A 130,720-nucleotide genomic window follows, 5' to 3' on the forward strand; every position below is an offset into this window, starting at 1 on the left:
GGTCAAAAAAGTTCACGACCACCATTGTATAGCATAGAAACACCATGGCAATTAAAAAAAACATTTTATTTCTTGCAAAAAATATATACTTCTGTTTTTTTACTCAGTAAGACAAAGTTCACTAACAACTTTTGTTTCCTATACCATTGTTTTTCAACCAATGTGCCAGGGCACACTATTGTGCTGTGAGACCTTGTAGAGTGTGCTGCAGAAATGTTATCTTTGCTAAAAAGCATGAAATTGTTTAGTATATTTTTGTTCTTCCAGTGATAAGCAGAATAACTGTAACATTCATCTATAAAAGTAAGTGGCAACATATTAATAATTACCTCCACATCAGGCAGTACAAGGAAATATATTTGACAATGTATGTTGCGCTGTAAAGCTTTTTAAGATTGCACTTCAAAAAATAATTAAAGAAAATAAATCAAAGCAAAAATGTTGCAGATAACTTGATTTGGTACACATGATTGTCCGCCATCTTGCTTTTACGGGTACCCCCAAAACCAAAAACCTTATGAAATGCTGGGCAAAAAAATGAGAGGAAAAAAGGTGCAGTTTGTAGTTTGTAATCTTTCCCCTGCTTTTATCATTTGTTTTTGGTTGCAAGACACAAAACAGCAACAACTTCTGGTCAAATATTACACACTGTCCCTTTAAGTGTAAACATCCTGATACCAAAAGCACATTTTCACAATATTTGGTTGTTTTTTTATCCACAAAAGACAACTGTTCAGATATTTGAGGAATCACGAAAGCAAAAATATTTAGCTCATTGTTTTTTCAGTATGTTATGAATCGAAATAGCTGATTTCCTTGGCACCAACCAATGATCTACTGGTTATTGGTTCAAAAATGGAAAATAGGCAAACACACCTTTTTTTAAAAAAAGTGTTGTTTTTCACTGTGCTGCTTCTGTATTAACAATCATATTAAAATATATAAGTACAAATATTCTGTGAATCTTAAAAAAAAGGTCTAAATGAGACTTTTTTGCATTCTCTATGTGATATATTTGCCAAAGCTTTTTCGCAAATGGTGACACTCAGCGTTGAGTGCAGTAGAAGCCCATTTCATCTGCCGTTGATAACATTTGACATTTGTGAGCCGACCGCAGTGGAAGTGGATTCTATCAGCGTGTTTAATAACAGCGGCAGAAATGAAAAGATCCTGAAGGTAGCCCGGCCTCCTCGACGGCTATCAGAAGGAAGAAACAAGATTGCTCTGTCATTTATAGAGGGCCCGCGGGCTGGCGGGGGAAGCTAAACTCTCGCCAGCTAACAAGTAAGAAATAAAGGAATCTCTCCTCTTAATCGTCCTCAGCTCCAGGGTGCAAGAATTGCAAAGTCCGAGTCGGCCGGCGTGGTCATTCATCGGGAAACTTCATCAATCGCGGCCGACGCAATCAGATGTTGCCCCCTGGGGACGGCGCTTTCGCCGAAAAACCTTCATTTTGGCAAAGAGCGTCTCCCTTTTGTAATTAAGAGTACCCGAATAAATGCTAGCCCCGGAGTGGAACGTCTGGAAACAAATAAAAGCCTAATGAAGAAATGATTGCTCTCGATGACGGAGACTAAAAGTCGAAAGGGAGCAACGTTAACAAGCTCCTCTAAGTAAAAATGCCGTATTTTCCCTTAGTTGGGAACTCTTTCAGGCCAGGACGCCCCGAAAATACATGGGTACGAATCCATTCCTCCCATACCAAGGGCGTCCAATACCCAACTGCAGTGGTACCTCTCTATACGAGCATTTCTAAACATAAGAAATTCGGTATGTGAATTTTATTTGCAACAAAAATCAAGAAATGGTTGCTCTTGTCAACAAAGACTAAAAAAATGAAGGGAGTGATGTTAAAGAGTTCCTCTTAGTAAAAATGCTGCATTTTCTCTTAATTGGGAACACTTTCAGGCCAGTGTCATGATTTCTGATGCGGGGCACCTGAGGCTGCCCTGTTGGCGCCAACAGCCACGGACCCTGATTGGCTGTTGTACTCTTTTTAAACTCCCGTCTTTCGAAAAGAACCCGTCAGATTGTCTGCGAATCTATGCTCCCAGCTATGCAAACTTTTGTACTCTCCGACTCTATCCTGCCCTGTTTCCTGTCTGATACCTATTGCCGACCTCTTTTCTGGACTCGTTTATGTTTTTGCCACTTCCGCGTTCCTGCTACCCGGATGGTGGGTGCAAGTCCAGTTCTCCTTCTTAATCAAAACTGAGTAAAACGAACGCTATTGGGTCCCGTCTCTGTTCCTGGTCTGTGACAGCCAGGGCACTCAAAAATACACGGTAACAATCCATTCCTTCGATACCAAGGTTGTCCAATACCCAACTACAACTACAGTTCATCAAAAATCGTGCTCGCTGTACGAAAGAAAATCCAGCTCACGAGTAGTCCCAAACACTTTCACTGGAGACTGCTTGAGACTGCTCACCACTAGTAAATGCTCACTGCCAGAATCAGCTTGTCAAGTTTATTTTTTTCTTCTTTTTTTGGTTTTGAAACGAACTCTGGTTTTGTAGGATGGAAACTAATTATACATGCTAACTCTTACTATTTCACTAAATAAGATTTGCCCCTATTTGCTTACTACTAAACGTAGTGTGAACACTTATCACAAATCATTTAAACTGATTATTCATATTATAAACCCCAATTTTGATCCCAACCAGAATATTCTTTGCATATAAACATAGCCTGTGTAAACATTTACGGAGTAACCCAATTTATTTTCTGCTTTGATAGAGTAATGCATGCAGAGCACATAAACACCTCCGGCGCTCTCGCCGCCAACTTGCAATATCGATGGGCGTCCATGGAAAATCATGCCTTGTGCAGCTAAAAGGCCCTACATCTCATCCGCAATTGATTACGGGCATCAGACTGGCTGTACATTAATCCAGTTTGGGCCCATTAAAAGAAGAATGTCGGGCCTTGCAAATGGCAAACCATGACTGTCAACAGCGTGATGAATGGCAGCTTATTATATTCCCCCTCATTATGATTAATAACATAGGAAGGGATGCTCCATTCTTGTCGGGGCGGGAAATGTAATTAGCCGCCTTGGCCGGCACTGCTGCCAGGCCTCCTCTCGGACAGTGTACAAAACCATGCAGGGTTCCGATCTCTTGCCATTCTCGTGCCGACTTCCTGTTGTGATGTTTGGTTGCCTATGTGAGCTTTGCTGCTCTGACTTAAAGCTATGCATGTTGATTTCCTATGGAAATACTCAAATTTAACAAACATTGACACAGTGTATGGGGTTTTGTTTATATGTATCATATCTGTGTTTTCTTCCATCCATCCATTATCTGCACCGCTTATCCTCAGTAGGGTCATGGGGGTGCTGGAGCCCATCCCAGCTATCTTTGGGCAGTGAGCAGGGGACACCCTCCACTGGTTGCCAGACAGTCGCAGGGCTCACAGAGAAGGACAACTCACTCACTTATTCACACTTCAGGACAATTTGGACCAGCCAATCAACCTACCATGCATGTTTTTTTAATGTGGGAGGAAATTACGCAAACACGGGAGAACATGCAAACTCCGCACAGGAATACTGGTAGCTGGATTTGATCCCATGACCTCAAAACTGTGCCGAGGACCTCTTATCCGCCGTGCGTCCTATGTGTTTTCTTGTTTACTATAAATTTCTTAAATGTACCTTAAAATCTGGACAATAAACCTCGAAATTTGTGCTAGTTCTCTAACACTTCTAAAAATGTTCAGACAATATATGGATCAAGTAGGGTGTTAACCTCCACAATATTTACGTAAGTACTATTTTTTATTTGTAATTTGAAATCTTTAAAGTCTGCACATATATTCCCTTAAATTACACAAACAAACAAAGAAATATAATTTGGTCAGGAAATTGGACCCGCCCCTCTGCTAGTTGTCTCACACAGATCTTGAAAACATATATAAGTGGCCAAAAAGATGCCCGTTAGAAATGCAACATCACAAACCAGTCAACGACTGGAGAGTGCTCTAACTATACAAACTAACGTCAACCTGGCTTTTAACAATGCAGATTTTATTTCCCTATTAGTGCTGTATTATTAGTATTATTGTTTGTAGTATTGAAAATAAAAGGTATGTTAATAATACACTTTTTGTGTAATTTTTTTTCTGGAAAACATGTTAGTCTACAATGTGGGTACCTTTGCCTATAGGCCCATCAGACATATTTTTAGAATTTTCTTAAAGTTGTATTTACTGTCATTGATTACAACATAGTTAACCTTTTTTACAACAACATTAGACATAGCACTCAGGATAAACACGTAATAAAGACTTAAAAGATTTAGAAAAAGATCAAAAGAATGTTAACATAAACAGGCAAAAATATTTAGATGGTAATGCTTGGAGACTGGGCTAAGTTGTAAGTGCATTGGAACAATAGCGCAATTAAAAATGGGGCAATAAAATTAAGCAGCAACAGAATTGCCAAATAAGTCAATAAATAAGATTACCGTATTTCCCGCACTATAAGGCGCACCGGGTTATAGGGCGCACCCCCAAAAAATAGTTTTTGGTCCTATATTTTCCATACATAAGGCGCACCGGATTATAAGACGCTACAATGGGAACGTCGACAAAACAGTCAGATAGTTCAGTCAAACGTATTACCCCCTTAACATTCTGAAAGCTCTGAATAACTTTAGCCAATAGTGACTGTTTCAAATGATGATTGACACATTGGTTAGGAAATGAATTGCCGGTATATAAATCCCAGCATACACCGCGGACTACTCCACCTTCGGGGAAAAATGGTCTTCTTACAACCGTGAGTGTAGTAAATCCAGGAAAGTAAAATATTTACAAATACAGAATAGTAAAAATTGTCTTCTCTATGCCGTAGTGCAACCGAACGTGTGATTCACATTCATCTTTTTCGGCCAATTGCAGGCTTTGTTTCGCCCCTTTAGCCTATGCGAGGCTGTAAATGATAAAAAGGATCCGCCCCCTTTACTTCCGAATAACTTTAGCCAATAGTGACTGATTCAAATGATGATTGACACATTGGTTAGGAAATGAAACGCCGGTATATAAATCCCAGCATACACCGCGGGGTACCTCGCCTTCGGGGGGAAATCTAGTCGGCGGCTGCTTGCTTTAGTTGCAAAACTTTGTGACTTAATATTGATCCATATATGAGGCGCACTGTATTATAAGGCGCATGGTCAGCTTTTGAAAAAAATAAAGGCTTTTAGGTGCGCCTTATAGTGCAGAAAATACGGTACCTTTTTCTATACATATCCAAATATTTATTTTTCACAGTCATGTGCTTTTGTTTACAACGGTGATAGACCTGGGGAGAAATCTCTGAGCTGGTTAGTGCTTGTTTTAAGGGACCTGTAGCACCCACCAGAGGGCAGTATGTCAAAGAGGTGATGGCCTGGATGAGAGAAGCCTTTTAGTTCTTAATTTATATGTACAAAATGTTTTCTTTTACAATTGTAATTAGTGTGGCTTGTAATCAGGTGGGCCATATTGCCTGGTGTTTGTGGTATACTATTTATTGATGTGTGATTTGCCTCAGAGATCTAGTCAATCGCCTGGACAAAGCATCGACCAAGTATGGGATGGAAATCAGCCTTGAAAAAAACTAAAGTAATGACCAACAACCCCGGAGGTGTCACCACAAACATCAGCATTAACCACCAAGAGTTTGAGCCTGTCACCAAATTAAAATTTTGGAGCTGTCATATCAGAAGATAGGTCACAACAAGATCTCATGACCAGGGTAGTCCAAACCACAGCCGTAGTTGCCAGACTCAAACCTATCTGGACGGACGAGAACATAGCAAATAGCAATGAAAGGAAAGATCAGACCCATGCATGCTTGCAAGACATGGACACTCACAGCAAAGCTGTAAAAGAAAATCAAGGCCAAGGAGATGCGATGCTACAGGAAACTTCTAGGCATCTGCTACATAACCCATGTGCCACACAAAACAGTGCGCAACACCATCAGAGAGCTGTTGGGCCCTACAAAGAACTGTTGTCAACTATGCACAGACAAAAATTGCAGTGGTAAGGTCATATCACAACATAACTAGTAAATGAAATGAAATGAAATGATCTGCATTTATATAGCGCTTTTCAAGTCAATGACTTCCCAAAGCGCTTTACAATGTGCTCCACATTTCCCAGTAGCGGCCTTGCAGCCATGTAAGGCGCTAACCTGCTTATTGGGGGTATTAGGGGTTCAGTGTCTTACCCAAGGACACTTCGACATGTAACACGGACGAGCCGGGATTCGAACTGGGATCCCTAGATCCCAAGACGAGCACTCTACCTCCTGAGCTACTAGTAATAGCCAAGATCATTCTCCAGGGCACAGTCCAAGGGGGAGGGAGGGCAGCAAGACAGAAAAGGAACTGGGCCGTCGACATCAAGGAATGGACTGGTGTCAACTTTTCCATGACTGAAAACCAGCCAGGAACTCACAACAGTGGAGAAAACTGTCTAGAGTTGCATCCTCAGTGGAGCCCGGCGATTCGGGCAGTTAAAGGATCCACAAAATGATTTACATCACCCTTTAATGGGTGATGTGCACAACTGTTTGGAAGAAAAGTGGCGGCGGGGTAACGACGTAGCAGAGTATGCTTGTTGGGGTCAATGGTGGGGCATTCTTATGATTGCACCTGCAATCAGCACCTGAGAGACCGCTCTCGCGCTAAACATCAATTAATGCGCAAATATCCTAGCACGTTCCTGGCGGACTCACTACAGCCGCCGTACGATTATTAAATTATTAAATTACGAGCAAGACGTGCCGACGGAACATGGAACAATTTACATAGTCGTCATCGTTTTTCTAGGCAGGGCGGATTGCAAAACAGCGCTATGTTTCAAGTGATCATCGTTGATGATTATGTGCTTTAAACCCTGAGTGGCATTGGGCCTAATTGTTTGGGATTGCTCCTGTTACTGTGTTTTAATAAACTTGGTGTCAAATTTATTCTGCTGTTCTGTCGATTTGATGCAAGGATAACATTTTTTATGAGTTTTTTTGAATAGCATAAATACTAACCGCTACTTTTTTGGCTATATTTTATAACACTATGGGTTTAACGACAGTGAAGCTTATTCGTTTTTTCTCATGGTAGGAAAAATATTTGCCCAGCAACAGCAAACCATTCAAATGAATAAGTTGTTCACTGAGGTCCAAATAATTGTTACAATTAATCACAACTTCCGTTAATTGTAAATAAGTCACTTTTACTAACACTCATTTACTTGGAAAGTAGGAGAAGAAAAAAAACAGTATAATGCGGCGTCTGAGTAAAAAACAATCACTCTAGCGGTCAAAATATGAAATTGAGCTGCCACCTAAAAACCTGGCATAAAGGAATCAATGGTGTAAAACATGTTAGATAATTTTTCATATAATGTCCGGAAGATGGCCTTGAGTTTTAGCAGTACTTGCTCGGACGAGTTTAGACTAATGGCTGGTGTGAAAGAGAGGTTTTTCCAATACATTTTAAGGTTTCTTCTCATAGCCCCTATGAAAAGTGATCGCCAGCCACTTTGTCAATTAATTTGTGAAACCATACAGCTTTGATTGTACTCATATTACACATCATATCCCATTTAATAGTGTAGAGTACTACTCTGCAACCAAGGCATTTCTCCAACCATTTCCAATCACCAACCTGACTCTTCAGTCTTATAATAAAGATTTGCAACCCCAAAGTGTTCATTTGTCATCAAAATATTAATGATTTGCATATGTTTCATGTTTCATGCTAGAGGTTTTATGTAATTGTGTTTCAGAAAGAAACTTCACCTTTTATCAATATTTTAATTGGCGAACTTTATTTTGAAAAATATCAACTGGAACTCCCACCAGTCACGGGGCACGCCTCTGGTGATGGATGACGTCAGCGGCATTTAAAAGAAAGCCGCGAATGCCCCTCACTTTTTTCTTCTGGTCTTCTTCCTGAAAAGGAAGCCCCGTTTGGCCATTGCCCCCTGGGACCATGGGGACAAAAAAGGCCGGGATCCAGAGCAGGTCCCTTGGCGAGGAAGCCTTACGCATGCCAAAGACGAAGAGTTTGACCATATCACTCCTATACTAGCCATATTGAACTTGCTCCCAGTCTGCTTAAGATGTGACTTTAAGGTTTTCTTACTAACATATAAATGTTTATCTCTTTGATTTGATTCCTCCCTATGTTACTGCATGGAGCCTCGGCTAGAAAAATTCCAGAATACTTGTGACTCCAAGAACCAAGAAGAAATCTGCATGCTAGAGAGCGTTCTCCATCCGGGCCCCGGTGCTGTGAAATTATTTTCTACAGGCAACAGGTAGCCCCCCAAGACATCTGAGTAGCCCGCGGATTGATTCTGAAAATATATTATGGGTCATTTCGATTTTCAAAGGAATTTTATTTCTAACTGGCATGATGTTGAGTTGACTGAACATATTTAATTGTCTAATAATTACAACACTAATAACGTAGTAATAAAATGGAAACAACATAGTTATAACATTTTATTTTAGAAATGCAAATCAAAATGGTAGCACTTCTAATTAGTTACAAAAAAGTAGCTCTCAGCTTCAAAATGCGACAACCCCTGATTTAAAGCATAATGAATGTAAGTCACCAAATGTTAACACATTGGTATTTAAATATTTAATTGTCCTAATGATTGTGAAGTTAGTTAGTTAGTTTATTTGATACTGTGTTTTCAATAAACCCGACTCTGAATTCTAATGCTTCCTTCTCAGTGTTAGGAGTAATGTGGTACAGAGGAACGCGTTGCTGGACCGCAATAACTTTTCTTTGTAACTAGAACTGTGACGTGTTATCACATTTTGTTATGCATTTGTTGTTACAACATGGTGCGTTACTCTGCTACTTTTCAAAAGCATAGCATGTATTAAAATGCACAATATTCATTGGCGGTTCCTTCTGCGCTACTGTAATAATACACGACCATCACCAGCAACGAAAAGGAAACATTCAAGTTGTTTGAAGGCAAAAGACAAATTGGATATGGAGTATCTCAACTGTTAGTTTCAAGGCTTGATCACTTCCACAGGTTAGTGTAAACGTTTTCTTCTATTTATTTTATTATGTGGCTATTTTTAAGCAGTTTTAGGGGGTCACCTTCAATGTCAGTGTATACGGTAATAGGTAACTAGATTAGTTAATTTCAGAGTAACATGCTACTTATGACTGATCCGTTATCTGGGGGATACCACAATTACTTTTTAAACGAAGTAACTTTTAACTATAACTAATTACATTTTTAGTTACAACCTCACCACGGTTCCTTCTTTGGTTATGAAGACATTGCGACGTCCTTGTTTTGTGGACTCACAATTGAAATTCGTGTTACTTTTTTGGGGTACCCATGTCGACAGCTAGCACAAACGGAGACGGACGACCAAAACAAACTAGCAACCAATTGCACGACTTGGGGCCTCCTAATGGAGAGCATTTATCTAACGCCGTCAGCAACGGCAATACTTTCATTTGCTAGACATTACATTGAATTAGCGCCTAGCGGGTTGCTACTGCTCCACCTGGGGGGCGGAGGGGGAAGTGCAATGAAAGAGTGCGATTAAAAAAAAAAAACATGTTTTGTTGTGCAAGATGCCGGCCGCCATACAAATGATCCCACCCGCTGCAGCTTTAATGCGCCGCCCGATAGATTTATGTGGGAAAGGCGGCGAGGAATATTGCATTGTATCATGGCGTAATTAGGGGGGAGCTTCCTCGTTTGTCCTTCCACTATTGGCTCTGATTGGATGAAGCGGTTGTGGGTGGGGCTAAGTGTGGAGGATTGGGTTGAGTAGTGTCTCTCTAATAATGATTCACCCTCAGGCCTAATGTGCTCACTTTCCTCTCGTTTCACCCTCGCTGCTTTTTATTCCTAGCTTGACTACAATAATAAAGATTTCTTGGGGGAAGGGGATGTTGGTCTCATTTTGGGAGATTAACCTCACACTCTCCATACTATTATTTTGTGTACTGTTTGTTTTGTTTTGGACTTAAAGCGTGGAAATTTTATCAGAGGCTTTCGTGTGGAAAACCTAATACGGCCCAATACCTTCTGGACCCAATTTCCGGCAACCCCCAAGTACATAGAGTTTCAGCATAAGACTTGAGACACATTAGCAATATTGAGCAAGTACTTGGATTAGATAATATTATCCTGGGATCAATCCTCAAGTTCTTTTACCTAACATTGTTTTGTTTACACGATTTGCACCTTCTGACTTCAGTTTCAAAATACTGTGCGATGGAATGGAGCATAGTTGCCTGTCAGGACCAGAACTGAAACAGGACCCACTTGCGTAATGTTTACCACAAGTTTTATTGAAGGAAGGAGGAAGGGCTGCGCCCACGATCCGGTGTTCGCTCTCGTACTCGGCTTGTGATCCGAACACGGAAGTGGATCTTGCCTATCGAGCGATGGCGGTGTCAGGGACGGGAAAACTAGTCGGTAGCTAGGACTAGAGAGCGAAAACGTGGTCGGAGTCGGAAACGAGTCGTAAGCCAGAACCGGAGAGTAGACGTGGTCGTGATCAAAACGGGTCGTAGCCGGAGACAAACAGGAGCAAAAACGGGACAGGCGGGAGTCTGGGTCGAAAAAGGGCTTGCCTTGAAAAACAGAGGTTCGCAGATGGACTGACCAAAGGGGACTGGCAGGACTGGGTTCAAATACTGACAGAGAGCCAATCAGAACCCGTGCCAGTTGGAGTCAAAAGAGCGGGCAGAGCTGAGTCACATCAGTAATCATGAGAGTTGCCATGTTGTACAGTATTTGTACGAATTGATTTATTTTGACTTGACTCTCTTAACTTTTATTTTGTAACTGTTGTAATAAAATATTTACATTTATATTTTTAAACTGGGAAAGGTATTTTTTTAATAGAAAAAAAATATTTTTTGTGATCTTTGGATCTATCGACAATTTAAACTAACTCAAGGGGGGTTAGTTTAATTATTCTATGATCTTCACATTCTTATTCAAAATATATCTGTGTTGGATCATTATCGATCGATACTCCCCTGTATTTACATGGATCAGATCGATACCAAAAATTTGAAACCCATAGTTTACGAAACACAAAGCAGAAATACTCACACTACCATTATTCTACCTTTTCTGTCATTATTATCATTATTGTACTTTCTCAGAATGTCATCTATTGTGCCAGTGGCTATCCAAAATGTTCCATTCGCCATGCTCGTAAGAAGACGAAACTTCCACTTCATGCAGACAGATGTCCATCTTCCCTTCCTCCCTCCTCCATGCCTCGCCTCAGGCGAGCCTGCTGCTCGCTGCCTCAGGCTTGCACTACCCGAACATTCAGGCGGCTGCATGGTGGCCCTTTCAAGGCCGGCCGGGGAAATTCAATTAGCTCTTTTGTAAACAAGACAAAAGCCAATGATATGGCCAATTAGACTACAGTACTTGCCTTTGCGCATGCTCGCTTGGCTGACATAGCCAGTATTGACAAACTGCATGAAAAGGACCCGTAATGTACGGTGTTAAAAATGCATTTTCAAAAAAAAATACTTTTTTACGAAATTACTGTACTTTTTGTAGTGTAAGGTGCACCGGATTATAAGGAGCGCCCCCCAAAAATGTATTTTTTAATGTATTTGTCATAAATAAAGTGCACTGGATTGTAAGGAGCATTGCTCCCAAGTCAATTCTTCTAAAGTTTAAAGGAGCTGTACGGAATTTGGAACTTTGGGCCTCTCTGCAGCTTCGGGTAGCTCATTCATGATGCGTGTGCAAGTACGTGCATCGCTTAAACGCGCTCAAATGAACTTTATCTATCTTTCATTTTTAAGCAGACATGTATTATCTTTCTTTGACTATGGAGTCAGATTGCAGAAGAAAACATGGCAACAATTTCAAGCATTTACAAGCACTTCACCAAAAATAAAAAAATTCAAGCCTTCTCAAGAATTTCAAGCACGCATACGAAACCCGCTTATAGTCCGGATAATACGGTACTAACGGCATCAGTAGGGATAAACGAATTTGGTTCCTGCAAGGCCGATAAAGGCGAAAGTGGACAAACGAGTAAATGAAAGGGAAGCTCTTTTATCCGACTAAATGACAAACCCGTAAACGCCTCACAGCGGTGGCTGTAATTCACTTGAAGCTGCAGCAACTTACTCAATAAAAACAAACCGGATCGATGCGTTCCCAGCTCAACTGAAATGCCTGAAGAGCAGAAGAAGAAATCAAGAAGCAAGCAATGAGAGAAGGGAAAATCAAGTAAATACCTGAGTGGGTCAGTTTATTATTTGAAAGCCGGGAGAAAAAACATCAAAAAGCACTTGTTATTTTAGCTTTGGTTGCAGATCAAATCATTCGAATATTTTTTTAGATGACAGTAAATCTTAAAGGAACAGTGTGCATTATTTAGCCTCTCCTAATGGTAAAAATACTTCAAGAAAACAATTTAGATTTAAAAATAAGCAAAATACAAGGTTTGTCATTCAAATTTGCATTTTCGTATTTGGTAGTTTGTATTCTCCCTTGTGCTTTTTTACATGCATTTCAGTTGCACAGCACAATGCAGTGTTTTGAGTGGTTGAATAGTACGCAGTGTTCCTTTCAAAATAAAAACACCATCTATTTGTTTTCAGGTTGTAAATGGGAAACATTAAAATTTAATGAGTGAATCTTCTTTGCAAAAACAATAATATATGACCCTGATTGCCCGGAGTTTTTCAGTGTTATCATTTACTTCTTTTTAAACTCTTACATTAATCATAACCTGTTTGCTAATAATAATATTGGCAGTCGGCCAGAATGGATCCTTGTATTGTGAGTAAGAAAATGTCACCCTAATAATGATGATAATAATGGTTTAAAAAACAAGCTACTGAACCAGATGACCTCGTTTCCTTCAGTTTGTCGCTGCGGGTAGCAATATGACGTCCATCAATCGTCCCTAGACTGCATTTACCATGAAATGTTTTTCTTCTTTTTCACTCCCCCTCCTCCTTCCCCATTTCTCTTCCACTCTGGCCAGCTTTGCGTCGTCTGCTCCAAGCAGGAGGCGCCAGGTTTCCCCCTGGGGTGCCTTGAGGACCCCGCAAATGCACCCTAATGTAATACAACTCTACACATATACAAGAACCTTCACCGCCGTGCGGGCCTTCATCCGCAAACTCTTTGTGATGGACAGCTACAGTGGCTGATGAACAAGGCTGTAAAGCTAGGACCTTATCTTTACCGTTTGGTTGAGAATCTTTACCGTTTGGTGCCTTTTGCCTTGTGACGTCACAAAGCTATGATCTTTGATTTTTGCAACTCGGAGATGGCATAGGAGCTTGCTCTGTCCACTCCACGCAACGGCCCGGTATTGCAGTACCTCCGGGAACGGTGCATTCGCAATGATCGCAGCAAGGCTTTAGGACTAGGACCTTAGCTTTGCCTTTTGGCTGAGAGTAAGTGTTCCGGCTCCTAGGCTTTGCAGCGTATTATGAACTGACCGATAACGGATAATGGATAATGATTTATGAACAAGCTAAATAACCCTTAAAACCCCCCCCCCCCCCCCCTGATGAACACAAACGAACACCCGACTGCATTCGCGAGCTTTAAAGGGACAGTGTGTAATATTTGACCACTAGATGTCCCTATATTGTGTAGTGCAAGTCAAACGAGTAAAAAGATAATAATTATGGAGACTCATAATTACTAACCCACCCCATTTTTCTTATTTCTATTGCCCAGCATTTTGCAAAGAAAGAAAAAAATTAAAGTAAGGAAAAGGGAAAAAGAAAAAAATGGGAAAGAGTAACGAAAAAAAAACAAAGAAAAAATAAAGGAAAATAAAAAAAGAAAAGAGAGAGTGAATTAATCCCCCCCAAAAAATAGTAACCGAAAGAAAAGAAGAAGAACTGGGACAAAATTAAATAAGATTTAAAATAAAAAGAAGTAGAAGAAAAAGGAAAAGTAAGAAAAAAGAAGGAATAGCCAACAAAAAAAGAGGAAAAAAGACCGTTTTTGTTTTTTGGGGTTCCCGTAGCAGTAGATAAACATGTCCGTTCCTTGGCGGTGATTCTTAACTTATGTCAAATAAATACAAATTTCTCCACCTAAAACACTCCACATTCATATGATAGTTCGTGTATTTTTACTTATTATCCAATTTAATGATGATTCAAATGAAGTTTATTAACCAGTATGTCTCTTTAAATTTTAATAATTTGAAAACAAACAAAGAACACAGGCTTATAAGGCCAATCTCCAATCACGACCAAGTACATTTTGTCAATTTATCATAACTTTATCTCGATCTTATTATTCTTTTTTTAAGTCTTTACTACGTGTTTTCCTGGCGCCTGTGATGTCTACGCTCGTTGTAAACAATGTTTACGACGCTGTGATCAATGGAAATCAAGAGTATTTTAATTTTATTTCTAAATGTACAATTATTTGCGTAATTAGAAAGCAGCAAATGATACCATTTTTAAATGAGAAATTAATTTATTTCAACTCCCAAGTAATGCAAAAAATGATTCTATCCACACTTTAAAAACAGTTGAATCAAACAAAGTCCTGTATGGACTGTTCTGTCACTCCAGTTAATTTGATTCAACCTCCTTGCGTTATTATGAAGGAAATAGAAAAACCAACACCACAAATTTTTACTTTTATTTACTTACGTTGTTTTGCAAAAATAACAGCTTAGGTCGTAGCCTGAAATTTGTTATAGTCTTTTTATCTGTTTTTTTTTAATATTTGCTACATAATAATCATCTTGTTGCAAACAACGTTTATTACGTTTTGATCAATGATAATAAAGACAATTCTAATTTCAATATTAGAAATAACTCCCTAATCTGGTTACTTTTATTATAAGTTTGGTTGCTCATTTTCAAATTCCCACCAATAGTTTTGTGTTGAATTGAGCAAAAAAATACGTTTTTTTTTTAAATAAAACGACATCAATTTGTTTAAGGTATGAGAAAAATATGTCTTGCTGAAAAAAGATGGGTATTTTTTTTCTGGAAACCCCATAAAACTGCATCCAGACAGATGAATTCCACTTAACGTTTTCCATTAAAGTTATGGATTGGTCCATTTTTCTTGACCACATTTTGAGTATAGTTTTAGACTATTATTAACATGAATTCAGAAATTATAATAATAATATCTTGCCATGTAATTGTATGATTTAATAGTTTATTTGGGCGAAAGCTTTTTTCTTTTATTGTCTTTCTTTGACAGCTTTTAATCCACTTTTAATTAATTATATACTTGTAATTTAACATAATAAATTGAAACACTCATTGACAAATTTCAATGTTATGCTATATTCTGAGAAGTCTGAGTGAAATACATTTTAAATATTTGCACGAATAAAACTGTTTTTAGTGACGTCATTATTCTTGTCATGCTTTGTTCAACTGCCACTGTGAATGGGAAAAGTGTGGTTGTTACCTAATTACTATTTACTAATTTCATTCCAAATAATTCACAATATTGCAAAAAGAAGGATCAATAAATATTGATGTTAAATTTACATTTAGCTCCGCTGAAACTGTAACACGTGAATTTTGGCTCTTCTCTGAGGTGAAAAATTTCTGGCCTGAAATCTGTCACTTTATTGCTGATAAGATTGACAATGGATTCTTATTATTTTGGAAATCTATTGTACTTGCTATATATGGAGTTAAAGCCAAAAGGAACCTTTGTTGTCAATCTTATCGTCATCAGAGCGAAATTTTAAGTGAAACATGTCATGATATTCATTAAGCTTTCCCAGAACCAGAAGGCCATTAAAACAAATATTTGCAAACATTTTGGCATTTTCATGTAACTATCTGTTTCCTCGTGGCATGTTTTATTTTACAGTTTTTTTTTAAAAAAAATCTGTATTTTGATTTGTAATTGCTGTACAGTCTGGATGTATTGTAAACGCAACACTGTGATACGATGTTTCTATGGAAATGTGTCTGCGTTTGTTCAATAAAGCATTTATAGAAGTAAAACAAAAAAAATGCTATTGTGAAAAAGCACATCTATTCATCGTTGTTTTTGACGTGTCTACCCTTTTGTACATGTTCATCTTTTAAATGTGTTTTACTTGCACTGAAAGGAGAAGCCTTTCATTCTTGTTACAATTGCACAATGACTATAAAGATCATTCGTTTATTCATTCATCCACAGTTTGAGCCACAGTCGTCTGCAATTTCCCACCTGTACTTTTGTGTTATTGTCACTTGCAATCGGCTGCACTCACTCACATCAACTAATACCGTTTTATTTTCTTTCTTTTTTTTCTCCCCTGCACGGCTTGTCCTTTGTTACTGGACTTTATTGGTTCACAGCAGCACGAATTGCATCGCCTGCAGGCAACATTCATCACAAACACCTCCGTGGGCGTGTGTTTGAGAATAATCAACGTGCTTCTTCAATTTCACATCCATGATATCATGCATACTGTTGCAAAAAAAGTTCTGAACGAATATTTTTACTGAACATGTTTGGACGTTTTGTACCCCTTATAATTTTCCCCAGCAGCAAAAATGTTTTTTTTTAAAGTTATGGAATCTCCCAAATCTGTGATTACAAAGGTTTTTTGTTGTTGTTGTTTTAATTGAAATAAATGCTGAAATGAATTTAAAAGCTCTTTCTCCTTATCTTTAGGAAAATATCGTGAATGTTTGGATGCATTTCGAAGTGATAAAAGCCTGAATAGTTTTCTTTAATAAATGAAATATTTTAACGTATCTAATTAATGAATAAGTTTAAATTACATAGTATTTATAAAGGTGAAAAACGAAAGAAATTAATGTAAATAATTTATTATTATTATTATTGCTCTTTCTCCTTATTTTAAGTAAAATACTGAACGCTTTGGTGCATTTTGAGAGGGTAAAAGGCTAAATGGCGTTATTTTATGAATACAATACATTTGTCAATTTGATTAATGAATGATATTAAATTAAATAGTATTTATAGTTGATGAAAATAAAAATAATTTATTCTTATTTTTAGTTGTCTTTGCCCCTGCATTTTGAGTTAATTTTGCTTGCATAAATGTATTCCTGGGGTGTTTTTGTTACAGGAAAACGTTCCTGTTTGTTGCAAAATATTAAAATACTCACTTTTTTGGGGAACATTAAACATTTTGAAATTTTATTTAGGCTTTGTTTGCAAACAAAATCCTCACCCCCAAACGCCCACACTCAAAAATATTTTGTATGTAAGGTATTCAGGAAAAACACACCAAATATTTAGGTTGATTTACTGTTTGGTTAAAATGTATTTTATCGAGAATAGAATAGAATAGAATAGAATGAGATGAGATGAGATGAGATGAGATGAGATGAGATGAGATGAGATGAGATGAGATGAGATGAGATGAGATGAGATGAGATGAGATGAGATGAGATGAGATGAGATGAGATGAGATGAGATGAGATGAGATGAGATGAGAATAGAATAGAATAGAATAGAATAGAATAGAATAGAATAGAATAGAATAGAATGGAATAGAATAGAATAGAATAGAATAGAATTTGTTGTCAAATGAAATAAATACGTAACAAAATTAAAAAGTGTTATCCCGATGTTCTAAGAACATTTGACAGGGTTGGGTAGGGTTACTTTATCTTGATTACTTTCAATTACTTTTGGATTACTCCAATACCAAATATGCTAAAGAAACTAAATATGAATAAAATTACTAAATTTTGTGCAGGCTTGGGGAGTAACGGAATACATGGAACGGCAAAAATGATGTTGGCAAGCTGTTTGGATTTATTTTCATTTTGTTTCCGTCGCATTTTATGTTAGTTTTGCCGGAGATCAAAGAGATCAAAGCCAGGAGAGAAAGCTTACCACGTGTTGTAAGTCATAATTTAATTCATATTTAGTTTATTTTGTCTTTTATTACCACATTTGGTATTGGAGTAATCCAAAAGTAATTGAAAGTAATCAAGTTAAAGTAACCCTACCCAACCCTGCATTTATAAGACAAAATATTACAGTTTGAGATAATACATAAAGGGTAATAGTATTAAATTAAGTAGTATTAAAATACCAGGCGTGGCAAGAAGAATGATGTAAAGTAATCAAAGTAATGTAAATTACTTCAAATGTATTTTAAAAAATATTGACAGACTATTGACAGAATTTATTAAGAATTCGTTCTCTTCATGAATTATGATGTTATTGTAGGTAAATATATGAGACTAACTAACTAAAAACTAACTAACTAATTAACTAACTAACTAACAACTATATTCGTTGAGGGTAGAAAATCGTGGTCATAATATTTGACCACGAGATGTTGCTCTATCGAGTGGACGAACCAAAAAGGAGTGCTAAAAAGAAGACTACGGACACTCAAAGTGACCAATGCGTAAAATTGTTTTATTGTGTGTATTTTTGTCTAGCCTTTTTCAAAAATAAAAGGGAGGGGAAGAGGTAAAAATAAGGGAACATGAAAAGAAATTTGGAGGGGGAAAAAAGAAAAGCAAAGGTGGAAAAGGAAAAAAAGAAAGGAGAAGGAAAACAGAGGGGAAAAGCAGGGAAAGTTAGAAACAAAACAAGAAAAGGGGAAAAAAGAAAAACGTAAGAAAGATCAAATAAAGGAAATCAAACAAAAGGAAAAAGAGAAAAAGCAAGAAAAGAAGCTCAGGAGGTAGAGCGCTCGTCTCGGGATCAAGAGATCGCAGGTTCGAATCCCGGCTCCTCCGTGTTATATGTCGAAGTGTCCATGGGCAAGACACTGATTCCCTAATGCCCCCAATAAGCAGGTCGGCGCCTTGTATGGCTGCATAGCCACTATTGGTGTGTGAGTGTGTGCGTGAATGGGTACGTGTAAAGCGCTTTGGGAGATCTTCATTGACTTGAAAAGCGCTATATAAAATGCAGACCATAAAATAAAAATGTAAAAATGGAAAGAAGATAACAAGAAAAGGTAAAGAGAAAAAGCAAGAAAAATGAAATACGTTTTTTGGCGTTTGTGGCAACCCATGTCAGCAAGATGTCAGACAATCATGTCAGCTCATGTCATATATATTAAAAATTCTCCACCTCTGTTTATATGATATTTAATGTATTTTTGATTATTTAAAACGATGTCATTTTTTTCTCCAATAAATAAAGTGTTTTTTTTTTACCACTTGGAGGCACTAAATAATACACACTGCCCCTTTAAATTTAATGATGTGTTATTTTAATTAGGAGAGCTAGACGGGAGTGTGTACGTGTGTTGGGGGCTTTTACAATTTGCGTGTGAAAAGTCCCTGAAGTGCACACATTAGCACAAGTCTTCATTATCAAGATCCACAACACGAGCAACACTCGGCGTCAATTCAAAACACCTCTTTAAAGTCTCCACAGCCAAGACAGAAAAATCCCATATATCCCTAAAAAACATTCACGCGAGCTTCAATACATTGTCTTGTTTGTCATGCAGGTGAAATTGAATTTATGTTGAATTCATTTGCAGCTTTAAACATCATCATCATCCTCATCGTCTTCTTCCCCGTCCCAACAATAAGCGTCACCGGCGTTATGGATATGTTTCGGCGCAGCATGCACGCAATTGATTTTTATGCTTCCCCTGCAGCCACCTCTTGCAGCAGAGACATATCTCCATTCGCGCCCAAAGTGAAATAAGTGCGTAATAAAACGCTGATATATTAAATTTGTTTTTTTTCTTCTTCTCGTTTTCCCCCGCCCTCCCTCCTTCTACTGCTGCTCCTTCTCGCTCACAGCGCGTGTCGTGCTTTTATTATCACTCGTTTCTCATGTTTATTTAATTGAGGCCTGTCCATTGAGCTGAAATGCTATCTATCTATCTATCTATCTATCTATCTATCTATCTATCTATCTATCTATCTATCTATCTATCTATCTATCTATCTATCTATCTATCTATCTATCTATCTATCTATCGATCTACCTACTTACCTACCTACCTACCTACCTACCTACCTACCTACCTACCTACCTACCTACCTACCTACCTACCTACCTACCTACCTACCTATCTATCTATCTATCTATCTATCTATCTATCTATCTATCATCCATCCATCCATCCATCCATCCATCCAGCCAGCCAGCCAGCCATCCATCCATCCATCCATCCATCCATCCATCCATCCATCCATCCATCCATCCATCTATCTATCTATCTATCTATCTATCTATCTATCTATCTATCTATCTATCTATCTATCTATCTATCTATCTATCTATCTATCTATCTATCTATCTATCTATCTATCTATCTATCTATCTATCTATCTATCTATCTATCTATCTATCTATCTATCTATCTATCTATCTATCTATCCATCCATCCATCCATCCATCCATCCATCCATCTATCTATCTATCTATCTATCTATCTATCTATCTATCTATCTATCTATCTATCTATCTATCTATCTATCTATCTATGCACCCACTCACCCACCTACCTACCCACTAACCCATTAACCCACTACCTACATCACAAAACACAAACATTGTCTGCGGAGCTCTTTTTCATTAAAGGGACAGTGGGAAATACTTGCCCATTACATCTTACTGTATTCATGTATCGTGTAACGGAAAACGAGTGCCAAAAAGCAAAAGGTCTAATAAAAACTGCGGAGACTCAAAGTGACCAAAAAATAAAGAAATTAATTTTATGTTTTTTCCCAAGCCTTTCGTGTTTTTAGTAGGGGTTTTTTGGTGTCTTTTTTTTGTTTTGTTTTTTGGGGGATTTTTGAGGTCCCGTAGCAGCAGGATTTCGCACGATTATATCACCTTAAGTTTTGTTTATGTATACAAATATATACGTCTCGACCAAGGAGTGTTTTTTTGGATTGCAAATTTTAACAATAATTCATATATTTTTGCTTATTATTTTAATAGATTAAGTTTTTTTATTATTGGGAGGAGCTAAATTATACACACTGTCCCTTAAAATCATTGAAATAAATCCAATGTGAATGAATCGTATATTCATGTTTGGAAAAAAAACTTTTTGTAAGAGAAATACAAACTACAGATTCCTTATTTCCCCAAACAAAAATGCTAACAAGCTAGCATGTCAATCAATATCAATGTTTCTGACAATATAATTTAATTTTCAACAACAATCTGTTCGTTTCGTGTACTAAATTGTTAAATTATCTAGTAGCACTTTTATCTGATGTTAGTTTCTAAAATATTTATAATCTAATTTTATGTATAAGTGATATTTAATTGCTATATTATAATAAATGGCAAACAACCAAGCACCAGACGTCTTTTAGACGTTGGATTTTCGTTTCAATCTCCTCTGTTTGGACATGATTTTGTCTAAAAATAGATGGACTAAATTGGATCATATTCAGCCCCTCCAAAGTTAACGAAATGTATTCCCAAAATAGCCGTTTATCATATATATCTTGCATCGTGTTCTCCAAATTTTGTCCCATTATAATCTAAAAAAACGCAGGTTGTTTCAACTTTCACTTATGAACCAATTAGCCAATTAAGGGCGTCTTTTAACGTCTTTTCAACCGTTTTTTGTGGGTGGGAATGTCGTGTTCTGAGATATCGGATGTCAACATTAAAATGGTGCTCTGACAGAAAACAATCTGCTGGAGGTGATAAAATGGGACAAAGTCTAAAACGACGAATTGCGTTATTTTGTGGCCTCGGGCGTAATTTAATGATATGGATGCCCCAGTTGGCTTTCCAACTCATTGAAATTGCTGTCTCTTTAAGAACAGCGAACACGTCGGCAAAGGATGAAGAAGATGAGGAAAAAGAGGAGGAGGAAGAGGAGGAGGGAGAGGGGGCTGCGCAGAATGGCAGCTTTTACGCATAAGCTCATCTCACCTGCACGTGAATGCAACACAGATCGCCCTTCTCGATTGGGCAGGCCGTCAGAGTCCGAACCGTCCCCGATCCGAAAAGGCTTTGGCTCGGTGTCGACACGCATGGATCCATACCTGCAGCATCCACCCTTGCAGGCTCTCCGGGGGGCAAATGCACGGATTTGTGTCCGTAAGTGATTTGTCAAATGCATTGAGCGTAAAATGGAATACTCGTAGCACCCCCAATTTGGACGCAAACCATGGCACCGTTTGGGTCGTTTTACGCACTGGATCTATTGCGATTGCAGGCCGTTACGGATGCGTAAGAGCGAACAGACTTGGATGAGTATAGAAGGGGCAACATACTGTTGTGCTTGTTTTGAGAGTAATAATATATTTTTTTTAAATGGAGCACACCGGCATCGAGGAGGTGAACCAAACTCACCAGCAGCAGCAACAACAACAACATGAACCCATCAGCTTCGGCATAGACCAGATCCTCAACAGCCCGGAGCAGTCCCAAGGCGGTTGCATGCTGCCAAACCGGACCGGAGGGGAACCCGAGTACGCTGCGCTACAGGCCGCCGCTGCTGCCGCTTATGGCAACGGATATGGCGGGGTGTACAACCCGTCCGCCTGCTCCATGGGCCTGGCCGGTTCCTACAATGTCAACATGAACATGAACGTCAGCATGAACATGAATGTGAACGTTAATTCTGCAACGGGGGCAGGCGCCGGCGCGCCGGGTGCCGGCGGGGTGATCCGGGTGCCCGCGCACAGGCCCATGCCGCCGCCCCCGCCGCCCGATTCGGGGGCCGGCGGGGCCCACCAGCCACCGCCCGGCCTCGGCATTCACGGGTCCATGGCCAACGCCAATTTCACCTTCCCCTGGATGGAGAGCAGCAGGAGATTTGCCAAGGACAGACTGACAGGTAAATGCAACAATGGAACACAAGGAGGGGGGAAACTAGTCCCAAGACAAAAAGTACATACATATGTTTATCTTTGCTCTTTTTTTGCATTAGCGCGCTCTAAATTTACAAAAAAATAAAAGTCATTAATTTTAAGACAAAACCTAATCAATGTCCATTGCTTTCATTCAATTTATTTTTAAATATGTTATATCATGGACAGATATAAACACAAATGTTAATTCCAGATACCCATTTATTTGTTTACGTTTACGTATTGTTATTTTTTTCTAAATACATTACGATATGTTTAAAAATATCAATTGATTTTATAACAAATAAAAAAAGTGTAAAATATTTCTATAACTACCTATTTTAATTTTACCAGTGTTTCTACCCATTTTATTGATTTATTTTTATGTATCTGTGTTATTAATACATTGACGTAATCATTTATTCAAATAATAATACATTATGTTTCGATAACGAAAGGCTGTCATTAACACGTTTAATTTCGCTCATTTGTTTTGCATCATATCACACTCTAAATTTACAAAAATATTGTTGGACTATTATTGCCAATATTGTTTGCATGGTTTTTAAAAAGCAATTCGTTTTTTGACAAATCACTGTTTACGTGCAGGCCAATAAGATAGGCTAAAAATATGCACATATTGCGACTGGTCCCACAAAAACCATGCAAAAAAACACGCACATACTCATATATTGAAAAGTTCCTCTAAATTATGAACAAAACAACATAAAAACAAAAGCATGCAAACAATATTTTAAGCAAAATAAAACAGGCCTACAACAAACAAAAATAATATTGAATTTAATTGAATTGTTTTTATTGTCATTGATAAAACATGCTGAAAACTTGCAACGAGATTAGACATGGCACTCCAGGGTTAACCTGTAATAACGACTTTGAAGGGAAAAATAAGATAAAAGACCGTCAGGATAGATAGTCAAAACGAATTTAAACGTAGTGTTTGGAGACTGGCACTATCTTAATAGGGCAATGAAAAAAAATAGTGCATCGTGAAAATAGTGCACAAAAAATATGAGTTTGTATTTAAATAGGAACGACAAAAGCTCATGAAATTCTAAAGCACCTCAATGCGCAACTGTCACACACTGAGTAGACTACAGGAAAGCATTATGAAAACTAAATAAAAAAACAAATAAAATTGCACGTAAATGTTATTTTGTGAAAGCATTTAAAATAAGGAAAACAATGATCGTTGATACAAGACATTATTATTAAATCACATTAATTTAGTGTGAAATAACTGTCACTAATGTCACTCAGTCCCCGATTAAAGTATTCATAAAATGTGTTGATCATATTTTCGTAAATAATTACTTTTAAAAATGATGTATTTTCAAAAGTTTTCAAAGCATTTCGTTTATATCTTTATTACGTATACTGGTAATTAATTTGAAATATTTACTTTCAAATATAATATATTGTCATACTGCAACCCATGCATACAGAATGAAAGTTTTATTTTATTTTTTTAGCCGATAACAGCTGAAGAAGCCATCCTGTTGATCCTGCAAGCTTTGGAGCCCCGGTATAAGTAATAGTAGTTTTCACACAATACATAAAATTACAAAATATACTGATGTGCAACGGTAGGGACATATTTTTGCTTTATAAATAGTTTACAGTAGGGAAAAGGAGCATCTCGGATATATGTGCAAAATGCACGAATGCAATCAAACATTTAAAAAAAGGCAGGGTCTAACACGTTTTGAATAAAATAAATATCTATGTATAATATATTAACGTTATCCCTAGACTTTAATTTCGTGTGCAGCACTGCAGTTAAAATTTCAGAAAAGCGATACAATAAAACGCTTTAAATACGGTATAATTTTATTCTATAGCCATTTTGCTTGAAAAATGCATCCAAAACACTAGCACGCTTCTTTTTCCGCGTAAACAATCCAATTATAGCGCATTTATGACTTCCATTATTGTAAATGAATCACATCAATGGCCTTGCAACGTCCATAGCGATGTATATTTTGCTTACACTTCGTATACATTATTTATCCATATTCTAATCGGGCTCCTTTTTTTACAATATAAACTATTTTATATACGGCACGTATGAGTTAGAAATGAAAAACCTTTCATTCATTTCTAACGTTTCAAAATGATGCTATTAATTAGTCCGGTACCTGCGCGCATGCGCGTGCATGCGTGTGTCACGTGATCTCATTTATGAAGATGAAAAAGTCCCCCGCCCCATCATATTAAATATTGACCATTCGGTTCATTCGATGCAATGAATTATTAACGTAAGGCGGGGGTGCGAGAGGGGGGAAGGGGAGGGAGTAATAGGCACTATGTGTAAAGACTCAGTCAATGATGGCGCCTCCTTTTAATTCCTCCATTTTGTCGCTGCCATCACGACGTATGACGCTTATTGGTCAGAAAATGGCGTCCAATTAAAAGGAGGCTATGGTGATTTTCCTTGGACTTTAAAAAAAAAATAATATAAACAAGTCGAATACAATCAAACCAATCATGTAATGAATCAAACATAACATGTTATGTTTTTATTTTCAGTTTTGTAAATTTCGCTCGACATTATTTTATTTCTTATGCAAATAAGTCGTATTCAACGGAGCCCTTACGTCATTGTTAAAATAATAAAAAGGCATGCTACTTTTAACAACAAATGTTTAACCCCCACTAAGCATTATTTTATTTAAATTAACAATGCAATATTTTGTTGTAGTGTTGTTTTTATTATCGTCATCAATTATTTGTAGTACATTTATTTTGTTCAAACAAACGTCATTAGCCGTCACTGTTATGTAAAGGGAGTATCTCAAGTAGCTAACTAATGTTAATTTTAGGTGTCTATCATTTTTATGTAGCCAATTACTGTATTGCTATTATTATTATTATTATTATATTATTATTATTATTATTATTATCATTATTATTATTATTATTATTATTATTATTTTGGTAGTAGTAGTAGTAGTAGTAGTAGTAGTAGTAGTAGTAGTAGTCGTGGTAGTAGTAGTATTGTATTTATATTACCATTATTATGCTACAACATATGCTACATGATATTTCATAATGGTAGCCTAAAGGTTTTTAAAAATATGAAATTATTTGATAAAACAATGAAAAACGTGTGTTTTATTGGTACAAATTTTGTTTTATTTTCATTGTTTAACTCATTTGACTTATTTTTATTTTCATTTCATTTCAAGGATGAATATTAAATAATATAGTAATTGTAATTTCAGGTGCCTATCATTTTTAGGTAAAGTCAGTATTCTTATTCTTATTTTTATTTTTATTCAACATAACGTAGCATAATAATATTTTGCTATATTATGTTTTTTTATAATGAAAGCCAAACATTGTGTAGAAATATCGATTGATCTTGTCATTTTTTTATAAATACATAACTTGTTTTTTTACCCTACGCTGTCTTTCTTTCTTTCTTTCTTTCTTTCTTTCTTTCTTTCTTTCTTTCTTTCTTTCTTTCTTTCTTTCGTTTTTGTTTATTTCTTTCTTCCTTTTTTTCTTTCCTTCTTTCTTTCTTCCTTCCTTTGTTTCTTTCTTTCTTCTTTTTTTATTGTTTGTTTGTTTGTTTGTTTGTTTGTTTGTTTGTTTCTTTCTTTCTTTCTTTCTTTCTTTCTTTCTTTCTTTCTTTCTTTCTTTCTTTCTTTCTTTCTTTCTTTCTTTCTTTCTTTCTTTCTTTCTTTCTTTCTTTCTCTCTTTGTTTTATTGCAAGCCCTATTCCTCTCACTTTATTTTTACTGTTACAGGCTCATTATCGTTTTTCAAGATTATCGTGATTTAAAATAAACCTCTTCTTTTCTAATGCATGAAAGTTCATTGAATTGAAAATTTTGAAATTTGTCTGTATTCTCATTGATGAGAACAACGTTGTGAACATTATATATTAAATAACCAATATATATTTGATGTGGCACTCTAGAATAAACATGTAATTGAAATTTTAAAAAGAAAGATAAGATAAAGGGAATGTCGGGTTAAAAGGCAAAAATGACTGAAAGGGGGGGTTAAGAATAGCAATAGTTATGCTAACACTGCAAGTACAGTGGAAGAATATAAGTCAATGGATGTGCTCTAAGCAAGAAAAACATTTTATGTCCAATGCGACGAAAATATGCGATTCAACCAAAATAAAAATGTTACTTTAAAACGCGTACATACGGCGGGCTGGCCATGTGTTTGCGAGATTGGCCCCAATTGATTAATTTATTTATCCTCTTATTTGGGGAAAACAAAGCGCATTTGTTTATCGATTTCAAATCCAAAAATACGAGATGCAATCGAAGTGTGTCTCATGCACGCTGGGGCGGACCCAAGACTCGTCATCATAATAAGACAAGCGACAATAAACAGCAGCCATAAAGTCCACTTTGCTAGTCATAAATACAAAAACAAAAGAGAAAAAAAGACACAGTAGCATTGACAATCCCTCTTTCTGCCTTGCGTCTCTCCCCTGAACGCTGCACGGTAATAAATAGCACTGTACAATATGTTCATGTTCTATTTCAATATCCCCGTTACAATCCTTCACGGATTTATTTATTAGATTGCCGGAGAAAAGGTAATATCCGCAGTGGGGGGGACGAGTCGCTTTGTCACCGAGAAGTGTTATTAAGTACACGCACTTGCACACGCACACAAGACCCTCTTGCAGAATAGACGCATTTTAAAGCAGCCTTTTTATTTTTAGTCCAGTCACTTTTTCGTTGCATTAGAAATATAATATTTTTTCTTGCTCAAATATGTTAAAGTGCATTAAAGCTTTGCTTCTTGCAGTCCTATCATCATCGTATTAGTTGTATTTCCCTTTTTATGCACACGTAGCAAATCCCTCCTTTCGAAGTACAAAACAATGAACTGAACTGCATTAGAAATAAGGAATATTTTTTAACGCGCAAAAATCTTCAAAAACGGGGATGAAGTGCTGCACAAATAAATCGTCTCGCATAAATAAATAAGTGAATAAATAAATAGATACATAAATGAATAACATGCTTAGAGACTGGTACAAGTTATAACAATAGTGTAAAGAAAACACAGTAAGTCGAGCAATAACATTAAGAAGCAACCAAAAATCCCCAGCAAATCATAAGATTTATATTTTCATAGTTTTGCGTGCTTGTTTAGGATGGTTATGGCCCTGGGGAAAAACTGTCCCTAAGCTTGTAAAAAGAGCATAAACATGTTTATTTTTGCTCTTTTAGCACAAATTGCTTGTATGTTTTTTAAAAGCATTTAAATAAACTCGACATTTATGCACATATTTGAAGGGACCTATAAGTTGACAATTTACCCCCAAGTATCCTAAAAAAATCGTATTCGTCTATATTTAAAAAAAGGGGGACAAAAAGTACCTTAAATCATTAACATTAAATTAAAAAATAAAAGTATGTCGCCTGTTTTTTGCATGTTTTGGAAAACAATACGGTTTTTTGACAGGTATATGCATTTGCGGGCCGTGAGAGGGAAGAAAAGTAGAGTCCAGAACAAAAAACATATCAAAAAACTGTTTTTTGTGCGTATTTGTTTTGCATTAGCACGCTCATTATTTACACAAATGAAGTCGGCCTGTTTTTTGGGCATGTTTTCTCAAGCAATACGTTTTCTAAGGCTTTGTTGCAAAATATTTCGCAAAAAACATGATTAATCTTGATGATGTAGCGGCCATATTGGGTTCAACGTTTCTAAAGAGGCCGGACCAGGAGCAAAAAATAATAATAATAAAAATAAAAAAGTATCTTTATGCCTCTAAAGCCACCCTAAAAATCGACTTTAAATTAAAATCCCAAAGTGCGCCTATATCGTTGTATAGTCTGGTGCCCTTTACAAACCGGAAACACGGTAAATAAAAGCAGAAATGCATCATTTTAGTAAAAATGTTCTGCATAAAGTAAACATTTAAAAATGAATTAATTCATTTGAGTTGTGAAACTGAATTTTCAAATATTTATCTTTTCTGAAATGTTTGATGAGAACTCTTGGTAGAGTTTTAAATGTAGGAGCCTAATAAATAGTCCAGTGCACCTTACATTTGGGAAACATAGGTTCATATGAATATTTTTTGATGGTGCGCTTTATAATCAAGTGCACCTTATAATCAGGTGCCACATATAGTCCGGGAAATACAGTAATTAACTGATTGATTGATTTACAGCAGAGTTTCAAATCCAATACTTTGGCAATACTCATCCGTTTTTTCCCATATTACTTACATGCAGACATTTACTTGCACATGTTATATTTAATCTAATATATGTATGTAAATAGACCATTTCCTCAAATTCATTTTGAAACCCTTTTTTTTAACATGAAACTTATTAAATATATTTATAAATGAAAACATTATAAAATAGCAATTACAGAAAAATACTTCACAAAAAACTACATTTTTATAAGGAAACCAAACCCAAGAGTGGCATCGAACAACATTTTTGTAGTAGAAATCAAAATTTGTAGCGTATATTATCAAAACAGTTTTACCATTTTAAAAAGAATCGTATGTGGCCCGCGGGTAATAGTTTGCGCAACCCTCGAGTAGTGTGTAAAAAGAACAAAAAAAAAAAAGGTAGAAGTGGAACAGTATAAAGATTTTCCACCCAGATTAATAATCATGTTGAAAATAATTTTCTTAAATCTAAAAAAACTGCTCAAAAGATTGCCTTCGGCAATCAACGGCTCTGCAGCTGTATGTGGCTCTTTGGCGCTCCCTAGTGGTTCCCTGGCGCTTTTTCAAAAGCTTTGATAATGGAAAATATGGTTTCTGTAGGAGGATAATTATGACATGAACGTTTTTAACGTTTTCCAATTACTAGATATATACTCTATATATCACGGCGGCGCAGTGGTTAGCGCTTGTGCGGTACAGTTCATGTCATGGGAACCTCCTGCGTGGGTTCAAATCCAGCTCCAGACTTCCTGTGCGGAGTTTGTATGTTCTCCCCGTGCTTGCGTGGGTTTCCTCCGGGTACTCCGGTTTCCTCCCACGTTCCAAAAATATGCATTTCAGGTAAATTGGCCGGTCCAAATTGTCCCTAGGTGTGAATGAGCGAATGAGTTGTCTGTCCCTGTGTGCCCTGCGATTGGCTGCCAACCAGTTGAGGGTGTCCCCTGCCCATTGCCCGGAGATGGCTGGGATGGGCTCCAGCCCCCCCGTGACCCTAATGTGGATAAGCGGTACGGCTAATGAGATGAGATGAGATATATATGTAGTATGTGGGTGGGTTCATCCCTTAACAACTAAGGTCGTAGGGGCACCATTCCCTTTGGTGTGTTTTGGGCATAGTGCAGTGGTCGTTCCCTCTCTCTCTCTCTGTCTCTCTCTCTCTCTCTCTCATTTTTTCTTTTTTGTTCTTTGTCGCTTGTCTTTCTCTTACTAAAGCTGACTCTTTCTCTTTTGCGCCTTCTTGCTTTCAATCTCTCTCGTGTTCTGTCTCTCTCTCGCTCTCCTCCCGCCCTTACTCTCATTCTTTCTCTTTCTTTACATATATCTTTCTTTCTTCCTCTCTCCTTTCTCTCTTTCCCTTTTTTGTTTTAGTTTTGGTTCTGTGGTTTAGCTGAAGCTGTTCGAAACTAGGTGGAAACTGAAAACATGTGTTGGCCGGGAGAGGGATAGGCGCCACCAGGCTGTACTTGCCCGAGACACACCACAGAAATGGTGCACCTATGACTCTAGTGGTTTGGAGAAACAATCACCCACCCACCCACAAATGCAGTATGTGTGGCCTCTGTTATGAGATTCATTTAAAGCTTTCAATTTCTTCACGGCTCCAAAAATAGGTTATATGTGTATTTGTTTGGTCTATTATGGCTCTTTCAACATTTTGGTTACCCCAACACCTCCCTTAAACAAAACTGACATAAACGCTCTCAGAAAGAAAGTCATTTCAATGTCAGCAGATGAGTAAAGTATTCCATTTTGAATTCCAGTCTTCCATTCAATATTTTCTAGCAGCGATTCAGACGTTTCGTTTTCTCCACGCCTGGTTCTTTATTTAGCAGGCAGATGGCCTGTAATGGCAACTGATGGAGAACATTATGTGGCCAGACGTGCATACTGTGAGCTTCAACAGGCCTGCAAAGTCACATACTGACCAGCAAGGGCTCCAAAATGATAGAATGGACACCACTTGAAGTAGAAAAAAAACAATAGAACCTCAATTATCGCTTCAGCAAATAATTTTAAAGACTAACTGCATTGGGTTTTTGATTAACACAGCTTTTGCACGGATGAAAATAATTGGGCGATCGATTGCAGCGTTTTATGTAAAAAATAAAATTATAACGTATCGCATATGTGCCAAACTCTTGCCCTGCAAGCCAAATGTGCCTGCCACACCATTTTATGTGGCTTGTAAGGCAATTTTGAGAGAAGCACAAGAGAAAAATGAGGTGCAACACGTCACAAAGCACCCACTGTAGCTGCATTTAAAGACTCCCATTAATCAACCAAAGAATATTGAAGAAACCCACCTCAACGTTATTTTACCAAATTAAAAGTCATGGAAACGTTTCAGGCAACATATAAAAGCAACCAGGTGTTTTTGCATTGTTTACAGAAGCTTTAGCTTCTTTTTACATTAGATACAATCGAACAGTGAAGTTCACATATTCAAATAAACATTTTCATTTAAAAACAAAACGTGGAAAGTCTTTTGAATCAGTAAATCCACACTTGTTTAAATGAGTATTCATGGGCTATGTTTGTCACTTTCCAGTCTGCATGGGTTAAATAAACTACTGAAAATAAATTAAATTATTATTATTATATTTTTTTTCAAAAGGACAGTTAATTAACACAACAAGAAATAGAATCTTAGTGAATGAAAAAAATATTTGGGGGATAAAAACCTCAATAATCATTTTATAACCAAATTTTACATGCCTGAATCAAAATTTATTGTGAGCCTCTGAAAAGACCCCCAGCCCTCCAGCTAAGGCACACTTTTTATGCCATTAATTTACTAGTCCCTTTGAGTACATTCTTTTCAATCATGTGGCCCCCTGAGCTAAAATTACCGTATTTTCTGCACTATAGGGCGCACCGGGTTATAGGGCGCACCCCCAAAAAATAGTTTTTGGTCCTATATCTTCCATAGATAAGGCTCACCGGATTATAAGGCGCTACAATGGGAATGTCGACAAAACAGTCAGATGATTCAGTCAAACTGATTACCCCCTTAACATTCCCAAAGCTTGCAAAGAAGCAAATACGTGTCGTAGACACGTGCGGTTGCGGTGTCCGTACGATGTCACTCAAATGCATCATTTTAAATATCATTCGGAAGGTTAAAGTCTTGGGATTCAAGAAATGCCAACCATTCCTTAGTTTCTATTTTCTTTTTCGCTCGCAACTTTACTGTGCATATGACAATAAACACTTGGAATTGAGTTTAATTCACTCAACTCATCACAACAACATCAAGATCGTTCTAAAACAAGATACCGGGAAAATATAAAGCCGCATAGCTCACCTAAGTTCTCATGTTCAATAATGATATGCAATTATGGTCTTCTTACAACCGTGAGTGTAGTAAATCCAGGAGAGTAAAATGTTTACAAATATGGCGTAGTTTAGCAAGCTTGCTATTCAGTCATCTTTTTTGGCCAATTGCAGGGTTTGTTTTGGCCCTCTAGCCTATCCGAGGCTCCGAATAACTTCAGCCAATAGCGATCGATTTAACGGGTGATTGACACATCTTTTTCGGCCAATTGCAGGGTTTGTTTTGGCCCTCTAGCCTATCCGAGGCTCTGAATAACTTCAGCCAATAGCGATCGATTTAACGGATGATTGACACATCTTTTTCGGCCAATTGCAGGGTTTGTTTTGCCCCTCTAGCCATTCCGAGGCTCCAAAAAACTTTAGCCAATAGCGATCGATTCAAATGATGATTGACACATTGGTTAGCCAATGAAACGCCGGTATATAAATCTCAGCATAAACCGCGGACTACTCCACGTTCGGGGGAAAATCGAGTCGGCGGCTGTTGCGTAAGTTGCGAGACCTTGCGATTTAATATTGAGCCATATATAAGGCGCACTGTATTATAAGGCGCATGGTCAGCTTTAGAAAAAATTTAAGACTTTTAGGTGCGCCTTATAGTGCGGAAAATACGGTAGTTTGACACCCCTGATGCATGGTAAGATTCGTTTATCATACTTTTTGGTGAGCAGAGGAATGGAGGAGCTTCAGAAACCTCGAGCGGCATATACAAGTGTCGGTGCATTTTGGCTTCCCAATTGAATATGGAAAAAAGTTTGTGAAAAAACGTAATTCTGTGTTGCCACTGCCAAACAAGAAAGCTGTATGTCAATGGCGCTAAGGCCACACATTGGAAGCAAAATCACCTGGGTGTTTTGCTGATAGAAGAATAAATCCTTCAGAATATTTTTAGCAGGAAAACATGAGAGTTGTCGTAGAGTTTTCACAAGCCGTTTTTGTTGTGCTCATACTGTAATAAACGGGAAGATGTCCAGGCGAACTACCAGAGCTATGTAACAATAACAGGTCTTTTCATCACGGCAGACTAGGGGATTTCTAAGGCCAGTGCGCTTTAAAGGTGCTGTCTGGAAGAGTTTTCTACTCCTTTTTGGCACTCCTTTGACCTATTTATTTTTAGAATCTCAGATGTTTTAAGTTCCTACGAGCCAGATAAAATGATGCGGCGGGCCACATTTGGCCCGCAGGCTATGAGTTGGACACAGCTAAGAGATTGAAAGTAATCATAAAGCTTCCATCTGCATTCCTCAGACTCTATAAAATGTTCTACTGAGTGATACAATTACCGTTCTAACAATTAAGGAGCGCGAAACCTGATATTAAAAACAAATAGGTGCAAGAAATTAGGAAACACAGTCACGGAGCAACTTGATGTTCTCACAACCATCTTCAAATTGCGTTGATGGATCTGGAAACCTCAACACTCTGGAGTGCCCCAAACGCACCGCACCATTGCCAAATAGCATCGGCGACACCAGAACAGATACTTTTATGCCTGTTTGGGTTCCAGGGGGGGGATTTATTTTCATTTGTTTTGGGTTTTGGAGGCAAAATGAAGTAGAAATTGAGCAAAATGATGCAAAAGGTTTCAGGGTCTATCGCTCTCCGTCAGCGGAGGTGGGCGGTTCTTGCGGGACGAGTGGATCCATGGCCAAAAAGGATCATCTTACATGCGTATCGACCGTGTGTTTATCCCACGGCTGACAAAATAGACAGTATTCATTGATATTTTAGGATGCGAATGATGAATACTCAAATGGTGAAAGTGAGCAGGCAGGAAAATCAAATAAGGAAATCCTTCATGATAGATGAACAGCTTTCTGCTCATCAGAAAAAGATTTTTCGGCTGTAAAATTTTAGATGAATCCGATAAATATCATCGTAATTAGTCAACAAACAATCTCCATCACAATAAACTATCCGTGCTGATTCCGATTGCTTTTGTAGAATTTGAATCTCAGTCCCCGGGGGCAGCCATTTTGCCATTCCCTGTCGAGTGGAGATGACATCATACTTAACCATTCCTCAGGTAAAGACCAATCAGAGCCCAGTATGAGAAAGCGGGTGGCCAATGAATGGTTGTTACCTAAGTATGTTATTCTCATTCAACCAGAGAGTATGGCAAAATGGCCGCCCTCTAAGCTAGATAAAAATGGATGCTTCAATTCAATTCACCTTCTATTCAAAGTGTTTATTGTCATGTGCACAGTTAAGAACGATGATTCCCTGCACCATGAAATTATTACTTTTCTGTCCAAAAAGTTGCCAACGTAAAAAATAAAAACTAAGAAGCTCTATTCATGTAAACATAAAAGAATATTACGAATATTAAAAGATAAAAATATAAGATTAACTCAAGATGAGTGAACTCAAGATGAGTTAATCAGATTTGTAAAAGAACATTTAATGTAACAAGGACTTTTGACTTACAAAAGAAATGTTGACTAAATATGAGAGAAAAAGTTTACAATGTTTTTTCATTCTTGTCCCCCCAAAGCTAAACTGTGTTTGAAACCCCTGCTTTAATCAATCACCGATGTAATTTCCCTTTCTAAAGTACAATGTTATGTTTCACATTGAAAGCATAAATGTCACTGGAGTTTCCTACTTTGATGATTGAGGTTACCCCCTCCTCACAAGGAGCCATGCTCCAGATGTGGGACCTCACTGTATCTCCCTTTCCTTTAGGGGAGCAGGCAGAGGAGAGCCGAGCACGAGAGGCCGCGGGGGGGCCGGCGAACGCCGCCGCCGGGCCCCTCTGCCCTCTCCCCAAAGGGGACATCGGGAGGGTCCCTGTCTGGAGCACGGTGGAGACCCTAGCTAAATGCTATTACCCCGAGCTCGCGCACCTGCGAGACAGCAATGGGCTCCTTGCAGACTATTCTTTCCCAAAAGGGGCTTGCCCAGGTGAGTTATCGCCTTGCACAACAAAGGGCTCATCCCTACTTGGCCATACACGCCTTAAAATAGAAAACATTATATCTGTGGTGTAGAGTAATTCGTTACTGTATTGCAATGTACTTTGCGGATTTTCATCGTGCATTGCGTTCAGCATTCTGATTAGCTAAACACTCGCCCCCGCCCAAATTCTGCTAGTTCCTGCCTGTGCGCCAATGACAGTGCGGTCTGAGTTGTCCGCATACGTAAAACTGCTGGGGGAAACAACATTAAGTATGGAAAAATCTTTTTTAACATTTCTAAAATCCGTCATGTCAACATACGCTTTGGACTAACAAAGCACCCGCGGCAGAGGCAAAAAGACAAGAGTAAGATGCTTTCTATCGCAAACAAAGTCAAACTCGCTTTGGAGCTACATTTGGTTCTTTGACACTCCCTAGTGGCACCTTGATAACATTGATGGTTTGTTTAAGAAGCAAACAGGACACATTCCTTAAAATGTTTTAATGAATATACAGTAGATCGATCCAGTATGTCTTTCCTTCCTTATAAGGTTTATACAAGGGTATTAATTTTTTGCAACTCCAGACATTTTCGGGGTATTTTTTGGTCAACATTTTGCCAACTAGAAACTAAATACATTTTTCCATTACGTTCAGCTGATGGTGTCAAAGTATCATGTGAAGTTAAGTGTATTGTGTCTTCAATCAATACAGTTGTGCAATAATGCAGCGAAATGTTTTTTATTGTAATTTGACAGAAGTTGTTTGTGAAAACAGTTTATAAAGTACAGTACTTTTATTTGTTAAACAAATACTTGGGCCTGTAAATTAGGTTTGTTATTTCTCGTGAGCCACATTCGGCCCTGGGCCTTTATTTTGCCATATGTGGTCTACACAATAAAGCGACATCGAGAGGTCAAATATTCAAATATACTCAGTGTCTTTTAAAAGCGCGTTTCATTATGCCAACACGACCAAAATGTGGCAAAAATGGCGAAACCATTAAGTTACCACAAAACCTTTCAGGAAAATGCACAAAATTTGTGTTTTTTTTCCATCACTAATTTCAAAGTATCATCTTGCCTGCTATAGTAAAGCTAGACAAAATACTTTCTTTAACTCATTGAGAAAGAAGACGCTTTGTCTTTCCGTAAGGCAAAAGTATAGTCCCATTTTTCCTTTTTTGATATTTCTCTATCGATTTACCGGCAATCCCAATTATAACCGTGCTCCTCCATTGCTAGCTTCTGGGCCTCTGCTCAGCGGCCTGAAACGTACCGCAAAATTGGAAATCGCTACATGCAGCTAAAGACTGAAAAACAAACCAAATGTCCTGGGAAATATTTTCTTCCTGGGGTCGGACGGTAATACAATAATTGATCTGAGACATCAATCACCGTAGGCATCAAAAGGGCGAGCCTTTCTCAGGTTTTAGTCAAGTTGCACATTCGTCTAAACCAGGGGTGTCCAAACCTTTCAGAAAGCGGGCCAGATTTGGTAACCTGAGAATATGTGAGGGCCAACTATTCAGCCTAGGATTCTTTAAACTGTAATAAATTTACCCTGCATCAAAGATTTGCAGTGCTTGCCTCGTAGCTCGCCTATGTAGTGTTTTCATTTGACTTGCACGGTCTCGTGAAAAGCGCTGCTGTGCCGTTTAAACAGCTTCCAGTTGCTTCACTTTTTCACAGCGTTTGTTTCAGGATAGCTTTTTGTGATCAGCTTGTTTCGTCTGGCAGTGCACCTTGATATTATATATTTTTTAAAAGCCACAGTCTCTTGGCAAATTAGTCAGACGCAGTTGTTTCGGATTACAGTGAAAAAATACTTCAGATTCTACTTGTCATGAGTGTTAACTTTCCTTTTTTTATGTACAGTCGCCATGTCGGATTTGGGGTGGTCTAAAAATCTCACAGAGCGCCAAGGACAAGCTGAAATGTTGATTTATTTTTATTTTTACCTTAGTAAAATTGTATTTTATACTTCAGTCAACATTTCTGGAGGGCCACATATTATTAATTTTATGACGGAGGGCGTCTGCTAGCAAATTTTTTATCTTGGGCTGTAACTGGCCCTCGGGCCGGACTTGGGACATGCCTGGTCTAAACTGAGGAAATGCCCCTACTCTTGTCAATCAATCACAACAATTTGTACAGTAATCCTTGGCTCTATCGCGTTTCCATGGATACCAATAGCAGGAGAAGCCTCCTGACTCAGATACAGCACCTTTATCATTTGGTTGCTGTTTTTTGTGTGTTTGTCTAAAGCGTCTTCCTGCTCAACAAAGCTGGTTGGTCTGATGATTGGTTAAATGGTTGGTTGGTTGGATCCCTTAACCACTAGTGTCGTAGGAGCACCATTTCCTGTGGTGTGTCTTGGGTATGTACAGCCTGGTGGCGCCCATAACTCTCCAGTTACCAGATCCTAAATCACTGGGGGAAAACTCTTGTGGCTTTCATATTTTTTTTGAAAAACAAACTATGGGCGAAGTTTCATCCTTTGTTTTGTGACACGTTAAAGGCTCTCTGTCCAGTAAAGGATTTGCATTTCGTATATTTTTGTAATCTCAAATTATTCATGTCAAGTCAATTCAAGTTTATTTGTATAGCCCTTAATCACAAGGAGTATCAACGGGCTGCACAGACCACAGAATATAGCAAACTACAGACAAGTATTACACCATCCCCTGATCTAAAACTTACATAAAGGCAAGAAAAAAATACAGTGACATCTACTGGTCAAATATTACACAATTTACCTTAAAGTGAAATGGTAAAAACAAAATAAGAGACAGGCTGATGAGATGAGATGAGATGAGATAATCTGGGTGCTCAGCACTCCCAAAGCTATAAACCTGATTAAACAAAGTAACCGTGGAAATGGGGGAAAACCGTTATTAGATAAAACAAAAGACTGGTTCTATTTCTGTTAATTGATATAGAAAAAAAAAATCACCGATGTACTTTAGTTTACTTTCCGTTTTAGTTGTCTCACACCTTCTTCATTTACCCACCTGCCCCCTTCATGAACTGTATTTTGATTGTTTGAATGATGGTAAACTGCATTTATATAACATTTTTCAGGTCACTGAAGCCCTTCCAAAGCACTTTACAATGTATTTCACACTTACCCATTCACACACACTTACAAACCGATTGCAGTTTCAGCCATGCAATTCGTCTACCTGCTTATCAGGAGAATTAGGGGTTCAGTGTCCTTGAACCTTCTCTTTAATTGTTTATTTTATTTACGTGTAGCTTGTTTTTTAACATACGCAATATTTAATTAAATAATTACTGTACTTTAAATAAAATTACAATTTTACACATTAGAAATGCTTAACCCTAATAAGTAAGCTCTGTAGTGTTTGTAAAGTACATTTATCTGTTATTTAAAATGTTATTTCACGCCACATTTAGTTTTCCAATAAGGTCCACATGATAGCGACAAAATCTCACCTGAAGTCAAGTAGATCGTTTCCTGAATCAAGACAGTAGTGACATATGGCAGCAAGATTATCATTACAATTTTATTTTGAAAGTACAATTAAATGATGTGGAAGGAAAAAAAAACAAGTTTATGAGCTTTGAGTAGTTGGCTGGGGTTTTACTGTATTTACAGTTTGATCAAAGAGTTTAATAAGCTTCATTTTAAAGGGTTTCTTAGCGACCTTTTTGTCTGTAAACTGTAGTCTAAAATGTGCCCTTTAAAGGACCAAAACAGTTGATTTTGATTCTTCTGACTTTACATGTACCGAAGTCAGAGCTCATCTTACTAATCTTGGAAAGCCACAGAAAATTAAACAGTAGTTATATTATATCGCCCGGCCATTTATACTAATGAATCACGAGCCATAGGTTCAAGAACCCTGCTGTAACCTGCCCGTTACTGAAAGTCTCTTTTCATGTTTTTTGGTTTGCAGCCGCCCTGTCACCCTTCTCCGTGACCCGTCGAATCGGGCACCCATACCAAAACCGAACGCCGCCCAAGAGGAAAAAGCCTCGCACATCCTTCAGCCGGGTCCAAATTTGTGAGCTGGAAAAACGCTTCCACAGACAGAAGTACCTGGCGTCGGCCGAGCGGGCCACCCTGGCCAAGGCTCTCAAGATGACAGACGCCCAAGTCAAGACTTGGTTTCAGAACAGGCGCACAAAATGGCGGTAAGACCAGGACAGGCTGTGTGAAATTCACTGCATAGTACTGTAATGATTAAAAGTAGTTTCCACTTTTCTAATATTGTTCAAAATAAAGTAAAAGTACATCTGGCACTTAAAAAAGGGGAATCCTCCGCCTTATCCCACTTTATATCGTGGAACGACAGCTCATTTTTAAGTAGTGAACACAAATGAGACATAAATTCAGAATAAAGATTGTCATTCTTTAAAAAACATACGCATAAAAGCCACTTGCAATCCTTTTTTTTTAGCCAATGTACTCCTAATGTTGTACTTGCCCAAGACACACTACACTAAATGGTGCTCCAATGACCCTAGTGGTCAAGGGATACAAGCACAAGCAAGTACAAGAACTCCTAAGTAAGGAATGATGGAGAATTCCAGTGAAAACTACATTTGAAACCAAAGCAAAGTGGTAAAAGGTTCTATAAAAATAGAGAAAATATGAATTAAAATGTTTTATAACGCAGTGACGTGCAGTTAGGTTCGTGTGTGGTGAGGTGCGGTCAGATTTACAAATAATTTTATTTATCATTTGTTTGGCAAAGCTCTTGCAGTATATAAACTGTAGCATAGAAAAAAAACTTTTATTATCTTACTTAAAAATAAAGTCCATGCAGTGCTTTGTTGAAATGTGGCAATAATAAAAAAAATCATGCATTGAATCAATCTAAAATTCTTCATAAATCATGATTTCCAAATTTAATCCAAACATTAAACTCAAATTACAGCAAAGTACATACATTCTGCTCAGCCAATAAAAATCAAAGAATTCTGTTTTGCCAAAGCACTTAAGCCACACAAGAAAATTGAACTAAACTGCATTAATGGGATACTATATTATATTTGACCTCTAGATGTAGCGGTATTGTGTAGTGCAGCTGAGAAACCAGTCCTGCAAAGCACACGGAAGAAGACAAACTACAGGGACTCAAAGTGACAAAATCGTGACCAATTTTAACATCGTAGTGACAACCTAAGGAAATACAAATTGCAGTTTTGAAATGTTGATTCCAATTATTAAAGCACAAAAAAATCTATCTAGCCCTATATTAAAAGTAATTGCGTCCTTAACCTAATAGCAAGTTGGGCCACCTTATTTACAGCGTTGTGGAGGTATTTTGGCGAACTTTTCTTTGAAAATTTGTTTCAAATCTGCCATATTAGAGGGTTTCCTAGCACAAACTGCCCGTTTAAGGTCACACCACAGCATCTCAATATAATTTAAATCTGGACTTTGAATTTTCCACTCCAGAACCTTAACTTTTTTTTGAGCCATTCAGAGGTGGACATGCTGACGTGTTTCGCATCGTTGTCCTTGTGCATGATCCAATAGAGCTTAAGTTTGAGGGCATGAACTAATGACTGGACTTTTACTTCAGGATCTTCTGGTAATGTCCAAACTGCAGGCTTTCCTGGCCTCAGTTAAGGTCAGTGTTCATGACTCCACTATAAGACACTAGCCAAAAATGGCTCCATGTGAGAGTTCCCATGCAAAAACCATTACTGTCACAAAATAACACAAAGAGTAGTCTCACATTTGCCCGATAGCATCTTGATTATTCTCACGCTTTTTGTACTTGTGGACTAATGAGTCAAAAATTGACCTTTTTGGAAGGTGTGCAGCCTGTTACACCTGGCATTAATAGCACACCATTTGACAAAAAGAACATGATGCCAACAGTAAAGCATGGTGTTGGTAGTATGACAGTCTGAAGCTGCTTTGTTGCCTCAGGACAAGGATAACTTCCTGTGGTTGACAGAATAATGACTTTTGTTGTCAGATTCAGATTCAGATTCAGATCTACTTTATTGTCATTCTAGTACACGTGTATACAGAACGAAATGTCGATGCATCTGACCCCCACAGTTTCCTTGAATGTACAGATATAATAATGTTGTATTGTATTTTGGCTACGTATAGTATTTTACCATAGTGCCGATAGTGCAAGAAGAGTAGCTAACCAGATGTGCAAAATGGGCAGTCAGGTTAACAAGTCAGGTACACAGTAACATTAACACTGTAACAATAACAATAGTGCAGAGAGCAATGTGCAAGGAGTGGCAAGCTATAAAAAAAAAAAAAAAAAAAAAAAAAAAAAAACTGCCAGTAGTGCAAAAAGTCAGATTAGCAGCCGTTTAGATTTAAGTTAACTATATGTTAGATTGACCATTTAACAGTCTAATGGCCAGGGGGACTAGACTATTGCGGAGCCTGGTGGTCCTGCACCGCACACTGCAGTACCTCTTCCCAGAGGCTAGCAGAGTGAACAGTCCATGATGGGGGTGAGAGGGGTCCCCGGTAATGTTTTTAGCATGGGATAGGCAGTGCTTCTGGCCAATGTCCTGAATGGAGGGAAGTGTAGTCCCGATTATTTTCTCTGCTGTCCTCGTTACCCTCCTCACACTACCCCAGTCGGTAGCGCTGCAGCCTCCACACCACACAGAGATACAGCTGGTCAGGATACTCTCTATGGTGCCCCTGTAGAATGTAATGAGGGAGGGTGGGGGCAGGTGGGCTCTCCTCATCCTCCGCAGGAAGTACAGGCGCTGCTGTGCCCTCTTAACCAGTGATGCAGTGTTCACGGACCAGGTGAGTTTGTTTGTAATGTGCACCCCTAGGAACTTGATACTGCTGACAACCTCCACAGCCTTGTTGTTGATGCAAAGTGGGGCATGGTTGGGCTGGTTTTTCCTAAAGTCGACAATGATCTCTTTAGTTTTGTCGACATTCAGGACCAGGCTGTTGTCCCTGCACCAGCCCACCAACTGCTCCACCTCCTCTCTGTAGGCCAGGTCGTTGTCATCCCTGATGAGGCCCACCACTGTTGTGTCGTCAGCATACTTCACGATGTGGTTTGTGGCGGACCTAGGGACGCAGTCGTGTGTCATCAAGGTGAACAGCAAGGGGCTTAGGACGCAGCCTTGGGGGGAGCCCGTGCTGAGGTAGATGACATCTGAACTGTTCTGACCTATCCGCACTGATTGGGGTCTGTCACAGAGGAAGTCCAGCAGCCAGTTCCGCAGGGGGGTGTTGAAACCCAGGAGTCTCATTTTGTCTACCAGATGTTGTGGGATGATGGTGTTGAATGCTGAACTGAAGTCCAGGAACAGCATCTGCACATGGGTGTTCTTCTCCTCTAGATGTGTCAGGCTCAGGTGAAGCGCAGAGGAGATGGCATCCCTGGTGGAGCGGTTTGTCCTGTAGGCAAACTGAAAGGGGTCGAATGAGGAGGGGAGACTGGAGGTGATGTGCTCTTTAACCAGTCTCTCAAAGCACTTCATTATGATAGGAGTCAGTGCAACGGGCCGGTAATCGTTGAGTGATAAGATCTGGGGTTTCTTTGGCACTGGGATGATGTTGGCAAATTTGAAGGATGATGGTACTTTGGCTTGGTCTAGCGAGGTGTTGAAAATGTCTGTTAGTACACAAGCCAGCTGATCGGCGCACTCCCTAAGTACCCGCCCCGGAATGTTGTCCGGGCCTGGAGCCTTCCTTGTGTTGACCCTTCTCAGGGTCTTCCTCACGTCAGATGAGTCCAGGTGGAGTGCTCTTTCGTCCTGATTTGGAACCGCTTTCGCTGCAGGGGTGCCGTTTTGTGCCTCGAACCTTCCAAAGAATTTGTTGAGGTCATTCAGAAAGTCCATGCTAGTGTTCTGCACTGGGGCGGTGGTTGGCTTGTAACTGGTGATGGCCTGAATGCCTTTCCACATATCCCTGGTATTGGTTGTGCTGAGGAAACGTTCCTGGATTTTTTGACTGTGCGTTCGCTTTGCTAGTCTGATAGCCCGGTTCAGGTTAGCCCTCGCTGATAACAGCGCCTCCTTGTCACCAGATCTAAAGGCAAGGTTCCGTATTTTTAGTTGTTTTCGTATTTCAGCAGTCATCCAGGGCTTCTGATTGGCACGGGTGCATATAGTTTTGTTATTGCTGACGTCTTCTGCGCATTTACTGATGTAGGCTGACACAGAAATGTCTACCAGAACATCCTGAAGGAGAACTTCCGGCCATCAGTTTGTGCCCTCAAACTCAAGCGCTTTTGAGTCATGCAGCAGGGCAATGATCCAAAACATTTGAGCAAGTTTAAAAACAAAAACAAAATGAAGGTTCTGGAATGGCGAAGTCCGGATTTAAATCCAATTGAGATGCTTTGGTGTGACCTTAAACGGGCAGTCCTTGCTAGAAAACGCTCCTATAAGGAAGATCTGAAACAATTTTGTATAGTAGAGAGGGCCAAAATTCCTACACAGTGTTGTGAATGCCTCATTACCAATTTTCATAAAGGTTTGATTTCTGCTGCCAAAGGTGGGCCAACTTGCTGTTAGGTTCAGGGGCAATAACTTTTTCATATAGGGCCAGATAGGTTTAGAGTTTTTTTGTGCCCTAATAAGTGAAATGAACGTTTCAAAAATCAATTTTGTATTTCCTTGACTTGTCTCCGTGTGAGATCAAAATTTGTTAGGTGATGTGAAACTTTTGTGAGTGATAAATATGCGGTGAGGGGCCCTCTCCTTGTGAGAAGTAAGAGAATTCTCCCACCATGGTCCGCTGTGTATCGTAAGAGGCGACTAAAGTGGAGGGAGCGAGGGGAATGGGGACCCTTTCCTCTCTATCTCTACTCCCTAAGAGACAGCAAGGCAAAGAAAGGGGGGCGGGAGACCAAAAGGTCTCGCAAACCCTAGTTATAGGGTCACTAAATGTGAGAGGATGTGGAAGTAAATATGCAATAAACACATTTATCAGGGAGGGGGCAAATACTATTTCACTGCACTGTATGTCATGGTCATATGAGGAAGATAGATTTTGAGATTCGAAGAAAAAGTCATCCAAAAAGGTTAACCCCTTCAGAAAATGAAAAAACAAAACACATAAAAGCATTTACAAAAAAATAAATGTTGTGAAACGGAACCCCAAACTGAACCAACGACACAGCCTTCGATCCACCTCTGTTTTGACCTGGCCAGCTTTCCCCAAGTCAGGTTCTGATGTTGCACAAAATGGGCGTCACTCATTAAGAGTCAAAGGCGCCTAGCAACAGAAAACGCATCTTTCATTTCTGCTTAGCTGGCCGGTCGGCAGAGGCCAGTTCGCTTGACCAAGCACAATTACCGGAGCCTCCTAAAAGGCCTTTTAGAAAGCTGCTGTCCGCAGCAATACACTACTCAAAGCCTCTCAGCGGAGGGCGGAGGGGACACTCACGCATTCCCTGCAATCCACCCATGCCGATGTTTGCAATTGTTTTGCGATAAATCCATTTTTTAAGTGTCTGTGCCTCTTAAAAGTAGATTTGAAGCCACCAACCGACACAAAAACGAACGTTTTTCTTATTTTATGTTCGTCAGCAAGGAGCTAGTTTGTGAGGTTTTTATAAAAGCAAACTGTCAACTTTGCATTGTGTTTTATTGTTTTTATATTATCGTGATAAAAGATCTACTACTCTGTAAATTCAGTATACTCGGTGTTCGGTTCATGATCTCCACACTGGACCGTTATATATACCGTATGTTTCATATGTTTTAAATGTTTCAAATGTATATTCAAATAAATAATAAAAAATCTGACAGACAGACATGTAGATAGATAGATAGATAGATAGATAGATAGCATCCATGAACTAGAGTGTCAAAAGTGCAACAAAAGCCAGTGTTCAGTGCGTATAATGGAAATTAAATTAGTACGGGAAAAATCATGCATCACAACAAATATGCTCGGTGTTTAACCCACTTCCTGGTTTGACCTAGATTGATGCCGTCGTGTTAGCGGCGCGCACCTGCTAGCTTCAACATGAGAGATGCGTTAGCGTGATGAGCACGCTAGCTAACAAGACGATGATCGAATCAGCAGGCAGCCAACCGCATTAGTGTAATGCTGTTAGCAATAACGTGCAGCTAATGCCAGCAGCTTGCTGCGCGCGCCTGCGTGAGGGCCGTACCTGCCCTAATGATTTTCTTTTTCTTGCTATTAGTACTGTAGTTCACCAGCACCAGGTTATGTATCTTTGATGCGAAACTTACTTAAGACTTAGATGGAGTTCACTTTTTGGCTTCTATAAAAAGAGCCATTGCATTTAATATTTTGCAGACTAAAGAAAAGGAGCAGCAAGCTACAGGAAGTTGAGCTAGGATAGCCAATGCTAGGTGTAAAAAAATTGTTTTGCTAATGTTTTTTTCGGGGTCACACTAAAAATATAATAAATTTGTGTTTCTGTTTCGTGCATTTTAAAAATCGATATTTTTATTTTTCTATAGATTAACACTTTGATTGAGATAAATAGCTAATGTATTACTCTCATTTCAACTATAATTTTCTTATTTTTTTAGGAAGATTTCATAAACATTTTAAATTGTTAAATATGAAAGATAATATTTCTGAATTGAAAATTTGATACAGTTGATCAAGCATCAGTTAACAGAAAATTTAGCCTAGCTTCGGAAAAAAGTGTGGCTGATTGGATTTATAATTTTGATAATGTAATCCCTCATTTATCACGGTTAATGGCAACCAGAACACCCGCGATATTCAAAAACCCTTGCAGAAGCGCTCCCATTTCTAAACATGAGTTATGCAGGCCCTCGCTTGCAACAGTAGTTGACCGGGGGTAATGGATTTTAGCCAAACTGGTGCTGTCCATTTTAAGCCGAAAGAACAGACAAAACAAGCCTCCATGCATTACACAAATGTGCATTCTTGGACCGGACTCTATGTAATAGTAAACTGGGGATAATGGATCGTGGCCAAAACAGTTCAGTTCACTTTATATGGGCCACAATGGCATGCTTCATTGGCCTAAACAGAATATTTTTTTTTCTACAGGCATCTTCTGTCAGCAATAGTCATCCCGGGATAATAGATTGCGGTTACAACTGTGCATTTCATTTATGCAAGCGAGACCTGCACACTTCCCGATAAAAGTGCTGTGTCCCTTTGTGCAATATGGGATTGGGAATAATGTATCTTGGTCCGAGTTTTTTTAGGCATAAATATAGTAATGCCAAAAAAGACGCGTGCTCTGCTAGTCCCTGCTTGCAGCAATATGCGATCAAGAAAATTGCAGCGCAGCCGCACAAATGCAGTTCACTTTTTGGTAGACGAAACAGCAGAAAAGAGCCGCCTGGCCCAACAAAAATGCAGAATATTTGTCATCCACGATGCAGAGTCTGCAAGATACGAAGTGGCGAAAGATGTCTACTGGCTTCCCTACTCGCTGTTGGTAATTTAGTTGGCATACTGAAAAAAAACATTGTATCAAACATCACTAGTTTTAGAGCTGTTTCATGTGCTGCTGTTTTGCCTAGCAAACAAATAGTTCTGTCGACTTTCATTGCAAGCTTTTCCCCGGCAACACGGAAGACTGGGAGCTAATTCCAGACCCTCACGACACGTCAAGCAGAATGCTCGTCTCTGTGTTAACATGTGTAACTCTGTGCCTCCCACCTGCCTGCCCGCCGGTCACGTTCCCTCCTCGCTCACTCCTGCCACTCACAATGATCAGCTGTCATCACGCAGCCCACCGATCCCCCGACGCAGGTGGCGAGCAAATATAAATGCTAATGTGAAGTTATAGCTTTGTCTTTGGCATGCCAACCTTCAAACAACAATTCCGGTTATTTTACTTCAGTCTACAGACTGAAAGGTTGTATCGTTGAATTGGACCGATGACATTGACTTGGCAGTTTTCCATCTTCATAGTAGTACTTAAGTGATATCACAAGTGTGACAAAGTACTGTAGATACCATGTGCTTGAGGTTTATTGATCTAATGTTGTCATGGATTGTTAAATGATTGTCCCTGTCCGAGCTAAAATGTTGGGACTGGGCAAGTTTGTGTGATAGACGTGTAACTTTTTTAAATCCAAAAATGTTTTTATTGTGATTGCAACAAGACAGATTTGGGTTTTGCAAAAGTAAACTCAGTCTTACTTAAAAAATGCAGGTGAAAACTTTGAACCTATGACAGACACTCTAGATTTTGAAAGAAACATAACAAATAACCTTCATTTCTGTAGGAAACTCAAAGATATTTTTACAGGAATATTTGTACCCCAGAATTAGAAAATTCTTATATTGAAATTGATATTATTGTTAACAAAAAAAATAGACTTGGCACTCCAGGATACGCATGTATTAAAGACTTGAAATCAATAAATAAGATAAAAGGAATGTCAGAATAAATAGGGAAAAATATTTGCTAGGTATTTCTTCGGGATTAACCTAATGTAAATTGTAAGAGTAAAATATATAAATACATTTATTAAAAAGAATATAGATTGCCCCTTTGGCAGATTATATTCTCACACTTTAAGGATTTTTAGGTGTATTTTAAACTTATTTTTGTCATCAAATCAAAAAAAGTTAACATATTTTCTCTTTCTTTCTGTATTTGTTACTTATTTATCATTTTGATTTTTTTTTTTCGGGGAAAATGTCTACTCATTAACCAGAAAAACAATGAGAAAATATAATACAATGACAAAAATGCTAAAATGTAACAGATTTATCACTTCATTGATGATGATTTTAATCAGTCAATCAATCAATCAATCAATCAATCAATCAAAGCAATTTGTATAGCCCTTTTCAGCCAACAAATTGCAACTCAAAGTTCTGTATAAAAACATTAAACAATAAGAAAAGAAAAATCCCTTCCTTTCCCCCGACCCAACAACCCAAAACACCAAATGCACATAAAAATACAATGTTTAAAATAAAATAAAAACGAATAACAGTAAAACATAGATTAACACATATATCGCACGAAATTAGCAACTAGCATTTCTTTAGCAGCAGACATATTCAGAGGCTCTCAGTAGCTTTAGGGGCTGTAACTGGGACTAGCACAATATTAGAATATGGCAGCTTTTTTCATCCAATGTTCATGTTATGGAGAACTTAATATTAAGGAAATTTGTCATTTTGTGCCTGTTGAAAATAAATATAATATTTCTTTTTTTATTTGATCGTATTTCAAAATATGTATCACATTTTCAGTAGTGTCAATTACCTTTGCTACACTAAATGTGGCATTTGAAAATTTGTCAACTTCCAATCAGTTCGGCCCTAGGCTTGTGGTCGAGTTTTTTTTTCGATCCTCCGAATAAATTACATTTATCATCCTGCGTTCAAACAAAGTTTTTTATCGTGCCACCCCTCAACAATGCTAAAACCCTCTCTGTTCTCTTTTCCCCCGAGCAGGAGACAAACGGCAGAGGAACGGGAGGCAGAGAGGCAGCAAGCAAATCGGCTAATGCTTCAGCTCCAGCAGGAAGCCTTCCAGAAAACCTTGAGCCAGCCCCTGCAGCCTGACCCGCTCTGCCTGCACAACTCCTCCCTCTACGCCCTGCAGAACCTGCAACCCTGGGCAGATGACAATAAGGTGACGTCCGTCACCTCTGTGGCATCCGTTGTGTGAATGGATGTGTGTGTGGCTGTACAATTCTGCCTACAATGACTTGGACACTATATGGACAAAAATACTCAGCACACTACTCATAAAGACGGGTGACATCAGGCTTTTGAGTGCGAGCTTATGTTATTAACTTTTTTTGTGAACAAACTGTGTGTTGAGCCATTTTTCTGCCTTACACCACATTTCCGCTTTCCCTTCAGCTGACGGTCTAAAAAGGCAGGAGGGACCCCTCTAACTAACGGACAGCTGTGTACATGCCCACCTATCAAGACTGATACTTCCCCTCTCTCAATCGTCCCTTTTTACTGCTGGAGCCTTCAAGAGGATGCAGAGACTTGTCTGCCCAAGACACCATAATAGATCGATAAAAAAAATAAACTGACACACACAAAAAATATTTTCCCTTTGACTTTGTACATTGTAGTAATAAGAAAGTGCATGTTTAAAGTCCTTTTTCTGTATGCGCTGGCCAGGAGCTTTGCTCTTAGCGCTCCCCACGGACACAGACTTCATCGCAACAGAATATTGCAAAGGGTTTTTTATATTAAAGATATTGTGACTTTTTTGGGAAATGAAGACAAAGTTTCATGTTTTTATTGTCTCTTTTTTAATGGTCAGGTTTTTACGCGGGATAAAGAAGGTTCATTTGCAAGAGGCTAAACAAAAACTGTGTGTCTCCTTTGCATACATGCCAACCTGTTGACATTGAACAGCGGTAGATGTTATCACAAAAAACACAATCCGTCTACAGAATATTAAAAAAAAACATGTGCGTGTTTAAAACTGCAAATGAGAAAATATTACCATAATGGAAATCAAATGTGACTGTTGGAGCGGTTTATTCACGCAATAAGATGTAGTCTTGTTTCAAAATAAAGCAGTCAAAGTCTAAAATACTAGTCTCAAGTCATGAAAGTAGATTTCTTTTTTTTTTAAATTTGTAGGCGTTTGAGGGGTGATAAGCGGTATTCTAAGACATTAAACAGTAGGGTTGGTGAATATGCCTTTGAGCTATATGTGGTTAGCTTTTGGATAACCGCTTTTAGGCTTACGATGTCATGGACACACAAAAATAGAACCCTAAACATTCTTTAATCAGCGGATCCATCCTATCGTCCAAAAGTGTTCCCGCCAAGTCATAACACAAGATTAACGATCTCGTCATTTCAGTAAACACTTCATTCAGGTTCCTTGCTCGTAAATGAGACGGCGTCCTCGATCCTGTCATCACGGGCAACATGCCACGCCTTCACCTCTTTTTTACAAAAACTCAGGTGGGTCCTCTGTTTATCTTAGCGGACGTGTTTTCCTGAATACAAATATGCCGCAATTGTTGTTGGACCCTCGAAAGGGTCTTTAAAAGTCCCTGGAACAACAACAACACCCCTGACTCAAATAATCAGGATTGTTGTCAAGCTTCTGCAGTACTCCGCTGATGACATTTGAATCAGGTGTCTTTGAGGAGGGAAAGATTTAACACGGACTGGAGTTTCTCACATCCTCACTCAAGGGAGTAATTTTGGCATGAACAGAGGGGACGTGTCCCCACCAATATCGAGCAATCATTGTTTTGTCCCCACCAAACGTATGTGATCAAGACCAAACCAATGCCCTTCCCTTCACTAAACAGTTGAACATGAGCTATCAAAAGGTAGTCAAATCTGGGGTAAGTGATATTACAATATCAAACCCTAAAGGAATTGTCTGCAGGGCACATTTTATTGAGTTTCTGTGATACTGGATTCAGACTCTAGCTGTATTATCAATAAGCACCGCTTGTCAAGAACCGGAACAGGAGGAGGACCCAGAAGCGTAACGTTTCTCACACAAGCTTTATTTTACGGGAATGGGGCAGTCATGCACATTGGTTGGTTTAATATCAGGTAATGGTGTAATTGTAATCCTGTGCAGTCCTTTGAGACATTTTTGTGATTAAGGGCTATATAAATAAATGTGACTTGACTTGACCTGACATTAAAACAAACGCCAGTGATTCGGCGATCGCTGGGCGGAAGAAGAAAGACAGCAGTCTGGCGTGGAACAACAGGAAGCCAGAGGCCAACGAGATCGATACCAGTTACACGAGCCGATACCGGACAGATGGTGTCAATTCCGGACAGAACGGGATTGACAGGATTGATAACAGATAAAGGAGACTGGAGACAGATAACAGACGACAAGATAGACGGGAACGATACCAGACACTGGAGACCGGAGACCGATATCAAAACAGGACGAATTAGACGGGATCGATACCGAACAGAGTCAAAACACACATCTTGCGCGTGCAGAGGTTCGTTGACGGACTCACAAAGGGTGAGTGAGTGCAGTGAGCTTAAATAGCAGGGAAGCCAATCAAATCAGTCAATGAGCCGCAGCTGGCGCCAAACGGGCGGGGCCAATTGGGCGCCATGGGCAACCGTGACACCGCTTTGTCAAGTAGTGTCCTATGGAGGACTGATCCTGCCTTATGTAGACGGAAATGAATAAATAAATTACTTCAAATATGCCACTTAAATAAATTACATAATACCTATAGACATGACATAAATGCAATGTGTTCATATATTTGCGTATTTTTTGTAATTTATTCATTTCGGTAATTATTTTTTATTTATTTTTTCATGTATTTTGTTGTGTATTGTACAAAATGCCATTCAAATTAGGGGACAGGGCAAACTGGCTGAGCTTTTCCCCTAATGGTTGATTGGTGTAATTGCGAATTCATCCATTAATGATCAAAAAAGCTTAGACAACTAGACTGCCTCATTATTTGAATAACATTTTTTGACAAAATACACAACAAAATACACAACAAAATAAATAACAAAACGAATGACAACATAAGGGCAGCACAGAGGCGGAGTGGTTAGCGCGTGTGCAGCACAGTTCTGAGGTCATGAGATCGAACCTACTGTGTGGAGTTTGCATGTTCTCCCAGTGCTTGCATGGGTTTCCTCTGGGCACTCCGGTTTCCTCCCACATTCCAAAAACATGCATGTTAATTTAATTGGCCGGTCCGAATTGTCCCTAGATGTGAATGAGCGAACGAATTGTCTGTCCCTGTGTGCCCTGCGATTGGCTGGCAACCAGTTCAGGGTGTCCCCTGCCCAATGCCTGAAGATAGCTAGGATGGGCTCCATCACCCCCACGACCCTACTGAGGACAAGTGTAGCAGATAATGGATGAATGACAAAATAAATGACAAAAAAATACCAAAATAAAGAAATGACAAAATAAAAAACAACATGCTTAAATAAATGAATTATTTACATTTGTGTTATATACTTGGGTATTACTTATAGTTATTACAGGTATCATATTTATTATTTACAGATGACTCAATTTACTTTTATGGCACATATTTGTAGGTCTGTATTATCACCCACCAGCAAAGTGATATCTGTTTGTTTATTTGTTTGTTTGTTTGTTTATCTGTGCTTCTGTCCACCCAAGAAAACGGGCAAGTACTTTAGATATGTCCACCAATTTTCACAGGCAGTATGGTAAGTTACCCTAGATGTGAAAAAATGCCTTAAAAAAGCTGACACAGCAATTTTGGTTTTGTCGACTCAGAAATTTTTCAGCAAAACAAGAGCAAGAGGGTGTCTGATCAGTTCTTTTTCAACTTAAAGTCTCCAGTTTTATTTTGTTTTCTCCTTGGATTCTTTGTATCTTAAGGTTAATCTTTTCCAAACAATATTTATGTAGACAATGACATATTTGAACTTTTTGTAACCCCATTTCAAGGTCTCCATCTGGTTTCAGTCTTACTCTTTGGGTTTTCCATTCTCATGTGCCTATGACCTTGCCAAAAAGGGGAATGCCACCCAAAAATGGTTATGCTTCTCAACGCCAATGTTGCTACCATTCTAGTTTAATTTAACATATATCTATGTATGGCAATAACAGTCCTTCAGAGTGTCCACACAAATGTTGGGCCCAGAGATGTTAATGCTAGCCCAAATTTCATATCCAAACTTAGTATCCTAAACCTTTCATGAGGGGGATTGATGCTTCCTATGAATGAAAGAAAGGTTTGTGAAAACAAAAATGACACACCAAAGCTTTCTCAACAGGCGTCGAGTATCGTTTGAAGAGACGTTGTTGCTAATCTATCAGCCGGTGTCCCGCATGGGCTGAAAAGCTGAAGATTGTCCTGCTGACAGCTGTCTGTGAAGGCAGCCGACCCTACAAAGCTTGTCCCGGCTTTCTGTCGACATTTCGGGTGTCTCACGCAGTCAAAACTCTCTCAACGATGAGGCTGGACCCTGGGAGACACCTCCCCCTGGTCCACCTTCATCCGCCTTGCAGACGTGACTTGGCTTATTTTGAAAAATTCCTGCCTCGGCTGTTTTCATAAGCGCTCATTGTGTTCTACTGCAGGTGCTTCTATTTTTTTTTTAAGACCTCACCCCCACCTCCCTTCTGTACCTCTGTCTTCTTCACTAACACAAACAGTCGAGCCCCGGCCTGGTATCGGACTTCCTATCTGGGTTTTGTGGGGCAGGCAGACGACTGTTTGGGCACACATGGTGTGTCACGGTTGGTCTGCGGCCGTCACTTGTCTCCATTCTAAGGAGCCATTTTGCTCGTAATCAGGCCGACCATTGAAGCGGCTACGGTTCACTTACAAAATTCTGGGATGGTGTGAGGGGGACGCAGACTGCCTGTAAACATTAATGCGGGCTGCTGGTGTTGACTATATTTTGGGTACGGTCAGACTTCCCAAGGAAAGGATTTTCCATAAACTCGTCATGGAAGATCCACTTTCGCATTCGGAGCGACCTGCTTCTCGCGTCCAGCAATCCCCGGATCGTGGGTGCAACCCTTTCCCTTTCTTTTAATAAATCTTGTGAGAAACGTAAGGCAAGTGGGTCCTGTCTCCATTCTGGTCCTGACAAATATACACTAAAAGCAAAAAACAAACCCTATAACATGTTCGAGTATTTGTTTAACAGATAAAAACAAAGTTAATTTATTTATTTGTGTAAAAAGGGCTTGTTTAAAAGGGACACAGTATGATATTTGACCAGTAGATGTCGCTTTATTGTGTAGTGGAACAAAAAACAAGTGCTATATAGCACAAGGAAGAATACAAACTACAGAGATTCAAAGTGACCAAACTGCACCTTTTTCTTTCTTATTTTATTTTCACAGTCTGTCACACGGTATTGGGGGTAACCGTAGCAGTAAGATGGAAAACAATCATGTCATTTCCCTCTCGGTGTGCCTCATGTTATGCAAAATAAATGCAAATACCTAACCTAGGAGTATTTTTTATGCATGTTTAGATGATAGTTCATATACTGTATTTGTATTTCTTATTCAAATCAATATTGTTTTTTTTAAGTTTGTTTAACACTGGAAGGGACTAAATTATACTCAATGTAATTTCCATTCTCATATAATATTTCATGCAAACATTGTAACTTCCTTCTGTCAATAACTCTTATTCTTCTATTTTCCTACAACACTTTCTTTAACAATACAGTGAAGGATAAAAGTGCAAGAGATAAAAGAAAGAAAAAAGTGCACGAAAAAAGTTTAACTTTTCAATACCCAAGAATACTTTGTTCCTAATGGACAGTTGTTGATCAAAAACTTAGAAAGAAAATAAAAAAAAAAATACAACTTGTTTACCAAAATAGAATCCATGCAAACATGTGAGCCAATAATTATTTAATTCAATTGACGACATATGTAACGACCCTCAATCATGCGCGACACAAGGGTTCACAGTCACTCGGTTTATTGCCTGCATTCAATAAACAATACAAACAAGTCAGGGCCTCTGTGCACGACTGCACACATCTAAAACATTAACCAAAATACAAAAACGGGACATCACTCAACATGACGCACACCATGGCGTGGTTGCATTGAAACATGTTGCATCCCAGTAATCATTGTTTCAAGCTGCATGACTTTACTTTTAACTAGTGATTTTTTATGCATCATTTAGCACAACTTATAAACATTCATATACAAAAATAGTTCGTGAAACCAGCTCCTATATTTACCGAAATATGAACTTTTACCCAAACTGATATTGGGCACAGCTTACCTTCAGCACAAGGTGATATTGCTGAAGGTACAGCAAGCGCAGAAGCCCATAAAGTGCCAAATGAAAAAGACAGTCGCACTCGCCCATGGTTTAACAAATGAATGCGGTACCAGAGTTTTAACAGTAATGCAACAAAAACACAGATTTTGTGAGAATTCAAAAAAACTCAAAACAATCAATTTCAACTCTGTTACACATAGTTGGTTTATATTTGCTTCTGCTAAACTAAAATGTATTCAGACAACAAAGCCAAATAAACACAATTCATAGGCCAAACAGTTTATACTTCCCTAATCCACAGGTAAAACTGTAGCGCGTGTGTTTCTCCCAGTGCTATATTTGCACCTTTATAGACAATGCCGATCATCATCGGGCTGTCTAAATAAAGATGAGGCTTATCTAACATATCTATTTAACTATGTCTCGATTAAGCAAGCCACTTAACTTTGATGCACCATTCTCAGCTGTTGCGTGCGGCAGCTGCCATTTGGTCACGTTATATAACAAATCGACATGTGTTTATGCAATATGTTCGAGTTGTTGCACACCGGCATCTTTGCGGGTTTTATGATAATAATAATAATAATAATAATAATAATAATAATAATAATAATAATAATAATAATACAATCTATTTCAAAGCGACTTTCAGGACACCGAAGGTCGTTGTACACAGAGTACCACACAAAAATAAAGCAAGAATAAAACAAGAATCAAACAAGCAAGCAATGAATAAAAACGCAGTAGAGTTAGAAGGGGGCATATGTGAGGCAGATTAACATGAAAAGACAAGTTCAAAGATGTAGGTTTTGAGTCCTAATTTTAGGGTGGACAGGGTGGCGAATTTCCGGAGGTCAGGCAGCAATGAGTTCCAGAGCCGGAGGGCAGAGCAGCTGCAAGCTCTGCTCCCCAAGGAGCTGACACGGGCAGCAGGTATAGTGAGATGTAGGGAGGAGGATTATCTGAGGGTGCAGGTGTGGCGGAGAGGTAGAGAGGCGCAAGGTTATGAATAGCCAAGTAGGTGTAGAGAAGGATTTTGTAGTTGATTCTATGGTTGATTGGGAGCCAGTGGAGTTGTTGAAAGACAGGGGTGATGTGATGGCGAGAGGGGATTGTGGTGATGATGCGTGCAACAGAGTTATAGACCAGCTAAGGATTGTGGAGGAACTTGAGGTAAACCGTAGAGAAGGGTATTGCAGTAATCGAGGCGTGAGGTGACAAGGCAATGGACGAGGAAGGCAGTGTTGTGGGGGGTAAGGGAAGGGGCGAAAACAGTTGATGGAGCGCAGGTGAAAGTAAGCTAACCGGGTGATGTTATTTATTTGAGATTAAAAGAGAGTGTACTGTCGAGGATGACTCTTGACCAGAGGGGAGGAGTTGTATGACAATTTAAGCAACTCGTTTTAATCCCTAATAAATGTAGAGAGTGGAGCACACAGGTTAGGATTCCTAGCTGCCATACATCAAATGTAGTGCAGCACAAACAGGATAAATAAAGCACAGATACACATTAAGGATAGTAAACAGCTGATGAAGAATACATTAGAAGAAAAAAGTCACAAAATATGGCAACCATATTTCTTCATTTTCATCGTCAGCTGTAGTATAACAAACAAGCTTCTCCACCCAAAAATCTTTTCCTAATGTAATCCCATTTGAAATAACTCAAAGAAGAGTTTTCTTTAAATCAGAACATCCTCCTAGCACAAACACACACAAAGACAAAATCTTGGAAATACTCTTGTTTTTAAAATAATGGTAAAATTAGCTAAGCTAACTATACCATGTTGGTCAACATAATTAATTTGAGGCTACATGCAGCTGTTGTATTTTGTATTTATGAAATGGCAAAGAAAAGAGAAAGGCCTAGTGCATTTTGCTGTCATTTAATTGGAAATAGGTGGATTTAGCGTCCTGCCTTTTGTTAGCTTGACTTGACTTGACAAGATCTGCTGTCAATTGTGTTGATACAAAATCAAGTCAAGTCAAGTCAACTCATGTTTATTTGTACAGCCCTTAATAACAAGGAGTCTCTAAGGGCTGCACAGACCACAGATTATTACAAACCACAAACTATTATTACACCATCACCTGATCTAAAACCTACATGAGGGCAAGGAAAAACTCAAAAACTTCAACATGAGGAAAATGAAGAAACCTTAGAGTTAGATTAGTGTTTTCCAACCCAATTTTAACCATGGCAAACTTTTTTCATCAAAAATCTTGAGGCGAAGTATTTAAAAAATATTTCCCAGTACCAGTTTCATGTTTTTTTTAAAGTTTAAATTATCATGTTTCCTAAATCGACAAAGTAAAGTTTTTGTAGTCACTGTGGCTAAGGAAGTAACAAAGGTTATTCATTTTGCTGTAATTTGGGATTTTTTTATATTTTCAACCTGTTTTTCAAGTATATTTTGATTTAGTTTTTTTTCCCTAGAATACTAGTGTCTCTCAGCACACTGGTTGAAAAACAGTGAGTTAGATGAAATTTCAAAAGGTTTTAGTTCAACTGTACCCTTAAAGTATACAATTAATATTTAGGTAAAATGTATCATGTAAGTGACACAAATAAATGTGTTTAGAGTAACCAGGGGAAGGTTTCAGTCTTTTGGCATCCAAGAAAATAACAGTAAAAGCACAAAAATAAAGAAGATAATGAACTTATGTTCAGGTCTACAAACAAATGCAAAAGGGTCAATAGTGAAAAGTACCCGGGTAAGATTTCACAGAACATAAAATAAATATCCATTTCAGCCGTTAAAAAAGGCGTTGAGTGAGCGGCCGACGTGCAGACGGGCCTGGGCTTCAAAGCGCTCGGCCATGCGTGAAGACGACTCATTCCTGTTGGATCAAAATGTGACTCAACACCTGCAGTGCGAGACGAGAGGCTGCAAAAGCTACTGACGAGATGTTCAAAAAGCTGGCGTGTCACTGTTGCACTCCCAGCTGGCACGGTTCGGCAGAAATTCAAACACCAGCGTGGTCAAGGTCATCTCTGAACGCTCCGTTTAACATGAGAAGTCGAATGGCGTACAGTAAGAAGCTATGAGTAACACAGCTCTATTAGAAAAGAGGAATTTAGACTTTTACGTACTATCCATGCTATCAACTTTCTGCTGAAGATTTTTTTCTTCAAATGTTTGGAAACAAATCTCATTGTCATGATTACTGAGCAGCATCACTTGTGCCTTCTCATCTGGCACCAGCCGCTACGGGCTACCTGATTGGTTCCCTGTCCCTTTTTAAGCCCAGTCCTGTCAATTTCCAGTTGTCGGTCCGTCAGCAAACCTCTGTTGTTACAAGGCAAGCATTTTGACGCTAACTCCCGCCTGTCCCGTTTTTCCACCCGTCCGTTCCTGATCTCCCCGTTTGTCTTCGGCTCTGACCTGTCTTTGATCCCGACCACGTTTGCTCTGCCGTCCTGGCTTACGACCCGTTTTTTGATCCCGACCACGTTTTGCTCTCCTGTCCCGGCTATTGACCTGTTTTTCCAACCTTGACACCGCCATCTCACACTACGGAAGATCCACTTCCGTAATTGGATCAAGTTCCGATTGTGTGAGTGGCTTGCTTCCCACGTCCAGCGAGCACGGGATCGCGGGCGCTGCCCTTCCTCTTTCTATCAAAAGTTTATGGTTTACGTTACGCAATAGGGTCCTGATTTCGTTCTGGTCATGACACTCATCTTAGTTTGGGGATTTTCTTTCAACAGCTACATAAATGTATATTTTACAGTGTCCAAACAACACACATGGACCTATTAGCAAAAGGCAGTTTCTGACAATATGCACTGAAGGAGGACCGATCTTTTCTTCCTCCGACTGTTTGAATCTACATCCAGGTCGCAAGATGAGATGGGTAAAAACATCCACTGGAGTGACCAAATTGAAGTTTTTATTACAATAAAACTAAAAACTAACTAAGAATATTCTGGGCCTATGAATACAGAACAATGTTGTAAGGGTTTCACAAGTGAGTTTTCAAAATGGCCGACAATCATTCATACACCAAAGAACACAGTGGAAAATTCCTTAGGCACCAGCTTTACACCGGTCCTTCACCTAGACTGCATTCTGCAGGTGATTTGACAGGACTTAAGTACTCCTCCCAACAGTAAATCAGAACACCACTTAGAACATTGTAGAGACTGCCTCACAACTAGATAAATGGATATGTAGTGGCACAGGAAGATAAAAAAATAAGTAAATAAGTGCATTTTTGTCAAGACCAGAACAGAAGGAGGACCCAGATGTGTAACGTTACTCACAAGTTTATTGAGATATAGAGGAAAATCAGCGCCAGCAACCCGGTGCCCGTTGGACGTGGGAAGCAAGCCGCTCACGGGATCGGAGCGTGTTCTGAATGCGGAAGTGGACCGGAGCTGGAGATCGTAGCGTGGTTAGACGGGTAAAATGGGTCAGAGTCAAAAAGTGGGTCGTTAGCCGGGATTGAAGATCAGAACGTGGTCGGGGCCAAAAAACGGGTTGTAGCCGGAGACAAACGGGGAAATCAGGAACAGATGAGTGGAAAACGGGTGACAAAACGGAGCCGACAGGGATCAGAGTCAAAAATGCTTGCCTTGTGTAAACAGAGGTTCACTGACAAAGGGTGAGTGAAAGCACTGAGCTTAAATAGTAGGGGAAACCAATCCGGTAACCAGCAGCAGCTGGCGCCAAACGAGCCGGCACAGGAGAGTGCAATGAGTAATCATGACACATTTTAACATATGGATAACCATGAGGGGCATGCATTATCATTAGATGATTAACTTATGTAAAATATTTTGTGATGGTTTAAAAGAGTGAAAATGATGTACCTGGGAAAATCACACAATTGTGACTACTGTATATGCAGTGACAAATTTCAACATTCTAGCCGTGCAAATTGGAAACCATACCATGGGGTGACAGAAAACAGTTTGCATTTCTTTAAAATGTCATTTTGGATGATGAAAGTGGAGTTACGCAAGGTGAAAAAATGAAGTGCAACATATAGGATGCTTGACGAGTGAGTTTTATGATCAAACAGATTTGGAGAAATGAAACTTCAAAAGGTTTTATTAAAATCAGCTATTAAAAAAGAGACAATGTCTGTGCAAGAGCTTTTTCTGTTTGTATTCATGTGTTTATTTATTTATTCATTTATAAACCTTTTCTGTAACCATTAGCCCGTTAATGTTTTTCTTTTGTATAGTCCCATCAGACCACAGTATTAAAATTCGAATAGTCTTTAGCATCACTGATTAAAAACTTAGTGAACACAGTTTACAACAAGATTGGACATGGTACTCCAGGATAAGCACCCATTTAAGACGTTTAAATAAAAAATAAAACCAACTTAAAAAGAGGGCGGCAGCGCAGTGGTCAGCGCATGCGCGGCAAAGTTTTGAGGTCATGGGATTAAATCCAGCTACCAACCTTCCTGTGCGAGGTTTGCATGTTCTCCCCACGCTTGCGTGGGTTTCCTCCCGGCACTCCGGTTTCTTACCACATTCCAAAAACATGCATGTCAGGTCAATTATCCCTAGGTGTGAATGAGCGAGTGAGTTGTCTGTCCCCGTGTGCCCTGCGACTGGCTGGAAACCAGTTCAGGGTGTCCCCTGCCCACTGCCAGAATATAGCTGGGATGGGCTCCAGCACCCCGCTACCCTACTGAGGATAATGGATGGATGGAAGTTAAAAAGAATGCAAGGATAAATACATGGTACTGCTTGGAGACTGGCCTAAGTGGTAAGTACATCATAACAACAGTAATCTGAAAAATATTGCAAAAAATATCCAAAGCAAGTCGATAGATATCATATGAACGGCCATTTTTTATATTCAGGCCAATATATATATATATTTATATATATATATATATATATATATATATATATATATATATATATATATATATATATATATATATATATATATATATATATATATATATATATATATATATATATATATATATATATATGGTGTGTGAGTGTGTGTGTGAATGGGTAAGTGTGAAGCACATTGTAAAGCGCTTTGGGAGGTCTTCGTTGACTTGAAAAGCGCTATATAAATGCAGACCATTTACCATACAATGTGTGTGCGTGTGCACGTGTGTGCCCTTACTCTTCCTGTACCGTATTGTTCATTTCAATTGAGTCGATTATTCGACTATAATCAACTTTACGACAGCTCTCTCTAGCGTCCATTCACTGTAAACAAATATTTTCTGTCCCGCCTTCACTTTGATTCTATTGGCTGAAGTAATGGCGCCGGCGAGAGCCCTCTCCTCACTTACCCATTGGCTTGGTAACACGTCAGTCAAAGCGACCTAGGAAGTAGTAAATCCCACACAGACACAACAAAAATGGAGGGCGATATTTCAGACTCGAATAGACCTCAAATGTACTTATTTGGTGAGCTTTATTGTTCTGCAAACCAAAACAAAAGTTTTGCATTTTCCCTGATGCATATAATATGGTTAGCTTAAGTAATATGTTAGTTTATCAGTTCTTCCCCCCACACTGAGAGTGCTCTTTTGTTAGCTAGCTGGGGGTGAAGGAATGGCACACAGACTAATGTCTTTCCTGCCTTTTTATCGACTCGCTGTGTAATTTATATTGCAGGCTGCACCCTTAAATCGGACAAGCGGGAATACAAATTGGACATCGATGACGATGAAACGGAGCAACAGCTGTCCCTCAAAGCGGTGAGGCATTCTGCCAAAACGAGGCCATATTCACTGGTGTCGAAAATTGAAATATAAAGATCGTATTTACACTTGCCAATGGATGGTTTGAATGACTTGACTGGATAGGAGTTTACATGTTTTTAGTCCCGTGATCATGGTTATTTGAAATGAAAAAATAATGGCTTGTGTGAGTGTTTGTTTGTGGCTTACTATTTGCGCAAAACAATTGTGCAATACATTGATATAATACATAAACATGTGCGCAAGGGAGTAGTAGAGTGATGCCAATGCCGATCCCTTTTCCATTTTGCAAGGATAACGTCATCAAAACAACCAAACCTTACCCCACAAAGGGGAATAAGAAAACAAATTAATGACATTTTAAATTCATAATTGTATTGCTTGTGACTCCTATAGCATGTAATACCCAAATAAACACTTGATATATTAATCTTAGATAAAATATGTATAGTACATGTTTTTTTTTTTAATTCATATAAATGAGCTACATTTCTAAGGTGATCATCTAAATTGTTCCATAAATGAATACCTTTCTTGGTGGCACAATGTCTTTTCAATGTTGTGAGAGAATATTGGACCTTAAAGTTATGGATTCCCCTGAGATGATGATTGTCTGCTCTGTGGAGAAACAACTCTTGCCTATTTGTTGGGAGTTGGTGCTTACTTGCCCTGTATACTAAAACAGGGATTTACATTTAACTATATCTTTATTTTTAAAACGTTGGATTTTGTAAATAGTTTCTTTGTATTTCTTTTTAACCCGGGGTTATGCACAATCCTAATAGCTTTCTTCTGTTCTCCAAAAAGCATTTCTATATTATTTTTATATGTATTTCCCCAAATCTCTGTACACTAACTTTTGCTTCGATTATAACCATGGGTGACTAACATTCTTATATTTTTTATTTAAGATCATATAATTCAACTTGCCTGTTTACAATGTTTATGGACATTGATTTCAGTATTCTTTTAACTTCATTACGCTAAAGAAAGGGGTCACCAACGTGGTGCCCACGGGCCCAAGGTTGCCTTCCTGACAACAACTGAGTAGCCCGCGGACCAGTTCTGGAAAAAGCTCAGCAATGATGGGCTTTCGTAAGTTTTATGGAAATTTAATTCCTAATTGGCATGAGCAATCATTAGCATGCCCAGTGTCTTTAATTACTTCCAACATTATTCTAAAAATGTGTCTAAAATTAATATATGTAAATAACTCAATGCCCTTATACAAGGCAGCTTTTTTAAGTGGTTGACTGAGCTATTTTAAGCCTACTTATAACATAGTCATGACATTTTTGTTATTTTAGTAACTCATATCAAGCTGGTAGTTCCCAGCTTCAAAAATGTTGCTAACTCCTGCACTAAAGCATTTTTCAGGAGTCAACTATTTTTCAGCTTTCAGCATACCTTTACAATTTCTACAAAAACTGCATTCGTGGAGTAAGGGGGATACTTATTGTCCTTTTATTCATCAAATGTGTGCTCTGTCTATTATCGTTGAATTCTGCAGATGTCAATTTTATCTTTGAGTTGGAAGGGATATTCACTCGAGTAAAGCTAAGACCCAGTTTGAAAAGTCAACGTTGGACTAAAACTAGCATATATTCATATTGCATTTCACAAGTATTGTGCTCCATTCTGTTCCCTGATGCTATTTCAGGCTTGCCTGGGAACAGAGGCAGAAGACAAGTTCCACATGGTGGAAGTGGAGGCCCTCACTTATGATGGGAAGGCCACCAAAGTCCCCTTAGTGGTGTTGAAGCCATCCGTCTTGCCCGCTGTGGGTTTAAAAACATTTCTGCTCGATTTTGCTTGTGTGTTCCTGCACTACATCATACAAATTATCTCTATGCTTTCTCAAATTCCCAGATGGGTTTAGGTGGATTTGAGATCACGCCACCCGTAACACTACGTCTCCTGTCTGGTTCCGGACCGGTTCACATTAGCGGACAGCATTTTATCAGTGAGTAATTTCTTATTCTTTGCTTTGTGAGGCATTCCAAAATAAAGACAAAGAGATGAAAGTCAATAACTATTTGTTTTGTAGTTTTGCTCGTAATAAAGTTCGTGGCATTTTTAGGACAATGCAGCACTCTATGTCTATGTCTTTTCTTGTTAGAAAAAACAAAAACGTTTAGATTTTCCGAGTGTTGCGTTCTTAGGCGTACACTCTTTTTCATAAGAGTGACCCCTCCAAACTTACTTGGGGTAGTAATATAAATTCAAAGTATGTGGATGTTATTCTGAGTGAAAGCTTACTTGCGGTTTTATTTTTAAGGTGTAAAGGAATCCGATAATGAAGAGGAAGAACACAACACCTCACCGGTTAAGCGTCCTGCTGGTCTAATGGCAGGAAGAGTTTTCCAGGTAGTTCTTTTAATTCTTAATTTAAAATATGTGTGATATCATCTTGTTATAGTTCATGTTACCATACAAATTAAGATATACAAATTATTTTACTTTAAAGAGTGTCGTTTTCTGGGCAAATTAGGAATGGAAAAATCACTCTTCGACATGTGTAATAACACATGGACTGGAGGAGGAAATTAGGCTGAAAATGGGTTTAATAATCACTAAGCCTACATTGCATAAATAGTTTATGGAAACACAGCACACCTGTCTTATTTTAGGTTTAAGTGTTTTTAATAACGTATCGGTTTTTTTTGTTTTTGTTTTTTTTAACAATTTATTTATTTATTTGAATTGGATAAGAATTGTCATATTCATATTTAGTATATTAGGGCTGCAATTCCGAATCGGTAAAACCGATTATTCAAAGTATTGGCAACGAACATGCTCATCAATGCATTGTGTCGCATATCAATACCTTGTGTCACGCGATTTATATGTCATTCTGCACGTCGCGGAGCCAGTGACGTCTAATGCAGCGAGCATCAGAGGTAAGATCGGGCCTAAAAAATTCAGCCCGACCCTACCCAAGTTGCGGGTACATACAGTTGTGGTCAAAAGTTTACATACACTTGTGAAGAACATAATCTCATAGCTCTCTTGAGTTTCCATTCATTTTTACAAGATTTTTCTCCTATATTGATTGGAACAGATAGATCTTTGTCAGAAAAACATTCATGAGTTTCGGTTCTTTTATGACTTTATTAGGGGTTAACAGAAACAGTGATCAAATCTGCTGGTTCAAAAATATACATGCAGCAACAGGAATTAGCAATTTTGGTGACTTAAAAAGTTGTGTCAGTGAAATGAGCTTCATAACGTGGCCTTAACTTCTTGTGAGTGACTATGAGTGACAACAGCTTGTGACTTTTCTGAGGCCATTTAAATAGGGCTCATTGGATGCAAACGGCAACAAATGCTACAATGGAAAATTCAAAGGAGCTCTGCATGGATCTGTAAAAACGAATCATTGACTTGGACAAGTCAGTAAAGACACTTGGAGCCATTGCAAAGCAGCTTTAGGTCCCAAGAGCAACAGTACAAACAATTGTTTGTAAGTATGAAGTGCATGGCACTGTTTTGTCACTGCCACGATCAGGAAGAAAACGCAAGCTATCACCTGCTGCTGAGAGAAAACTGGTCAGGAGGGTGAAGATTCAACCGAGAATCCCCGAAAGCAGACCTGCCAAGAATTACAAGCTGTTGGAACAGAGGTGTCAGTGTCCAAGGTCAAGCGTGTTTTTTATATCAATGGACTAAGAGGCTGCCGTGCAAGAAGGAAGCCCTTGCTCCAAATGTGGCACCTCAAGGTTCGACTGAAGTTTGCTGCTGATCACATGGAAAAAAGATAAGCCCTTCTGGAGAAAAGTTCTGTGGTCAGGCGAAACAAAAATCAAGCTATTTGGCCACAATGCTCAGCAATATGTTTGGAGGAGAAAAGGTTAGGCCTTTAACACTAAGTAGGATAATAGGATAATGAAGGTGGTGGATTACCTTCAAATTCTTCAAGATAACCTAAAGTTATCAGCCCGAAGATTTGGTCTTGGGCACAGTTGGGTTTTCCAACAGGACAAAGACTCCAAACACACATCAAAAGTGGTAATTGATTGGCCAAATCAGGCTATGAATAAGGTTTTAGAATGGCATCTCAAAGTCCTGACTTAAACCCCATTGAGAACTTGTGAAGATGCTGAAGAAACAAGTCCATGCCAGAAAGTCATCAAATTCAACAGAACTGCATCAATTCTGTCAAGAGCAGTGGTCAAATATTCAACCAGAAGCTTGCCAGAAGCTTGTGGATGGATACCAAAAGCGCCTAATTGTAGTCAAGATGGCCAGGGGACATGTTACCAAATATTAGCGCTGCTTTATGTATATTTTTGACCCAGCAAATTTGATCACTTTTTTCTGTTCACCCATAATAAACTCATAACAGAACCAAACCTCGTGAATGTTTTGCGACAAAAATCTATCTGTTCCAATCACACTATCAGAAAAAAGTCAGAGTTGTCGAAATAATTGGAAACTCGACAGCCATGACATTATTTTCTTCACAAGTGTATGCAAACTTTTGACCACAACTGTGAATCCGAACCCGCCCGAACTCAACAGATTAACTTGATTTGATAAACGAGCCTGAAAAAAACCCGGAGCTTTAATTTGCCGCCAAAAAATAAACGCAAAGCTTTACTCCGGCTGTGTGTACTCCAGCGCCAAAGTGAGCGTTTCAGCTGAATTACACAGCTTGGGGTTTACTTGGGGCAGAGTCCCTCTGATCGAGTGTGCACTGCGAGTTCAGCGCCTAAATGAACGGCACGGCATCTCGAGCGACAATCAGCAAACGAAAGTAAACTTGAACAAAATGACAACGAAAAGAAAATATAATTCTGCCGATTACTAGCTGAAAATAGTGAAATATTTGGCCAAAAGCAGAAGGAAAGTTTATAAAGCTTATAAGCTATTGGCAAGAAGCAGAAACGAAATCTGACTTGAGGGAGGTGGAATCCGCGCGTCTTTTACTCCAATACAGAGGAGGTAATTTTCTCTGAATATAGTGATTCTGAGTTAAACTGATAGTTTGGTAACCATTTTCTTTATCCAGATAATTATATAAGCAAAAGTAAGTGCATGCTGTGTAGATCCTCCACGAAGGGCGAGAGAGAAGCCTGATCGGCCCTAATTAATGATTGGCATTTAAAGCCCGAACCCGGCCCAAATCTCGGGCCCGGGCCCAAGATCCTACCGCTAAAGAGCATATTAGAGCGAGGTGGAGTGCGAACTAATGGGTTATTTTCAAAGGCTACAGTAAATTCAACCCTTGAAACATGACAAACACGGAGAAAACAGTTAGACCAAAGTCCTCAAAAGTGTGGGAGAACTCCATACTGCTCAAAACCCAAACCTGCAAGCTTTGCAAAAGTGATACAGCATGGCACGGGAGCAACAAGATGATGAGGCAGCATTTATAACGTAAACACGTAGTTATTAAGATAATCATCAGTTACAGCCGTAAAGTATATGAAAATGTGCCATAACTAAATCAATTTGTTTTGTTTTTTGTTTTGTTTTTTCAGAAAAAGCTCAAAATGGACTCTGATGAAGACAGTGATGAAGATGATGATGATGATGATGAGTATGTTTTTTCACTCCGGTCATAATCATTTCACTCTCAAACTTATGCCAATTTATGTTTATTTGTATAGCCCTTAATCATAAGGAGTCTCAAAGGGTTTCACAGGCTACAGACTATTATTAAATATTAAGTATGAAATAGGTATTATATAGTTATATTTTATATATATTTTTTTGTAGTGATGATGAAGACAGTGATGAAAAAGTCACACCTCAAAAGACCCCAAAAAAGGTAAGCTTGCTTTTAATCTTGATTTTCAAATGTATGTTTTTATAAAAAAAATCTAATTGAAAAGAAATTATTTGTTATTCGAGAAATATATATCTAAATCAATATTTAGATATGATTATTTTAGAACACGTCTACCGTTATTCACAATATGTATGACAAGGTGCACTTCCCAGTTGGACTGCTATTCCTTAAGTGTCCACTCGGTGTCAGCATAAGCAGAAACTTGTGCACAAATGAGGTTCTATGTTTGCAGCTTCATTGAAATATACCCCAACAGACTGTATGCTTCCTACGGCATCATATCATTTGCCTCCATCCCCCGCCTACAACTCCTGCACCCACTGACCGGCCATAGTTTCCTTCCCCCCTTCAACAACTAAAAAACATGGAAGTTTTTCATCCTGGTGTTCACTCTTGCGCCCACCTGTTTTCGCTGAGTAAAACACAGGGTTGCGGTGTTGTAATGATTGGATTTCTCCTCTGTAATCTAAGGGAATTGTCACTGTCTAACCAGCAGGACGGCACTATTTCATCACTGCTCTCACACCCCTGTGCATTTTTTAAAAATACAGATGCAGTATTTGCAGTAAGTGCCGATTGATCAATATCAGAAAAATGCAGTGGTGTTAAATTGCTCAATCGTGCACCTCGTTTTTCTATTATGTCACCTGTGTACAGCGTTTCCTACACTCTCTCAGTTAAAAGTCTTCGTTTGCTCACAGGCTTAAATATCTTTGGCTTCGGTCGTCCTACTGTACATACAAACACCCCCTGCCCCCCCAAAAAGTATTCCCTCGATTTTTGCGGTTAGTTCGAGGGAAAACCACTTATATTAAGTACATTTCTGTGAAGTAGGAACCATTTACTATTGCGTCACACAAGGAACCTGTTTACTCGTGCTTGTTACTGCGCACACGCAGTTTCCATTGTCTGCAATGTTTTTATATTGCAAAGCAAATGTGGGAATTGTAGTACAGAGACCGTTTTAACTCTTGCCCACATGGTAAATTGGGACAGTCCATAAGTCATGTATGCAACAGATGTATCCATCTATATTGAGATTTAAAGAAGTATCAGGGTTCCCGCAGATCCTTGAAAACTCTTTAAAGGCATTGAATTCATTATTCTACAAATAATGCCTTAATTGGCATAAAAATGTCTTAAATCAAATTTTCAAAAGTCCTAAAAAGGTGAACACATAAGATTAGTATTTGTTTGAACCAAAAGAAATCTAGCAATTGCCTTTTTTATAAAATTTTCCAATATACTTATGTGGCAACATGCAACAACTATCAAAACGGTGATGTGGTTTCAGTCAGGCTTTTCAGAGCAGATGCATGTCTTTGTTCTACTCTTAATACACATAGCAAATCTGGACAGAGACATTCATTTTGGACCACGGCAAATAGAAAATTTAGGTAGTCGCTGTCCAACCAACATTTTTTTGCCATGGCTTAAAGCTGTGCCAGGTAATGTGAACAAGGCACAATGTATTGTGATCAAGAAACATTTGATGATGTTTTTTTGTTTAATTGTGTGTTTTTTTGTCGACTTGGTCTTAAATTTGATTTCAAAAGGCTTAAAAAGTCTTCAATTTAACTTGCCATAAGTTGCAGGAACCCTGCTTTCAGAGCAGGCGGATGTCTCAGTTCTACCCACAATATATAGAGCAACATTGGGCAGAGACATTTACTTTGGGCCATGGGACAGTGTAAATTTAATGAAGTTACTGTCCTACGAGATTTTTTCACCATGGGTTAAAACTGTAACACGTAATGTGTACGAGGAACGCTGTATTATGTGCTAGAAATTATATATATATATATATATACACATATATTTATATTTATTTATTTTTTGTTTTTTTGTCGACTTGGTCTTAAACATGATTTCAAAAGCCATTAAAGAAGTCTTATAAGTTTTGAATTTATCTTGAATTTATCTTCCCTTGAGCTGTTAGAACCGTGATATTGTCTGTCTGGCAAGCCACATTAAGCAGACCTTGTAAATAGTCGAGACGCAGCACACTCTTGGAGCGGGAGCACACAAGCACGGCTCTTTGTTGATAAATGTGTTAAAGTCTATCTTCTTAATTACGTTGTTTTGCCCTTTTCATGGGAATGTTCAATAACGGCACATATAAAGGGTTGTTTTCCTGTTACTAGTCATGTTAGCGTGACTTTTGGATCGCTCCAAACATCACCCAAGAAACAGAAGGCAGTACTTTGATTGGTCTGAGTGTAGTGGGGCTCTTAAAGTGATGCTGACATTCTGTGATTCACGCAAAAATCTGCAAAACTGTAATGAATTAAAAAAATAAAAACACAATGCATCGAGGAGCGTGAAAGTGGAACCGCTATATGGCAAGGGAACACTGTATTTGACATTGATTCTGTTTGAGCCTTTGCACCTGGCTCTTTACTTAACAAGTTTTGTGTGTATCCACAATCACTTTTATGTACATGCGTGTGCATTAGCTTAATTTGGGCTCTCAGTTTCTCCCCGTTTTGGCAAAAACACGCGGTCCGGGGCAGAATCGTGCCAGGGCGGGAGATCAAAGCAAAGCAGATGTGCATACCTGTGACGTGAGCGCCATTCCTCGCCTTGAGGTCAGATGACAGCTGAGTGTGTCTGTCACCTGTTAGGTACTTATGTGTCTTTTATTTCCGCGTGCCTCGTGCCCACTTTTTCACATTTGTCATCTCAAAGATTACAGCCTTAGATGGAGGCGATTAAGGAATGAAGCCGAAATCTTTCTTCATTGGTGTAATTGTATTGAGACATTATCAGGGTTCCTGCAGATCCTTAAAAAGTCTAAAAGGCATTCATTTCATTATTATAAAAGTAAGGCCTTAATCGGCATTATAATGTCTTGAATCTAAATATCGAAAGTCTAAAAAATGTGAACAATTAATACAATTTATATTTGTTTAAACTAAAAAGATTTTGCAAGATTTATGAGTTTTCTTTTTCAATTTTTCGCCGATTTAGTTTCGTGGTAACATCGCATGATCTTAAGGTTGATGTGGTTTCAGTCGGGCCTTTCAGAGCAGACGTTTGTCTTAGGTCTACCCACAATACAGGTAGCAGATTCAGACAGAAACGTTTTACTTTGGACCTTGGGAAAGTGTATATTTTAGTTGAAGTGTCTGTCTGACAAACGTTTTTAGCCATAGCTTGTTTCAGTTGTCTTTGGTCTTAAATTTGATTTCAAAAGGCATTAAAAGTCTTAAAAAGTATGGAATTTAACTTGTCTTGTCTGTATTATGATCAATCAGCTTATCTTTCTATATAAATGTGTGTTTCTAAAGCTGCATTATTGTGTTTAAAATTTGAAACAGAGTATGACTTCTGATTTCTTTTTCCAGGTATGCCATTGTAACAGAATCAAAATGTAAATTTGACACTTTTTTTCACCCCTATATGGTATTGGGGTGTATAACGGAATTTTGTAATATACATTCTTTAAGATTGTGTACAAAATCTGGGTTGTATTTTGATAAGTAAGCATTTTATTTTTCCCCATTGTTGACATTTCTTAAGATGGTGAAACCCAATTTTGAAGTCAATTAGAAAAATACATCTGGGACATAAGGGCATGAGTTCTTTCTGTATGGGCCTAAATTTAGGCTGGGTAAAAATTTAGGCCGTCTCAAAAACTTTTTTTATCAATCAGTCCAGACAATTCAGATTTTAGTTGATTCAAAACGATAAAACTCCACCCACATTTATTTGAAAAAAAATAATATTGATTAAAAATCATCCTGTGCATCAAGTTTATTCAAGCAGAAGGATATTGAATAATTAACACTTAACACTCATAGCCTTTGCAAAAAAATATCTACTTATAGCTTGTGACTTAAGTTATTTAAATGTCACAATTATTGATTTTCTTCTTAATAGGCGAATTGATCGAGTTAATTTTACAGGCTTCCTCTGACTTGGCTAGCATCTCCGGTGCAGCACTAACCCTTTGCAGCTAGCATTGCTAACAAAACTGCTTGCATTATCGGCTAACATCGCCTTTGTTCTGTCATTTTACTCATTGTCTTAAAAGAGTAGAGGATGAAAATTGTTTACTTACTTACTTATTGCTCCAGCGAAGGTCGGGGGGTCCCGTCCCTGTGCGTTGAGCCGACCAGATGAACCAGGTTTTTCCAATGCTGGCGGTCTTGTGCCAGCTGTTCTGCATCCTCTACGGCAACTCCGTGTTGTTGGAGGTCGCCCGCAACGACGTCGAGCCATCGAGTGCGGGGTTTCCCTCGTGGTCGTCTCCAGCCTGCGGCCTTTGGGTCAAACTGGAGAATGGCTCGTGTCGGATGGTCTGGTGGTAGACGAAGGACATGGCCAAACCAGCGGGTGCGGCGTTGTGCGACCAAGGAAGATGCTTGGGGCTGGCACGTGCGGGCTCTGAGCTCTTTATTGGAGACTCGCTGGGGCCACCTGATGTTCTCGATGGTTCTGAGAGCCCTGCTATCAAAACCATCGATTCTTGTGGCCAGGGTGTCGTTCAGGGGCCATGTTTCTGAGCCATAAAGCAGGATAGGGAGTACGGCGAGGTTGTAAATGCGGAGCTTCGTCTTGCGTGCGATGGTCTGGTGCCGCCAGAGTGGTTTCCAGAGAGACTGCAGAGCAGATGCTGCCAGGGCTCTTCTGCGGAGAATCTCTGGTTTTAGGTCCCCATTGTCTGTCACCATGGACCCCAGATATACAAAGCTCTTGACAGGCTCTACGATGTCGCTACCAATTTGGATGGGAGGTGGATCTGGTCCATCACCGACATACATGAACTTGGTTTTCGTCCAACTCACTTGCAGGCCAAGCCGCGCTGCCTCTTCGCTGTAAATGCCCAGAGCGTCTCTCAGCTGGCTGTAGGAAGTGCTGAGAATGATGGTGTCGTCAGCATACTCCAGGTCAGTCAGGTGGTAGTTGCCGAAAGATGGGTCTGGCCTTGATGCGGCGAGGGGGCTTGCGTGTTCCAGTGACCCTGGAGAGCGATACCGTCGGGAGCTTGCTCCTGGTAGGGTCACCCATGGCGGGCCGGTCTCCGGGGTAGGTTCCAGACAAACAAAGACCCCAGCGTGTCGGTACGCTGTGAGGTGGCAGCCCCACCAACCGACTATCCTGCGGAGGGCTAACAACTCACCCAGGAGAAACACACTTTGTTACGAAACTGAAAATTGTTTGGGGATTTTTTTTTGTTATATTAGGCCAAAATTGTTCAGTTCTAGTTAGGCTATAACCTTTTTAGGCTATAGTGCACCTCGTGCAGTACAGACCGTGCAATGTTTTCTCGTCAATATTAAAACATGACAGGTCTCTTGTCACGACTAAGGCGTTTTCTGCGGTTCTCATCTCTTCATGTCCTGAACGTCTCGTAAATGCCATGAGTTGATGTTTCGCTTCAGGAAACGACACGCATAATGGTCTTGTAGTCGTTATGTCAACACGGGCAATTACACTCGCAAGCCGCTCCAAGGCGAGGAAATGAAGGCTAGGCATTGAGGAAAATATAGGTTAGTAGATAACGGTGTTGGGGGAATTTATATCATTTGAAGCATTAAACGAAAGTCCTCCAAGAGGTTATGGAGTCAGAGCTTTCTTCTTATTCGTGTTGTCTCTCCACTTTTTTGAATGATCAAGTTGAACTATGACCTACTTTGTGCAGTTTGTGAATAAATGTACAAATCTGTTTAAGATGTATTGAACTGTCATCCTAATTTCTAAATGGTTTGCGTCAATGCCACAGGGTCCAGAAATATCAAAGAAGGCTACCAAAGGACATATGAAACAAAATGGCCAGGCGCAGAAAGGATCAAGGGTTAAACCACAAACGAAGGTAAATACAAATTGTTGCTTCCCCACAGACATGTTGATATTACATGTAAACTGATGGCTGCAGCTGCCTTTCAACAATTATAATTACCTCCAAAACAAGTGGAGGAAAAATTGCTTTCTTTGTTGCAATGGAATGTGATAAGTGCATTCTAATTTTTTTCTACCTGATAGTACATTTGTATGGCGGAATGTCTTGGGCGGCTGCTTCTCAAAGCCCAAATCTTGAACTCTGCCTCTTTCTTAAGCAAACACACCTGACCTCTAAAATGGTTTTCCTGGGGCAAGGTTTAAACCCGTGACCCCGTGTCCCGACCCCCCCCCTCTCTGTCTTGGGTCGCGGCCACCTTTTGATGCCCCCCATCAGCCCGCTCGGCAACATGCATCACCGAGGGAATACAAATCCAAACGTTTCGCATAGCATTTGATCAAATGGTTTTGACAGGAACAAAGATAAGGGCGCTTTGCCACAAAGGCAATACGGCCATACCAATTGCTGCTTATCTGACCCCTGGAAAGGTTGTGATTTGTGGGAAAATGTTAAGAACATAAGTCTCAAGGTGAGGGAAATAGGACTTTTACACCAGAACTGCTGTTACTGTTATTTGATACGTATATAATCCAAACATTACACTCATTCAAAAACCTGTTGAAGTGAATGAGAAAAGGCCAATGGATGATATCATAGAAAACACTTGTTTTCTATTTTGCTGCAATCGTAGCAATGAATAAATCGTACCAATAAATTAACATTTAAAAATTCATATATGGTTGCGCCAGGCAAGAAATGTTCTGAACCAAAATGCCTTTTTTGTACATGACATCATCACTGGAATAGTCAGAAAAGCAAACAAACAATTCCCTAGGAATGGAATTCCAGGGATGCCGTCCTCTAAAGAAACGGTTTTAAATTCTCATCTCTATGCTGGCTTTTTCAGGCCTGTACAGGACTGCTTTTTGCTTGCGTGGGATTTTACCAAAGGCAGTTTCAAGAACCTTTGCCTGGGTAGTTAAGGTCACTTGGATTTTCTTCTGCAATTTAATTTGTGAACTGTGAATTATTGTTTTGTAAAAATACTTCAAATGAGCAAATGATCTGCCTTAACGATTTGAAGTATTTGCTCATTTTTTCTCACTTGAATAGAAAATTGGAATATAGTTACTTAAGAGGAATTACATGTACCCTCAAGGTTAGTGGTAATTTTGGTGCAAAATCTTAAATAATAAATCCTAAAGAAAAGCTGCACAGTTTATAGGATCTAATGGGATGGTAAATTATTCCAAATTTGACCGATGCAGTATATTGAAAGTTAGCACGGAACATGGAAAACATGTTTTTGGACTACGGACACTAAAAAAGTAAAACTAAAGAATAAAAGGAAAAGAAAATGAAAAAAAGCCAAAGAAGAAGAAAAATTAAAAGAAAACAAAAAAGGAAATAAGACAAAAAGTGAAATTCAAGAAAAAAGGCAAAGAAAAATGAAAACAATAAAAAGGAGAAAATGAAAAACTCAAGGAACTAAACATCACTTGAAACGATGCAGAGTCCAAATAAGAACGTAATACATGGACACATTACAAAAGTCAATTAATGATATCAAAAAGTATAAAATAATTAAACTCAAATTTAATGTGACTAAGTAAGTTAAGGAATTAAAAATGACTGAAGGTTATAATTAAAGAACTCATGCAATCACAATTACCCGTGTATATGTTGCAAATTAATATAAAACAAACCATAAAAGAGTACAATATGAATATTTGAATAATTATTTTTCTTATTTTACTAAAAAACTAATTTACAGTTTCAACTTGTTTTTCTAATAGGGTCATTTGTTGTGTGTGTGTTTTTTTTTGTTGTTTTTTTTTTAAATTAGGAAAGGACCCTTGGAATGTAAGAAAATAATACTTATAATAAGCAAAATTAATGGGAAACTGTGTTGAGCACTAGATGTCACTGTATCATGCAGTACAACTGAAAAAAATGCTATAAAGCACAAGGAAGAATACAAACTACAAAGACCATGTGTAATCAAACCACACCAATTTTTCTTCTCATTCTTTTGTCCAGCCTTTTTGTCATTTTTGTGGATTTATAACAGTTAGATGGTGGACTATTATGTAAGCTCCCATTAACTGAGGCTCATTTTATGTAAAATTAATGAGCATTGTTTGACCTACAATTATTCAAAAAAATGCATGTTACTATGAGAGTTGATGTGTTTTAGCTTATTCAAATCAATATTTTTTTTCTTCAAATGAATTTTGCCAAAGTTTTTTGTCACTAAATTGCACTAACTATTACACCGACTTTAAGTGCCGGTGATCAATATTTTAATTACCGTATTTAAGCACTAGTAAGGCGCACTGGATTATAAGGCACACCCCAAAAAATAGTCTTTTATGATGTTTCATATGTATATATATCTAATCTAATGTATTTGTAAAGCACTTTTCAGGCAAAACATTGCCACTCAAAGTGCTGTATAAAAACAGCATACAACAAGAAAGTAAAATCCCCACTTATATAAAAATCCCCCCTATCCCCGACAACCCAAAACAACCCATACACATGCACACACAATGGTAAAATAGAATAAAATCAAAATAAGTAGTGATAAACATAAAATACAAGGTGCACTGCACGAAAAGGTGTATGGAATTAAAACAACAGTAAGAGCTAGGAGTTGCATAAGAAATACATACACATACATTTAAAGTTAAATAACTTAAATGAACATTATGACATCTGACTAAAATGAAATAATTCTTTCATAAATGTTTACCGTATTCATTGTAGCTATGCATTAAGGATTGACCAATATGGGTTTTTCAGGGCGAATACAGATACCGATTATTAGTATTAGGAGGAGGTAGATCACTGATACTTGAAGCCAACATTCACATGCTGTATAGCTTAAATTAAAAAAAACTTTTATAGCTTGTTGAAACCTTTTACTGTAAATAAATTTGTATTTTTACACAACCAACATAATTAATTTTTCACTTCAACCAAAAACTAACTGTGCAAGAAATAGAATTGGATTAAGCAGAAATCTGTACAAAAGTATACAAAAACTTAAATAGCTCCCTGTAACTTTTTACAGTAGAGAAATTAAAAATGTCAATACAACCAACATGGTTTAAAACAATGGTTCCCAAACTTTTTGAGGCTGGCGCCCCCTAGGCTCCCGAGTGTATTACTAGCGCCCCCCCAAACCCCACTCCCAGCAAATCCCCCACCCGCCCTTTGACCATTTTTTACTTTTCGATTCTTAAATAGATTGAAGTAACTACCCACCGATGAAATGCACTAGATAGCACTTCAAGCTCATTAAAATAGTGGTCTGGAGAATTTTCAAAATAAAACATCACAAAATATCATACCAATTATTTATTTTGACATGTCTTCATAACCAAAAACAAAGACAACATCTAACATAAATAACATTTGAAAAAAGGATATGATAAACTCTTTAAAAAAATCAAGAACATTTGCACAGTATAAAAGATCAAATGTAGACACTAAAAATAACCCACACCAAACAAAGTAAACAACAATAAATAAATTGTGCACACTATAATAATAATAATAATAATTTCCTTGTATTGTCATTCTGTGTAACAATGTACACAGAACGAAATGTCGATTGCACCTGACCCGTTGTAGCGAGCCGATGCAGCCGCAGCCAACAGAGGGCGCCGCCGACCACTTTTTAAGTCTTAGGAATGACTCGGCCGGGGCGCGAACCACCGACCTCCCAGTCTCAAAACGGGCGCCTTACCATCTAGGCTACAACATTGCACACTAAAAATAATACACATACTTTTAAGGCTGTAAACATAACATGTCTGCAATTAGTGTAATATAAAATGTGTCATGTGCTACTGCAGCTTGTTCATCAGTGCAATAAATGGATTCAACTATTAATTCAAACCCACCATTCCTGCTAACTTATTAACACTACTGCTACTACTATCTATGACTCTTATTATAACATTTCATAAATGCATAAATAAAAAGTGTTACCTCTAATGGATAATGCCGTTTTAGGGTTGGCACTATTAGACATTTTTAGCTATAGTCACAGCATTGGTTATTTCTTTGTGCCTTTGCAAACATTTTTCGAACGGTGTGAAGGGCGCAAATGCTGCTTTGAAGGAGGTTTGTTTACCTCCAAGTCCAATTGTAGATGCACCTACTTCGTCTTTTACTTGTAATCTTTTTGGACGTGCCGTGTATTTTGATATGTGATGGTTTTTAAGGTGATGGTAAAAATGACTTGTTTCCTCTGGACCTAACGACTACGCGAAAGCAAATTCTGCTACCGGCGTTTTCTTCTGTCGCATGTCCGCTTCATCAAAACCAAAATAGGTCCAAACAAGTGATGTACCGCCCTTCTTCGATGCAAGCATAGTTTCCTTCTCGTTTGCTAACTATGTTTACGGAGTCCGCCATGACACTTAATGAGCTCACACGATGGATGTGGCATCGTGTGCGCTTGCAAACTTTGAATCGCGTTTATTGGCTTGCGCTATGATTAAAACTTTCCTCTGATTGGTCAGCGCTTTTAAAACTTGGAACAGTAACAATTGTGGTTGGCCAAAACTCCATCACTCACTACCAACCCTTGGAAAAAAACGCAGTGTTTTGTGGTTTCTCAACTGCATGACGTTCAAACTTCTGACTTTGACTTTGGACTACCGCCTTCTTCTTCCTCACCATACCCCCCTGATCTTACCACTGCCAGGGGGGCAATACCGGCCACTCTTGGGAACCACTCAAAACAAAAAACGCATTGAAATTTAAACAGACCATGTGTGGGCTTTCCTGTTTTAGAGCCAGATTGACAAACTAATGTTATGGTAACAGCTACAAGTAATTAATAGATCCGAAAGAGAAAGCTAGGCCACGACCACTATAGTTATGGTATCCGTCTATCACACGCAAAGCAAATAGAGCGGCCAAAAAAACAGTGAGCTCTTCGTGATAGCATAGCCATAACACTTCTTCTGTATTATGCAAACCTATCTCAAATGACCGTAGAAAAGGGTCTCAATTTGTATATACAGAGCTATACTCATGGGATCAAGATGCCCAAAGTCGCTAATAATCTTTTAAGGGTGAATGCCAAATGTTTGCGATCTATGAGGAGGTCAGCCTCATACCAACTACACATAAAAATAGCCTCAGATTCGTGAGAGATAATGGTTTATATAGGATAGACAAATGAGTGACCCAGCACATCAAATTCACAAAACGAGTCGTGCAGTCTCCACTTATCTACGGCAAGGCACATATGGAAACTACATCACGTGCCTCACAAACCCGATACGCCAAATCATGAACTGCACATCCTGTGTATCCTATAATTTACAAGTTTTACTTTAATTACGAAACACAACCTTTGCTTGTATTTATTTTTGTCTTATGCTAACGAGGGTGCAGTGATATACTCAAAGAAAGTACAAGTAAAGCGGCCGCATTAACTGACAAACTTCCTACTGACAACTAACCAACCCAACAGCGGCGTAATAAAAAATAAAACACATACTGTAGAACAAATAACTTTGTTTTGGTTCCCATCGATCCTATGCACGTTGAGATGGTGAAGCCGCTAGCATGCCATGCATTGTACGTGATACAAAAAGGGGCTGGGCTGTCGGCTGCATTGCGTTCTGATTGGCTGAAAACAGCACTGTCGGATCTATTAATTACTCTGCTTTTCACTTTAGCATGCTTTTAATGCTCTCAATCACAAACGCACACACTTGATTCACTGAATAATGTTATGATAAGAGTGAATATACCAGTTTTCACCTGAATGTGCTTACCTAAAACAAGTTTAATGCACTTTTTACGCAATATCTTGATACATACGCACACACACTCTTTTCCACCACATATTTTTGACAATCCCTAATAATATCAGTGGTCTTGATTCACATGCAGGACTCAGGAGTTAGCATAGCTGACGCTGTTTAATCCGCTCTAACGTTATTTTTCCTGCTTCAGTGGCTCCGCCCGCCCTGGTCGCTTATCCAATTAGGAAGCACGGAGGAGGGGAGCATCCGAGGCAAGAGAGGAGCAGAATAGAGGGAGAGCGAGGCTCTGCTGCATTTGAGCCTTAATAACAGTTTTGGATATATTTAATCGGTCCCTTCGAATAAATAAAAATGCCGATACAGATATACGCAAGATTTATGAAATGTTGGTGTCAATAATCCCTCGTCCTAATAATCGGTCGACCTCTACTATGCATTTCCAATTTTATCTTGTATTTTATGGTCTGTAAGGCACACCTGAATAAAAGGCGCACTTTCAAATTTTCCGGCCGATTTGGGGTTTTTGGCTATGCCTTATAGGTCTTATAATTCTATAGTCCAAAAAATACGGTATTCATTCATCCATTCATTTATTTGCCTTGGTGAAAGATCCATGACAGTAAATTGAATCCTTTCAAAAAGGTTTTCACGAAGGTGCAAATGTCTTTTTGCAGCATGCAATTTGAAATAAATCCTACTCTTTATCCACCTTTTGGAGTACATTTTGTTGTAATTTTCTGGGAATTAACAGACATGCCGCTAATAGTTTAAATTTCCACGCTGGTACCCAACAAGTGTTCCCTCTTGACAATCTCTTCACACCCCTCGCTTCCTGGACACACCTTCTCCCAATTGCTCTCATTACCGCCGTTTGATGTCTAGTGCAGCTTGCGCTCCCAGATGCCCCCGAGGAGTGAGGAAAAGGGCGTGGATCTCTTGTTTTTTGGTAGGGTTTTTTTTCCTTTTTCTTCCCTCCTCCTAAATGCAGGTGACTGGTCATTAGATTTTCTTGTCAGATCTGCTGCCAGTAATGCAGTTGTGGCCCAGCGTGTCGCTCCCCCCTTCTTGCGTAACCTAACTTGTCATGAAATATCAACAAAGTCGCGCAGATCGCGAGTCCATTTATCTCCCAGATGTTTTTCTTTAGATTGATGAGCTCCGAAAAGTTATGCCTTGAAGCGGACGTCAGAGTTGTAAAGTTGTTAACCACTTTGCTCAGACTTATCCCGCAGGATGACTCATTGTTTTTAGCAGCTGATTGACATGTGTTAAAACAGGTGCCTATCTGGATAGCATTAGGTGTAAAGATTTTTTTTTTTTTAATTATGCGAGTATGACTCGCCAGATTGGAACTAATGCGCAAAAGAATATTTAAAACGACCTACCCATTGAGTGACATACAGAACCCCTAAATCCAGTAACATTACGTGACATGATTACAAGAGAACAAGTTGACGCCTGTATTCTCAGGCAACATTATTTACTTTGACTTAGTTGGTTGCGACTTTTATATTGTGTCTTTGACAGTGCTTGATTTTTAATGTTGGGTCTTTTAAGAATTAAAAAGGGTTTGGATTTTGCGTAAAGTGCTAGTAAATGCTTAGATTAGTTGTGATGTTTCTCAACAAATCTGCATAAAAATGACGCCGATAACGCATTTTGTTGGCTCCGTGTTGCTGTTGCATTCTTCTTCCCCCTGAAATAACTGCAGCTGGATTTAGTTTGTATGGCATTGTCCTTTGAAGTGTCAGGTCCTGCCTAAGAGGATAGTTAGTGCAAGGATTACGTATAACTTATGAACATTTATTATGGGCCATGCAAAGAATTAAAATAGTGTTTTCCAGTTGTAAATTGTCATGGGAAGAACTTCTTGGAATTGAAAACCATATTTTTTTACCCAACACCTATATGGGGAGAGATTTGTCTCAAAAATTGTTCGGATCCACAAATATATTCGTTTTTTACGAAGGATCTAGAAATCATACATCGTGATACATGCACAGGCAAGATTAAAAATCACATATGTAAATGTGGAATTTACATATGAGATGATACTGGAGAAATTGGAAAGTAGATCCTTATTAAGTGGTTGAATTTGGCCATGAAAAGAGGTGTGCAAACTCTTTATATGTTTTTTTGAGCGATTTTCAACAAAAAACAACAAACAGATGTGCAATTGATTAATTGACAACTGGTCGATATCAAGCTTATCTACATTAAATATTTGGCATTTCATTGACCTCCATGAAAGAAGACCTGTCACCCTCAGCACCAAAAAATGTATACCTGCATTTTATAGGTACAGGTTAATTAAAAAAATGATGATGCTGCAACTCAAAGGTTTCAATTTGGCTCTTTTTAACAAAATCTGTTTCATTGTTCAGTTCACACATAGATTTAGATTTTTTCATTAACAAGATATGGACCAATTAAAGTAATAGTTTGATTGCACATCATTTTTGTATTACAATACATGTTGTGCAATGTTCAGACAGAACAAACCCGATATAAAAGTAGTTTTAATGCAAGCCTAATTCTTAAAGCTCTTGCCCAAAAAAAACTATGTGGCTTGCTTGCTTAATGCCAGCTTTGAGTAAGTCAATAATTTCCAAACTTCATTCCCTTTATTTCACAAATTTTTAGATTGGTCATTGATCTAATGGCCATCCCTAATTAGTTTAAACAAAATACAATCATCATGTTATGTTTTAGGATACGACGTTGAAATGTAAACATTATTTTATCAGATTCAACAACAAACTGATTAATCGATTACAAAGATATTTTTTTGAAAGTTGTTAAAGTCAACAGAAACCCTGACAGGCGGATGAAACAACGATTACAATAATTTGAGAACATTGTGAACTAAATTCATGTCAAGTGTCACTTTTAAGTAACCAATTATTAAGATGAAAGGATTTTTTTTTTTCATACATAACTCAGCGTATGCACCTGAAGTCTTGTTTGATTTGAACGTGAACAGTCGCAGAGAGATGAAGAGAACCACTCTTGACTTGATATATCTCTCTATATCTCGGTTTTGCATAGTTCTCAATGTCGAGCAGCCCCCTCCCATCCCACCACCCCGTTTCCCCCGCGGGCAAACTTGATGAGTAAAGGTGTTGCTCAAACACGTGTTTGCTTTGGATTGAAGACGACAGATTGTGTCAAATGAGAGCGTGCTTGTGATTACGTTCTGTGTCTTGTGGCATCTGTAATCAGCGTCTGGGCCAGATGAAAAAGCCGGCGTGTTTATCAGCTGTTTCAGGTCCGCAGCTGGCCTTTGGTGCTGGCTTATGCCTGTAAATAATAAACGCAGCGGATTTGGCTGGCCAGCAGCCAGCAGCATATGTGCTTTTTGTCTGGAGCGGGCCGAGTGTGCGCCAAGTTTTTTCTTTTTATTCCGACCTTTTGATGTACGTTGTAAAATACAAGTCTCACGCACATGGGGACAGATGACAATATTTTTTTCAACATGGAGTAATGTTAAAAATATGATCCATTATCATATCCCTGAAAATTGTCCATGTTTTCAACTGTGTAGGGTAGGTGGATGTTCTTGATTCTCAAAGACAGATATTTGGTCTTGGACACACAATGTGAAGTTTTGCATCGTTTTAAAACGGAATTTAGAATGAAAAAAACAAGCCTGACAATGTCTCTCTTTTTTTGCACTGAGTGCTATCAATGACTCTTTGATTTAAGCCAGCACATTTGCCATTCAATCCTGTCAAGAGGGATGAGAGCATAAAAAACGTGTCTTGGACAGAGCACTGAGCCTATTAGGGAGAGTTTTACAGTACAAGCAATTTTGTGACTAAATGGATTCATTAAAGAACAATCTATATATCAGAAAAATTATATGATCGATAATAGGTCAGAAGTGATCTGTTGAAATGTGTCTTCACACAAAATGCTTTTGCTCACTAAAAATGGGTACAAATAATTTGTGCTAAACCACAATATTCTTGATGGGTGAGTGTCGATTCAGGCCTTTTAAAAATCTATATATTAGAACCTGCCTTGGTGAATAATCTGCCCTTTAGTGGCCATTTTAGAATGAGGAACCCAAAATTGAATATTGTGATTATCAAATCCATTAAGAAAGTTGGATTGTTGGGATATTGTGTATTATTTAATGCATTCTAGGGGTAACGGAAACGTTTTTAATGACATCTCCAATTTCACGGCTGTAGGGAACTTTGTTTTCTGTCGAGTTTTTATTCAAATTTTTTCTAATCTAGTTCTTTTGTTTTTGTTTTTTCACTACGCATATGTTTAAAAAAAAAAATGAACAAACTAAATAATCCATCCATTCCATCCATCCGTTATCTGCACCGCATATGGTCAGAAGGGCTGTGAGGAGTGCTGTAAACCCATCCTTGGAATACATTGTTTAATTAAATTAAATAAAACAATACACAAATTTAAGACAACAGTGGAACAATGAATTTTTATTGTTTTTAGTCTTGTACCGTACTAAAATTGATATATATACGCACCGTAAAACTCCGTCTACAGAGCGACTATTAACACCTTAACATTCCGATGGCTGCTGGTGGGCCGCCGGGCTTTTCATAAACAAATATGTGTCTGTATGATTTTACAAGTCACTGAAATACGTCATGCCACATATCATTGGAAAGCTTCAACTTTTGGGACGATTCAAAAATAATCTCATCAGAGAAACATCACGATCAGCCTTAACAAGATACCCTAAACCTATAAAGCCGGCGTAACTCACCATTACGTCCCCTGGCCATCTTAACTTCTTTGCATGTCCCAGAAAATTTTGTTACATCAAGGACAATCCATAGAATCCACCCGTGTAAAATATTTACTCCAAAACAAACAAATGGAATGAATGGGAGTCCACCTAAACCATTTCTGCTTCCTTGGACGTTGCTTTTTGTAATCCGTTCGTTTCGCCACATTATTTCCGTTTACGAATAAACAGTCTTGTGATTAGCGCCCCTTTCGAATGACACCTTTTTCATGATGAGGGTCTGTTCATGCCAGTTTTATTCGTGCACAAAGCACAGACTTACATTAAATTTGGGTTCCACAACACATATATTTCATCCGTCTCACTCCTACCTCTACTGCTGAGGCACCCCTGGCGGCCGTTAGAAACAAATGCATAAATTAGCTGCATCATTGAATAAGCCGCAGGGTTGAAATCTTGGGAAAAAAGTCGCAGTCTATAGTCTGAATTTGACAGTATATGTATATTAGGGCTGCAACAATTAATCGATGAAACTTATTAAAATCGATAATTAAGAGCATTTGAAACAAATTAATTCATCGATTAGCTGTGTTGCACGATTTAAATGGATAGATAGATAGATACTTTATTCATCCCGTAGGGAAATTCACACTTCCAGCAGTCTACCCCGTTGTTTATTAACAGATTAACATGATGCCCTAGGGGTGCTTGTAGCGGAGTGGATGACGTCACGCCAGTCCAAAAGTTCGACATCCCTGCGGCAGATGGAAAACTTTTCTTTGTGAAAATCCAGGGATACACCACCTCGTGTTAGCAAGTCCGCCTCCTCTCCGATTCCCCTCGGCTTTCGTGTCTCTGTTAAGCGGCGTTGAAGCCAGACAGCTCTGAGTAGCTCCGGGTGGCTACACGTTAGCGTCCGGAATGCTAAACGTGAGCCACGTTTCTGCAAAACACAGCAACTGCGCTCCCTGTGCGCTTCGATGTTTTCCACCAGCACTCGATGATCTTATTTGGTCGTGAGTTCGCATTTACCATGATTACGGATGGTACCGAAGACTTATAACGCCGCTAGCCGCTTCGCTAGCTCCGACTCTTCTTCCACGATAGGCCCCTTCATCACGCCGGCACGAGAATTCTTCAGGGCAAGGAGCTGAAATTCCTTGAATACACGCATTTTTTGTGCGCTAAAACCCATGTCCCATAGGATAGAAGCAATCCATAGTTTAGTTGTCAAAACGGGAAGAAAAAAACACCGAAGATAGGAGCAGACAATAAAACAATAGGGCAGCTGCTGGAAATTTATGTGTCACTCAGCACGTCACAGGGCCAATGACATCACATGCGGCGCGAGTCAGCGAGCATAACAGACCGAGGTGGAGTGTGAACTAAAGCTGCTATTTTTAAAGGCTACGGTCAATTCAACTCAATTCAATTCAAAGGCCCACATTAAACCACACCACCTACATTGGATATTACCGAATCTTACTGCAATATGTATTATGTGTGTGCATGTAAGAATTACTTTTTTTTCTTTCAGTTAAATTATCTCTAGCTGGTTTAAATGTGCTTCATATGAAAACACCCAACTTTCACTCAATGGTGGTGAAATTAGGCATCGAGTTGTAATTTTCTGGTAAAGTCCGAGTGATAAAGTGATCGCTCGCTTGATGTGCTAGCTTTTGCTTTCAGTGACCGTGTATGTATGTATGAGCCAGATACTTTTTATTATAGTTAAATGAAAGAAAGAAGTTTATTTGGGGACAGCATAAATAATTACCAACCACTCAATCAACACAAAGGAACATCAAATGTTTTGCACCTATCACACACAAAAAAATAATTGGCGTAACAACACAATATTATCATAAACATGTGCCCCAAAGGGATTAAGCTTAAGCAGTCTTTAATTTTGCCTTATAAAAAAGCTCAATTTGCACACCATGGTGTTAAATAAGTTTAAGATTAAGCATCGAGTTTTATTTTTCTGGCAAAGTCCCAATGATTATTTTGTCCTTGTGAATTGTACCATAGTAATACTATACGTTCTTCATAGAAAACAGCAAACACTGACAAGCTTCATGATGAGAAAGAGACATCATGCACGCCACAGCAAGCAGCTGTCATCACTGAGATCCTCACTGACATGCTCACATTTTTGGATTGCAAAGCAAAGTTATCAAAGAAGGAAGAGTGAGTGACTGAGTGAGCAAGGGTGATAGTGGTTACTTTTTGCTTGTTAAAAATCATGTTACCGGGTTTTCACATTTCTTGTTCAAAAAGCTCATGCCCCTTTAAACAAGTAAAGTACCTATTTTTGTGCGCTTTTTCAAATAATATACATTTGCAAGTGTATACCATTGATTTGTATTGTTTGTTGTTATTTGACAAAACTTGGAACGTTAACGTTGATTCTTGTCACTGGGTTTTCAGATTTGCTATGATTTCTTGTTCCAAACGCTCAAGGCCGCTGAACAACAAAGATGCCCTTTTCTGCACCTCAATTTTTTTTTTTTTTGCGGGTGTTTAACATACGTTTGTATGTATTTTGTTTGTATTTTTTAACATGTTTAGTATTGTAGAATATTCTGTTATGTGCACTATTTTCTTATTTGTCCACAAAATTTAAATATTTGAATAAAGAAGATGAAATTATTTTTTTATATGATGCATTGATTAATCGAAAAAAAATAATCATCAGATTAATCGATTATTAAAATAATTGTTAATATATCCATTATCTGCACCACTTATCCTCAGTAGGGTCGCGGGGGTGCTGGAGCCCATCCCAGCTATCCTTGGGCAGTGGGCAGGACACCCTGAACTGGTTGCCAGCCAGTCGCAAGGCACACAGGGACAGACAATTCGCTTGCTCATTCACACCTAGGGACAATTCGGACCGGCCAATTAACCTGACATGCATGTCTTTGGAATGTGGGAGGAAACCGGAGTGCCCGGAGAAAACCCACGCAAGCGTGGGGAGAACATGCAAACTCCACACAGGAGGTTTGATCTCACGACCTCAGAACTGTGCCGCACACGCGCTAACCACTGGTTTGCACGGCCGCGGCACAGTTCTGAGGTCATGGGAGCAAATCCAGCTACCAGCCTTCCTGTGCCGAGTTTACATGTTCTCCTTGTGCTAGTGTGGCTGGCAACCGTGCTCACTGCTATTGGAGGTATATATATATATATATATATATATATATATATATATATATATATATATATAAAATTTTATTTTTTCTTTATTTTATTTCTATTTTTTTCTCTCGACAATACCTGCATTCCTTGTGTTCCTTTTTAAATATTTGTTCTTAAATATATTTTTTGTCAATGCTGGCAATTTTAAGCTGCCACAAGGGAGGTTGTGTTTTTTTCTGCGCCTCTTAGTGGTAAAAAAACCCATTTATAAATCAATATAAAATAAAAAGAAACAAAATCCATAAACTAAATATCAAGGAGCATTATATTTTAAAGTTCGGGCGCGGGATTTGAAAATGTTACACTCTGATACCATCTCCTGCCTTTTATTGCAGCCTGTTTATTCAAGTACATGCATTTCTTAGACGTGCTCAACTAATTTTTGGGGGGGGTTTGGGTTGGTATTTGGATTTTACTAGAAGCAGGCGTTTTCCTTCGTTCACCATGTTTATGCTCCACTGACGAATAGAAAAAAATAAATCTTTAAAGACGACGAACATTACGTCTCTCCCTAGCACTCACCCCAGCCCCATTCCTCGAACCTATTTCAATTTCGAACAGCTTTGATTAAAGTAAGATAAGAGCGGCTAGGCACAATAGAAATGAAAGGAAAAGGGCTCTTTGAACTCAGTTGGGCATTGTTAACACATACTTAATAGAGAAAATATATAACTTCAGGTGTGGTACACCTTTTTCATGGCCAAATTCAAGCTTTTATAAGCACTTTCAAGGCCACTTTATCAACTCTCCAGTACCTTCAAAGAAGGAAATGCAGCAGTGATCAAAAGAAAGCTTTTTTTTGATATATCACAAAGACAAAGGACAAAAGGTTGTCGCGATTGGGTTTGTTTTTCAACCAAAAATATGAAAGCAAGGAATCCGTTAACTGTTAAACAAAGCTAAAGCTATTTGTTTATTCCATAGCCTACATTATTTGTTGTTGCACTGAAAAGTAAATATGCTTCCTTTTAGATTTTGTTGTGTTTTGCGTTTTTCACGGATATTCGGGGTTGCTTGACTTTAAAGTTGCTTAGTAGAGTAAACTTGAAAGTTTGGATTTAGTAGGCTAAAAGTTCACTGTAGATTGCTATCATATTTGTTGAGCCACCATCGGCGTCATTTTTACGCACCTTTTAAATAAAGTTTAATCTGTGGTCTATCCAGTCAGACTGCCAGGAAACATGACAATGGCAACAATTTCAAGCGTTTCAAGCTCTACACCCAAAATTCAAGCATTTTTCTGACTTTGAAAACAACATGAAAACACAAACATTTTTAAGGATTCCAAGCACCCGTACGAACCCTGTAACTTTGATCTTTTCAAGGACGCACCTTTAATTACTCGTAGGTCAAGAATTTTTGTTTATTTTGTATAAATTGAGGCTCACCTTAGAGTTATCCAACATGAGTGTCCGGCCTCTTGCTCTTTAATGTACCTCTAAAAATCAAAAATCTTTAGAAAGGATGGGCAAAAAATGATGGTGCGGTTTGGTCACTGTCTTAGTTTGTATTTGTGTGCTTTGAAGCACTTGTTTTCGGTTGTAATACACAATACATCAACATTTATTGGTTAAATATTACAGTGTTCCTTTAGCACACCTAAATGATCGATTAATTGACTTTATCTTGATTACTCATTTACTGTCTTAGGCAAGTTTATCCTTGAGTGCCAATCTTTGATGTGACGAGTTGTTAATGGTAGTAAGTTAGTTGCATCAAAGATGGCTTTAATATCTTTTCAGACCATCACTGCCAACGATAAGTATCGAGCATATGTGACTATAATCTCATGAGGCCCTCCGTCCACAAAGGAAAGCAAAGAACTACGCGACAGCCCAAAACTGTGATTTCCGTGCCTTGAGTTTCTCGCTTCTTTCAAAACTCGTCCGTGGCTATTGATGAAACCCTGCAATTTCTTTGGATTCCACTCCGCCGTTGCATGCAGGGACAAGCTCGTCGGCTTGTGTAACTTCCACTCGCATCGAGCGCGCCGTTTTTGTTTCACGTTCCAGCGCATGCTTTTGACAAACCTGTCGGGCTTCGAATGCCGTTGTTTTTATTCTTTGAATCTTCAGTGATCTCATAGACACCATTGCAAAGTATTGGACTGAATTTTCAAAAAAGAAAAAAAGGGCGTACTTTAACACACATGGTGCTCATTGGCACATGTCTCACATTTCTGTTGGATTTGCCATTGATGGAATTTTCAACAAGTGGAATGACCAGCCTCTCCCTTCCCAACTCGCCAGTACTAATTTGTACCTGATGTAGAAAAGAATTAAAAATAAAAATCTGTTATAATTAGCGGTCCGTTTTGTCGTCCGTTGTCATCCTTTAATGTGCGTCCAGCTACGTCCTCATGCCAAGGCTGTAAATGCAGGCCAGACTAAATAGGTCACTGTTGAGACCGAGCCTCAAGCTGTTCTGCGATGCTCGTACAATCAATCCATCGCCACTCAATCCACTTAAAAAGTCTTCCATTTCATGCACCCTAAGCAGGTCTGACTGTATTCAAACCGTATAGAAATAAAGAAGAAATATGGCTCTAATATGTCATCTTTTGAATCTCCAGCTCTATAAATCCCCATTTGACGTCCCAATCAGCCTGTCTTATCTGGACAATATATTTTCCCAGACACCTGTTCCAGGAAAAGACAAAGCGCAGGCCGGCCCGTCTAAATCTCCGTCTGTGGCTGAGATAAAGACCAAGTTGTTGACGGCAGCCAAAGAGGTACAGGCCGGCCCGCTGTTCTCATTCCCGCAGGTTGCCGCTCTTAATTGAGTGTCCGGCTTCCTGATTTACCGCTTTCTCGCTTCAGGGGAGACCGCTGCCAAAGTCGGAGAAGAAGCTTGAGAACTTTGTCAAGAGTTCCTTCAAAATCTCAGACAAAAAAGTAAGTAACCGTGACACTTGTGATGTATTTACTGATTGCACGTGGTTTGTTCATTCCCAGAGCCAAGTGAAACTGATCTTACCTTTAGAGCCTTTTATTTTTATCTCCCCTTTGTCTTGCCTCACACCATGTGTACTTCAAATACTAAGACTGACGTATAACAAAAAAACCAGCAGATGAATAAAATGCATATTTTAATGAGTACATACAAAAAAATCTATGATTTATGATTCCTGACACCTTTGAAGAGTGAAGCCTCTGAAGTGTAAGGGGGGATGAAAGGTCAGAAAATGCTTCCTAGAACAGCAAAAACTTTAAACCATTTAGGTAACATGAGTGGATCTCAATAAGCCAATGCCTCAAAAAAGAGGGTGTGAAAATGTACTAACCAATGAGCATGCTTCCCTTTGAAAATGTTTTATTTTAGTGACTTTTTTATCAATCACAAACAATTGAAACATTTGTAGACATTTTTCGCTTTTTTGTGAAACATTTTAAAAGAAAATGACAAATCATCCTCGCTGTGAAGTTCCAAAATAAAATGTAGAGTAAAATAATACTGTTTTATCTTATTCGACTTTAAATCTTTGGCACCTTTTAAAAATGAATTTTTGTTTTTAGTCATAAGTAGAAAAAAAACACTTTATCAGATTTTTGTTGAATTTTAGTTTTTTCTTATTTTACTAAAAAAACAAGTTATTGTTAAAAAAAAAAGAGAAATAATACAAAATGTTCTTATTTTACTGGAAAAAAAAGATAATATGAAATAAAATAATAATTCAAAAATCAGTTATACAATATTGCATTGTAACCAGAATTTGTTTGTAACAAAGTATTTAACTCTTGATCGAGAAGGTCAATTTGATAAGCACGGTAAAAGGCAACACTATATTTTGGGCATTTTAGTAACTGCTGGGTCAAAAACAAACTGAATTAGGTCAAGAAGGAACCAATTATCTGCTTTGGTTAATTCAGCCTAACTTCCTGAGTTATTTTGCATGAACATACCTTCACTTAGGCAAAAAAAAACTACATTTGGTCAAGAATGGACACATTTGCCGCCTTGCTTGATTCAACTTAACTTCCTAGATCATTATGTATGAACACACCCTCGCAAATTTGGGTTGGTCTTGTGTCCATTAACACAAAATATGTTCTGTCTAAAATACCCCTAATTGGGTCAAGTGCTAACCAATCCACTACTTTGGTGGGTTCCCCCTAATTTAATGGGTATTTTGCATCAACAAACCCTTCCAAATCTGCGTTGGGGTTTTGGACCCCAGCTTTACATCAAGTCAAGTCACATTTGTTTGTATAGACCTTAATCGCAAAATGTCTTAGGATTGCGCAGGTTACAATTACACCATCCCCTGATCTTAGGCCAACATGTGGGCAACGAAAAACTCAAAAACCTTAGCATGAGAAAAATAAGAAACCTTGAGAAGGGGCCTCACAAGTGGCAAACCACTTCCAGGATGACCAGGGTGCAACGGATTTAGTATTGGGTAATAATTCCCAAAAAACTGAACATCAATTTTAAAAAACATAGGAAATATGTAAAAATTGTCCAAAAAGTCCCTGCCGGCAACGACGCAGCTTCCCATCTCTGCCGGCTGGTGGATGCATACATTTAAGTAACTCCAAAACATTGCCCCTTTTTGTGCAAAGCTACCACAGAAAAAATGTTTGTTTGAGAAATCTCCCAAAACGGTTTCAACTTGTAAATAATAACTCAAAAAGTATTTTTTTCTTTTTTTTCCAGGATTAATAGGCAACATTGATAATCGTATTTAGGTAGTGCTTGGAGACTGGCTTAAGTTGTAAGTGCATTGTAATAACAGTGCAATAAGAATAAGTGCAATGACATCTAGCAGCAACAAAATTCCCAAATAAATGAAAAAATTAGTTTTGAATACCCATTTATCGATACAACTGGCAAGGTTTTTAGACCACCCATTGGTGTCTGTAGGTTCTTCTTACACCCAAAAAGGTCTTGAAGCGGCATTAACCATATTCTTACTTTTGAGTCCTTGCTGTACTTCATCAGTAGTTGCACTCTTCTTGTTTTTGCCAACGGCATGACCGCGGTGCCCTAAGTGGTCCCACTGCATCAACATAGGTAGTTTTTGCTCCCTGCCCGTTGCCGGGTCAAGAGCTCTTTGGCTTCATTCTAAGCCTTAAGAGCTCTTTGCCGCGATGGATTCACAGGAATGCGCCATTGTTCCTCACACGCTTGACACACATCACGTTGGCCAATTGGCCTCCAGGACGCCGCGTTCTCTTTGAATTTTACCCATTTTGCATCCGTGGGCTCAGGCCGTGTTGAGGCGGAACGGGAGTACGCCTGCCAAGACCGGCTCTTTCCCAGTGATTTAGTGGAGTGTGTGTCTTTTGTAGCCTTAATAAAGGGACTGGCGGTATGCGGATGGTACCAGTCTCACGTTCACATTCAAGGCCTTTCGATGCAGAAACGAAATCTTTTGCACTGACTGCTTGTCATGTGACAAATCAAGAACAACAAAACTTCGGCTTTTATATGACAGTGTGCAAATGAATCTTGCTAAGAACCTCTTGGAAGCATACTGTAGTAGTGCATACAGGACTGTTTGGGCATTTATTATTTACGGTCCTGAAATTGCTTTGTTCAATCCCTGTTATTCTTAAGAAACATAAATTGCTATTTTGAGGGCTTCCCCATACCTAACAACTCCCAACTTGTAAATCCCAAAGCCGGTTTCATTTCAGATGAAATTTGGGAGGCTCAAAACAAAGATATCAATGATAAGTTGAAGGGCCTTTTCAGGAGACCCTGTAGAGTTTCTAAATTGCTCCACAAACAAAATCAGGGCACAGTATCATCCAAACATTTGAAGACCTGATAAGAACATTATAAAACACTGAAAAAATAAATATGAAACTATCATTTTGTGCCAACTTGAAAACAAACTTCCAGTCCTTTAAAGCAGTGTTTCTCAACTGGTGGGTCAGAACCAAAAAGTGGGTCACGGACCCGTTTTCAGTGGGATAATGCTAAGAAGAAACTGAAGGGTCAATTACACAGTAGATGGCCATAATGCCCAGCTCGATCTCTTTTTCCTGTTCAGTCAGTCCTTTTGTGCTTGAGAGGGACCACATCTCATTTAATTGTGATTTTGTTTGTTTTATTTACTTTTTCTGCCCATAACAATGGGTCCCAAGAAAGTTAGACATAAGGGGAAGGAAAAGTGGAAAACACTGACGACAATGATCAAGTCGAGAAGGAAACGATTAAGAAATACAATCATAGTTTCTGCCATTAAAACACTGCTTGAAAGAAAGTCAATGGTTTAAAAATGTTATATTTCTTTTTTTTTTTTTTTTACCAGTGTATTGCTTTTTATTGTCTACACAATTAAGTACTTATCATTCTTTAGTCACACTTTCTCTTTAGTTCAATTTTGGGTACGAACGTCTTAGTATGTGGTTATATCAAAGCAGTTTTAGGGGGTTGCTTGTATGGGATGTAAGCTTATATGCGAATATGTACGATACTTGGAAGTCGTTTTGGTTTTGCTGGTCACTGTTTTTGAGTGAATATATATTCTACTACCTCTGCTTAAAACTGCGCAATCCTTTCAATCAATAAAACTAAAAAAAGATGAGGGAGGAAAATATATATATTTAAATCTGGTACCTTTAGGAGGACAAAAATAAAAACAAACATTCTCAAAATAGATTAGAATTAATTTAGAATATACAGTGGGACCTCGCCACTTCTCAGTTCGACGTTCACGGATTCAGAGCGTCGCGGTCTGTAATGGTAATTTTTTATTTTTTATTTTTATTTTATTTTATTTTTTTTTTTTTTGAAGGGACGTCGCTACTTTGCAGATTTTCACTTTTTGCGGGAATCCCCCTCAGCCGACGACCCTAGTCTTTAAAATGGAGGCACTTCACACACTGGTCCGGACCCGTTCTCGTTTCCCGGTGTTGTGCCCAAATCCGACTCCCGTACAGAATCCTCCCCCCCTCACGTGAACGCGCATTCTGCTGCGCTTCCAACAAAAGTGATCGTATTCTATATAATACGCTTATTGAAACCATAAAGCGAGCTAATTAAAATAATTGAGCGATCGTAGTCCATATAACGCGTTTATTGAAACAATAAAGCGCGATCGTATTCTACAAAATGTGTTTGTTAACGCGGATGAAAAAGTCACCAACGTCACGTCTCCCGCTCGGGCCGCGATGGCTCTACATGGCGCTACACGGCCCTCGATGGCTCCGGCCGACGGACAGGGCCGCGGGAGAAAGGGGTAGGGGGGACCTGTGGGGTTAGGGGGCGGTGAAGCGGAAGCCGCACCAAAACCGCGCGCCGGTGTTGTGCCCAAAACCGACTCCCATACAAAATCCCCCCCCCCCCCCCCCCTCACGCGGGTTAGGGGCTCGCTCGCGAATAATAAGGATAAGCGGTGCAGATAATGAGATGAGATGAGATTTTTCCCTTTTTGAAGGGGCGTCGCTACTTCGCAGATTTTCACTTTTTGCGGGTGGTTTTGCTCCCCATTAAACGGTTCTAAAAAATACAGTAATAATTAAAAAAAAAAATTTTTTTTTTATTTTTTTTTTTTTGAAGTGGCGTTGCTACTTCGCAGATTTTCAGTTTTTGCGGGTGCTTTTGGTCCCCATAACCGGGTCTAAAAAAAAAAAGAAAAAAAAACTTTTTCTTTGGAAGGTGCGCCGCTACTTCGCGGATTTTCACTTATCGCGGGTGGTTTTGGTCCCCATTAACCGCGATAACCGAGGTCTTACTGTACATTAAATGAGTAACTTTTAGGTTTGAATTATTTTTCTATTAGTATCATTATAGTGATTACAATTATTTATCCACTGTTACACATCCATACATTTCTAAAGAAAACTGAATTGTTCTGTATACATTTGTACCAGAGTGACAATAAAGCTCATCTGAATGTTTTGATTTAGGGATTATATAAGCCTCATATAATATATAAGGCTTTCTCTTTTGCCGATCCAAAACATTATAGTTTTTTGCTCATTAAGTCCTTTCCGGGTCTTTTAACAATTCACTCTATAGCTAAAGGCGGTGTCTGTAAATTGAACAGTTCTTCTTGCTGACCCCATCTTCTGGCTAAAATCATCATTGCAGCATCTGTCAAGCTGCTTCTGTGGCGCATCCACATATGTGTTTTTCTAGGACTCGCTTAAATAAACTTTTTTTCATCTTTTAGGTGGTTTGGATTGGCAGTTGGACTGTATTTGAAACAGTCCTTTTCTTATTTTCACTATTTTCATCCTGCAATTAAAGAAAACCTCAGGTGCACGCGGAAATTCACTCTGAGATTTGGTCCCTCTCAAACACAATAGGGACAGCGCCAGTTGACTGAACAGGAAAGAAAGATTGGACTGGGGAGCATGAGGACATTGGATGGCTTTTGCCCCCCTTATGTTCATTTTGTTTTATGAGCCTATAAACCGATCCCCTGATTTCAGTATTGTTTTAGTTATAAATTCATCCTATTTGTGAGTATACACAGCAATTGTTACTGTAAAAGGGCTATAAATTTACTGAAAAGCACAAGATATGTGTCCTTTAACGACATGTTCTGATGAGGATTCCCATCGTACCAAGTTAGAAACACGCATATGAGACTGTAAATGTGGGTGGAGTTACGATGTCGTGAGAAAAACGGGCGAAAAGCCTTGTGGAGGGCAGCCTTGGTGAGGTGGGCGGGGTCGGGTCCACTTGTTGATCCTCGCCGCATAGAGAAACATCTGTGGAAACGCTTTGGTTTCGTCAGCCCGGGCTGAGATTTGTCAGACCTGAAGCACCTACTCATATACTCTGGTATGTACTACCGCCCCCACCCAAGCCCTCGTCGCTCCCGACTGCCCCATCTCAAAGTCCCGTTACCCAGACCCACTAAAAACACGGAAAAGTGAGTCACACAGTCTCTTTTTGTCTTCTGACTTTTTTTGTCCCTCCTTAGGTGATCTCGTACCTGTGGGGATTGGTCAAGACACTGAAGACAGACAAGAAATAGAGAAGCTCGCCCTTGGAAAACATTTTGACTACGTCCGGGTGATTTAAAGGCACAGTCGGCGACATTTCTTACTTGATAATAGCGCACGACCGGGACACACGCCATTGTTATTTTGTGCTGCGGGAGACTGGTTTGACAATTTCATCAGACGCTCAGTTACGTCTGCGAAACAATTGAGTTTTTAACATTTTTATATCAGAAAGTTTGCGTTATTAGTTTTTGAGCCTTTGTTATTGTCTGGCAGGTGACGTTACTCTGAATAAATGGGACGCCAATAAGCTACCGGGAAGCGAATCATCGTTACTGCATGAGGATAGACTTAATTAGCCGTATTTAGCTAAGGTAGGTGCTGCCGTTTTGGTTAGCAACTAGTTTCAAATGGATACTGCTCTCATTTATTTGGGGTGGGCAAACTTTTTGAGTCACAAGGCCGCATTGGGTTTAAAAAAATTGGTAGCGGAGCCGTCAGAAGGAAACAAAAATGGATTTTTGTTGTATCTGCTAATCCGTAGTCTCAAGCTGATATTTTGGTAAAAAAGCTTTTGTTGTCTAAATTCTCTCATATTCTTGCTCCCATTTAAAAAAGACGTACAGTATTTCCATTTTCTGGGTTTTGTTATTTGGACTTTTAGCGTTGCAAATACAATAGATATAGATGACAAAAATGAACAAAGGTCATTATGATCAGCAACAATGTGAATTTATGGGAAAAAAAAGCGTGCAGGCATCTAATTTAAGATGCTATATTTCATCTATTATTTTTCTAAATAGACAATTTAATACGTTTTCTTTTAACAATACTAAGTTGTATGGGTTGAATAAGAGCTAGTTCAGAACTCTTTTCTTGAATTTTGAGAAAATAAAAAAGGGCGGTATGATGCTTTACTCCAAAAACAACGGCGAACAGATAGTAAAGGTGCTGTATCTGAGCCTGATCAGGAGGCTTTCCCTGCTACTAGTAACCATGGAAATTAGTACAATGTTTCATGTGGGAGAGCAAACTCCCAACCCAAGAACTTCCTTGAAAAGGAATGGGCACTGTTCGGCTCTACTTGCCCAAGACACACCGCATGAAGTGGTGCCCAGTTAAGGGATCCGTGAACAAAGCGTGTTACCATTTGTTAAACTTCTTCAATGGTGTTTTTGGCAGTGACTTGCTTTTTCCTCGACGGCACCTGTCTCGCTCTTACCTCATCTGCTCAAGGAGAAAAATACTTTTGGTACATAAGCTACATCTCTGCCGTAGAGTTTGAAATGACGAACGTTGCGGCTTATATTCCAAAAATTGCGGTATTAGTTAGATTTTACCTACAAGCCTAATCGCTTGTGACTTTTGAAACATGTTTTTTTTTTAACTCTTTGGTGGAAGAGTTTGAAGTCTACACAAAAGGGTGTAAATCGTACAACAGTAGCTATAAAACGCAAAGCACCTGCAGATGTCCCATTTATGACATTCAGGTGCTCCGTGATGTTTAATTGCGCGCATGCTGAGTTCGGCATCTCACTTTGCTCACGCGTTAGCTCAAACCGCTAACTGCGACCGCATAACTCCGAAATGTCCCCGTCTGTCGCAGGAAGGACGATACCATAGGAAAGTTCGCCGAATGTGCCTTTAAGTTTTTTAACCCCTAAGATTCGTCCCATTTTATTTGAATGTTATATTTTTGTTGCTTTTTTTATACATGCCTGTTATAGTTAGTGTGCTTTTAGAGGCACCATTCTGTAGTTTAAAAATATCTCTTGACTACCTGAAATTATTTTAATGAGATAAGATATCTTTCTTGCAGTTCTTTCCTCATTTTTTTCATTTTTGTGAACGTGTTTTTTTTCTTCTATGCTTGATGTCCTTCCAGAAACACCTGGATCAGAATTCATCCTTTTTTTAAATACTTTTCTCATGTTTGATACATATACTCTTTTGCTTTTTACAGCTTAATAAACCAACAACACTAATTTGTGATGAAAAATAAATAAAATGCCATGTTCTTACTATGCTTATGTAACACAACGCATGTACCATAGCCAGGGTTGTGTAGGGTAACTTTAACTTGATTACTTTCAATTACTTTTGGATTACTCCAATACCAAATATGCTAATAAAAGACAAAAGAAACTAAATATGAATACAATTAATACATTTTATGCAGGCTTGGGGAGTAACGGAATACATGGAACGGCAAAAATGATGTTGGCAAGCTGTTTGGATTTATTTTCATTTTGTTTCTGTTGCATTTTATGTTAGTTTTGCCGGAGATCAAAGAGATCAAAGCCAGGAGAGAAAGCTTACCACGTGTTGTGAGTCATCATTTTATTCATATTTAGTTTCTTTTGTATTTTATTAGCATATTTGGTGTTGTAGTAATCCAAAAGTAATTGAAAGTAATCAAGTTAAAGTAACCCTACCCAACCCTGACCATAGCATTAGTACCAAGTCTGGCCTGTCATGGCAGCACAGTGCCGGCTGCTGGAAAAAAAGACAAAGAACAGATAAAGCAAGGCAAATTACTGTAATAAAACTTTTTTGTAACTAAGTTGTGGTTTTATATACTCTACATACTAGATTTAGTCGTTCCCTGATTACCTCATACTTACAATTTCTCGTATCTCGAATGAATTTTCCCCAACTGAAAACTAGAGGTGAAAGTATTTTTGGTTTTACGGACTCAGCATTTTTTTCCAGAAAGATATTCTACTCTCCCAGGCCAGAACAACATTGAATATGAACACCATATTTTACAGGCAGTCAGATAAGTTGCCCCTAATTTAAAAGCTGATTTGGCATTTTTCGGTATTATTGACTCAGCAGCTTTCCCAGAAAGACATTCTACTCTCTCGGGCCGGAACAAGTAGGGCCAGGATCACAATCATTTAGCGAAATAGCCCTGCCAAACAGGGAAATGACACCCAAAAATGGTTACATGTCTCAATGTGAGTGATGCTCTAACGGCACCCAGCCATTCCAGTTTCTTTATATGTTCATTGATTATACAGGTGGTTGGCGCGCAGCCCCATTTTGCGGAGGTTCACGGTTAAACTCCAGCTCCTGCATCCTCCCTGTGCAGAGTTTGCATGTTCTCCAGGTGCCTGGGCACTCTAGTTTCCTCCCACATTACAAAAACATGCATGTCAGGTTAATTGTCCCTAGCTGAAATTAGCAAGTCTCTCTTGTGCCCTGCAACTGGCTGGCAACCAGATCAGGGTGCCCAATGCTGCAAGATATATAATTAAGGCATTAAATTGTATTTATTTAGACATTTCAGGATTGGTCCCCATTCCTTTTTTCGCGTGTTGATGAGAAACGAATTATGTCTCGCAAATTCTGCACAACAACATTATCTTTTCAATTAGATCATCAAAATCGGCAATCTTCGCACGAAGAAAGGTTTCCCCCCCAAAAAGACGTTTCTCTAGTGCAGGGGTGTCAAAAGTAATTTAAGCTCTGGAGCCACATGGTATTGAAAGTACTGTAATGGGGGGCAAGACTAGTAGATTAGAGAGAAAGACAGATAAGAGACACCGAGAGAAAATGATAGAGGAAAAAAGAAAGATGGAGAATATTTAAAAGAAAGATAAACGGAATGAAAGAGATGGAGAGTAAGACTGAGTGAGAGGGAGGAAGGAAGAGGGAGAGAAAGAGACCGAATGAGAGATGAAGAAAGATAGAGAAAAAGATAAAGCGAGAGAGAAAGAGAATTACTACTCCAGTTGTTTTGAGAGTGGCGACGTCAAATGGACATATTCAAAATTGCAGCTCGACTTTTGACTTTTTGTGCACTTCTCTCAGAGTTGTCTCGGTGGCCGGATTCGGTCTGTTGGAGGGTATGATTCGGCCCACATGCCATATGTTTGACCACTTTGTAGTGTCTTGCTTCCGAATTGGCTATCTTCCTGCCATAACATTGACAAGGCTGGTTTCCGAGCACATTAGAAAGGAACACTTTACAGAAAACCACACGATAATCACTCGGGATCATCTAATAAGAGCCTTCTTTTGCTCTTAATCACCGGAGAAATAAAAACATCTTCACAAATCTTCTCAGTCAGTCCGAATAATTTCGATTGGAGCGCTATAAAAGCAACACAGATGTGTTTACATCATTAGTGTCGGAGGCACATTTACAAGTCGTGGGCCGTATATTTTAACGCGGCCGCAAATGGGAGAATCCTCTGATTGAGTGAGAGGAAAGCGTTTATTACTCCGTGTTTTTCATCGAGGGGATGACACGAAACCGGGAAAACGATGTCACCTGGACCGAATGCTCGTAAGAAGATTTTAATTGCCGGCGCTCTGGAGCGTCTCCGCATCTCCGCTTTTCCCTTTACGGCGCCGTATAATAACGTTTTATGAGGCGTATGTCGGATGGTATCTTTAACGAGTCGGATTTTGCCTGATTAAATAAATAAGACTGCTGCCTTTTTAAGTTCTTGATTCTAATTAGATTTAGTAGCCAAGTCTGATTTCTTGACTGAATGGGGAATGTAGGTTATCAGGTAAATTACGAAACTCAACCTTTTTGTTTTTGTCATATGAGGGCGCAGTGATATACTCGAAGAAAGTGCAAGTAAAGCTGCTGCAGTAACCTACTAACTTCACGCTAGTAAATGTAGGCTGCATTGCTTACTGTAGATATTTATTTACCGTAAATTCCGGACTATAGAGCGCACCTGATTATAAGCCGCACCCACCACATTTTAAGAGGAAAACCGATTTTATACTTACACAAGCCGCACCTGTATATAAGCCGCATGCGCCCACATTAAAAACTGTAACACAAACACAAAATTAACCCAAAACCGACTTTAAGTCCCGGGATTGAAACTGAATGTCCTTCATTAAAGTACACAGTCCAAAATTCACAGCCGGCAAAATGAACGGAAAATGATACCTGTACTTAAGGTTTGATGCAGACCTGCTGAGTCCGGTACCCGTTGAAAGTAATCCAAGGAAAAAAGTGTATATTTCCAAAGGTAAGGGTGGGAAAAATATATATCCGCTATTGTCCGCCGTGTCCACACACGTCTCACCTTTACTCCACTTCCCATCACCCCCCGTTGTTTTCGCCCCTTCTTTTTGATTCGCCCGTGCAAAACATATCAGAATAAGTCTCTAAAATAAATACATTACAAATACATACAGTTGCAAATACATATTATACATGGTTACACATATTTACAAAGAAAGACAGTACACCGAGAGAGTTTTCAAAGCTTTAATAATAATATAACTTTCATCCCAAATGGTGCCTGTGACAGGTAGCAACACAGTAAACGGGTCTGTTAAAAAAAACATACCGTACTTGTAAAAATCACAGTAAACCGTCCTCATCTTCCTCCTTAGAACTGAAGCCATCAAAGTCGTCTTCCTCAGCGTCGGAAAGTAACTTTGTCATATAGACGTCGGCCCACACTCCCACAGCCTCGCTCACGCTGTCACTGTCGCTTGAACTCTCATCCACTCCTGATTCTGTGCCCTCCTTTCAGTCACGCAGCAGACCCGCTTTTCGGAACCCGTTGGTGATGGTGGATTTTTTGATGTGCCTTTCTTTTTGCATTTTGCATGATGAGGGTATGTTTACGCTAATTTAATCCGTGCAGAAGCCAAGAAGTTGCAGTCTTCTTCGGCGCATATATTCCACCGGTCTAAATCTTACCTATTGCCGGCAGCCGTTAGAAAGATTACATACATTGGCCGCATCACTGAATAAGCCGCAGGGTTGAACGTTTGGGAAAAAAGTAGCGGCTTATAGTCCGGAATTTACAGTAATTACTACAAAACACGTACAACACGATCCACTGCGTTCGCCGATCTCCAACTATGAAGTGACCGACGTCACATCATGGCCTGAAGGTTACGGTACCATATTCTCTCAATGACAACTAGCAGCGTAATGAAATAAAACAATGTAAAACAAAAAACTTTGTTTCGGTTCCCATTAATCCTCTGCACGTTGACTTGATCGTGTAGCCGCCCGCATGCCTTTATCCATCTCGAACATTCCTCCGAATTGGCTGAGAAAAAGGGACGAACCTCAACCCTACGAATCATTCCGAAAACCTCTGATCTACATTATAAGTGCCTTAGACACATCGTCAAACCATACTGATACAAAACACTATAAGAGTATGTGGCTCACATGTGCATCGTGTGTGATACAAAGATGGCCGTCCTAAATCAGCAGCCAAAGGCTGTCGTCGGCCTCACATATTAATTGAGAACAAGTGCTGTCGGATCTATGAATTACCCTCGCCAGTCATGGTGATCTTGTGACGTGACCATACCAATGCAGTTTTTGTATGCGCACAGTTGACAACAGTTATTTGTAGTGTCCAACGTGCTCTCTGATGGTGTTGCGAGTGAAATCCACGTTTTCTTTAAAAGAACACAATCTGAATGAAATCTTGGCATGTTGAATGAATGAATGAATGAAAACTTTATTCGAACATTAAAATAAAAACAGAACAACAATAACTCAACAACAAAATAATATTACATATGTTCGAAAAGGGGTAGTCCGAAGCAAATACTTGTATTCCCTATCCCTTTATCTTCCCAATCAAACACACCAATTATATAACCACAATTGTAATACTATTAATAATAAAAGTTATGATATAACAACAGCAACAATAACACAAAGTTAATCATAGTTCTAGATGCACTATTCCCAATCTCTCGTACTACTCATACCCGCTTTTCTTCATCTCTGTATCACGCCAGAAATGTTTTTTTTGTATTTAAATCAAACAAGTGAATAGTTGGACATTGTTTGATCTCATCTTGCAAACCGTTCCAGAGCTTGACTCCACACGCAGACACACGCATACTTCTCCTGGTGGTTCTCACCTTTGGCATCATGAATTCACTACAGCACCTTATGTTATAATTTCCCTCTTTCCGCATGAATAATTTTTGGATGTTTCCTGGCGCCATGTTTTTGTTGACCTTAAATAACAGCTGTGAAGTGAAAAAATTTACTAAATGATCTAATTTTAATAATTTGGACTGCAGGAATAAAATATTAGTATATTACGATCTCGATAAAAACTAAGAAGAGACTACTGTCCTAGTTCATTGTTCCTACTGATTGATATCCGTGTTTCTGATTAAGCCTTTAAGGTCGATGCCCCGACTTTTTTAATGAACCAAATTGATTACTCTTAAGTGTGAGATGAGCATGACTTCACTCCCGGGGCCCAGCTGAAGCTCTTTTGCCCCCCAGCTAAGAGGAAGTGATGCAGCCGCGAGATGACGCACTGCGGCGCCAGCCAAAACAAAGAGAGTTCGCTCGATGAGACACGTGGAAATCCGCCGGGCGCACGCCTCCCTTCATGTGGTCGAATCGGAATTCCGCCGCCCGAAGGGACTTTCGTGTTTCACGTTAATGTGTGCACCGTTTTTGAGAAGGCACAACAACGATACGGGAACACATATTGCACGGATCGTTTATTAAAGTATGAATTTAGAATTAAAGTATGATGTCTGATAGTGGAGGAATGTCTTCAAATTCTCAGTTATTGGCTAAAAAAAAAGCTCATCGATATGTTTTTAATCCAAACGAGGAATAAACATGTTCTTCAGTATTTTTTCTCCTAATAATTACTGTAAATTTTGGACAACAGAGCGTAGCGGTTTAAAAGCCGCATGCTCACATTTAAGAACGAGGAACACACCAGGCATGACTGAGATACTGTTGTGGAGAAGTTTAAAGCTGGATTTGGATAAAAAAAGATTTTCCAAGCTTCAAACATCCCAATGAGCACTGTGCAAGCAATAATATTGAAATGGAAGGAGTATCAGATCACTGCAAATCTACCAAGATCGGGCCGTCCCCCTAAACTTTCAGCTCATACGAAGAGAAAACCGATTAGCATACCTGTCAACCTGTACGTTTTTGCCATACAAAGTACATTTATTATGCATTTTAAGACGTGTACGACGTACAAGAAAATCTGTACGGAAAACGCAAATTTGTCAATTATGGGTACCATCTGGTATACACTAACTATCACGAAACGGCAAATCAATCAAGTCAACCGAGTTCGCCGCGGTAGCCTCTATCTCGGTATCGTTTTTTTGTTGCAAACGAAGCGAGCGGTTTGATGTGACTGTGCGCATGCGTCTGCCGCCTGGGGATTTCCCATCATGCATCATTCTGTGGTAGTTGTGTAGTGTAAGGAAGTCCGTCTCTTTTTAGAGAAAGGGCTTTTTCGGCTCAACTTATTAGAGAGAGCCGACTCTCATGCATTATATTACGAATTATTATGTTGTATAAAGAAGTTAAGAAAAAAAGGAAGTATAAAATGAGAAACTGAAAAAAGGACAAGTTTGTGGTTATGCCTTTAATCAGTATATTACCAACAATAATGCAGAAAATGAATTACTAATTTGAATAAGAAAATTCTACTTAATTATAATTGCATGTATTTTTTCCTTCTACAGTGAACGTCCAAGCTACTTCATTTTTGAACTTTTTTTTATAATAAACTTCATTCATGTCGAGCGACTCAGTATCTCACAACAAAATGTTAATTAACAATATATATGATATAACGAAACACATGTACAATATAACATGTTAAACTACACAATAAACATGTTTGAAAAAATGGTGTAAGATTATTTTGTATTTTGTAAGGGAAAATACGACAGTTTGTAAGGGCATGGAGAAGTGAAGGTTGACAGGTATGGATTAGAGATGCAGCCAAGAGGCCCATGATCACTCTGGATGAACTGCAGAGGTCTACAGCTGAGGTGGGAGAATCTGGCCTTTAATGAGTAATCATAGAATGGACAATCAAAGAATTGAAGCGACAAAAGGCAACGGCTTTGACTGGTGTCCAACTTGACTGAACCTCGTGATCTTACAGTCTCCAAAAAACTTGACTTCATAAGGATTGACCGCTCCAATTGTTAGTTGGCACAGCTTGTAGCAACTAGTGTCAATGAGGCCACAAAAACCCCATGCCATTAACTTTGTTTGCTGGACGCTACGCATTCTCCTTCTCACGAGTCCTGGACGTGTAGGCTATGTAAAAGCGCTGGCCTGCTTTTCCTTGAATTCAAGGTGCACGTTATGCAACCTCATCCTGCTCTGTTCTGTCGGAACATCTTTTGGGAATGGAACGCATCTCCAGAATGCCTCCACTCGCGAAGGCCCAGACTGCATTTTTATAATTCCACTTTTGATACCTCAAAGCAGATGATGTTGTTTCACAACTCGGGAGAAGAGGTCCAAATACTGTTCGATTCGAAAGTCCATTTGTCACTAGAAGTGCAACCACTAAGGGCTAAACAAAATGGACGAAAAAGAAAACCATCAATCGATTTGCCCGATTTCAATCTTAATGTTTTCAATGCCACACTTAAAACACATTTGTTCCAATAAGACTTTGCAACTCTTAGTGTGTGCCTTACTTGCTTCAATGCCCGATTCACTTAGTCATTTTTGTTTGATAATTAGCATAATCCATCAATGACATTCAGTCAGGGGAGGCAGGTGAAGCAGTTTCTCACCTGTCATCATGGAAATAATACATTTAAAATATACTAAATTGTTGTATTTATTCAGTGTTAAAGTTCTTTCTCATTACTGTCACAATTATTGGGTTTTCTTTTTAAAAATCACTGAATTTTCATATTGTACTAGGAAAATTATTAATGCAATAAGTACTACTAGTATTACTGTGTTAAAAGTCTGCAGATGCAGTGTGAGGCACCCAATTCTCTTGGCGTATGGCAGAGGGCGATAGTGAGACCAAGTATTCTGATTTATCGAACAACTCAGCCACAAACGATAGAACTAGTGATAATATTAGCAAGCTAGCAGCAAGTCATGCCATCCAGTATTTTTTTTCTCGTTGCAAAGAGTTTTTTTTTTTCTAATTGGAGGATTACCTATGTGTTGGTGCTTCAAAAAGCCAAGCGCATAAACTTCATTTAAGGTAAGACAGGCATCTGAGTTAGATGGCTAGGCCACCTAAAATGATCAAATACATTTATTTTCTGCCCTGCCACTTTCCACCCTTCAACAGTAGGGATTTGCCGATTAACCGTATTTCCAAAATGATCATTTCAATTTATTCTGAAGAAAAATTCAGGTCATTTGGTTCTTTTTTTTTAACAATGGGTTTCCTCCGGGCACTCCGGTTTCCTCCCACATTCCAAAAACATGCATTTCAGGTGAATTGGCCGGTCCAAATTGTCCCTAGGTGTGAATGAGTGCGTGAGTTGTCTGTCCCCGTGTGCCCTGCTATTGGCTGGCAACCAGTTCAGAGTGTCCCCTGCCCACTGCCCGATGATTGCTGGGATGGGCTCCAGCACCCCCGCGACCCTACTGAGGATAAGCGGTGCAGCTGATGAGATGAGATGAGATGTCTTACTTGGGTGAGGCATCTTACGAGAGGCTTATTTGACATCCGAAGTATCACTGCGCACTTTTACTTTAATGTGTCGATACATACAGGTATTTATCCATCCATCCATTATCTGCACCTCTTATCCTCAGGAGGGCCACAGGAGTGCTGGAGCTCATCCCACCCACCTTCGGGCAGTGGGCAGGGGACACCCTGAACTGGTTGCCAGCCAGTGGCAGGGCATACATACAGGTAGAATGTTCATAATGTGTTAGGAGAATACTTACACATACCTTTAGGTAGGATGTTCTGACGATTTAAAACGTAAGAATATGCAAAGGCATTTGCAAGTAGGACAATTTGACATTCCGAATTTACCCTTGCTGAGTATAGACATGAGGAAGAAGGACGTTCAATGCTTTCAAACTGAATGTATTTTAATAAAGTTCCAAAAATATGCAAAACGCAATGTACTTTTCCGGACAAAAAGCGCTTGGTATTATAATTCACAAGCTTCATCGTCAGGTTTGTTTTTCAAAACCAAATTGAAAGCCCCAAGTGATACAATCTGTATTGTATGATGTGATACTCAAAATAGTTTTGCTTAGTGATTTAAGATTTTGTATCAGTATTGTCACACGCTGCTGCCTGTCAATGTCCGGCTCATCTCAGAAGAGCGGGATGACTCTTTACACCAAAAAAACAACAGCGAGCAGATGATGAAGTTTCTGTATCTGAGTCGGATACGGAGGCTTTTCATGCTACTGGTAACCATGGAAAACAGTGCTATCCGTATAAAGTGGGCAAGCAAACCTCCAGAAACAGCCTGGAGAATGATGGGTGCCGCCAGGCTGTGCTTCCCGAAGACACACCACAGGAAGCGGCACCCAATACCCTAGCTGTCATGGGATCCTTGAATCACTGTTTTCAAAGACATGTATGACAGGTAAGACGAAAATTACACATATCCTGGGAAGGTAGGATGTCTCAACGAGTAATAAGGAATCTCAGAACACAGATCAGTCTACACGTGTGATTTGTTTTGTTCTGTTTTATCAAAAAACCTGCCAATCAATCGAATACTAAACCATTGTTTGTTGAAGCTACAGGTAAGATCAGGCCTAAAAAAGCCATCCCGACCCAGAACCGGGTATAAAAGCCTGAACCTGTCAGGACCAGAACGGAAACAGTAACGTTTACCACAAGTTTTATTGAAGGAACGAGGAAGGGCTGCGCCCACGATCCGGTGTTCGCTCTCGTACTCGGCTTGTGATCTGAACACGTAAGTGGATCTTTCGTAGCGAGCGACGGCGGTGTCAGGGGCGGAAAACTGATCGGTAGCCAGGACTGGGAGAGCAAGACGTGGTCGGGGTCGGAAACGAGTCGTAACCGGAGACAATCAGGAGCAAAAACTAGACAGGCGGGAGTCAGGGGTCGAAAAAGGCTTGCCTTGAAAAACAGAGGTTCACAGACGGACTGACAACTGGGGATTGACAGGACTGAGTTCAAATAGTGACAGGGAGCCAATCAGAACCCGTGGGAGTTGGCGCCAAATGAGCGTTTACAGCTGAGTCACAACGGTAATCATGACAGAACCAGCCCGACCCCGGCCGATTATTTTGATTTGAGGGACCAAGCCCAATTTTGGCATTTTTTGACTTTGGCAAAATGACAATGCCCTGCCTGAAATATCCCCCCTTGCCTGAACGTCACTAAAAGAGGCAACTGTGCCTTTTCTTACCTATTGATGGACACGTTAAAATGTTTTCATTGCAATAAACCAGCAATTCAAAACAGTAATCCTCCGAATATCACATGTATTGAAAACTGTTATGCGCTCTACCATAACACTTATTACGCTCAAATGAATGTCATATCATCAACTGATAAAACGAGAAAATAACGTAAAATGTCATTTTCACCAAAGTCAGTATTTTCAACTTGCTCAAAAGGGATTTCTACAAGATATCAATCGATATACCGAAGGCTAAAGTCATGAACACACACACATTTATCAAACATTCAATTCCCTTCGCTCTTCCCAACCTGCCACCGAACATTAAACCCACAGCACAACAAGGAGTGAGTTGATGTGCCATGCAACCCTTCATCAGCAAAGAGGCCCAACAGCATACACTGGTTTACCCCCTCTGTATCAATCTCTCAGAAAGAGTCAAAATCTACATGGTATATAAGGTGCAAATTGTCCATGCTTTCCTGTTCTATTGCATTCCCCCAAAATTTAGATACACAGTCGTTTTAGTAACGTTTTCGCTAGGGGGGACATTTCCAGCCGGGGGGACAATTTTTGGCACAACACCGGCACGCCACTGATTTGCTAGCGGGAGACCGATCGGCCAGCAAATCATACGCGCCAAAAAGCGGATCTTCCACGATAAATAGAACCATACTGTAGAACACATGACGGGTGGATAGTCAAGAAAAAATCAGAGAGAGAGAAGCCTGGCCCTGCCCCAACTCAATGATTTACATTTATGCCTGAAATTCGGGCCGGGTTCGGTCCCGGGCCAAAAATCATGCCTCGAGTTAAGCCCTGTTATATATCTGTTTACGTGGACATCATAGTCCTCTTTTGTATAGTCGATTCCCTTTTTTCTACCGACACATCTGCGCGTCTAGTGTTTGGCCTTATGGCAACAGGTGTTGTCAACATGTGTTAGCACTTGTTTGTTATAATTGTGCGACTCTGACATGTGGTCAGTACTGTAACACCGCTAAGTGTTGTTATGATGAGGCGAGCTGGAACGCGACTCGCCGTTTGCCCTTCAAACGGGGACGCGCAGATGTCTTGGATCTAAGCAGCGCATCCTTTTTCAAACATCCGCCAAGTTTACACTCTGGCGGCCCCTAGTGGCAATTACAACACGGAAAATTGTCAGACACCGGGGCGCCAGTCAACCTTCGATTTGTGTGGATTCAGATTTTTCTCATTTATTATTATTTTGAACAGTGTTAAAACTAACACATTACAGAGGAACAGGTTCCTGGAACGCAATTCCTTTTAACACTAACGAGTACTGTAATGTGTTATTATTACTGGGTTCGTACACCTTTTTCATAGCCAAATTCAAGCTCTTTTTACGACTTTCAAAGCAAATTGTTCAGTTTCTCCAGTACCAAAAAAAAGAAATCTGGTATAAATGTGCAGAGCCACAAAAATATTTGTTATTGACGCATGCGATTTTGCATCCTGCGTGTGCTTTTATCAAGACATATGATTTTTAGATTTTTAGTAAATCGCAAATATTTTCTACCCATAGGTTTTGGGTAAAAATCACAGAAATAAGTGGCTTACATTTTCAGTTGCAGGAAGTTTTTCCCATTACAATTTTTGGCATTGCTCATATTAAATGTCCATACTTGATACAAAATCCATGCACTAATACAAATTTCATAGTGCCCTGTTTAGGTGCAGCATGCAAATGTCCACTTCCGAGCATGGGAGGCAGTGACGCTTCATGGGATAATGTCATACGAACTAATTCCAGCTGCCGTTAATCACGAGGGAATCAGAAATGCAATAGCAAAGCAAAGCCACCAGAGAAGTGTTGTCATCATTTTTAAGGAGACTATTTAGGAAACGTGGCAACACTGTCAAGCAGTTACAAACACTTCACCCAAAATTAAAGCGATTTTCAACCCTTGAAACCACATTAAAAATTCAAGCGTTTTGAAAGATTTCAGGCATTTGTATTACCTTGTTAATCAAATTTTGTAGCTCAAATGTTACTCGCTGCTCATTATAAAAAGATCGTAAATTAAAATGTCCTCTCATTGCTAACTGTTCCTCTTACGCAACATAACAATTACTCAGCCAGCAACGGTTAAGAAAGGTGAGCGTAGTACAACTAAATACAGTTACGGTGGTGTCACCTGTCATTGTTCTTTGTTTCTTTTTCTTTCTGGAGGATCCATGCAATAGTTTCTGTCCCCCTCTTGAGGCGCCGCGGCGAACACATGGACCAACGCTCGTTGGTGTGAAAGTGGGACGGAATACTTGGCACACATCCTCTACAAAGAAAAAACAAAACAAAACTGACTGGTCAATAATTAAAATAAAAATCAGCAAGAAAGAAGCCCAGCCAGAACCCAAACATAATGATTGACATTTTGGGCCCGACCGGCTTCTATTTCTTTCAATAGGTGGCTATTTTAAAGCAGTTTTAGGGAGTCAGCTTCGACGCGAGTAATTTAAAACTAGTTACTTTCAGAACAACGGACTACTTTGGAGGGTCAGTGATGTTTGGGGTAACAAAATCACTTTTTAAATGAAGTAATAGTAACCAATTACTGCTTTGCAGAAATGCACTCAACACGTTTTCGAAGATGTGTTTGCCAAAAATGTAATGCCCCTCATATTATCATTAGGGTTGTCAAGCTAGCAAGCGTTGCGGTCTGGTACGAACCCTTATCCCCCGGCATCCTCCACCTTCATGGCCCACACACTACCATCCCTCCCGTGTCGATTGTTTTGACCTTTGCTCAGAGGAAACAAGGCCGTCGGCGCTTGATGTGACAGGCAGGCGCATCACCTGAATGCTAGCAAAAATAAACCTGCGAAAATAGCGTGGGGGCGGGAGAGCCAAGGGTGCATTTCAGCCTCTCAGAAGCTTTCAAAATGGAACAAAGGTTTTGCCCCGAGGGGGGAAAAGTGATCACGCTGGTATGTTTACGTTAGCGCCAAGGGAAGCAGTCATAGTCATCGACAATTTTTTTTTCTCTTTTCTTTTTCTAACTGTATTCAGCTGAATTCGGCCATGTCACTCCAAAAATAACAAGACCATGGAAACACTTAACAAGCATTATCATTGAATCAATTTTTGAGAATTCTTATCTTGGTTGGTGATTACATTCAAATTGAACGCACCCCAAAGAATGAGCTGCTCGCTATATCTCTCTGTCCTGTATCCTTTAGTGCAGGGGTCTCCAACCTTTTTCAAACTGAGAGCTACTTTTTCTAACTACCGGTAATTAGAGCAAAGGGAACCCAGTTTGATTTGAATTTCTAAAATAACAACTGAGCCAGATGGCTTGATAAATAGCTAAAAAGGTAGCTTGATGGTTAGTTAGAAAGGTAAACAGGTAAAAGAATCAAAAGGGAGCTAGATGGCTAGCTAAAAGAGTAAAGGCCAATTAGATAGCCAGATAGAAAGCTAAAAAAAAGCCTGATAGCTAGCTAGAAAGGAAGCCAAAAATTAAGTTGATAACTAGCAAAAGAAAAGATCCAATGTTAGATAGATAACATGGAAATAGGTAAAGTACTAGCCAGATATCTTGCTAAGTAGTTAAAACGGCAGGAAGATAGCAGGCTAAAAAGCTACATAGGTAGTCTGACGGCTAGTTAAAAATAACTGCACATTTCTGCTCACTTGTGATATAGAACCCATAAATTGGAATTTTGCTTGATGAATTTCCAGTAAAATAGATTAACAAAAAGATTAATAAATGTGTTTAATCTATGAATATATTCTCTTATTTTATTTTTTTCTTATAAAGTGTTATCAATTTATTTGAATTTCTAAAACATCAACTTATGATAATAATATCTTGTTACTATGGTATTACCAGGTTAATCATTAAAATGGGGTTAAATGAACTCAGTCAATCAATAAAAAATAATTTTACTAGAAAATCACAATGAAAAACAGGTTCACGGGCACCTTTTCTGTCCTTAGAGGGCACCGATTGGAGACCCCTGCTTTAGTGTATCTTTTCTTAACATATTCGTCTTTGTAAGTATGAAAAAAGTTTGTTGTTGGTTTGTGTTAGTTTTGTTTGTTTAATGTATGGAAAGGGTCACGGCTAACACTTAGCAAACGTTAAGCTTACGCTAAGACTTTCTAGTACGACATATTTGTAAGTACGGAGAGCTTTTGGGCAGTGTTAGATTATGTTCATGTTTTAATTGTGTCGAATGTTCGTAAGTAACGCTGCAATAACAATACGGACAACAAGAGAGACATTACTCTTAGTTTGCAGAATGTTATATGTGGTGTTAGCTTGGTATGTTTACCCTACGCAAAGGTGTGCAGCTAACACTAAGCTAATTTCAAGCAAATGCTATGGTAACGCTAAGCTATTGTTGAATTAATGCTAAGGTGTTCTCCTAAGTATGGAAAATGTTAGTTTATTGTTAGTTTTTGTCAGTTCAGTATGTTACTATACGCAAAGGTTGCCAACCAACACTAAGCGTTAAAACTAAACGTTAAGCTAACACTCGGATTTTCTTGTACGACATTTATCCTTTTAAGTATGTAAAGCATTTGTGTTGCTGGATTGTGTTTGTTTTTATGTTTTATTTACAACGTTTGCAACTAATGCTAAACTTGTGCTGCCATCCATAAAATTGGGATGGTACGAGATGCAACCTCAAAGCTTTCCAAGTGGATGTAAACTGCAAGGATGGCTGATAACGAAAAGTTGTTTTTTATTTGCTCATTAAAAGACAGTTGGACCTCCAGCAAACCTGCTATCTTTTAGGCACTCAAATTGTGAAGGAAAATCGGCGGCTGAGGTCAGTAGCACACACTGTAAGCTGCCTTCTTTAGTTACATCCTTGCTGAAAGTCAAACACCGGCTGTGTTTCCATGGGCATCGCCATTTTGTGTGACGTCTGTTTGAAGCAACCCTATGAAGTATGGGTATAAATCTTTTCTCCGACTTCGCCACTAGGACCTACCACCTCGAGTGTCATTCCAATGATATTTTCCCGGTCGGAGGTTGGAAAACTTAGACTTCTTCTTTTACCAGGAGGCAGCATAACGCTAAGATTTTAGAAATAGACATTCAAATTTGGAAATTTGGAGAATGTTTTGTGTGGCTTTAGTTTGTGTTAGTTTTGTATCTTTACTCAGATGCGTCCGGCTAACGCTAAGATTTACTTGTAAGACATCCGTTCGAGTGGTGATCGTTTGTGTTCATTTTTATGTTTTTTTTACCACAAAAGTTTGCAACTAATGCTAAGATTTGGAATGTAGACATAAGTCTTTTTAGGTTTGGACAAATTTTGAGTTAAAGGGTTAGTGTTGGTGTGTTAGTTTGTGTTGGCTTTGTATCTTTACGCAGAGGTGTCCGGCTAACGCTAAGATTTTCTTGTAAGACATCTGTCTTTTTACGTATGAAGAGCGTTTGTGTGGTTATTGTTCGCATTCATTTGTGCAACTAACGCTAAGATTTTCAATGTTGACATTTTAAGATTTAATACATATTTTTCAGTATAAAGGTTAGTGTTATTGTGTTAGTTTTTGCTTAAATTTATGTCTTTTCACAAATATTTTCTGTAAGACATTCGTCATTATAAGTATGGAAACCATCTGTGTGGTGTTAGTCTGTGTTTCTTTTGTAAGTTCGCTCATTGATGTACGGTTAACGTTTAGCAAACCCTAAGCTAACATAAAGCTAATGTTAAATTACAGCTAGGGTCTTCGTGGAAGACTGGCCAAGCTGTGCTTATCCAAGACATAGCACACTAAAGCATTATTACTAGCACATAAAAGAATCAATATGATACACAAGTGTTAAATACACATAAAATAATACATGTATCTTAAGTTTTGCAGTAGATATGTGTTTTTAAGAAGCAGGCCTGAGATCTACAATTGTAGTTTGGCAGGTTGGCTTCAGATAACGTAAATTTGCGCTCTTCCCAACAAATCTATAAAACATGATTATTTTGGGGAAAGAATACAATACAATAAATATCTGAGGAACAACAATATGTTCATTCAGCTCCGGCTCTGATGACCTTATAAAAAAATAGCTCACAGTTCTCGGATCCCTCAACCGCCTGGGTCATAGGGGCACCACTTCTTGTGGTGTGTCTTGGGCAAGTACAGCCTGGCGGCACCCATCCCTTTTCAGGCAGTTTTTTGGGGTAGTTTTGCTCCTTCTCATAAAACAGATAATACTGGTTTCCATGGTTATCAGTAGTAGGAGAATTCTTCTGATCCGACTCGATTTCAGCACCTTCAGCATCTGGTCACCAATGTTTTTCCAGTGTCAAGCGTCATCCTGATTTTCAAAGATGAGTCGGACCTTGGTATTGATGGACAGGCATGTGACAATACTAATACCAGAGCTTACATCACTGGGGAAAAACTATTTTGTTCAAAATTTTGCATACAACATAGTACCTTTGCTAATAACATGCCACGGATAAAAAAAAGGGGGGGAATTGAAGCCTTATTTGAAAATGTTGTCTGTTCCCTGGCCAATGGTAGAAACAAGAGCATTTTTAAACTATTTTATTGGGTCAAATTGTAAATCCAACCACTTTAAGCCGTAGCAGCTTGCTTCAGCTAAGCTAACCTGAGTGAGTTTGTCTTTCCAGTTCAGAATCCAAGTTTGCAAACGCTTTCTGTTTGTTGCTAGGACAACATAAGAAGACAGCAGCCAAATAACCAACACTGCGTCGAGACACTTTCCAGATGGGTTTTATTAACTGATTGCTTGACAGTTTAAATCAATGCTAATTACCCGGCTAATTGTTTTAGTGCTTGAGAAAATGGAATGCTTTATTCGTTCTTGTATAACCGTTGTGCATTATGACCTGGCTTTATGTTGTTTACTTGAGGATAAAACTGACCTGGGGGTAGGGGCGCAATATTTGGGAGCACTTCAATGAAACTGGCATTGTGGGGGATATGCAGAGGGTGGGGGGGACTTCATCATCACATTTTCCCGTAAGTTTAAAAAATAGAAAAAATCCCAGCCTAGTAAAACACAGCCCAGTGTGCACAAGAGTGATACAGTGCGTAGCGAAAATATTCAACGCGTCAAACTTAAAACTTAAAACTGAAAATATTTTTCAAGAATCAACAACATGTGAGACACAATCGTGAAGTTGAACCCAAATATTACAAAGGAAAAACTGAAAAGTAGGTGTAGCAAAAATATTGGCCCCCTGTTCACTTAGCTCATCCACCTACAGAAGTTCCCTAATGACTTCAGAATGATCTAATGTCGACCTAAATGACTAACAATATCATACAGAGTCCGTGAAGTCTCCATTTAAATGCACATGCTTTGTGACGGGCTCAGAGGTCTGTGAAAGCAGACACTGGCATAATGAAGACTAAAAGACACATGGGGGAGGTCTGGGTTAAAGTTGTCGAAAGGTTCAGGACAGGAATGGGTTACAAGATTTTGCAACATTTACACATCTTCCAGAGCACGGTGCAAGCAGTAATATCAAAATATAGAGAGCATAAGACCACTGCAAAGCTACCAAAACCTGACTGTTTTCAGCACAAAAAAGAAGAAAACAAATTAGAGAAACAACCAAGAGGACCATTATCACATTTGATGACCCGTAGGCATACACAGCTGAGGTGGGACAATATGCATACGACAACTATTAGTCATGCTCTGCCAAAATCTGCCCTTTATGGAAGAGTGTCAAGGCGAAAGCCCTTTCTGAAAAATACCATAAAAAGGCCCATTTGAAGTTTGCAAGAAGACACGTGAGAGACATAGATAACATGTGAAACAAGGTGCCCTGGTCAGATGACATCAAAATGAAACCTTTTGGACTGAATGCAAAGTTACAATTGGCGTAAGGGTAACAATGTGCACCAACCTAAGAACACCATCTCCACTGTCAAACATGGTAGTGGCAACATCATGCTCTGGACTTTTGTCAAAATATCGTTAGGGTTGATGAAGATAGACGGAGACAAATGCAGGGCGTTTTCTGGCAAAAAATCTGTTGGGATCTGCAACAGACCTTAGAGTGAGGCGCAGCTTCATCTTCCAACAGGACAACGACCCTAAACATAAAGCAAAATCTACAATAGAATGGTTTAAAACGAACAATATAAAGGTATTAGAATGGCCAAGCCAAAGTCAGACCTGATCTCAATCCTATAGAGCAGGGGTGGTGAACACCTGGCTCTAGAGCCGCATGCGGCTCTTGGCCAATAAGTCTGCGGCTCTTTGCCTCATCATATTTTCTATATACTGTGGTTCTTTGCCTCGTTTCATGTTTAGTTATTTCCCCTCTTAAGACACACTTGAATCCATCAGAGTTAATAACAAATAATAAATAATATTTTGAAATTAATTTGGCAGATTTGTTGTTTTTATGCTGCTCCGGACACATAAATGACTGCCAATCATCTGCGTAGCTTACGTCTAATGCTAGTCAGTGCGTGGTGTGGCTCTTTGACTCTCACAGTTAAAAATTTCGTCTCTCTGTGTCAAACTTGTTCGCCACCCCTGCTATAGAACAAGCATTTCCAAATTCTGGCCCAGGGGCCAGTTACGGCCCATGGTCAAGAGGAACTGCCAGACAAAACATGCTATGGAAAGTTAACTGGAAATGAACGCTGTGAAAAGGTGAAGCAACAGGAAGCTGTTTTAAAGGCAAAGCAGCACTTTTTTCACGAGACCCTGCAAGTCAAACAAAAATGTTACAAAGGCGAGCTACAAAGTCGAGCTATGAAGTCGCGACGTTGATCGGCAAGCAAACTGCAAACATTTTAAATTCATTAAAGACTGTTTAAAGAATACCGGGCTGAATAAGTCGGCCCTCGCACATTTTCAGCTTACCAAACCTGGCCCGCTTTCTCAAAAGTTTGGACACGCCTGCTATAGAGCATTTGTGGAAAGATCTGAAAAATGCTGTGCACAATTCATCACAAACCTTAAGGACTTCAGCTGTAAGGAAGATTGGGCAAATATGTCCAACAGGTATAGAGACATACCCAAATATGTGATCGCAGCAAAAGGAGGTTGTACAAAGTATGAACTCAAAAAAGCCAATATATTTGCAACACCTACTTTTCATTGTTTTATTTGTTAGCACAATATAAAATGTTGTATAAATTTGGGTTATTTTTTTCACGATTATGTCTCACATGTTGTTGATTCTTGGAAAATATTTTGTTTTTTATCTATTAGTGAAGCCTGAATATGTCAAAGGGTTCTTGGGGAGGGAGGGGTGCAATACTTTTGCAAGACACTGTAGGACACACGCTGGCTTATAAATACAGGAGAGGGCGGCGTGCTAACCCCGACAAGCGCCAACACGCGAGTGCATTACCTAGCCGGCTGCCATGACAAAGACGTGAACGCATTCCTTGCAACGCTAAACTCGAGGACTGTTTCCCCCCTTCCCCAGAAATTTGAGGGTGACTAAAGCTGGGGGATGGAGACACGTTGGTTTTGATGAAAGAGATTGCTAAAACTGCCGGCGTGTCCTGTTCAGTTTTCGGGAATGGAACGAGACCTTTGGCGACGGGGTTGTGTTTGTTTTGCGCTTTATTGGAATGCGCCTTATGGACACGCGCTAATTCGGAGCTGGAATGGCAACATCTATCTTCGAGTTTTGGAAGGCCATGATTTCGAGCTGAACTTGTCAAAATCACAGCTAAGTCATTTAATGGCAGACGTTTTTCTCGAATTCATAGAGCCAAACAAAATGTTGGCTTCGTTTTTTATTTTGCTTTTGTTTTACCTCCAATATCTAAACAAAGCTTTCTATAAACACAAGAGCACTTTGCTCCCCAAACAATATTTTGCTACAAGAACACTAATGGATGAACTATACATGAACATTTTAGTGCCCCAGGCTTTCGCTGTGTTCCCGCGGACATGCACGAAACGTCATTCCTCTCTATCCAGACGATGACAACGGGACTTCGACATTTTTTGAAGGAACAAACTCGGTTGAAGAGTTAACTGCCAATTACTATTTGTCCATGTTTCGCGACTCTCACCACACTGCTTCACTTCTCCCTCTTGCCTTAGAGGGCCGTCTACACACACCCATTCGCCGGAAAAGGGAAGCAACACTAGAAAGTTGGGCTACCTCGATATTGACAAAGATCTGATCGAAGCCAATTATACAATCAAATGGTGATTTGAACACTGCAATATTATTATAACAGGCCAGTCTCTAAGAACTATGTTGTATTTATATTTTCTGCCTTTTATCCTGGTCGTCTTTTATCCCTTTTTTTCCATCTTTGAAGTTTTTGTTACACGTTTACCCTGGAGTGCCTTGTCCAATATATTGGCATACGACTTTCACAACATTTATATCAATTAAAATAAAGACAATTCTAATGTATCATATCAAATCATTCCCAGAGGCTTAAAACTCGAGTTGTGCCAAACCCTTATAAAGGTTTATCAAAATAAAACAAGAAAAAAACAATGTTACTTTTCGGCTTTGATTGAGTTGAGTCCTTTTGAAGTAGTAAGGGTAGATTTTTTTGTTTGTACTGTTAACTTCCAGACTTGAAGGCGCATCACAAATCCCCAAATTGGCCATAAATTTGAAAGTGTGCCTTGTGATTCATTGCGCCTTGTGTGCGGAAAAATATGGAAATGTTCACTATAAAAATGCAATTATAAATTAATAAACAAGTTTTATCCCAGTTAGCAATGGTAAGATTACTAAATCCTGATCACTAGTTTGCCAAGGACATGAATGTTTCACAGTAGCATAATATTGAAAGCAATGGGATACAAACCGTGATCCTAGTAAGAGGGGGGGATTTTTTACAAGTTTATTGTCCATTTTTCATTATCCATTATCAGTAAAATCATGATACACTTCAAAGCCAACAGGCCGAGACACTTGCTCCTAGCCAAGAGGCTAAGCCAAGATCCTAGCCAAAAGGGGTTTTTAAGGGTTATTGTTCTATCTTCGTTATTCATTATCCATTACCGTTATCGGTCAGTTCATAATACGCTACAAAGCCTAGGAGCCGGGACACTTACTCTCAGCCAAAAGGCCAAGCTAAGGTCCTAGCCCTAAAGCCTTGCTGCGATCATTGCGAATGCACCGTTCCCGGAGGTACTGCAATACCGGGCCGATGCGTGGAGTGGACAGAGCAAGCTCTTATTCCATCCAAAAGGGGGGGGGGGGGGGGGGGTGGTCAAGGGTTATTGTTCTATCTTCGTTATTCATTATCCATTATCCGTTATCGGTCAGTTCATAATACGCTACAAAGCCTAGGAGCCGGGACACTTACTCTCAGCCAAAAGGCCAAGCTAAGGTCCTAGCCCTAAAGCCTTGCTGCGATCATTGCGAATGCACCGTTCCCGGAGGTACTGCAATACCGGGCCGATGCGTGGAGTGGACAGAGCAAGCTCTTATTCCATCCAAAGGGGGGGGGGGGGGGGGTGTTAAGGGTTATTGTTCTATCTTCGTTATTCATTATCCATTATCCGTTATCGGTCAGTTCATAATACGCTACAAAGCCTAGGAGCCGGGACACTTACTCTCAGCCAAAAGGCCAAGCTAAGGTCCTAGCCCTAAAGCCTTGCTGCGATCATTGCGAATGCACCGTTCCCGGAGGTACTGCAATACCGGGCCGATGCGTGGAGTGGACAGAGCAAGCTCTTAGCTTCTGGCCGTGAAGCAGATGTCGTTGGGGTTTTTAAGGGTTATTGATCTATCTTCGTTATTCATTATCCATTATCCGTTATCGGTCAGTTCATTATACGCTACAAAGCCTAGGAGCCGGGACACTTACTCTCAGCCAAAAGGCTAAGCTAAGGTCCTAGCCCTAAAGCCTTGTTGCGATCATTGCGAATGCACCGTTCCCGGAGGTGCTGCAATACCGGGCCGATGCGTGGAGTGGACAGAGCAAGCTCTTATTCCATCTCCGGAATGCAAAAATCAAAAGGCCAAGCTAAGGACCTAGTATCTCAGCCCTAATAGCTGACGCCAAGAGGCCGAGCCTACATAGATGGTACACAATCTTAGAGCCACAGTGGGCTTTTTAAGGGTTATTGATCTATCTTCGTTATTCATTATCCATTATCCGTTATCGGTCAGTTCATAATACGCTACAAAGCCTAGGAGCCGGGACACTTACTCTCAGCCAAAAGGCCAAGCTAAGGTCCTAGCCCTAAAGCCTTGCTGCGATCATTGCGAATGCACCGTTCCCGGAGGTACTGCAATACCGGGCCGATGCGTGGAGTGGACAGAGCAAGCTCATATTCCATCTCCGAAATGCAAAAATCAAAGATAGTGACTTCATAGAAAGTACACAAAAGGCCAAGCTAGGGACTTAGCATCAAGGCCAAAGGCCAAGCTAAGGACCTAGCATCAAAGCCAAAGGCCAAGCTACATTGCGCAACAACCTAATCACAACACAGTTTGTTGTGTAGAGCCACAGTGAGGGCACCAGATTCTATTCTATGGATACCATGCAAATGACATCTGAAAAGGCACCAAGTCTTATTTCATAATCACTCTATTTTCACCCACGGTACCAGATAAGTTAGAATAGAGAGAATATTGTTTGACTTTTTCTAAGCTCAAACTCGAGCATCGTAAGTGACAAACGTTTTGAATATGTGCAGCCATGTGTTTAGTTATATCTTTGAGGATAACTGAATTACTTCCCAGAATGCCTTTTTTATTATTCGGTTCAGAATCTTGTGCGCTTCATAAATATTTTCAGAGTCGGCTGTACACGTATCAGTATAATATCTGCCAAAATTCTTGTGGGGAGGCCCGTCAATAATATCAACAATATGGTACTGTGATTAAGAATAGTGTGATGATGAGATAAGAGCCAATTCCTTTTATGTGTCCCTAAAGGTTTTAGCACATATATATTTCATTTTTATTTAATTATTGTATTTTTTATGTAACCTTAGCTCTTACACTAGTTTTAATCCTATGCGCCTTATAGTTTGGTGTGCCTTATACATAAAAAAAAATTCAGGGGTTGCGCCTTACATTTTGGTGTATCTTATATTGCCATACATATGTCACATTTTATTTACTGAGTACCAATCACTCATTCATTTTACAATACAACAAAATCAGATGTCTTGGTTCTATCAAGATAAGACAATGAGCATATAAATAGGGAGGGACCCAGTACGGTATTCCAGTTTGACCCGCTTTGCCTAAACCGAAAGCGTATTCCTCCCGTCTCAGTTTCCAAAGTGGCCTCGGGCGCTAGTTTAACCAGATATTTGAAAGACGGCGCTCATTCCGAGCAGTCGGCCGCAACAAGGTAATTTGTCAGTTGCTGAACTTCAAAAAGCTGAAATGTGTAATGACTTGAAGCCCCCGAGCTCCGCCGATACTCTTGTGCTCGTTGCATGTGGTCCCCCTTGATTGGAGCCCTCCGCTTAAGTTGATTACGCGAAGGCTTTTATGCCTGCAGAATTGCTCGATTGTTAGTTAGTAAAAAAAAAAAAAAACGTCACTCAGATATAGCAAACATCAAGCCGAAGGAAAAAAAAAACATTTACCACAGACCTTATAAAAGATCAATCTGACCTTTGTGTCCGCAAAATGGTGAATAATTTGTGAAAATAACACCCACATACTAATATTAGCAGTTTTTAAAGCAATATTTACCAATTTGTAACCTATGAAGTGAGGGTCCGCCAACGATTTTAATCCAACACAAAGTCGATGTGATAACATTTGGAGACATTTGAATTAGAATGGTATCCCAAACAATTTATTTTACGAATAGTATAATTTTTGATATTTTTTCATTTAACAGAACAGCACAAACCAAATCTAGCTACAAGCTAAATATTACCCTCTAAGAAAGCAATGTTTGTTTGGGATCTAAGTACAAATCACTCTTTCATAAATATATACAATATATATATATATATATATATATATATATATATATATATATATGCTAGCTGGAATGGCAACATCTATCTTCAATATATATATATATATATATATATATATATAAAAAGTTTGTTTGTCTGTTTGTGTGTCTGTCAACCCAAGAAACAGTAGCAGGAGTTTAGATATGACCACCATCTTTCACAGGCAGTCGGGTATGTTACCCTAGATGTGAAAAATTCCCCCCAACAAAGCGAATTTAGCACTGACCTAGTGACTGACTTAGTGCTCCCGAAAACTTTTTGAAAGGTTGGGCAAACTGAGAAGAAAAATACTGCGGTTTGGTCACTTTGAATCTTAATAGTTTGTATTCTTCTTTGTGCTTTGTAGCACTCGTTTTCGGTTGCATTGCACGATACAACAACATGTATTGGTCAAATATTAATCACTGTTCATTAAAGGTGCTTTGTGGAATTTGGAAATGTACTTGCTGAAGCCATTTTCTGGCTTAAGTCATCATTGCAGCCTCTGTCGAGCTCCATTTCTGGCACGTGCATTTCTTAGAAATGCTTGAATACGCTCTTCTTTTGTCATCTTTCTTGCTGATTGGATTAGTGTTACAATTGTATTTGAAACCATCCTTTTCTTATTTTCACCATTTTCATCTACACCAACAAAAAAACACGGGAGCAAGAAATCACTCTCGACCCTCCATTCCCCCCTCCCTCCTCCATTTCCTGGTTCCAAATGTGTTTCGCATCCCTGCAGCGTTGCTAAAAATAACATAAAAGCAGTTAGGCGTGGTGGATTTTTTATAAAGGCTCTATAAACTCAGTTGGATATTGTTAACGCACACCTAACAGAAACATATTCAACTTTCAACTTTTTAAGGACACCTCGAACGACGCACCCCACCCTGAAGGTTAAACATAACAGATCACTTCCGGATTAGAAAACAATATGTACAATATCAGATAAACAAACCCTAGCTAAGGAAATCTCTTTGAAAAACATAAAAAATATATACAAAGTAGACAATTGATCCAGTTAATAAAAAATAAAAAAACGTCCCATTCTTTATGTATGGTGAAGGTGATATGTGTAATGATTACAGGTTTTCAAGCGTTTTTCAAACAGTTCATTTGAAACTTTTGGGACTCTCGGAATTCAACTTTACTGCTGCTTTAACTTTGAATTAAATGTGGAAGCTAGAACATTTACATAGCAGTTATCTTGAGAGCATGCTGAAGTTGATCTGACTCCTCGTTGATGATTTAAAAAAAACATCTTGACTTATTCAGTGCCATAAGGTGCACATTTTTTCAGAAGTATTGACCCTGCATGAAAAAAAAATGTAAAAATACATTAATTCGTTTTTGTTTTTTTTTATATATATTTAAATGATTTGGCGCGGCTTATCGGTACTGTAGGTATTAAGCCTCTGGAATTATTTCAGTGTGATAAATCGCAATTGAATGGCAGAAGTAGCTTTGATCAGATCTCTGTCCACACATCAAGGGAGCCCAGACTTATTAGTTTTCATGTCAAGTCAAGTCACGTTTATTTGTATTGCCCTTAATCACAAGATGTCTCAAACCACTGCAGCGACAAAGACCTTTACAGACTATAGATCATTATTACCCCATCTCCTGATCTAAAACCTACATGAGGCGAAAATCGTGGTTGAAAAGGCAGGCAAGGGGTCAGCATTCCAGTAAGTCCAAATAGGGAGGGCGACAGTCAAAGTGTTTTGCCTCCTGTATCCAGCTATCGAAGAGTGTGGACGGCCCAATTTGGTGAGTAGGTAGTACAGGCCGATTCATGGATGAGTACAGACAGAGCTTTTTTCTTTCTAAAAAAGATGACAAAGTCTCTTCATCATCGCCGGGGCAGAGAGGGATAGATAGATAGATAGATAGATAGATACTTTGTTCATCCCCGAAGGGAAATTCACATTTCCAGCAGCATCCCTGAGCTGAGAACAATCGAGAACAATCGAAAATAACACGGGAGCTGCTGGAGTGGCTGCCATTCGTGACGGCGCCGGAAGAAAAGATTCAATTTGAATCATGTACAAACAAACAAACAATTGAATCATGTACAAACAAACAAACAAACAAAATATTCATGTTTCAATAAGTGATGACGTTTCGTGTACATCCACAGGAACATAATCGCCATGGTGACTGAAATCGTGTGACCACATCGCCTGAAACATCGGACACTGAAAAGTTCTTGCCAAGTTCATGCATCTTTCATGCGTAAGTTCAGTGTTCTTGCAATAACATATTTGCAAGCCTAGTGCCCTTGTGTTTATGGAGGGTATTGTTTAAATATTGGTGTATCAAAATGTTCTGCTTGAGATGCATCCTTTCAAAAAAAGACGTTTTTCTCAGAATTTTTCTTGGAAATGAGTATTTTCACAGTGTTCATTTTACCTCTGAAAAGTGATGCGTCCCGGGGACTCGCATAATCAAAAATCTATGGGTCCCAACAGAGATCTATGGGTCCCCAAAATTTAGTCTTATCGAGGTTGAAATTGTAAATTGGCAACAAATATACAATATAAATCTATACTATCATTCAGTTTTAATCATCACAGTTTATTGGTAATGCAAATCAGATGTCACTTCAAGATTTATAGGTTCACAACAATATTGTACATTATACAAAATAATATTGCTGGAATAATTATATTAATCTATATTTTCATTCAGTTTTAACCACCAGTTAATTGGTAATACAAAGCAGTTATCACTTCAGATTTTTCAGTTCATATATTCTTCGTGGTTTGCTGTCCCGCCACAGTTGAAATGCCTTCTCAAGGTCCAATCCTATATCATCCTCCTCTTAGCGTAACCAGGAATATGATTTAGTCCATTTTGGCAGAAAAGTCCTTTTCTTGCTAGGAGTATTCTTTTGTTTATTTTCTTTCGTCGAATCGTTCGCTTCAACACACGTGTTTTTGGCCTCCGGGATCTTTCAAAGAATTTCTCTGCCGTTATTTCGTGCCGGAATTATTGCTGTTGTTATCACTTTCTGCATTATGTTTTGACTTATTACTGACACTGAAGAAATTACCAATTTTGTGTTGATTTTCACGTAATACTAACTGGTTTTTTCGGAGGTGTACTTAACTTTCACCTTCACCCGACGACCACCACCACAACAATGACGTAATCTCGAAGCAACAAGACTCGTCTGCAGAGATCGGCGTGCAGACGAAAACTCGAACCGCGAGACCAAAACTACAATGGCGCATCTGCCTGACGAAAAGTTTGTAGTGCGGTAAATCTTTGTTTTAAAAAAAAAAGTAATCAGGTAATAATGACAATTTTGTGTCAAAAAAGTTGCGTCCCGAGGACGCACGTTGATTTGAAACTATGCGTCCCAAGCAAAAATGATGCGTCTACGCAGGGACGTGGGCAAACGAGAACACTGTTTTTAAGAAACGTAGCAATGTTCAACTGTTGTTTACTAAATAATCTTAAAAACTAGAAGCATTCTTTTTTTCTAATGAAAGATGAGGGTCGACTTTTATTTTTATATGTCCTTTGCCTATAGCTGCATCAGAAAGTTTTCTGCCGGCCTTCAAAAATGAGTCAAACGGGAAAAAATTGCCTGGCACTTCCCAGTAAATGAGTTAAGAGGATGTGGTGCCAGATTACTGCTCAAATAAGGTTTGAGAGAAGGATTGTCAATTCGTCGTCGATTGCACCTTGAATCAAACCGCAATCCCACTGAGTCGGACTAAATCGATTCCTTCCTCTTCAATCGACGCGTCCTTGACGTTCCTGGGAAATCTTTTCCTGGAATAGTGATGCAGAGTGCAAAATCGAGCTCTATCAAAGCATCCGCCCGTCTTTGGCCTCATTGGGCGGAGATACCAGCCAACCTTCACATTGTACATCTGGAGTGGCAAATTTCCCCCCTTTTTTAGCCAAATAACATCTGCTGCTAAAAAGCCAGACAGGTAGTTAGACTCTATTGGTCATGGATGGATTTTCTCTTCTCTTTTTCTCTTGCGGTCTTGCCTTTTTCTATTTTTTTTCCTTTCCCTATTCTAAAAAGCCCGGGGCTAGTATTTCACTGATTACAGAGTCCCTCCATTTGAATGGTCGTTTGTGTATTGTCAGAACAAAGGGGGTGAGCGGCCTCTGAAGAGGTGCTAGACAGGGGGAATGGATTGGGCTCGGCGATTAGGATGAGTGGAAGTGCAGGTTCGGGCTAGCTTATGCCAGGAGAGGCGGCTCAATGAGGGGACTGCACTCCAACCACTCCTGGAACGCTTTCTTTCTTGATCCAAAAGGTCCAACGGCAACGGGGGCGCATTAAGTGCTTCTCCTGACTATTAACGTTATTCTGCACTTTGGCCATTCCTTTCTCATTCTAAAGCTACAAAGCTCGGCTGAGGGGGCATGATTAGGGTCTCACCAGCTTTCTGGCCTACCATGATTCTACCCCAAAAAATGTAATGGGTAGTTTCATAAAAATCAAAAAGGTTATTTTTGTAAAGAAGAGGGGTCTTAAACCAATTGTGTTATAACACAGACTGAGACAGAACCGCTGGGATCACCCATTCATCTTCGAAATAATTCATATTGCTAAAAGCAAATCATTAACGATTTAACACTGAAGATCAAACTTTAAGGATACTTGTCCTCTGGAGTTAAAACTTTAAATATTTCATACCTATCAACCTCCACGGCTCGCCCTTACAAACTGTCGTATTTTCCCTTACAAAATACAAAATAATCGTACACCGTATATTTATGTAGTTTAACATTTTATATTGTAGATGTGTTTCGTTATATCATATATATTGTTAATTAACATTTTGTTGTGAGATACTGAGTTGCTCGACATGGATGAGGTTTATTATTAAAAAAAGTTCAAAAATTAAGTAGCTTGGACGTTCACAGTAGAAGGAAAAAATACATGCAAATATAATTAAGTAGAATAATACATTTTCCTATTCAAATTATTAATTCATTTTCTGCATTAAATTATTGTTGGTAATATACTGATTAAAGGGATAACCACAAACTTATACTTCCTTTTTTGTTAACTTCTTTATACAACATAAGAATTCGTAATATAATGCATCAAAGCAAGTGAGCCGTTTGAGAGCCGTCTCTCTTCAATGAGTTGAGCTGAAAAAGCCGGTTCTCTAAAAAGAGACGGACTTCCTTTTAACTACATCAAACCGCTCGCTTCGTTTGCAACGAAAAAAACATTACGGAGACAGAGGCTACCGCGGCGAACTCGTTTGACTTGATTGATTTGCCGTTTCGTGATAGTCGGTGTATACCGGATGGTACCCATAATTGACAAATGCGTTTTTCCATACAGATTTTCTTGTACGTCGTACACGTCTTAAAATGCATAATAAACGTACTTTGTACTGCAAAAACGTACAGGTTGACAGGTATGATATTTACTGTAAACTAACAGCACTAGAAAGAAAACTGACTGGGTGTCCCTAAAAACAGTGGTGGGCCGTCAGGGCCTGCAAGGCGTTCTCTGCTGACCTGAAAATATCTAAATAATGTGATGTAATTGTACTTTGTCCATGAATACTTTTTACATAATTCCAAATCCTCTGTCAGCTTCCTTTACATACTTCCCCCCTGTTTGTGCTGCTTCCAGATGTGTGCTTTCATATTTAAGCATTTAACCAATCACATTTCAGCCATTACTTGTTGCCAGGGTCATAAATCTGCCCAGAGGCCTTATTTGCAAACGTTTTAGTGTAGTAAAGTGGTCATTTCCAAATGGCCACTTTTGGAAACGCTTAGACCTACCCTTAAAAAATGTGTTAAATACAATGTTTTGATTTTTCGACTGTTATCAAATGTGACAAGGTATCAGGTAAGGCTTCAAGCTATTGTCTCACCTGTTTTGCAGATAAGATGCCCATGCTTCACTCCTCTGCAGGAATTTAATTGGAAAGAATAAAAAAGATTGGGCGAGAATATAAACCTTCTAATCTGTCCTTTCCAACTCAAATGAATGTTAGTAGCACTTGCAGTAATTATTTCAGTTTGAGCCAAGACTTCTGAGACATATGTTTTAAAAAAGACCAAAACCATCTATATTCTCCGTACGGTTCAAGGAATGCCTTCAATTTACTTTGCGTACGTCTTGGATTGGGATTTTAGGCAAATTGTATAGGAACGTTAAGGGGTTAAATTCTTGGTCTTTAAGTTTAAATCTCTAAATTATTAGTGTCAACTTGGACTCAGTTCCTCCAAATCCTGCTATTGTGGACTTTGCTTAACCCTCACTATCGGTCTTGATTTGGCCTCAAATCCTCCACTCTTTGCATTGACCCTGAACCTATATGTGAAACTATTAGTCTTGACCTTTTACCAATTATTAGTGACTCTTTCTCTATTCCTGGAATCTCTGATCTTGAATTAGTCTTAGCCCCCCTCTTTACTTTGTTTATATGCTCAAACGAACGACGGTTTTATTGCATACCGTAAAATTCAGTTTAGTTCACGAATCCCTTGACCACCTGGGTTGCCGGGGTACTCCTTGTGGTGTGTCTTGGGCAAGTACTGTCTTTAGGCTGTATTTTTGGGTAGGGGTTTGCCTCCCTACATGAAACTGTCAGTACTGCTAGGAAATGAAATATATTAAAAATGCACCGTTTACCAAATTGTTGAAATTAGTTATCTGACTCCATTAACCAAACACAACATACATTCTGTCCTAACAATGCGTGCTCGTTTCTTTTTATTAAAAGACGGGCAAAAGACCGCATTTCCACACGGGGGCAGATTTAATTTCTTAAACAAATTAACTAAGTGAACTCCATTGAATTAGCCGAATTATTGTCTCTTGAGTCTTCTTAGAGCCTCCTCTCTCATACTCCCTCGATTTTCTCAAGTTCTCCCGGCCCAAGCCTTTATCCGCAAGCAAGCGCCCCGGCTCCTCCCATAGGCGCTTCAGGAAAAACCCCCACGTGGCCCCACCATCTCGGAAAAGAGAGTAGCGATGTCTGTCCTTGTGCGTCTGGCCTTCTGCGTCAGAGTCCTGTTATCAACAGAACTAAACAAAACATTCGCATTCGGAACGGCGTGACCTGAAGCTCACTCAGTGAAAATCTTCATTGCACTCGATAAATGTAATTTGTATTTGATCGTACAAAATCCCTTATAGTCAAATGTATAAAATCCTTCATGGTTTACATGTTTATCAATAGTAGAAGCCTTTTTTGTTTCCATTCGCGTAATAATGGTGGTCAGTGCAGTCATTTAAGGCCTTTTGTGATTAAGAGCTACCAAATTGAAAACGGAGACTGTTTTTTCCTAAAATAAATGAATGATTTGTCATACTTGACGTCTCCCTGGCAATTGAAACCCATCCTGTCGTTTTCCTCCGTGAAGCAACAACAACAGATGCCCAGATGCACCTGATGACACGCCACTCAGACACACAATAAGCAGATAAGCATTAGCGCGACAGGCTTCATCTTTGAACACTCACTTAGTACTTCTCGCCCCCGACATGAAGGTGGCGACTCGCAATCAAAGTCCTCATCAAATGACGAGGGTGCGTTGGGGGGGTCACGCCCTCGGTGGGCTCCCACATCCTTTTGATTCCGAAGCCTCACCTTTCCAAAGCTGTTTCCCGGCCCTTTTTAATTGACTCGGGGCCTTTGTGCCGTTAATGAGGCTTGTAAAGCGCCATCCGTCAAGCCATTGAGTAGGGATACAGCGGGACACCGAGGTGTTGTTTTTTTAGTGTCCAAAAATCGCACGTTTTGTAAAAGCCGGGCGAACGTTGCCTCACTGTATTGTTTGTCTTTGTAACAATTTTACGCTGCGTCACGAACAAAGTGCCGAGCCTCTGTATGCCGACTTTGGACAAAAACGCTTGGGGGACATTTTTGCAACCTCAAAAGCTTTCACGAAAATGGCAAAATAGATGTCCTGTTTTACTTTCGATCAGAGGTTTAAACAGGGATGTCAAACTCATTTGAGACACAAGGTAGAAAAAACATTCTAACAGGGGATAGGACTACTAGATTAGGGGGGGGGGGGGGGGGGGTAAGGGATGGAAAGAGAGTGAGAGTGAGAAGTACAGGGAGAGGGAGAAAGAGAGAGAGAGAGAGACAGAGAGAAAGATCGAAAGATAATGTGAGAGGAAGAGAGAGAAAAGGTGACTCGGGGAGAAAGAGAGATAGAGAAAGATGGGTGAGGAGAGAGATAGACAGAGAACATAAATAAAGAAAGAAAGAGAGAAATTAGAGAGACAGAGAGAAAGTCACAAAGAGAATGAGAGAGAAAGGGAGAGAGAAATAGAGACAAAGGGATGGAGACAGAGAGAAAGAAAGCGAGGATGAGAGAGACAAACAGAAAGAAAGAGAGAGAAAAAAAGAGACGGGGGGAGAAAGAGAGAAAAAATGTCATTGGAGAGAAAGAGAAAGAGGGAGTGAGACTGGTGAAAGATAGAAAAAGAGAAAGAAAGAGAGACAAAGCAATAAATAGAGACGCAGAAAGATCAAAAAAGAGAGAAAAATAGAAGCCAAAAGAGATAAAGACAGAGTGAGAAAGAGAATGAGAGAGAAAGAAGAATAGAAAGAGCAAAAAAGAGAATGAGATAAATAAGAAAACGATAGAGAAAGAAAGAAAAAAACACAGAAAGAAAGACAGAAAGAAAGAGAATGATAGAGGAAGAGAGAAAGACTGAAAGAGACAGAGAGAATAAGAGAATGAGAGAGAAAATGATAGAGATAAACAGAAATAGAGAAAGATGGGCAAAGAGTGGAGGAAAAGAGAAAAGACAGAAGGAAAGTAAGAGAAATTAGAGAGGAAGAGATAGAGAAAGTGATAGAAAGAAAATGAGAGAGAAAGAGAGAGAAAGAAGGAAAGAGAGAGAGAAAGAAAGACAGACAGAGAGGGAAAGACAGACAGAGAGAGAGAATCAGACAAAAATAGAGAAAAAGAGAA

At 39.2% G+C, this 130,720-nt stretch overlaps 2 protein-coding genes and 4 pseudogenes across 7 annotated transcripts; 3 read left to right on the forward strand and 3 right to left on the reverse strand.

Annotated features, from left to right (window-relative positions):
* Nucleotides 1–13,212: 13,212 nt before the first annotated feature.
* On the forward strand, nucleotides 13,213–13,385 carry LOC148359566 (U2 spliceosomal RNA; annotated as a pseudogene).
* Nucleotides 13,386–21,848: 8,463 nt separating this feature from the next.
* On the forward strand, nucleotides 21,849–49,268 carry tlx2 (T cell leukemia homeobox 2). Of its 3 annotated transcripts, XM_088344042.1 has the most exons (5): nucleotides 21,849–22,747; nucleotides 34,969–35,187; nucleotides 39,103–39,340; nucleotides 48,549–48,729; nucleotides 48,963–49,268. In XM_088344042.1, exons 1-5 carry the CDS (start codon nucleotides 22,222–22,224, stop codon nucleotides 48,972–48,974), a joined length of 1,176 nt encoding a protein of 391 aa, XP_088200168.1. In that variant the 5' UTR covers nucleotides 21,849–22,221; the 3' UTR covers nucleotides 48,975–49,268. The 3 variants fall into 3 exon arrangements, with proteins under 3 accessions (XP_088200168.1, XP_088200167.1, XP_088200169.1); XM_088344041.1 differs by lacking the exon at nucleotides 48,963–49,268 and having other exon boundaries at nucleotides 48,549–48,936; XM_088344043.1 differs by lacking the exons at nucleotides 34,969–35,187; nucleotides 48,963–49,268 and having other exon boundaries at nucleotides 48,549–48,936.
* An 11,847-nt stretch (nucleotides 49,269–61,115) lies between these two features.
* Nucleotides 61,116–98,352, forward strand: npm1b (nucleophosmin 1b). 4 transcript variants are annotated; one of them, XM_088344846.1, is made up of 11 exons: nucleotides 61,116–61,226; nucleotides 61,437–61,519; nucleotides 63,183–63,302; nucleotides 63,392–63,485; nucleotides 63,801–63,889; nucleotides 67,006–67,064; nucleotides 67,244–67,295; nucleotides 73,045–73,134; nucleotides 89,519–89,614; nucleotides 89,703–89,777; nucleotides 95,768–98,352. In XM_088344846.1, the coding sequence occupies exons 1-11, from the start codon at nucleotides 61,178–61,180 to the stop codon at nucleotides 95,819–95,821; spliced, it is 861 nt and encodes a 286-aa protein (XP_088200972.1). In that variant the 5' UTR covers nucleotides 61,116–61,177; the 3' UTR covers nucleotides 95,822–98,352. The 4 variants fall into 4 exon arrangements, with proteins under 4 accessions (XP_088200972.1, XP_088200971.1, XP_088200970.1 ...); XM_088344845.1 differs by lacking the exons at nucleotides 89,519–89,614; nucleotides 89,703–89,777; nucleotides 95,768–98,352 and adding exons at nucleotides 85,736–85,872; nucleotides 86,113–86,296 and having other exon boundaries at nucleotides 67,006–67,058; XM_088344844.1 differs by lacking the exons at nucleotides 89,519–89,614; nucleotides 89,703–89,777; nucleotides 95,768–98,352 and adding exons at nucleotides 85,736–85,872; nucleotides 86,113–86,294.
* Nucleotides 98,353–119,479: 21,127 nt separating this feature from the next.
* On the reverse strand, nucleotides 119,480–119,705 carry LOC148359569 (U2 spliceosomal RNA; annotated as a pseudogene).
* Nucleotides 119,706–119,733: 28 nt separating this feature from the next.
* Nucleotides 119,734–119,893, reverse strand: LOC148359570 (U2 spliceosomal RNA; annotated as a pseudogene).
* Nucleotides 119,894–120,078: 185 nt separating this feature from the next.
* On the reverse strand, nucleotides 120,079–120,247 carry LOC148359571 (U2 spliceosomal RNA; annotated as a pseudogene).
* Between the last annotated feature and the right edge of the window lie 10,473 nt (nucleotides 120,248–130,720).

Source organism: Urocampus carinirostris, chromosome 9 (assembly GCF_059441175.1).
Source record: "Urocampus carinirostris isolate Australia breed hairy pipefish chromosome 9, RoL_Ucar_1.0, whole genome shotgun sequence".
NCBI classification, from domain to species: Eukaryota; Metazoa; Chordata; class Actinopteri; order Syngnathiformes; family Syngnathidae; genus Urocampus; species Urocampus carinirostris.

What these genes read in the sequence shown, in the direction of transcription:
- npm1b (XM_088344844.1), top strand. Translation starts at nt 61,178, where the DNA reads ATGGAGGGCGATATTTCAGACTCGAATAGACCTCAAATGTACTTATTT. An exon ending in ACCTCAAATGTACTTATTTG is followed by an intron (nt 61,227 to 61,436) that starts GTGAGCTTTATT and finishes TTTATATTGCAG; the next exon opens with GCTGCACCCTTAAATCGGAC. An exon ending in CTCAAAAGACCCCAAAAAAG is followed by an intron (nt 67,296 to 73,044) that starts GTAAGCTTGCTT and finishes TCAATGCCACAG; the next exon opens with GGTCCAGAAATATCAAAGAA.
- tlx2 (XM_088344041.1), top strand. Translation starts at nt 22,222, where the DNA reads ATGGAGCACACCGGCATCGAGGAGGTGAACCAAACTCACCAGCAGCAG. An exon ending in CCCAAAAGGGGCTTGCCCAG is followed by an intron (nt 35,188 to 39,102) that starts GTGAGTTATCGC and finishes TTTGGTTTGCAG; the next exon opens with CCGCCCTGTCACCCTTCTCC. An exon ending in AACAGGCGCACAAAATGGCG is followed by an intron (nt 39,341 to 48,548) that starts GTAAGACCAGGA and finishes TCCCCCGAGCAG; the next exon opens with GAGACAAACGGCAGAGGAAC.